This window comes from Equus asinus, chromosome 1, assembly GCF_041296235.1.
Source record: "Equus asinus isolate D_3611 breed Donkey chromosome 1, EquAss-T2T_v2, whole genome shotgun sequence".
NCBI lineage: Eukaryota > Metazoa > Chordata > Mammalia > Perissodactyla > Equidae > Equus > Equus asinus.
Window position 1 is genome coordinate 179,125,675 of NC_091790.1, and position 144,179 is coordinate 179,269,853.

General features: G+C 37.4%; 2 protein-coding genes and 2 long non-coding RNA genes across 6 annotated transcripts; 2 read left to right on the top strand and 2 right to left on the bottom strand.

Moving 5' to 3' along the window:
• Positions 1-4,980: 4,980 nt before the first annotated feature.
• Positions 4,981-8,451, bottom strand: LOC139045566 (uncharacterized). Of its 2 annotated transcripts, none has more exons than XR_011504221.1 (2): positions 8,276-8,451; positions 4,981-8,111 (listed from the first exon to the last, which is right to left on the bottom strand). It is a non-coding gene; the product is annotated as an uncharacterized lncRNA (long non-coding RNA). The 2 variants fall into 2 exon arrangements; XR_011504220.1 differs by having other exon boundaries at positions 8,257-8,451.
• Positions 8,452-8,538: 87 nt separating this feature from the next.
• LMOD2 (leiomodin 2) lies at positions 8,539-16,540 on the top strand. The gene is made up of 3 exons (XM_044758415.2): positions 8,539-9,045; positions 14,309-15,664; positions 16,180-16,540. The coding sequence occupies exons 1-3, from the start codon at positions 8,773-8,775 to the stop codon at positions 16,204-16,206; spliced, it is 1,656 nt and encodes a 551-aa protein (XP_044614350.2). The 5' UTR covers positions 8,539-8,772; the 3' UTR covers positions 16,207-16,540.
• Positions 16,541-18,244: 1,704 nt separating this feature from the next.
• LOC139045576 (uncharacterized) lies at positions 18,245-40,436 on the top strand. 2 transcript variants are annotated; one of them, XR_011504262.1, is made up of 3 exons: positions 18,245-27,186; positions 30,944-31,077; positions 36,127-40,436. It is a non-coding gene; the product is annotated as an uncharacterized lncRNA (long non-coding RNA). The 2 variants fall into 2 exon arrangements; XR_011504256.1 differs by lacking the exon at positions 18,245-27,186 and adding an exon at positions 27,203-30,500.
• WASL (WASP like actin nucleation promoting factor) lies at positions 32,459-105,054 on the bottom strand. The gene is made up of 11 exons (XM_014839161.3): positions 104,015-105,054; positions 66,086-66,220; positions 64,060-64,146; positions 62,766-62,862; positions 58,909-58,932; positions 52,121-52,289; positions 51,069-51,111; positions 49,866-50,019; positions 43,994-44,514; positions 40,443-40,551; positions 32,459-35,096 (listed from the first exon to the last, which is right to left on the bottom strand). Exons 1-11 carry the CDS (start codon positions 104,129-104,131, stop codon positions 35,035-35,037), a joined length of 1,518 nt encoding a protein of 505 aa, XP_014694647.1. The 5' UTR covers positions 104,132-105,054; the 3' UTR covers positions 32,459-35,034.
• Between the last annotated feature and the right edge of the window lie 39,125 nt (positions 105,055-144,179).

Genomic DNA, 144,179 nt, shown 5'->3' on the forward strand with positions numbered 1-144,179 from the left:
GTGACAGGTGATGCCATGTTTACAGCCTCGCCGAGGAAGCCCAGCTACACAGTGGAATCCTCTGGCTCAGAGGGGAGCACGTGGTTCTTGTGCTGGCAGCATATGATTTATTAGTTTTGCTTCGCTGATAAGACCATTAAGAACAGATGATGACACAGCATTCAAGGGCAGTACAATGCTTGCTGCCTTCACCAATCTTGGGGGCCTTCAACTCAGACAGATGGAGCCAGCTCTACCAACCCCTGACATTCTCATGCTGGTTGTAATATGACTTTCTTACCTTATTGAAATTATTATTTACAAAATAAACACACAAAAACACATAGATTGGAGAATTAAAATGAAGGTTTCCTGTCCTGTTCAACGGCACCACGAATTGGCAAGGAATCACGTTACCAGTGGGATGGATCTTTTGTGGCACCTTGAAAACTAGCAATGATTCCCTGGGGGTGCGGTAGAAAGGAGAATAAGGAGAAGTGGGGGGTGGCGTTGGGAAACGAGTGCCAGGGGAAAATGAGAGAAGGCAAACCTTCAAAAGGCTGTGGTTCTCAAGAACACAGGAGAACTATGGAAGTAAAGGTCAGTGAGGAACTGTGAGTCTGTGTGAAAAGACAGAGCCTTCAATTGTCATGACAAAATCACAAATGAAAAAGCCTGGTAACCAGATACCAGCGCTCAAACACTAACCATCCCATTACTGGGCTCAGCGAGGTGCCATATTCCTGTACCTGGACACTGAATTTACCTTTCTAGCCCCTCTTCATAGCAGGATCTCAGCTTCTCTGCCCTTTAAGTGAGCACTTCCCTGCCAGAACTGGAGCTTTCTGAAGTGACAGTTGTCATGAACGTAAGGAGGGAGCAGCCCAAGGAAGGGATCTATGTCTTGGATGCTGACCCTCCACATCATTCTTCCTAATCCCACAGTGAGCAAATCTGTCCAAAACCATAACATCAGCACTCAAGGTTACAACTAAACTAGTTGCTGAAATGAATGAAAGCCTCAGACCTTCCAGTAGAGCCCAAGTGAAACTTCCTTTATTAGAACTTGTGTGATATATATCAAATCTGCTCCCTGTTTCATAGTGGAATCGCGTATTCATGATCTGCAGTGTAAAACCAGACCTAATTGATGCAATTCAGCTATTCTCTGCTTGCTTTTGAACTTTTTCTGAAAATCTTTTTTTGTCTTTATAGTTTTAAAATTATCAGTTTATCTTTCCATTTACTTGCGTAAGACTCATTTTTACATGTTTGAATTAGCTCAACAAAGGATAGTTGAACCTACAATACATAAGACAGAGCATTACATGATCTATTAAAAAGGTCTGTCTTTCATCCCATCTGTCTTTTATTTTGGTACATTTTGAAATGATAAGCTAGTATCTCAACGTGAGAAGCAGCTTGGACTTATGGAACATAACGCCAGCACTTACTAGCTGGGTACATTTAGAATTTTTAACCTCTCTGAGCTCAGAACCCATTTTCACCCTCTGTAAAATGAGAGGAATAATATCTGTTTCATCAAGTGTTGCCTCACACACAGCAAGTGGTAGGGATACACGATTATTAAATGGAGATCATATTACTACGTTAGACTGCTTGGCACACGGTATGTAAAAGCATATGGTAAACTATAAATGTTATACAATTGCATATTATTTTTAAAAATAGCTCTAATAATTTTAAATTTGACTCATGCTAACACAAGCTGGCATAGCTCGGAGATTTGCTTGGCTGCCAAGCCTGAGAGTGAGGACTTGATAAGAGTATTGCCAGTTCCCATCTGATCCGTGTGGCCTGTTTGGTTGTTGTCTGCCCAGAGCCTGACCTTTGCCTGACATTCCCCCTCGGAGACTCTCTCCAGCTATCTGAGAAGCTTCCAGCAGACAGACTGAGTGAAGTCGGAAGCTTGACTTCCTTAGGGGTTGTTCCATTAGCTCAGCAGCCTTACGACAAACCATCCATAGGAAAGGATGAAAATCCATATCCTTCTGTGTAAGTAGGAAATATGTCAAATCTAGTTCATGAAGCAAACTTGCACCTGCCCAGTGAGAAAGATTAAATAAGCCTTCAGAAAAAAGGCGGGGGAGAGGGAGAGTGAATGGAACAGCTTGTTAGCGGATAGAGCCTTGACATTTGTGAGAATAAAAGAATCTTCAGTTTCTCAATGTTGCGAATAATACGATAACATATGATTTCCATGTTTCCTCGCCAGCAAATTGAGGACAATTTAAAGAAGAAAGATGTCCATGAAATGAACAAAAATGCCTTTGTGAGTGTTGGGGTTCCCAGGAGCAGTGGAGTGTTGGGGGTGGGGTAGCGGAGAAGTCAGGTTACAATTAGGCAGCATTCTCTATAAGTATTTCTGGTAAACTGCTTAAGGAGGTCTCGAATCACCTAAGAGCTAGTCGTTTGTCATGCTTCTATTATTGTTTTAAATACAGTCTCACTTTCATAACCAAATTTGTGTTTATAATTTATATTGTTATTCTTAAAGAGGCCCCCAACACTGTATAACCTTCAGGCTCTATAAGACCTGGATCTATCCCTCCCTACATTGCAATTCATCTGGGTTTAAAACAAAAAACACCCCAAAAACATACTTTCTGAACACTTAATAACTATGTGAGGCCATGGGAATGGTGAACGGGGCAGACATGGCCCCTTCCCTCAGAGAAAACCATATTTCCTGTGAAGACCAATTCAAGCAAGTAATTCCAAGGGAGATGCTGCCATGGAATGGAGTCCTGTGGGAGCTGGGAGACTAGGCTGGGCCTGGGCGTCAGGAACGGCCTCCCTGCAGGAGTGTTAAGACCTGAACAAGGTGGAAGCGGCAAAGGCATTCCAGGCAAAGGGAGGAGCAGGCACAAGGGCTTGGGGATGGAGGGAGTGTGCACAGTCCAGAAGCCCAGAGTGGCTCAAGTGTGAGAGCTGAAGAAAGTGACCCAGGTTGAGGCTGGAGAGGTAAGCAGGGCCTGATCCTGGAGGGGCCAGAGCACACGGTGAAAGATTTTGTCTGAAGGACCATGGAAGCCATTCAAAGGTTTTAGGCAGAGAATGACCCTATGAGATTTGAGTTTTAAAAAGTGACTCCAGCCGTGTTGTGGAGAAGGGGAAGATGTCCAGCCACAATGCATCAGGGCGGCTACTAGTCCATGTTGCGTCATCCAAGAAAATGAGAACAGCAGCTGAGACTCAAGTTGAGACAAGGGGGAATAGTCAGAGATGCAGCAGGAATTCAAGAGCTGTTTAAAACACAGGAGTCCAGACCTTGTGATTGAGTATGACAATGATGAGAGAAGGAGCCAAAGGTAACAACATGCTCCAGCAACCGGCTGGATGAGGGCACCATCTTCAGACATGTGGAAGCCTGCACGAGGGGCCCGGAAGGTGGGAAGAGGGAATGGAGACACCGGTCTGGTCTGAGTTTCAGGTGCCAGTGAGACACCCAGATGGAGATTTTCTAAGTAGTTTCATGAAACATTCTTGAGCTTAAGGATACAAATTTTAGCTTAGTAAAATGACTCATCGTTGTAAATCTTGTGCCTTTGGGATCCTTTCAAATCACTGAAACTATAAATACTAATCTGTGACCAACAGGGCCCATTTTCGAATAAAGCAGAGAACCAGGGGAAATGACATTTTTATTAATATATTCATATAATACATTCATTTAACACTGGTATGTGATTATAAATAGGAATACCTATACAAACATTATGAAATAGGAACAATTCCTGAAATTACCTAATTCTTCCAGAAATTTGGGGGTTATTAAAGAAGACAAAGAAACATTTGGTAGGGCCTCTCAATACTTCTGAACATTAAGAGTCAAAAGTACCTAAGCCACAGCAAAGTAAGTCACTTTTCGGCAGAGGGAGTCCCACCATGTCCAGTGTTCGGCTGAAGTAGTTCTTACAAGTGGAGTTGGGGGAGCTCTGGTCACTGCCTATGAATACTATTTACTGAAATACCAGATCTGCCCGCAGGGCTGCTATTGCTGAGTTTTGGAGACGCTCATGAGTTTTGCTCTTGTTGAGTCTCCCTCAATATCAGGACACTGGCTGGGATTAACAGTTGCCTGTGTTTAAGAAGGCAAACTATGGCTATGGATGGTGGCTAGGGGATAGTGTCAGAGATTTCCACTTAACACTAGATGATAATAAAGTCCAAAACTCCTTGACATGGCCCTTCAAATAAAAGGTGTTCAACATCTATATGTATTTACCATGTGCCAGGCATGATGCTCGTGGCTGTAAAAAAAAGGAGATTGAGGACTGCAAGATACCAATGTATTCTACTTAAAATAGTCCGTGAACCAGGGCCAGTGTCAGCCTATCTCCACCTACTCCCCACTCCTATGCTAAATAATACCTGGTTTTGGTTTTTATTTTCACACTCCTGTGCATTTGCTCAGAGACTACTCTCTCTGCATGGAAAGCTGTTTATCGGCTTCTGTGCCCTCTCCAACTCCACCCACACAGGCTGGATTGTTCTTCATCTGTACTTCATGTCTCTCCTCCTGTTGTCACCCTGGCCAAGCCGTGGCTGCACTATGTCACCATCTGCTGTCTGCTTCTCTCCCAGGAGCATGAGCTCCTGAGGGCAAGGGCAGGATCAATTTCTATTTCTCTCTTTGTAATCCTAGCTCCCAGCACCTGTCCACACAGCAGGTACTTGGTAAATGTGTGTCGAATAAACAAATAATAGCATTTTCAAGAGGAAACCGAAAGAAAAAAAGGGTTAAAAGAGGCAACTCTGTTTTCACTAAAAAGGGAATTGCCAATAAACAGGGAAAGAGTGTGTATCTGATTCCAAGCAAGAACCTTGAAAATAAATCTCCCCAAGATAGAGAGGGTTTTTTTTTTAAACAAAAGATGCTAATTTTGAAAAGGCTGGTAGTACTATTGACTCTAGAAAAAGTAATTCTGAACTCAAAACCACAATGTGACCAAGTAAAACTCCAAAAATAGAAAATGATGATGCTTGGAACACATGATTGGATTTATTTTCCCTCGATGTAGAGAAGGTTGCAAGGAAATCTAAATTATCCATCATACTTAAGTCTGGCCAGGGTCAGCTGGTAGCGTCTGATCACTCAGCAGAATTTCATCTAATGGATTGAAAGTTGGTGGAGAATACTTAACGGGGAATCCAGTGCACTAAGATCATCCGTCAGTTGTGATTATTAGCTTAATCAGAGTGATTTGTAACATACACGCTAGGATATCCAAATGAGCATTGTTCTCAAAGTAGTGTCCTTGAGAGACCATGACATTTTTTTCAGTGATGCTGCCACAGAAACACTTTAATGTCTCCTCTTCCAGAGTCATCTTCAGAGTTGTTCATGGGCCATCCAAGATCTGAAAGAAGAAACTCGCAAAAGACTATATTTATTCTGGGTTGTTCCAATGAGAAAACTAAACTATATTGGATGATTTTTCGAGATCAGTTTCAACACAATAGAAAGATGAATTTTCTAACGATTTAAGCCATCCAAAAATGGAATGAATTTTTGGTAACATACAATTTTCACTGAAAGTATTCAAGCAAACACTTAATGACCGCTTATAGAAGTGATGAAAAGAAGATTAATATATTTCAAAGTCATTTTGAAAGCTGAGAATTTGTGATTCAAAGAATATCTGAGTGATTATTTTATGGTCATACTACACGTGTATTATAATCTGCATGCATCAAGTCCCTACTTCTCCAGGTCTGTGCTCAAATGTCACCTTATTGCAGAGAGCTTTCCTATGTGAAATATGAGCCCCACTATCTTCTTTATTCCCTCTTACCCTGTTCTATTTCTCCCCATATAGCCTCTGTCTGATATGTCCTGTATTTTCTTGTTTATTTAGATATTGTTTGTCTCCCCCAACTAGAATGTAAGTTCCATGAAGGGAGGGACTTTGCTGGTTTTCTTCTCTGCTCTAACTCTAGCACCTAAATTATAGTCTGGCACATAGGGTGTGTTTAATAAATTATCTAATAAAAATAATATGAAAATGTTAGAGAAAAATTACAAACACGAGAGAGGAGAAAGTAAAACAAACTTCCATTAATTTATACCCTCAGATTCACACAGTGGTCAACATATCCTATGTGCCCGCTTCAGCAATACGTAATTCCTGAGGAAAGGAGCTTGTGCTATCACTTGCATGTACTTTCTTCTCATCTGTTTTTTTCCCAAAGAACACACAGGTTTTTATATAATTGTAGTCATTGTTCATCATTTTACGTAAATGTCATTATACAGTTGAATAACTCACCTTATTCACCAGATTTGGCTAGAATGACTTGATGTCATTTCCAAAACTCAAACCAATTTTCGCATAAAAAGATGTGTTACCACTGAGGCTACACAAAGATATATGCTACAGGCCATAAAAAAACCAATGAACTCATCATTTCTAATTTCATAATCATCTCTCTTATTGTTGAGTGAAATGAATCATAGTTATTTTTGGAGGTAGAATACCATAATGAGTTAAGATCATAACAGTTAGCCAAAACATTCTTGCAAAAGAAAAAAGTTGGAGGACTTACAATTCCTGATTTCAATAGGTACTACAAACCTATAGTAATTAAGACCATGTGATCTTGGCATAAGAAAATAGACACATAGACCCATAGAACACAACTGACTGTCCAGAAATAACATTTATGGCCAATTAATTTTCCACAAAGGCATCAACACAATTCAATAGGGTAAAGCAGGGTCTTTTCCAAAAAAAATGTGCTAAGACAATTGGACATGTTCCTGTAAAAACATGAAATTAGACCCTGATCTTACACATGTGCAAATATTAAGTCAAAAGGGTAATAGACCTAAACATAAATCCTAAAACTATAAAACTCTTAGAAGAAGACACAGGAGCAGTTCTCTCCGATCTTGGGTTAAGAAAAGATTTCTTAGTTATATTATTAAAAGTTCATTCAATAGGAGGAAAAATTGACAAATAGGACTTCATCAAAATCAAAAGCATTTGCTCTTCAAAAGACAATCTACAGAATGGGAGAAAATATCTGCAAATTATATATTGCATCCAGAATATATAAAATCAGAATATATAAAGAACTCTTGAAACCCAATAATAAGACAACCCAATTTAAAAATGAGTATAAGATCGAATAGTTATTTTACCAAAGTAGGTACAAGGTGGCTAATAAATACATGAAATGATGCTCAACATCATTACTTATTAAAGGAATGAAAATTAAAACTACAATGAGATCTCATTTCACATCTACTGAAATGGCTATAATCAGAAAGACAAGCAACAACAAATTAGGATGCGGAGAAACTGGAACTCTCATCGTTGCTGATAGGAGTGTAAATAGGTATTGCCATTTTGGAAAATAATTTGGCAGTTTCTTGAAAAGGTCAATGTCAACTTACCATATAACTGAGCAATTCCACTACTAAATATCTACCCAAAAGAAATGGAAATATATGGCTACACCAAGACTTTCATGTAAATATTCATAGAAGCATTGTTTATAATAACCCAAACCTGGAAACAACCCAAATATTCACCCACTGCTGAACGTATAAACAAAATATCGTATATTATACATGTATTGATAAAACGTATTTTTACACACACTTGAACAGATATTTATTTATCTGTATGCTAAGATGAAGACTTGTAAACCATGTATATATTTTACCACAGTCATAAGAATATGGGTATACACATAATTTCAAATTAGCATATCTTCAGTTTTTGGCCCAGATACAAATCTAGATTCAAATTCTAGCTCCACCACTTCTTAGCTCTGTAGCTCTGGGCTAGTTACTTAATCTTGCTGAGTTGATACTAGTAAAATCAGGGTAATTATATATACCTTACAGGATTGTAGAATTAAAGGGGATAAAATATATAAAATGCTTAACACTAGCCCAGCACAGGGTCAGTTCTTAATAAATCATACCCAGTATTATTATTTGTCTCTTTTGAGTTTCATTTACAAACGCAGTTGTTGCCTAACACTCTTGGTTGAGAAGAAAGAAGCCATTTTGTGCAGTGGAGAAAGCCACTTCTGCTCTTCTAGCCGTCTGACTTCAAATTTTTCCATTAATCTCTCAGATGCTCAGTTGCCGAAATCTGTAAAGGAGAATAATGTTAGATATCTCACAGGATGTGTTATGATTAAGAAAATTATATTAAAGTGCTTTGTGAGCTGCAAAATACAATAAACGTATAAAGCGCCATATTATTATAGCCTTCTGTTCCCATGAATGCCACCCACAATTTGTTTTTAGGAGAACCTGAATAACTACTCATAGAGCGATGTGTAGTCATTTTTCAACCTCTAGGATTATAATGAAAGAATCTTTTCATGGCCCTGGTGGCAGCGAGTCATTTTCAAAATAAATTTTATTCTCCTGTTGTTTAAATACAAAGTAAGAACTGGGTTACTCTCGATGTGAAACACACTCTGCCTGCCCTCATGAGCTATCAGTCTCAGCTAAATATGTCCCTGGCCAGTGTGTTAATAATCCCCACTGGTTCCGAGACCTCCTTCCACCAGCGAGGTGACATTCTTTGTGTTCAAATGTCCAGCTGACGTCTGCTGCTTAAAACAGCCCATGCTTTCACCCCTCTCTGCATTGTCACAGCCCTGCCTCTCCGCTCTTAAAAGGCTATCGCAGCCACTCCTAGCACCAGTTGCTGACCAGCCTGCCCACCTGCCTCCCTGACTGCTGCGGGCTGCCTTGAATGCCCGGTTCTTCAAGCTCCTTGTGGGTCTGACAAAACAGGGACCATGTCTACCTTTGGCTACAGGAGAGGACTTAGCAAATATGAATCCATCGATGAGGACGAACTCCTCGCTTCCCTGTCAGCTGAGGAGCTGAAGGAGCTAGAGAGGGAGTTGGAAGACATTGAACCTGATCGCAACCTTCCCGTGGGGCTAAGGCAAAAGAGTCTGACGGAGAAAACCCCCACAGGGACATTCAGCAGGGAGGCGCTGATGGCCTATTGGGAAAAGGAGTCCCAAAAACTCTTGGAGAAGGAGAGGCTGGGGGAGTGTGGAAAGGTAGGCTCTCAGGATTATTTCCTCTCTCCTCCCACCCCCCAACCCCCCACCCCAAACCCAAGAACCTGTTGTCTCTAACTTTTCAGTTCTCATCACTGTTCTTTTTTTATAATCCATTTGTACCTGCTCTGAAAAATTTCTCAAGCTGAAATGGTCCTGTAAATTCTGTGGCCACCCAGTGGATCATACATGTAAAATTCTTAGCTGGGGTTCTATGATTGACTAAAGATGAGATCTTCAAGAGGAAAAGAATTCACAAGCAAGGCATGGGTTTACATATTTTGCCAAATATAAGTTTAATTTGAGTTATAAGTTGGGGATGTGGAATAATATCTGTTTCTGACTATATATATATATAGATATATATATATATCTATATATATATAGAAGTTAAGTAAATTTGTTTTCTTCTATAAAGACAAAAATGGGTACTACTCTGGTTGCTCTGACTGTGATGGTGGCCGTAGTAAAAATAATTCTTTTTCACCAATATCCAGAAGTGTAGGGTGGTGGGAAGTATGCAGAGCTGAGAGTCGGGGGGCCTTATTTCTAGTACCTGCTCTATCCCTAAGTTGTTAGACCTTGAACAGATAGTCAGTCACTTCTGCAAGATTCTCTTTCCTATCTGTCCATGTAGGGAGTTGAATCCAGCATTTCTTTTGTGAATCAAGAACCCTTTTGAGATTTGGATAAGTTACAGACTTACTTTAAGAAAATGTGCCTGTGCTTGTGCATGCATATGCAAACTGTTACACAGAATTTCAAATGACAATGCACATCCCTTAACCCACCTGAGGACGCAGGTGAAACACGCCTGCGTAGATGATCTCTAAGATTCCTTCCTACTTTATAAGGGTGATTCTGAGGTCAGGAAATGTGCTTATATTAGAGCTCAGATCTATTAAGCTCTTGGTCTCTGCCGAGTACAAAGTTACTTTGAATTTGCCAAATGAATCATTAACAGAAGAAAGTTCAAAAGACTAGGCTCTTGGAGAATAGTCATGGCAGTAAGAATGTTAATTTAGCAAATTCCTGAATCCGTGGAAGAACACAGGTCAGGAGCAACAGTTCAAAGCCCCTGTGCTCCACAGGAGTCATCTAAAATCAGAGCGTCCTGAAGCCAATGGCCAGACTTCCACAGCACTAATCCAGGCGCCCATAGATATCTTGATGACAGGGTGTGAGGGCCCCAGGGGTAGCAAGACACGTGTGAGCTTTGTCCATGTCAGTCATCGCAGGAAGGGCCACTGGGATCAGGCCAGGGTCTGCCAAGGCCAAGGTGGCCACCCACACTGAGGGGCTGCAGGAGGAGGTGAGAAAGGAGGACACACATGACGGCCCAGGGTTTGGGCTGGTCAATTCCTCCACAACCGTGATTTTTAGAGGTCTTTTTTTTTCAATGGGGACTGTGTGTCAAAAAACATGATAAAATACATAAAATGTGACATTTTTATTACAGTTCTTAAAAAGAATTTCCTTCATAAAAAGAGTAAAATTGCCTCAGAATATCCAGGACAGACAGCCATTATAGTACTACCCCACAAAGGCATTTTAATGTCATGATGTCTTGAGATCAGTGGGAAACAAAGGGCAAAGCTGGTTGTCAGCTGTTGATGAAACCCACTGGATCCTGCCAAAGGTTTTGCCGATCCCTGCCAATGGCTTATCAGCTCAATGAGAGAGGCCGCCGTGTTGAGGAACTTTGATTCCTTTCTCGGCTAGTTAACTTGTCTCCCACTACACTTTCTCTGCTGGCCATCTGTCTCTGAAGTCACAAGGAGTGCTGAGCAGAAGCTTGCCAGTGGAGGGTGTCAATCCATTCCCACCACAGGAAAAGCAGCTGACCAGTGGCGGGGGGTGGGGGGGGGGGGCGTGGCGACGGGGACAGCCACATAAGTGAAGAGCAGCGCAGTATGCATCGTGAGGAGGCGGGGGGCGGGGGGGGGTCGTGCTTCTCAGGCTACTGGCTCTGTAAAGGCTTAAGAAAATCATGTTCAACGTCTGCCGAATGACAGAACACAGGTTCACACAAACTGATGCTGCGTTAGAGCTCCAAGGGGCCTTAGAGACCCAAGGATCCAGCTCCCCTTGCTTGAGCATCTGCTGGGTCTCAGGCCTAGATGTAAATGAGTTTGCTTACATTATTTCATTGACTTCTTACCTTCTGCACATGACAACTAAGACTAGGAGAGATTGAGAAACTCATTTGAAGTTAACAGCTTCTAAGTAGAGCTGAAATTCAAACCAAGCTCTGTTGGCACAAAGACTGTGAGTCTCAAGACACGGGTGCCCAACCATGAGCATTGCCTGGGAACTTCTTAGAACTGCTGCTTCTAGGGCTCCCCCAGACCTGCAGAATGAGGAACTCTGGGAGTGGGGCCCTGCAATCTGTGGGCTCACAAGCCATCCCGGTGATTGCGACACACACTATAGTCTGAGGACCACTCAACTAAACTGTAGTTTCTCTGAGACCCCCAGAGGATGAGTGATTTGTCTAAAGTCAACCAGCTCTTTAAGAGTAGACCAAAAGCAGAACTGAAAACTGAGCCTCTTGCTTCCTTGTTCATGTAGTGATGCCAAGGAGGTGAGAAGGAGAATTGGTTGGCCACCCCCTTCTTGTCACTTTCTCTGTTCCCTAGGTGCACCAACATCCACCTTCTGCCTATTCCCCTCAGCACCACATGCCTTACTGCCTCCCCTCACCCCTGTTCCCACCAGAATCAGGGTTAACCCAGAGCAGCAGCAGCCCAAGCCCTGGAAGTGTGCAGTCAGTACAAATGCTGGGGTAGTTTCGAAAGTAAAAAAGAACGTTTTTTGCATCCTCCTATCTTCCCTCTCTCGACACCTTTCTCCCTTTTGATGTTCTTCTTTCAGATCTCCCTTTCCTAGAGTGGTAACCATTTCAGACCGTCTGGGACTGTTGAGATTTTAGACCGAACAATCCTGCCTCCTGGGATACCTTTCAGAGTCAGGCAAACCGGGACAGCTGGTCACCTGACCGCACCCAGCCCTGTCGGTCCCACTCTCCGAATCAGTGAGCGAATCATACACGATCCTGTCCTCACTCCTTTGGGAAAAATGACAAGCCTTAAAATAGATACTTTACTGGGGGAAGTAAAACGCCCTGCATGCACAGCTCAAGGATAACTTGAGGGGTGTCAAAGAAGGCTTTCTGGAAGGAGTGTCATTTAGATGTTACATGACAACTTGTTGCTGGATAACAATTTCAGATATTGTCTCCCCAGGTACATTTCGAGAGGAAAACACCTCTTGCAGATAGAGCCTAAAGGTCTTGACAAAACCAAAGGGAGTAAAATTTAATGGTGGCATGAAAGCCAGTATCTCTCGATTTTGAGATGGACCCCTTTCCTCCAAATACTGAAACGGCTAAAAACACACACACATAAACTCACAGGCACACACACAGGCACACATGGACTAGAATGATATGAAAATATACAAAGGGATTTGAGGTGAGATGGGGATGGGGAGAAGCCAGCGTACGATTCTTTCTTTCCTTCAGCTGCTGTAACCCACTTACCCCACTGCTGGGCATATGCGGCCTCCTCTCCCACCTCATATACACCAAGAGGCTCGGCTAAAGCCACATTCTTTCTCTTATGTTTTTGGGTTGTGACTTGCAGCCAGCTGCCACCAAACAGGCCCCCCCCCCAACACAGATGCACAAACACACAGACACACACAGACACACACACACAGTAGCCCTCTCCCACTTGCTCCTGGAGAAGTGGATAAATTAAGACTGGACAAGCCACCCAGGAGGGGCTGACCCCTTCCCCAGGCCATCACTTGCTGCCTGCCACTCTAAACAAGCAGATACCGGAGGCTGTTTTGTGAGAGCAACTGGGCAAATAACCTGGAGCCCAGGGCAGTGTTTCCAAGCTCATTCCACAGCCTCGGGCAGCAGGAGCTCTGTTTCCAAGGTAGAGGGAAGAATCAAGGCTTTGGGGACAAAGGAGGGACTCTGGGCTTTACAGAAGACAAAGAGAGGACTAAAAAGATAGCATTGGGGGAAAAATCAGACTCCGTCAGCAATTTCCAGATTGTTTTTTATCAGGAAAGATAGCAAGGAGAAGAGAAAGAAGGGTCAATTGGGCTTCTTGCCACAGAGTCTTGCAAACGGGAAAGACAAAGATAGAATGAAATTGTGTTTGCCTGAAAGCCTTTCGTGATTGATACATGCTGAATAATTGAAGACCCTCAGGCTGAGGCGATGGCTTGCTTCAAGATTTTCTACTGTTCTCTGCTGTTCCACCCTACGGTTGGAATCTAGTTAGTGCCAAGGGCAATGATTATCTCTCTCACTTCGTGTCTTCTGCAGTCTGTCTCATTTAACCCTGCACAAGCGTGAGATTTCAAGTCGATTCACTGAAAAAGGTGACGGGACATCTTTCCGCATAGAGCTGGGTTTTAGCCTGCTGCTGCCTTGGACAGCAGCCCTGCCCCAAGGCTTCCTTTCCCAGAGCAGGGACAAGGACAGCAGCACCTTGCAGGTGGTGTGAGGTCCCCAAGACCCTGTGCTAGGCTCTACCTCAGAGGTAGATTAAATGTTGGAGGAGCAAATGATGCCCCCGCCTCTGTCTACACCGAGATGGGGGTGGGCAGAGAGCACTTGGCTCCTGTCACATCTGCTATAGGAGGCAAATCTGGGGAAGAAGTTTTGTATGTTAAAAAAGGGAACCCATTAACACGTTGTTTATTTTTATTTTCATTAATTTGCTTGAGATGGAGAAATAAGGAAGGACAGAGGAGTGATTCCAGAAGGGAAGCTTGAATTTGTTAAATTGTAAGCAGACTAGGAGTCAAATAGTTCCGAATAGGTAGTTAAGAGAATAAAAAATTTATCAAGGGTTTTCCAAAGCTGAAGTTCCAACATATTTGTTCAATTGGCAAAACGATCACAAATTTTTATTCAAGAAATCGAATTCTGCATATTTATTTTGCAGAAAATAAAAGAAATGTTTATAGAAAAAGCTGTTGAACTTTAAGCAATGAAATGTTAACCTTGGTCACCTGAGCTAGAGAGCTCAAAAGCAGATTAACTTTTTCCTTATATACTTTTCTATTACTTGCTATGTGTTATTTTTCTTTATTTTTGAATATAATTAGCATATAACATAGTATTCATTTTAGATGCACCACATGAACATTTGATACATGTATTGCAAAACTGTGTTACTTTTGCAAATTAAAAAATTGTGCTTAAAAAGGACAAACATAATGATGATAACATGCTCTTTAGGTTGCAGAAGAGGACAGAGAGGAGAGTGAGGAAGAGCTGATCTTTACTGAAAGTAACAGTGAGGTTTCTGAGGAAGTGTACACTGCAGAGGAGGAAGACCAGGAGGAGGAGGAAGAGGAAGAGGAGGAAGACGACAGCGAGGAAGAGGAAAGAACGACTGAAAACAAGAAAGGTATCAATGGAACTGTAAATTATGATAGTGTCAATTCTGACAACTCTAGGCCAAAGACATTTAAAAGTCAAATAGAAAACATAACTTTGAGCAGTGACCACAGCAGAAGAAACACAGAGTCGCCGGCTGCCATTCACCCTTGCGGAAACCCTACGGTGATCGAGGATGCTTTGGAAAAAATTAAAAACAACGACCCTGACACCACAGAAGTCAATTTGAACAATATCGAGAACATCACCTCACAGACCCTTACCCGCTTCGCTGAGGCCCTCAAGGGCAACGCGGTGGTGAAGACCTTCAGTCTGGCCAACACACACGCCGATGACAGCGCGGCCATGGCCATTGCCGAAATGCTCAAGGTCAACAAGCACATCACCAGCGTCAACATCGAGTCCAACTTCATCACGGGCAAGGGGATCCTGGCCATCATGAGAGCTCTGCAGCACAACACCGTGCTCACGGAGCTGCGCTTCCACAACCAGAGGCATATCATGGGCAGCCAGGTGGAGATGGAGATCGTCAAGCTGCTGAGGGAAAACACCACACTGCTGAGGCTGGGCTACCATTTTGAGCTTCCAGGACCAAGAATGAGCATGACGAGCCTCTTGACGAGAAATATGGATAAACAGAGGCAGAAGCGGATGCAGGAGCAAAAACAGCAAGAGGGATGTGATGGAGGATCCAACCTTAGGACCAAAGTCTGGCAAAGAGGAACGCCTGGCTCTTCACCTTATGCATCTCCCAGGCACTCTCCTTGGTCATCTCCCAAACTTCCCAAGAAAGCCCAAACTGTGAGGAGCCGTCCTCAGTCTCCTGTAGTCCCACCTGCTCCCCCACCCCCTCCTCCTCCTCCCCCGCCGCCTCCTCCTCCCCAAAGGCTGCCACCTCCTCCTCCACCTCCACCTCCTCCACTCCCAGAGAAAAAGCTTATCACCAGAAACATTGCAGAAGTCATCAAACAACAGGAGAGTGCCCAGCGGGCATTACAAAATGGACAGAAAAAGAAAAAAGGCAAAAAGGGTAAGAAACAGCCCAACAATATCCTAAAGGAAATAAAAAATTCCCTGAGGTCAGTGCAAGAAAAGAAAACGGAAGACAGTTCCCGACCTTCGACCCCACAGAGATCAGCTCATGAGAATCTCATGGAAGCCATTCGGGGAAGCAGCATAAAACAGCTAAGGCGGGTAAGTAACCCAAGAGCAGACAGCCAGGCGCAGATTTAGTAAACGGGTCGGCCTTCATTGCAAAGCAGTATCAAGGTTGACTCCCAAAATACATATAAATATTTTAAATATTTTAGTATGCAAGACAAGCATACTGAGTTTGGGACCTCAGGAGCATGTCACCAGAGAGCACATTTCCATTCGAGAGGTGTGCCTGGGCCACCTTCTCAGCCTCTCTGTCTTTATAGGGCCAAGTTCACTTTAAGACACTCCAACATATAAAAACCCTAATTTCCTTAATAGGAAAGGCAGGGAGTATAATCTACATTCCAAAAAAGATTCATCACTTGTCAAAAATTTTACCACCGAGTTGCAAGTGATTTAAAACCTAATTTATAATAAAAAACTTGAATACCAAGCAGCATTAATCTATATGAGTTCTTCTCAGAGAATACTGCTAGACACATACCCTACAGATACATTTGACTTTATCATTTGTGTTGTTTTTATTGAAAGAAAATGCCCTATTTTTGTAGGTGGAAGTTCCAGAAGCCCTGCGATAAAAACATGACCTTTAGAAGAGGATGCAGAATTATTCAGTGGTATCAAATAAAATGCCTTGTGAGATGTGTCTAAGTACCTTCTTCAATTTGAAATGTTCTCTGACTATAAAAATAGCCTCACCTATTAATTCCAAAGAGAATTTTAAGAAACAATCAGCATGTTTCTTCTGTAAATATGAAAATAAACTTCTTTTTTATGTCATGAGATTTGTATTGGCAAGAAGCAGTTTATTTAAAGATGCTCTTATATCCCTGGATGTGTTGGTAACTCTGAGCTGTAACGAGTTAATGAAATGGGCTGTTATTTTTGTAATCCCAATAAATTTGGATTGAAGTTTTTTGTGTTTTTTTTAAAACAAACTAATATTTTTTTGTGAGTTGATATTCACATCTGTTAGGTGTGTTTGTAACATGGCTATTAAAAATATTACATTCTTACACCAAAAGGGCTTGAGTCCTTAACATTTGCCTTTCTTTGTTTTCTCATATCCGAGAAAATCTGATTGGAACTCTTTTGAAAGGTCTGGAATCAAGAACTTTCTTAAAAGTCTTTTTGGTAGATAAAACCCATGAAAAGACCCCAAAGTGGCCATTATAATCTTGAATGCATGGATGTTAGACCCAGGATGTCAGCTGACACTCCCACATTCCCATAAGGCCGAAAGGTACCCAGAAGTAATTCAATCTTTTATAATTAAAATCAAGTATTTCTGGAAGAATAAACATTGAAAGTTAGAAAATATCTTGGTTGAGAGGAGATAAGCGCTAGAGGAATGCCTGGAAGACAGGCCCCCTGAGTTCAGAGCTATCTTGTGGCTGAGGCTAACGGTTCACCATTCAAGTCTCCTTTTGAACTCTCTGCGGATGAGCCTTAGTTCAGTGAGTCTCAGCCTTCTTGTGCCCTACACAATCCTAGTGATGTCAAAATGCACCACACCCCCTCAGAGACAAGTGCACTTGTGTTTGCAATCCCCACCAATCATTCGAACCAGCCCCTCTCACTCAAGAAAGATCTAAATTCAGATAAGAGAAAGACACATCAGAGATTACTTCATTCCACTCCAGTGCTCCACTCCAATTTATGAAAACTAAAAATCTCTTCTAAAGTCCTTTGTATTAACTATGATTAGCAGCGTTTCCTTTGTGCCCTACAGGGTATAACAGTCGTCTTGGTAAGCTCTCTGGGCCACCCATTCAATAATTGTTTGCTTCACATACAAAGCTTTGGATTATCTCCTATCAAGAGGATTGTGTTTCACTAGAAAATTTCTCCAGTCGTTCTTGGGTCTGTTTCTTTTAGTCTGCCATTCTCTTCCTCAATAAGAATAACTGATTTAATCTCTGAAGTGGAGTTCCAGAGGCCCAGGAGCTAAGTCAGTGCCCTAACTCCATGTGGGGAATGACTGGCATTTTCTGAACTATCTAGGTTGCCTCATGTACTTTTCACAACACATGAAAAGGTGCTATTCCCATTTTATATGTGAGGAAACTCAGGCCCAGAGAGGGGATGTCTGCATGTGACCTGGGTACCTCTGACTGTAGAGCCCACGCTCCTTCTGCGTCATGGCCCCTCGCTGCTTCCCTCCAGACTCAAACCTCCCAAAGGCTCCCTGTTCTTAGAACAACAGTGGGTATTTCAGTTTCCTTTGAGAGTAACTTCACTATTTTCACCCCTGAGTGTTTACAATCATGCTCATTATTGTTGTCCGAAGAAATAAAAGCTAAAATGTAGGTTTCTAAAAGGCGTGTGTGTGTGTGAGAGAGAGAGAAAGAGAGAGAGTGTGAATTTAGAACAGAAGCTCAGGCAGACCTTTCTTTCCCCTGGCCCTCGTGGAGTGTGAGGACAGGGCTTTTCCATATGGCAGCAGCTTCCAGCTCCATCAAGATGAGACAGAGGGGTAAATGGTTGCTGATAAACTGGGTCATTGATAAAACCATGCACGCGTCCCAGAAGGGGGTGTGCGGCAGCCCTCCCCAGTGAGGAGGGAAAGCTGCCGGGGGGCGGGGGGGGGGGGGGTGGTGGGGGGGGGTGGGGGCAGGAGACTAGCCGGAAGTGAGCGAGTGGGAGCCAAATATTCTCTCCTTTGCATTTTAAAAGGATGGCTTGATGGAAATTTTGGGGCCTCAGGAGAGAGCAGCATGCAGTTACTAGGTTCTTCACAAGTTGTAAATAAAGATATGGACTCTCACATTCAATATATAAAAGAAAATATAAAACCCCTAAAAAGGAGGGTATGACATGGTCAGATACTAAGTAGGTACATTTGTCATTCAGGAAAAATATTTCTAGAACATTATTTCAGAATACAGTGCTATAAACATACAAGGTATTGGGACTCTCTTTATTCAGCCCAGGACAGGTGCTCTTAGTTCACCCTCCCCGCAAACTCACAGAGCTGGGATGAAAACAAAATCGTTCATCGTCTACAAGGAGCTTTCAGCTCACTGGGAGACAGGCCATGCGAGCCCAGATGAAGTGTTTAGGCTATGATTTATATCTGCATGTTAATCCCTTAAGCCTGACTTGAAATGGGGCCAGGATGCTGTCTCGCTCTGCTTCAGGAACCCTGTTGCCCCAGGTATTTAATAACTCGGTGTCAGCAGGATCTTGATTTAATACCTGCGCTGACGTCGTTGCTACAAGTGAGTGAAAGGAAGCAGTAGTAACAGGCTGCAGTGCCTATATTGGGAGGCACCGAAGGTTGGGGTAAATCACCGTGCTCTTGAAAAGACCTCTTAGCTACTTCCTTTCAGGACAAATTGAACACCGTCTTTTCTTTGTTTCTCTGAGGCTTGGAAGGTGGAGTTTTATTTCCATCAATCATCAAATAGCATGATATAAAAGACTAAGACCTAAGAATTACAAAACTCAGGCATATGGTAGCAACATTGATGCACTTAGCAACTTCCGCAAATATTTTCCAAGTGCCTACCATGTTCCAGATCTTCCTCTGGATACTGAGGATTCACACAGAACAAAGGAGATACAACCCTTGTCCTCACGTAACTTACAGTCTAGCGGAGGGAGCTCACACCATTCGTTCACGCATCATGAATTGATTTATCACGTGCTTCCTGTGTATGAGGCACTCTGCTTGGGGCTGGGGAGACCAAGTTGAATTAGAAAGTGTCCTCCTCCTCAAAGTAGTGAGAATCCTATGAAACTATTCCTTCCAGAACAGCAGTAAGAACTGAGTAGAGGCAGATGTAGGGTCCTACGTGGGCACTGAGGAAGGCTAAGCATCTAAAGCTAGTGTCATAGCAAACTTTTTCTGTAAAGAGCTAGAGAGTAAATATTTTAGACTTTGTGGGCCATTTGGTCTCTGTCACAACGATTCAACTCTGCCACTGTAGGGCGAAAACAGCCATAGACAACACACAAACAAATGAGTGTGTCCTAATACAACTTTATTTATAGACACTAAAATTTAAATTTCATACAATATTCATGTGCTGTTAATTTTTTTCCTTTAATTTTTTTCAGCTGTTTAAAAATGTAAAAACTCATCTTAGTTTGCAGGTGTTGGATAGATCTGACTTGTGAGCCACAGTTTGTTGTAGACCCTTGACTAGAAGCAGCAGAGAAGAGTCAAGAAAAGCTTCTCAGGGAAGGTGACACTTGATTTGGACTTTTAAAGAATAGAGTCTTTTAAAGAAAGACACCAGCTCAAAAAAGAGTTGAGGGGCCGGCTGGGTGGTGCGGTGGTTGGGTTCATGTGCTCTGCTTCAGCAGCTGGGAGTTGGAGGATTCAGATCCTGGGCATGGACCTACACACCGCTCATCAGGTCACGCTGTGCTGGCATTCCACATACAAAATTGAGGAACACCGGCATAGATGTTAGCTCAGGGACCATCTTCCTTAAGCAAAAAGAAGAAGATTGGCAAGAGATCTTAGCTCAGGACGAATCTTCCTCATCAAAAAAAAAAAAAAAAAAAAAGAGTTGAATGAGGGGGGTGGGGAATGAGGAAGGACATTTAAGATTGAGGAAACGGTATCACAGAAAATAGAAGAAAATCATAGGGTTGAGTGTAATTCTGTAAAAACAAGGATTTGGTAAAGAGTTAATATTGCAGTCTTTTTTTCTAGAATTGATAATTTTGGTGGATTAAGGATAGGACTATTATATAGTCTCTGTATGAACATTTCTTTTTACAAAAATAGTACATGATCATTAAGAAAAATCAGAATAAACAGATAAGGAAAAGAACATAAAGAATTCCCATTATCCCACCTACACAGAAAGACTGCTGATAACCCTTTAGTGTATATCGTTTTAGAACATTCTTAATGCATATTTAAACACATATAACTGTTTTCTACAAAAAGGGGAAGATAGCATACATACCATTATATAACCCACCATATTTTATTTCAAAAATTCAATGTCAAAATTTATTGGCTAAGTTATTTTGATTAGCCCTCTGATCTTCGATATTTAGTTTCTTCCAATTCATTCCTTTGATTTATTCTAACTTTTAACTGTTCTGAAAGCCCTTGGAAGAAATGATTGGCTGAATGATTGACAGCTAAAAGGCCATCTGCCAATAGCCAAGAGCTGTGAGGCATCATTGTGGTACATCAAAACTGGAAATTAGGTTATAACCAAATTGTCATGTTTACCAACTTTCTCTCAGCCAAATTGTATGCTTATCCAAACCACAAAGCATGCATTAGTAAGATGTATTTCAAAAAGTCCATACAATTTTCTACTTCTAAATAAAAAGGTTGGGATGGATTGAGAGTCGTAGGTGGCCATCCTGAACAACTTAACGGAAGCTAAGGAATGTGGACTTAATTATGAAAGTCATAGGAAGCATTAAAGGATTTCAAGAGGAGGAGGGACATGATGTTCATGCAGGTTTTGAAAACATGACTTGTGTAACTGAGAGGAGGATGGACTCAGTCAGGCCCAGGCTGGTAGCAGGAAGACCAGTTAGAAGACCATTGTAACAATCTAAGAATGAAGTGATGCCAACTTGAGCTGCAAATGCTGAGTGGGTGTAAAGAGGCCAGAACAGATAGAGCAGAGACTTAGAAACCATCTACTCCACAGAATTTAGTTACTGGTTGGATGTAGGGGGCAGGAGGCAACAAAAGAGAGGTGTCTATGTTGATGCTTATGTTCCTGGCTGAGCCATTTGAGTGGATAGTGGTGCCACAAAATGGGCTAGGGAATACAGCAGGAGCAGGTTTGGAGGAAGCAGTCGAGTTCAGTTTTAAATATATCACGTCTGGTCTGAGGTGCCTGTCCATTTATGTGTGGGTCAAGAATCATGGGGGTGGGATTTGTGCTGGAAATAAGGATTTGGGCAGTCATGTGGTATGAGTGGCACTTAAAGATGGGGATTTGGATGAGGTCACTCAGAGAGTGTGGCGAAGAGCAGCGGCTGTGACCAGAGAGAAATCAGAGGAGAATCATGTGGCAAAGCAGAGAGTTGCACTAAGGAAGGAGCAGTCAGCAGCATAAAATGCCTCAGCGAGTTCTGGAGCTTGAAAGTGTTCACTTGAACTGGTGATCTTGGAGAGAGCTAGTCTACGGCAGCAGAGGAGATGGAAGTCGAATGGTAGGGGTACCGTGGGACGACTCAGCCAGATGAAGAGTATAGTGGAATGCTTCAAAACTCAGGTATGTTGCTGTGGTGGACCATCAGAGGGTCCACAAATCTCAGAGTACAAAGGGCACATCTTCTTGGCATGTCATTTTTACTTGACATGAGAAATAAAAATTATATTTTTTATATATATACACACACGTAATTATTTTTACTGGACATGAGAAAATATATATAATATATATATTTAAATATAAATAAGATATATTTTTTCTCATGCCCAGTAAACATGACACGTGTGTGCATATATATGTGTGTGTGTGTGTGTGTGTGTATAATCTAGTTAAAGTCAACTGGAAACCTCATTCCACCTCTGTGACAGTCAAAATCTCCTACAGGATTTCTGAGGATTCCTGGGATGGAGGGGTGGTTGCAGGCTCATCTGCTCATGGTTGTTTCTGGCTTCATACTACCAGCATGCATCTTGCAAACCTATTTAATGGCCCCATTTCTAACTACATTGACCTAATGTGGCAATCAGCCTTCTTTCTTGATCTCCACAGGTTCAACATTGCATGAACATTTGGGAAATGAAGGTGGGGTTGACATTACAGCAACACAAATGACTTCAAATTGAACATGAGACGTCAGTGTTATTAGAAATCCTCTGGCTATCTCACCATCAGAGAGGTTTTCCCAGCAGCTATGTTATCCCACATAATAGTCAGTGTTCTCTTGCTAGTTTTTTACTTCCTTCCTCTCCTTTCATGATTTTGTCTCAACACTATCCACCTGAATTGCTCTTTGGAATTCCAATTTTTTTCACTCTGTTATGCACAGCAAATTCAGCTCTCTCTAGCCCCACTCCCAAAGAGCGGCTCCAGTCTACCTTTGCATATCCAACTGGTCAGTGTGGTGCAGATCAAAAGAGAGTTTGATTTAACAGGAACCACCCTAAAGTTATTGTTGTGAATTGAATTTCTCCTCTCTGGAAAATGGTATATCCTCTCCTTGGCCACCACAAAAACTCTTGTTGAGTCACTCACAATCTGTTATCTGCACTGTTGTTTCTGAATTTGTTTCTTCTTAACTAGTTGCTAACCAGTTGCTTTCTAACTGGTTTCTCTGTCTCCATTTTCACTCACCCCAATTTGTCTTCAAGATGCTAGAGTGATATTTTTTGCACAATGCAATTCTGATGACATCAGTCACCTGTTTGAAATTCTTCAGAGGTAAACCATATTCTACAGAATAAAGTTCCAATCCCTTAACACGGCAAACATGGCCCTGATTATCTTTCTGTCTCATCTTCCATTACTTGTCCTCATGTACCCTATGCTTAGACCATACTGAGCAACTTGCAGTTCACTGAACAACTGATAGGCTGTCCTGACACACACCTTTTCACACACCATTCTACCTGTCTAGAATTCCCCTCCCACTCTGTACATCTGGTTAGCACCTACGCATCCTTCAAAGGAGACCTGGAAAGATCAGTAGCTTATTGACCCAGGAGATAGGGAAAAGGCCATCCTTCAAAACAACCTCTGTCCTTCTCCACACTGCCCCTGGGTGACCTTTTCCAAACCCCTATCTTTAAATATACTCATACCGCATGACCCCCACATCCTTACTTCCAGCACAAATCCTACCCCTATGATTCTAAACCCACATATTCAAATGGACAGGCACCTCAGACACAGTGTATTCAACACTGAATGCATCTTCTTCCTCCAAGACCTGTTATATTCTATATCCCACAATCTCACAATTCACTTTTCCATGCATTATATACCATTTGTGTACGTCTTAATCTTCCTACTGTCCCACTGGACTATTTATCCTGGAGGTGAGGGACTGTATCTTATTTTTGTGCTTAATAAACAGCAAGCATTCAATACATATATTTGAATAGACAAATATCCTTAGCTAGTCAACAACAATGAACAGACAACATGACAGTATCTTTCTCACTGTTCCTCCCAGGGTGGCCAACAGTAGCATGGGACCAAAAAGGATCATGGTTGAGAAATGAAGTTCCAGAGGCAAGATTGGTCCCACTAGGACAGGGGAGGACGTGCACATGGAGGCCAACAGGCTCCAAGGAGCATATCATTAAGGAGCAGTCAACGGTAGGCATTCCCTCTGTGCCCATGGTAGGGCCAGAGTTCTGAGAATGTGCACAACCCCTCTCGCTGGTCCTCCTCCCTCAAAGACGCCACCCCTTTTCCATGTGTGATCTGGGGGCAGTGGTCAGGCTGTTGTCATGCATGGCTGTGCAGGCTACAGTCTGGAGAGCATTTGGGCAACCTGAGGACTGCCAACTAGAAAACAGAAGTCCTGTTCTCTAGATAAACCATCTTGAGGTAAAATTAGTATAATCTTTAAAACCCTCACTCTTGAGTTCATTAGACAAATTTGCATTCCAAAGTGGAGGTTTTTCCTTTGATATATTATCTGTTTGTACACTGGCTATGCTGCACTGATTTTGAGACAACTGATCACTTGTTCCAGATTGAAACATTGTGTAATCAGCCATATAGTCTTTATTACAAGTTAAAGAGTTTCTTAGAAACTTCTGGAATTTTAAAAAATTCAGCATATAATTGAAAAGTATACCCATTTCCTCTGATCAAAATACGTTGGTCACCAGCACAAATTGCTAAATTCTCTCTCTTCCTGAACGAAATCCCTGTTACATAAACACAAAAACAAATGGTCTACAGTCAGTCTCAGGTTACAATTTGCAAGTTGCCCTCCCTGACTTTATCGTGCATAAATTCCCCTTCAAGCTGGGGCTGAGTGGTGGCAGCACCCCAGACTGAAAACCACGACATTCACGGGAACTAATAATCCAACAAAGAGCAGCTCAGAGGAACTCCACATTGAAGCAAAATTGGGAAAATAAAGCTTTTTTTGACATTTAAAGGAAGAGTCAGAGGGCAAATACATTTATTTCTACATATTTGTGAATGTCTTTCTAGAAGTTATACCTTAATTTTCTGCAGCTTATGCTTTACCAACATGTTACCAGTTGGGAGTTGCAGGAACTACAGTGGACCAGCAGAAAGCTGAAAGTACCCCATTCCCGGGCAGTAAGGTAATACTCACTGATGGCCCAATTTATTTTTCTCTAAACGCTGTCCAGAATTTTTGGTGACTCTTTTCAGAGACTCATGGAAAGTTTAACAGAAACCTTGACCTGTCAGAACTTGTTGGGATAGATAACATACTTTTGCTCCAGAGTCGTCACTAGTAAAAGTTGTTTTTAAGCAAATGCAGATTTTTTTTAATATAAGCAAAAAACCCACAAAAAACAAATCCAAATTCTTCTCCACATATGATATTCATAAATTAAAAGTCACCATTGGGGTGATAAAAATATGAAATAAATGGAAAATGCTTAAGGAAAGAAGACACATTGGCAGAGATTACTTGAAGTTCAGAGAGAGGACTCTGAGGTAATTCCAAATAAATTCTTGTGTAATCATTTATTAGGCATTTGGGATTACTCAGACATGCCAGTTACCTAATTTAATATTTCAAATGGAAAAAATATTTTAATGGTGATGGAAGGGGGATGGGGGTTGGGGATGAGCAAACCAAAGACAAATTTTAAGAGACTTTCTGTTCAGTGAATACACCAAAACTCTAAGGCTGTACTAATCTTCAAACCCGGCTTCGCTTGCTTTAGGGGTTGCTGATTTAGCTGCATGATTCTAACTTATTTTCCTTTCTGTTGCATTTTTGTGTTTTTTTTTGAAAACGGAGAATCACACCATTTCCCTTTGGGTCTTTGCATGTGCATAAGCAGAACAATCCCAAGCCTCCTACATTTTAAGTAAAGATATTGGAGTATTATTTTTATTTTTTACCCAGACCATCACTGGTATCTTGACATAACTGGGAGGTGGGGAACTATAGTGGTTAAGGGGACAGCTTTTGTATTAAGACAAATCGAAATCTAAGGCTCTGCTCTGCCACTTACTAGCTATTTAACTTAGTGAAAATTATTTAACCTGTTTCATTTGCCTTGGCTGAAAAATTGGGTTAAGAACTTCCTTCTGTAAAGCATTTTCATGTCGTGCCCAACACTTAATAAGTATTTCAGTATATACTGGTTGGTATTGTGATGGATCCTTTTAAACATGATTTTTCTCAAAGGAAAAACATCTCAGTGATGAAAGGTCTGGGAGTGGAGCACGACCATGGGACTTTTGGAAGCCCCTATAAATGGCTTCATTGTCATCAAAAAGTAGCCTGGTCTGAAACTTGGTGAGCACCCACATTATAGTACCCCCGTGGAAAGGAGTTGGGCTAGGGGATGCCGCCTGAGGAAGTCTGAGAGCAGTCTACACGGAGAATTGCAAACTAAGTGGGCAGATGTTGACTGTGCTCTCCGGGGAAAGTGTTTATTAGAAAACCACCTGGGGGGGCTGGTCAATGTATTGCCACTACAAAACAGGACCAGTATTTGATGAGGTGTTCTTGCTATTGCTCACAATAAGTCCATGGAATTTTCACTGTGCTTCATACGCCAGTATCAACTCACAAGTTTCAGGAAGCCACACAAGCAAAACCAAATCCTCTTCTGTGTATTTTATACCCCGTAGACCACTTAATTACCCAACAATTACTGTTAATTTCTGTAATGGGGGAGGGAAGTAAGAGGACATGACAGGAACCATAAAACAAAAAATTGTACTGGATGATTTCTAGGATGGGTAAGCATAATCGAGGTTACTGCTTTGATATCAGAGAAAGAGTAAAGCTGGAGAGTGATTTAAGGGGACAATGCTTCAAGAGAAGTTGTAACCAAAGACTGGGGTGCAGTCCTCATAATTCTCTGAAATCTGTTGGTTCTTCTGTTTTCCTGCTCAACATTGTGCAGTAGTTTCTATCTTCTGAGGAGATGCTGTGAAAAAAAATGCCATTGGGAATTTAGGTGTGGAAACCAAACAACTTGGGAAAAAAGTTTTCTGTATTTTCAACTTTGTTGTTATTGCCTTCAAGTCAGTTTCTACTCCTAGAGTGGAACCCTGCCCGGTCTTTTTGTGCCCTCCTCTCATCTTCCAGTGCTCTATCGGACAAGGCTCTGCTGCTATTTGTCGGGTGTTCATGGCCATTTTCACAAGTGGGCGGCCAGGTCCTTCTTCCTCGTCTGGAAGATCTGCTGAAACTTGTCCACCATGGGTGACTTTCCCGGTATTTGAAATACCAGTGGCACAGCTTTCAGCATCACAGCAACATGCAGCCTCTACAGTACGACAACCAACAGACGGGTGGTGTGGTTCCCTGATTGGGAAACAACCCCGGGCCAGGGCTGTGAGAGTGCCGAATCTTACTCACTAGACCACCAGGACTGGCATTTTGAACTTTACACAGCATTGTTTTTGTTCCTCCGGAAGATTTGCCAGACAGCTCTGGTAAGTCAATTAATACCATTGTCAAGGTGCACATTTATTCAGGCCAGTTATTCCAGAAGAAATAGATGATAGTCTAAATGTCGCCAGCACTTACATTTCGCTGAATAGTGTGTTGGATGTCAAGATTTGCGCATGTCCAAAATTCCATGCCTAATGCTTGGTCCTTTTCCCATTTATAAGAGAACAAACAGCCATGTAGAAATGCTGACTTAGCACTGACAAAACTCCTAAAGGATACACACATATTTCCTGTATCGTATCAGTGATTTAAACTGTCACCACATTCAGAGATAAATTATACAGCAATTCAATATTAACAATCCTGCATAAAACAGCCTGCAGTCACCAAAACTTTAAATCAGCTTATGTTTTCACCACTGAACCCACTGCCAGTCTTGTGGGTAATGACTACAAATGTAAGTCTTTTCCTTATCTTTTTCTGTTTTCCCCCAATTTTCTCATTAGATGCTGCGCATGCAGTCACGTAAACTTCCTAAGAATCACGACCTGTGGCTAAAAAGTTATTTCTCAATCTAAATGGAGTCAGACAAGAACTTGCAGGCTAATTCTTCCTCCTGGTACCTGGGCAAGTCTTTAATTAGCACAGGACAGGATGGTTGCATAAGTACATTTTATATACATCAATATACATAAATGTCCCTGCTCATGCACATGAACACGAAGATAATTTCTTAAACAACATTAAGTGGCTCCAAGGCTTGCATCTCCAGTGACCTGCTGGAGCAGACCTTGTGTTTTAGACAGGTTTGGAAGTGGCTCACATGGCCTCAGCCATTGGTACCCACACAAGTGTATCTCCAACACTTAGCGCCAAGGTTCTTCCAGCCCTCTTTCCTTTTCCACCAACGCACATCTTTTTGCCATTCTTTCATAACCAGTCATTAGCACACCTTCTAGTCCTAATCCAACTGTGTCAAGGTAATTTAACAAACTACAAAAGCCTGCTAAGGAGTTGGTGAGGGGTGGAGAAGCCTGATTCCTAATGGTTCTTACTATTATGTGGTCCATGAATTTCCTCTATTACCCTGATCTTCAAGATATTATTAGTACATGAAATGAGATTTGTTTTATTCTGGGGTCTACTTCCAACTTAAAGTAACAATAACCATTTTAAACAGTTTGGTTTAGTCTAGGACATTAGTATAACACTTGCATTCAAGTGCATTCACTTAGCTTTGAAAATAATCTGAGCATTTTTGAAGACTTGGGAACATGATATAGAAGAATATTTACTTAATGTTTCCGTTCCTTCTTGCTTTATTCACAAGTTCCCATTAATATTTAAGAAACGTATGTATTTGAAAGCTTTTTGGAGAAAATTCTCAAAAAGATTCCTTCACAGTTTTTAAGATACATCCCTACCCTCAATTTGTGGAAAATCTCATCAACGTAAAAATACAGCAATGATTTTCACATGCTGAAAGATACTCCAAAGTTTTATTAGAATGTCCAGCAGTTTGCATGTGGGATCATTACTGCAATTCTAATTTATCACATATTACAAATCATGACCAAGATATGAAGACAGAGTTACATCTAAGTGTTAACCAGCCAGGCAGTGGAAAGAACACAACCACATTTTTTCCTAAAAGTTATCCTACCTTTTCCAACAATCCACTAAATCTCATTTGAGTTCAACTGTACATAACGATTAATGAAGTAAGAGTTGCAGAATCAAAACTGAACTCAAATGCACAGTATATTTGCTTCTCCCTATCTCTCTTTTCCTAAGCTGACTATTGGAACAGTCAGCAGAACAACATTTGGTTTAATAATTTAGATAGTTGGGAAACGAAGAAACATATATGAAAGATACAGTAACTCTTATCAAACCAGTTTTTCTCGTTATGGGTTCTGGAAAACAAAGTGATGAATGTGCAAAGCAAACAGAAGGATGCTGACAGGGCTCAGGTGGTGCATAGAATTTCTCTCCTGGCACACAGTCTAACTGGCATAAACGATGTCAGGTTGACCCAAGGATGGTGGCTGTAAAACTTGTGGGCACTGGTGCAAATCTAAAGCAATCATCCAGCTCAGAATCCACTTGAACTTTCTAAACATCTTTAGGCAACATGTTATATAGCATACAGGCATTTAACCATGGCCAAAGCAAGGACCAGCTAAATAGAATCCTAAGGTACTCTATTTAGAGGTGGCTTGGAAAGAAAGTGGCTGCAATTCTAGAACTATGCTCATTAAATTATACTCTCTCAGAATTACCACAGTATTAATGTTAACTACATCACAACCTTCAGCACATATCCACAGCTAAGTTCAGAAAAGTCTTTAAAAAAAGAAACAAATATTTTGAATTTTCCATTTGAATGGTGTAGACTGCGCTTTACCTGAATATACAACTAAGAAAGACTTGGCCCTTCTACGTTTACATCCTTGCTCAATAAACAAACAAAAACCAAATAACCTATTTCATCAGCTTCTTCCTAACTAGTTATCATCCTTCAAAATGGAGATTCTAATCCACTTCTTAACTTTACCTGCTGAGTGTTCCCTCAATCCCAACCTTAAAACAAAACTCTGCTTGCCAACACAATTCTATTTTCTGCCTCCTTAGATTCCTACCCTAGCAAACAAAAAGAAAAAAAAAGCCGATTTAAGGGGCTAGAGTTGTCTTACAGACAACTACAGAATCGAGACATCATGAACAGCTTGGTTTGTTTCCCTATAGTTAACTGGACATAATGCCTTTTTCTTTCCTTTTCCTTAATGTGTTTCTTTCAACACCACAACTAGATGCAAGTTTTATTTTCCTGCCTCTTTTCCAATAAGGATGAAGTACATGCAACTAAATTAGAACCTTCCCTCTCTCACTAATAGGGAAACCAGGAAGTTGGATTTAAAGCGTTCAGTTTGTCCTTGTGCTCCTTGGAAGAACTCCCGGTCTTTAAATTGACAGTGCAGCTGTTGACTGAAAATTATACAGAAAGATTAATACATTCTTAAACTAATTTTCTGTCAGGCAAGTTGACTGTAAGGATTTACAAAATACGTTTAAACAAGGCAATGCCCATTTACATTCATAAGAAACCAATGAAAATAATTTGTATGTAGAATAAGAAGTTCAATTTCGTTTCAACCCAGTACTAAATAACAGAAGTGTCCTGTGGTGACCGAATGCTTGGACAATGTAGGGTGACTGCCATCATTGAGCCAAAATATGATCACATGCGTCAGAGTCAGAGGCCCGCTCCTCAAAGCAGGCCAGCTTTCCCAGACAGAGACAGGAACAGGACGCTGGTGGCTTCTATCAACACGCAGATGACACGTGAGAAAGGGTGAATTTTGTAGCCATAAATCTTTCAAAAACAAAGTAAATCTGCAATTTATCCATAATTTAAGAAAAATAGAGAAAACAGGTTAAGGCAGTATCAGGGTGCATGGAAAAGAGCAACTGAAATAGTCAGATCTGCCTTCTAATGTTAGCTCCTTTTAATTAACCTGCAGCAAGCCCCTCAATCACTTTGAATAGGGCTACCCTCGCCCGGAGTGAGAGTAGGCTTGATATAACTCGATGGTCTCCAACAGTCTTTCAGTCTTGAAGTATTTCATATCTAAGGAGGAAGGGGATCTATCTTACTCCACTGTCATAGTTTAATGCCCATCACATATTTAGTCTTAATAAACAGTTGTTTAAATATGGTGATATTGATGCTTAAAAATTCTTAGACTTGATGAAAATCCTCACATCCAGCAATAACTAAGGTAAAACTGTATTTAGGTCAAGACATACCTACGAATTCAAGACAGAAGATAATGTCAATATGACATTGGAACTTCAAGTTCTATAATGCAATTTGATGATGCTAAAACTGAACTTCCTCTTACACAGAAAATAAAAGAATCCTTACTAAGGTAAGTATAGGGAATTTTTGTGGTTGTTAAAAAATTAAGGGACCACTTCAAATTTACTAGAAATTCTCCAATACACAAATATCTGACTAAACTAAAAACCACCTATAAACTACTTTTATATTTTACTCAAAATAATTATGTGCTATTCGTATCTTGATTTGTCAGTCTTGATGGTGGTACACATAACTAGATTAGATTTACACTGGATCTGTGTGAAATTAAATACTGTTATCAGTAATTAGTATGACCACTGATATTTATTTCAAAGAAAAAAATAGCTACGGTTGATTTATCTAGACATGTTTTGTTATAAAGCCAAAATTTTCAAAGGGCTCCTTCATGGCAATGGAGGATACCATGGATCACATACGGAAGTTAACAGTCTTACCAATAACTGCAAAGTATGTTCCTCATCATATTTATAGCCAGTTTATTATATCTTTTCCCAGTAGCTTCACTAAAAAAGCAAAATTTAAAAAAAAATCCATAAATAAAAGACCAAAAGATCACAAGAAAATGCTGTGTTCTGGAGGTAAGATGTGACAATGTCAAGTGTACAAAGTAAAATTTCTCAACTTTTTCATAAAGAATTTTCTATTCTACTATAAATAGGCCTTATCTCTATACTTGTCCTTTAAGAACTCCATTCCTAAAGCAGAGTAAGTTATTTCAGGAATTTCTCTGTTGATTAGATAAACATAAGGTGACAAGCAATTCTGAGGCACTTAAAAATTCTTTTTTTTTAGTTTGGTTAATACATTCTTAAAAGTGTTCACATTTGTGCAACAGAAACAAATTTTTAATAGAACGCGTTATTCTTGAAATGTTTAAATTTGGCTAAAGCTCTTAGAAGGATTTTGTAGCATCCTACGCAATGGATTCCATAACTCAGTTTAATCTTCAGACACCCACTTGTGCCAGGGCCAGCAGAAAGAAAACTCTTATTTATCAAAAACCGAGTTTCCTGTTTAAGCACCATTTTTGATACCATTTATTAGGAGCTTTTAAGTCCCACATGAATCGCTATATTTGGCTTTTACTGAAACTACCAGTAAACTCCAATATCATTCTGATTTAGGAAACTTCAACATTTTTGGTATGCAAGAGTTCCAGTTTGACCTTGCAATATGAACATTCTGTATCCCACAGCAGTGGCTTCCAGGGAAGCTGCTGAGCAGCTGTCACGTTTCCCAGCAGAACAGGGTGTAACATTCTTTTGGTCACCATGTTTATTTAATGGCACACTCTAACTCTCAGGGCATGCAGTCTGCTGAAAACTTCAACCATTATCATTCACTGCTGTGTACCCTTTACTATACTCTACATTTTTCTTACCCATTTTAATCTCAACAATAAATAAATAGACACACTATTTTATATATTCGGGTCAAATTAATTTTATTATGCTCCATGATGAATTGCCACCAGTGCAACATCCTATTCACTATACATTTCAAAAAAAAAATTCACATACTAAACAAAATTTCAGTTGATAAATGGAAATGAATGATTGAAAGTTTCTATGAATCTCATACATACAATATGTGGCTAGCTGAAATTGTCTATCACGTAGCATTTAGATATAAAAAGCCTCATGCTAGTTTGTTAAATGCGAAGGCTACCAGACATCATTTAGCTGGAGTATACACGGGAGGCCTTCTGACAATGCACAGGTATAGTGCTGCCCACAGCGCAAGGTGGTGGAGGATGGACACATGCAACCTTTGCATCTAAGTGGATTTAGTCTTCATGCCTGGACTGAACCCCACAGCTGCTGTGTTTCAAGCAATAGTAATTTAGACTTTGTGCAACAGCAAACAGTGTTTTTTTTCTTTAAGAAGAAAGAATAAACTCAATTAGCTTTGGCAAATTTTATACCCATCTTACATGTTTAAAATTGTGTTTCCAACTCAAAGAATTGATATCCTCTGCTTGGAGCAGCTTCTGATAAACATTTATCATACCAAAGTTAGCTGGAAAACCCTGAATTCCTTGGCCAAAAGTTAAGAGAGATTGTAAATTGGCATTACTGTAAAGATATTTCTAGGATATTTAAAATGTTTTTTATAATGTCAAAAAGAAAAAAATGGAAAATGTTTAATATTACTTAAAATAATTACAATGTTCTATTTACCATTTGCACAAATTCCTAATTTCATTGGTTAGTAGTTGTCCAGACTCATCCACACCAGACCCACTGAGCTCAAGCCACAGTAAAAATTAGAGTAAGCAGAAAAAGGTTTCCAGCAGCAGAGGGCACTGTTTTTTGCAAGAAACAAAAAGTCTAGAATCTTTCCCATGTGCTTAAATTACTCTTGCAAGAAAGGTAGCATTCGTTGAATAACTTAACTATTTGACTGCACCACTTACTGCTTTCAGCAACAGAACCTTTCAAATTATTTCTTCTGATAACTAGATGCATGATCACTAGAGATTATGTGATAACTGTTAAAATTCAAGCCACATCTTGCAGGTCCAGCCTGTCAAGATCATGCCAATACTAGATTTTGGTCGGTATAATTCTAGAGAGCTTAATTTTTAGTTGGATATTGTGACTACAGTAATGAAATACATTTGGAACTACATTCTGCATATGACTCAATGTGAGAAAAATACGTGTCTGTATTTAAATCAGATCATTTTTCTACCTAAAGTTTAAAGTAGGTAGGTATGATAATTAGCACTATAAATATGAGACAACCACCTTTAGGCAGATTAGTGTATTGTAGAGAGGCAAGGAAACCCTAATTTTAACATATTATTTAGTATACATAACAAATGTGCAGGTCGTAAAGTTTTATTTTTTTTAAGAAAATCTATCATTCGGTTATGTGTACCAAGAAATCTGTCATTGGGACAACCAATCTTGTAAGAAAAATGTAACCCTTTCACCTGACATTTGACAAAAAACTTGAGTAAATATCAAAATTAAAATTAAAAAAAGCATAACAGGTTCAGCATTACAGTGTTTACCTTTATCAACTAGATTAGATTTTTATGGTTGGTATTTCTGAATACCTCAATCCATACAAACGGCAAAATAAAAATACTTAATTCCACATCATTTTCATAATGTTCTGATTTTTATAGTATATTTAGTCAAATACTGGAGTAACTATAATGTATAGCCTCCTTCAGTTCATGTAGAATGAAATTACCCCCATAACCCCCAAACTCAAACAACTTAAATAACGTTTGTTTCAGAATAATACCAAAAATACTTACAAAATTTTTGCCAAAAAGCCTGCCACATGTGCTATAGCATAAAAATAACTTCAGTCAAGTACAGGTAGGTAAGGGCTCCTGATGATTCTAGCCTCCAAACACCACTGCTGCTCATGAACAGGCGATACTGCTTTGAGAGGTGTGTACTGATTTCCCCAACTAGAATCTCCGTAGTGATTTCATGTAGAGCATATTGCTAAAATTTGAGAAACTGCATCAATGTAGTGATGTGTAGAGAACTGTGCAATGTATCAGCTTCAACATTCATGTAGCATTGTGTTCAAAATGAAGGGGCTAAATAATCTAAGGTCTGCATCACTTAAAAAAGAAGGTAGTGCTATACTAGATTTTAATAAGAAAATTTAGGTACAGAAAAAGTAGGGTATGAAAATAGTGTTTTCCTTCTGGCATTATAACTAAATTACATTAAGGTTCTTGTCAGTCTCACATATAATATTTAAACTCCCTTGTTGATGGAATGAAAAATATTCACAAATTAAGTGAGCATCCTGGTGTAAACCTGCACACAATAACAGGGAGTAGCTTTGTAGAGGATTATGACAAACCTTTACAGATTAAATGAGGTATTGCACAGATTAATAAAAAAAAGCAAAAAAGGCAACAAAAATATACAGCAAATTGGCAGAACATTTACATGATAATTTTACAGAACCCATAGACAGAAAGTAGTGTTTAGTATTTCACCTTAAAAATATATATATAATATATAGATCAGTCTTCCCATTCATCATCATCCTCAAAATCTTCTTCGTCATCTTCATCCTCATCTTCATCTAGAAGAAAATCATGAAGACAATTAAAACATGTACAAATAAAATATTACATATTTCTTGGGTGATTTCCCCAATTACTCAACTTCTGAAACACAAAACATTTGATGCCTAGAGGAATCTAGTTACTAAGATAGCTTAAAATGAAGCTAATAAAATACATCTAAAGAATGTGATGGCGAGTTGAAGATTAGAACAGGAGTCAGAAGACTTAGGTTCTAGTCTCAGCATCTATGGTACAAATTTCAACCTGTGGGTTTCTTTAGGTGTAAAATCACATTTAGGTTGGCCTCTCTGGATTTCAGATTCACATATCGCAAATCCAACCGTCTTCTTGTATTCTTCACTTCTAAAGTTTTATCTCCTTCTCCAACCTGCTGCTCCCCCTGCACACTAGTCTGCCCCCTCACTTAACGGCCTTTCCACTCTCAGGTGGTTGGGTCAAAAACCTAGAAATTATTACTGATTCCTCTGTTTTCACCATCCCTCCTATCCAATCCATCAAGAACACTCCTTTTCACCAATCCCACTGCTATTCCCACCCCACTATCAGATTTTGCTTGGATTATTGCAACTCTATAGTTCATTTGCCTCAGAGCAAATGAAGTGATATTTATATTCTAAGTTTTAAAAATATGTTTCTATACTACTTTAAATCCTCCAGTGGCTGACCACTGTTATTTGAATACAACCTGATGTGTTACCTTACTCCACAAGACCCTACATGATTTGCCTTGTTACTGTCTCCCCACCTTACTCAACTCATCTCATAATGCCCTTTTCTCCGATTCGCCCTGTTTTTGTTCCTCAAACATGCCAAGCTTATTCTTGTTTTAGAGCTTTTGTAGGAGCTATTCCTTCTGTCTGGCTGAGTCTTCTCATCATTTATGTTCATACAAAAACCACTTCCTCGGAGAGGGCTTTCCTGACCACCCTATGTAAAGTACAATCCTCCCCCACAATCAGAAATCGTCCCATTTTATTTTCCTCATAACACTTAGCACTACCTGAAATTCTTATATTTTGTTTACAGGTTTACTGTCTTCCTCTAGACTATAAACTCCATGACAGCAGAAACTTTGCCTGTCTTACCTATCACTGAATCCTTGGCATCAGAACAGTGCTTCACAGAAGCTGATCAACAGTCGTTGAGTGAATGAATAAATATTTAGATGTCACAAATTCAATGAACATCCATCTATATTACGCCAATTTTCCATAAGTACTAACCTTTTAAAAACTACATACCTCATAAAACACATGAAGGCTAAGTTCATAAAGTGAGATAGTAGCTGAGCAATTGCACTTGATAATGCTTTAGTAGAGAGCCAATGAAAACTGAATATGTGACATATATGTGGGCTAGAGGTACAGAAGACAGAACAATCTTTGTCTTCCTATAAAACAGATTGTTAGAAAGCTTCTACAAAGAAGCAGTTGAGCTCTAGTATTAGAACTTGGAAATTAACAGAAGCCAAAGAGGTGCAAAGATACTTTCCCTTAGCCCCAAACTAAGTTTTTACTTTTATAATAATAATGGTAATTTTTTACTTAATTTAGCTGGATGATCAGCTCTAAACTGTTACAGAATTAATCTGGAAAGGAGCTCAATCAACTTTATGTTACCCTCTGTGTTTACTTTTCTAGTAAGAGAAACAATTTGCTATCCAACGCTTTTGCTAGATGCACTTAAGAGAAATCACCTGGAGGAAGGCATAAGTATGCCTGCATTTATGGAGTGACAAAGATAGGCATTTATTAGCATCCATGGTGAGAAGGAAGTAGTAGCTAAGACTTCCATCATCAGGAATAATAGCTAAAAGAAATGGGTCCAAAAATGAGTAAAAAATCCCCATGTTACATACACTCATTATATCAGCATGGCTATCACATAATGTTAACCACATCTTTAAAAAAAAAACTTACTCTAGGATAATATTAAGCAGAATCCATAGGCTTCATGACAGAATGTTTTCTCATGATCACATATTTCACAGTAACCTTACCTTTCCCTCATTTGACCAGAAGAAGGACCTTTATTAAACTCTTCGACATTAACAGCTATTAAGATTCTTCCTGAGCATGGGAATTTCCCATATCTGAAGTTATCTTTTCTTTCTTTTTCTATTCAGCCTGAACTTCAAAGTGGTTAGTCACTTGAATTTACTCTACATCTTAATTCACTTGCCATCCAAGCTTCTGCCATGTGGCTTGACAGTTCAATAGTGTTCTCCTTTGTGACAGTCACTGTATTTACTCAGTGATATACTTATTGATGGATGAGCGATTTTTTCCTGTCCTCAAGTGTCTTGAGTGGTGTTGAGATGTATAAATGAATAAACTGAGACTTACTATTGATGTTCAAATTATTGCTGAATATTATCTGACACTGAACCAGGTTGTAAAGGTGGAGTCAGGAAATATTCTACCAAAAATTATTAATTTAAGTAGTCATATTTTTTATAGTATTGTTAATATCAATTGCTATGTTTTGAAAGAATACTTGAGCTAACTTCCTAGCACCAAACAGGTCAGAATGTCATGTTTTTCAAGAGGAAAATTTGGTCATCTGCTGATTAGAATAATGTAAACTAGGAGAGGAGTGCTTTCTAAATAAACATCCAGAGAATTAAAAAAGTCTAGGAAAACAAAGGTCCCTTTAATGACTGTTTTTTTTTTTTTAAAAGATTTTATTTTTTCCTTTTTCTCCCCAAAGCCCCCCAGTACATAGTTGCATATTCTTCGTTGTGGGTCCTTCTAGTTGTGGCACGTGGGACGCTGCCCCAGCGTGGCTCGACGAGCAGCGCCATGTCCGCGCCCAGGATTCGAACCAACGAAACACTGGGCCGCTTGCAGCGGAGCGCGCGAACTTAACCACTCGGCCACAGGGCCAGCCCCCTTTAATGACTGTTTTTAAAAAAAAGTTGTAAAAACTACAACTGACATATTGTTCAGCTACAATTCCAGTTATAATCCCAATGATAGGCAGGAAGCTCATCAACACTAAGCCATAAAGGAAACAGAGTAGGCAGTCCCAAAACCCAGTCTCCCTTTCTACCCTCCCTATTCTCTCTTGAACCCACTGACATTGCTCTTCCCAGGTTCCCAATGACCTACTGTTACTAAAGCTAGAGCTCAATTCCCTGTTCTCATTTTCTTGACAGTCAGACACATTTGACCAAGATGATCACCCTATTCTCCTTCAAAAATATCTCATCTGGCTTCTAAGATACCTTATCAGACCTTTTTTATTTACATCCACTTCTCTGCTAATCTCATCCAGTTCCATAACTTTAAATACCACCTATATCTTAAAGACATGCAAATTTATACTAACAGTCCAGACCACTCCCCTGAATTCCAGACTCATAACCAAATGCCCACTCAACACCTACATTTGCATTTTTTTTTTTTAAAGATTTTATTTTTTTCCTTTTTCTCCCCAAAGCCCCCTGGTACATAGTTGTATATTCTTTGTTGTGGGTCCTTCTAGTTGTGGCATGTGGGACGCTGCCTCAGCGTAGTTTGATGAGCAGTGCCATGTCCGCGCCCAGGATTCGAACCAACGAAACACTGGGCCGCCTGCAGCGGAGTGCGCGAACTTAACCACTCGGCCACGGGGCCAGCCCCTACATTTGCATTTTTAATAAATATCTCATTTAATATGTACAAAACCAAATTCTTCATCCTTCCTCTCCAACCTGTTGCTCCTCCTAAATCTTTTCCCATTCTGTTAATGAAAATTTCACCCTTTCAGTTGCTCAGGTCAAAAATCTCGAGTCATCCTACAGTTCTCTCCTTTTTTCAAACCTCACGTTCAAACCATCAGCAAACCCAGTCATCTCCTCATTCAGAACATAACGAGTGTCCAAGCACTTCTCACTGATGCTTCCAACCTGATTCAAACCTCCATCCTCTCTTGCTTGGGTCCTTGCCACTCCTCTGCTAAGAACCCCCTCCCGGGGCTTCCCCTCACCCTCATGGCCTCCAAAGCCTTGCTACTGCCTCCTACTACACCTCTCGTACATCATTCCTCTACTCTTTCCTGCCCTCCCTTAGTCTAGCCATACTGACCTCATCATGGCTCCTCAACCTAAGGGACTTTGCCCTTGCTGTTCCTGCCACCTGAACACATTTTGCCAGTTTTCTACACGGTTCACTCTCTGAACTCCTTCTGGTCTTTTCTCAAATATCACCTCAGTCAGATCTCATCATCCTATTTCAAAATGAACTTCCCTCCCAAAAACTATAACTCCCTATATTTCCCTTTTCTGCTTAATTTTTATCCTTAGTACATATCACCATTTAACATACCATTTTCCTAATTTATTTTATTTACTGTTTGTGTCTCGCTAGAATGCATGCTCCATGAAGGCAGGGATTTTTGTTGCGTTTTTATTTTATAATTATTCCACAATAAATATTTGTGGACTGAATAAGCCTACTCTATCTTTGTAACACAGTATGAGAACAAAATATGCCTATTTAAGGAAAACAAATGTTGCTCAAGAATCTGAGATACCCACATCCATAGAGAAACAAATAGAAGGAAAATAACATTTACTGAGCACCTATTATGTGCTAGGTAATCTCGTTAGCTATGTATTTTATTTAATCTTCACATCAATCATACAATTGATGAATTCTCTCCATGTTACAAATAAGAAAACTGAGGTCCTTTGAGAGTAAATAATAGATTTAATAAGAACAAAGATCTGATTCTAGCACATTATGCTAGAGAAGCTCTTCAATAAACCTCAACTACTGCATCAGCAAAACTCATATTCTTGCTCTTTTTCACAAGAAGTATTCATTTACATGGTGGTGTGCACATGCTTAAAAACCACCTCAGAACAGGTACTAGTTTATTCAAATAAACCTTTTTGGAAATGACCAAAAAAGGCGGGGAGGGAGAGGTGGAAGCTTAAGGATTCTTTAGCAAACTTCAGAAACAGTGTAAATCATCTAATTTCTCAGCCCTAACTCTCACAACAAATCAGGGAAATCTCTCGAATTTCTTATGTCACAGGGATGAGATCCAAGAATCTCAAGGCTTATTGTTTGCCAGGCATTTGATTAGTATTTTCCAGTATAGGAAATGAAATTGCCATTTTCCAAAGTTGTCCTTCCAAGGTATGGTTACGGCTGTGGTGTCCGGCATCCATTAAGCTTCAGATAGACTGGTCACAGTAGCAACAACTTTTAAAAATACACCCTAGAATTCACATCAATAAGTTATTCAATAGCGGGGAAAAGCCAGCAAAGACTGAGCCATGAAATAAAGAGAAAAATAGTAGAACTCAAATATTCAAATCTATTAAATATATACATATACACATGCAAATATACCTGAAGAATGAATGGCTTTGCTCCTTTTCTGCATCACTTCCATTAATGCACCCACAATTCCTGAAGTGGGTGCAGGTGTCGGTGGTGTAGACTCTTGGCCATCAGATACCTTGAAAAAGAATATTAGCAAAATTCAGTAATAAATCTTTAGCAAAAATTTTTGTCTCTGGAAAGTCTTACTTCTTATTTTAAATAAGAATCACTTCTTATTTTAAGAGAAAAGAAAAAACAAAACAAAACAAGCAAGCCCAGGACAGGATTAACTAAATTAACAAGAAATAAACTGCTGCCTTAAAAGAATTATTCAAGATATATTTCCTCTTCTTCTTAATGTATAACACATCAATATATTTCCAAATTTAGACTAACAATCAAACCTTTTACTTGCCCTTGCAGCTGGGTTACTTCTGTTCATTCCAGTATATAAAGCCTTTGCTGATGACACTTTAAAACTATTATCAGGGGATATCATTTTATAAAACCAAGGTAATATTTAGATTCCTAGAGTTGACAGGTGAGAAGCACACTTAAAGATACCTATGAGCAAATGAAGAGATTTATGTTCTCCCAGAAAAACTCAGCTTTACTAATAATTCAAAATGAACCTCCCTCTCACAGCATATTCTTTAAGGAGATCAGCTGGGTAGCTTTCAAAATGTACCTACCTCACAAGGCAACTAATTATCCCTAATGAAAGTACTTCTCTCTACTAAAAAGCACATTTGGGAAACACAGAAATCAATATCAAAGGCTCCCATTAAAATCCACTTTTTGGACAAAATTATCCTTGATTCCAACACTCATATTTACAAAGAGAAAATACAGAAGTCTGTAGAGATTCAGGAAACAACACAATTTAAAAGTACTGCTCTAAGTGCACTACGACTAAAATGAGTAGTCGTTTACACAAAATATTAATTTTAATTTTTTCTCTGGACTTACATTATGCAGTAAAGGTATAGTACTGGTATAATTTAAATAAATAGCACAGCTGTACTACATAATTATACGAGTTTTAATATAGAGATATAATTTGAAATTATAACTCATTTCCCAAAGAAAAATTACTTTACTAGGACAAACTCTTCATTTTGGTCTTTACAACTACTGTAATACTTCTTGTCTTTCTGGACTTAAAGATCTTTTACTTTTAAAAATATTCAAAGTAGTTCCCAACAAGACACAGACTCATTCATTAGTATTTAGGTTTTTAGAGACTGTATATTAACTGCTACTGGTATAGAAGTGACGCTAATGAAAATGATTAACAGAAATAGTTTCAGCGCTTTGAATTTCACCATGAGGCTCTCGAAGAAGTGTGACAGCAGCAAGGAGAAACATTCATAGACTCCCTTAAGGCAATCCGGTAACACAACGCAGAGCACGCAGGAGCCCCACAGTGTCATAAACACGTTTTTTGAAGCACGTACTTGGACATGGTGCTGTCTGAGGACTATGAAGATGGAATTCAAAATGTACGTTAAGTGAATACTTATATACTTCCTGCCAACTCTTTAAAGTCAATCTGTGGTTTTATGTTAGTCATATTCATGACATAAGCTGATGATTTACATAGAATATTTAAAGAAACATAACCAGAGAAATTTCAACCACAGAATGATTATTTTTTTAAATGAAGTAAAATGAACTCGATTCACATGTATAACATGCCAATAATTCACTGATGTTGCACTCTATGATAATACTCCGAATGCAATCAAAAGGAAAGTAATTATTTACAGTAAAAAAAAAGCCTACTATGCTACACTTAGAATGGAAAACATTTTTCTAAAAGAAATTTAGAGAACAATTTACAGGGTTTTGGGGGGGTGGGATGGGAAGAAGTGATGACGGAGAGTAATTAGGAAATATAATTCACCAACTGTTTAAGAAGAGGACACAACTGTATTCATTAAAAATAAAACAACTACTTCTTATCACTAAATGAGACAAAGAAACAAAAGTTGATTGTAGAGGAGAGAGGAAATAGAAAAAAGAAACAGAAAGGTAGGTTAGGAGTGGGAGATGTGGGACTGAGTGAAACAGGAACGAGCAGAGATTCCAGGTAAGTGCAGAAAGTAAAAGACCCTATTAAACCTGCTATGCACTCAGGCTGTGGTCATCTTGACACCAGTTCTCCCCACTAACAACTATTCCAAGTTCTTCAACGGCTCCTGAGAAACCCTTAGTCTAAACTAAACAGGGAGAGGGAGCAGAGATGATTGAGCACAGGCTGATCTAAATTTCACCCTGCATACATGTCAGGAAAAGATCCAGATATATTTTAAAGATCTGAAATTTCTTAAATCTGTGCTATTCTAATATTTAAAAGTTTTCATTCAATTAGTTGTGCACCCTACCCATCATTCTCTCCCTAGCCAAAACTTCTAAGATCCAGAAAGTTACCAAAACTTTTAATTTTCAATTAAAATCTCCTTCTTTCATCTCCACTTACTGCACAGAAAGATCCACCATTCACTAGCTGTCCGAAGCCCTGCAGAGCGAGCACTCCTCTTAGAGCTGAGACTACACATGCAGGCCAGAAGGAAGCACAAGAAGGGAGGCTCTAGGACAGGGGTCAGCAAACTACTGCCCATGGATCAAATCCAGCCTGTTCCCTGCTTTTGTACAACCTTAAAGCTAAGAATGATTTTTACAGTTTTAAATGGTTGAAAGAAAATGAAGAGTATTTGTGACCTGTGTAAATGATATGAAATTTAAATTTCAGAGTCAATAAATCAAGTTTTAGAGAACACAATCATGCCCACTCCTTTAGGTACTGTCTATGGCTGCTTCTGCAGTACATTGGTCCATGGGGCTGCTTTTCAGGTACAACAGCAGAGCCAAGCAGTTACGACAGAGACCTCATGGCCTGCAAGCCTAAAATATTTACTATCTGGTCCTTTAAAGAAAAAAGTTTGCCAACATCTGCTATAGAAGATTAAATGATCACCTCCAATCTTATTCAAAGAATCCAAAATTTCCTGCCATGAACTGTCAGAAATTCTATTAGAACTCTTTCAATTTTCTATGGAGTCTGAGTCTCTACTAATCCAAATTTCAGAATGCAGAAATTTTCAAAATATGGTTTAGTTTTCACAAAGTCACTGGTTTCAAGTAGGGCTATTTTTGTTTCTCCATAGTTTAATAAAGATTTTTCTTTAAATTAAAGTATCTTTAATTTAAAAGTAAAGACTAGAACAATCAATTTCAAACACACCATAAAATTCCACTTACATGAAGTCCTAGAATAGGGAAAACTAATCTATGGTGATATAAATCAGATCAATGATTCTTTTTGGGAGGGAGACTAACTAGGAAGAGGCAGGAGGAAACTCTCTGGGGTGACATTTTGATATAGAAATAGGGGTCACACAGGTACAGGTATAAATTTGTGCATTTTATATGGAAAAATAGAAATTCACAGGGTTAAAAAAATTAATACCAAGAGAAAAAGTGAAAAAAATAAGGACTTTTCAAAAATGTCTTATAAATTACTTTAAAATTCCATTATGACAGATAGTCTAAAATGAAAAGAACAGATTACTTACAGATTTCAGCTGAATACCCTGTCGTATCTGGTCTAAAAGTGCATCCCTCCCAGAGCAGGACACTGGTCGACTGTTCTGTTCCACTTTTTTTAGCTGAGCACCCTCTCTAATTTGATCTAAAAGAGCTGCTTTGTTTCCTGCAGGAGTTGGAACTTGATGGTCACCATCAGAAGGGAGGCCAGGGGGAGGTGGCGGCCCTGGTGGAGGCGGAGGTGGAGGCGGCGGGGGTGGTGCCACTGACCCTGCCACCGACAGAGGTGGAGGTGGTGGTGGAGGCCCTGAAGGTGCTGAAGAAGGAAGGGCTGGAGGAGGAGGAGGGTATATTCTATTTGGTGGTGGTGGAGGGACTCCTACACCTGGCCTGGACGGAGGCGGTGGTGGAGGTGCAGCTGTGGGAGCTCTTGAAGGTGGAGGAGGAGGAGCGCCTCTTCCCCTGGCAGGAGGGGGAGGAGGGCCTGAGCTATGTGGAGGGGGAGGAGGAGGAGGCGGCCCTCCCCTCGATGGTGGTGGAGGTGGCGGTGCTGAAATAAAAACAGAAAAAAAGAAAGCATGCTTTTTTTCCCAACAAACTTCATACTGAAAAAGCAACTCACTTCAACATGTATAAAAAAAAATACAAGAAAATAAAGGCCTCATCTTGGTATTTTATTTTACAAAGATGTCTGAGCACAGATGACATATTACAATTCTATTTGGGTGATATCTTACAATTCTATTTGGGAATATTCAGCTTAAACATCACTTTCCTGTTGTTTCTTGAAAAAATATTAGTTAAAACAGTAGAAGTTAGTTTTTAGGAATCAGCACCACTTCTGAAGGTAAGAGAATAAACACATTTTTTTTGGTGAGTAAGATTCAGCCTAAGCAAACATCCATTGGCAACCTTCTTCTTCCTCTTTTTTTTTTTTTTTTTTTACTTGGGGAAGATTAGCCCTGAGCTAACACCTGTGCCAACCTTCCTCCACTTTGTATGTGGGATGCCTCCACAGCATGGCTGATGAGCAGAGTAGGTCTACGCCCAGGATCTGAACTGGTGAACCTGGGCCACCAAAGTGAAGGATACAGAACTTGAACCACTTGGCCATGGGGCCAGTCCCCAAACACTTTTTTATATAATAATAACAAAAACACAACAATGAAATTAAACATTTTGGTCAATAAGCATTATTTTACATTTTAATAAAGATGAATGGACACCTTCTCTCTTTAAAGAATCAAGTGTATTTAGTTGTTTTACAAAATTAATTTACATTCAGAATTAAATAGCTAATGTAGCATAACCTATTAGAATTTATTCAAGGTAAGCAGAGCTAAACTCCAATACTTTTTCTTTTAAAGTGTAAACCTTTGTCACTTACATTTGTACTTTATAATGTACTATATTTAGATGCACTATATTTAGAATATATATAATATATAGGATATGTATAATATAGAGTATACATATAGAATATATATATAATAATACACATAATATATATCATATACCATGTAATGCAATATACCATAATAATATATAATAATTTAACATATAATATACATAATGTCCTATATTTCTAAAAGATGACCAGCAATTCTAGCGATGGCATTAAGGGAGGCTGGTTGCTCAGTTGAAATGTTCAACTACTTATTCAGGAGACACGAACTAACTATAAACTGAGAATTACCACACACTGCAAAATTAAACTAAAGTTATTAATAAAATATTAACATTATTCCGGTAGTAATGATATTTACATTCTTATTCTACATAAATGAGAATGTAATATAGGAAAACAAAATTAAATAAAGTATTCAATAAAGCACAAATTTATTATATTTCTGGAGGCACAATTTTACCAACAGTATACACAAATCTACGTAATAACAAACTTCTTCATTATTTCTCCATTCATTTAAAAACTGAATAGAAAAATTACCTCATTTCAGGAATAGAAAAATCCTAGAATCTACAATAGCTATTTGTACTTACTGCTACAAATTATAATATATTATTGATGGATAGTTCTACAATCTATACAAATACCTACCTTAATTACAAATAACAATGGGCTTAAATGCTCAATAACGTGATGATACCAGAGGGGGGAAATCCCTCATGTGAAGGGAAATAAAACACCATCTTCCAATTTCATTTGGGACAATCATGGGAAACGTGCTATTAAAAATGTGCTATCAAATATAAACATTACATGAAGTATGGAGAAAGGCAAATACTCACAAGGGTATTGTCTCCAGGCATACAAACTTTAAAAACTGGTAAGACTATATAGTTGCAAACAAGGGAGTTCTCTTACTTGGACAAAAGCCATCACAGAGTGAAGCTCCTATGCTCTACACTCAAGGCACACTGGAGGGCTGGGCGCTGCAGCTACGGGCCGCCCAGTTTTCTCACTGGATCCATAGCAAGGAGACTTACACTTGCTAAAAGCAAAGTCCTGTTGTAACATATTTTGTAATAAAAGGGCAAAACCCTTTTATGCATTATGTACACTCACTGAATAAGACAGTACAGAAAATCCTTCAAGTATATACAAAAACTTCATTTTAATCAGTTTAAGGTTTATATTTCAGATAGCAATGATATTTGTGTAGACTGGCATTTTTACGGTTTAGTTGTTTGTTAAACAAGAGGAAAAGGATCCAGCATTTCTGGTGGTTTCACTGAGGACTGAGGATCCATAATCTTTTATACGTAAAATGATGTATTTCTTCAGCAGAAAGAATTAAAGTTCTTTTGAACTTGTAGTAAGTACATTTACTAAAATAATTTGAGGTCCAGCTAATCCCATTCAAATAGACACTAAATCATAGCTCAGGGAGAGTGCCTTAATTTATAGTGAATACATTATCAGCTGCATCCAGTTTGGGTATAGCACAAGTTCAGCATTCCTATTATCTTGAAAAGTGACCGGAAACTTCTCTATCTTTTCGTGAGGAAAACATTTATTACCAGCTCTTTTGTTTTGTTTTTTGAGGAAGATTACCCCTGAGCTAAGATCTGCTGCCAATCCTCCTTTTTTTCTGAGGAAGACTGGCCCTGAGCGAACATCCATGCCCATCTTCCTCTACTTTACATATGGGACACCTGCTACAGCATGGCTTGACAAGCGGTACCTAGGTCTGCACCTGAGATCTGAACCAGCGAACCCCAGGCAGCTGAAGCACAACGTGCGAACTTAACTGCTTCGCCACAGGGCCAGCCCCTTTTAGTTTGTATTCTGTCTACATAAAAGGAAAGTATGCAGAAGACATGCTATATCCCAATGTAAAAACATGAATTAAAGAATTAAAATGAGAGAGGAAAGGACAGATGGCACAGTGTTAGGCCGACATGCACAAAAATGTCTGCTAAGCAGACACCACACACCACATCAGCATGAGAAAGTCTGGGTAAAGGTTTTAAAAAATTCCACAGAATTTCAATAAAATTTTCTAAATTACATACAAACTATGAGCTCTGACTCATATAGAAATAAATGTTCTTTTTACTTTAAGCACCAATATGCTCAAAACATTAATTTGAGCAGAGAGCAGAAAACCTCATTGGATGTTAGATTTGGAGGCAGGATAAAAGAACTCTGGCTTCCCTGGAAATGAAAACATCACAACATGCATAATTTAGAGCACTGGGTCAAATAGCATCCCACAACACACCACCCCCATTATTGTGGACCTACAGGCAGATTATTATGAGTTAACGGACTTCAAACAACGGTACAGACATAAAAAAAGATACGCTGGAAATCACAAGTCTACTACTTTTTATAAATCTGATTATGATTTTACAAATAAGTTTCAAGAAATTTGATTCAGTACGTTTTACAAAATATACTTTTAAGACGTCATGAACTTCTCCCTCAATTTTTTTTTCATACTTCTGAACACATTACATGCTCTGCCCAGAAAACATTTCCTTTTATGAAGAATCTTTTTACTACTCCTTTAAAAAAAAATTATCTTCTATAAAATCATTCTTTAGTGTCTAAAGGGTTCCACACTGGGAGTTAGGTTCTTGAATATGATAAGAATTTAACTTTGTTGCCAAAGTGCATTTTTTTAATGCCTGTGTCTTTTTTGTTTTAGGTAATTCAACTGAGGGAAGACCTTGCCTAATTTATGTTTTAAAAGCAGCTGGAATAAAAAAGCAGTAATAATAAAGTTTAAAAAACAAACCAATCAAGTTAATATAGTAAACTCTTAGTTCAGGTATTCAGGTGAGAGGGCAGTACTATGGATGGTTTAATAGATGTCAAGAATAATTCATAAACTTATAAATTCAGAGAGCTCGAAGACTCTGAGCATCATTTGGTAGTATAAGGTAAAGGTGGGTGGTAACAGTGGAGAAAATGAGTGAATGAACACACAAGACTCCTCAAGATCTTCCATCATCTGCACACTAACAGAAACTATAACTTACACTGGGAGCATTTCAAAACAACGACGCAGTGCACAGGATGGTTGGTATTAAAAATCCACAAAATTTGGAAAAGCAATTGTTTCACAAAATAAGATGAACTAGCATTGTCATTAGTGCCCTCGACACCAGTGACCCTGTATATAGCAAATGGAACCCTGCCTCATATTTTAACACTGTATCAGACAACGCTCCATTGCTATTCACAGGGTTTTCACGGCCAGTTTTTTTCAGACATAGGTGGCCAAGTCCTTCTACCTAGTCTGTCTAAACTGGAAGCTCTGCTGAAACCTGTCCACCACCCTGGTGGTATCTGAAATACCAATGGCATAGCCTTCCGCATCAGGGCAACATGCAGTCACCAGAGTATGACAACCGACAGACGGGCGGTGTAGTTCCCTGACTGGGAAACAAACCTGGGCTGTGGCAGTGAGAGCGCCGAATCTTAACCACTAGACAACCAGGGCTGGCTGGAACTAGCATTGTGTTTCCACGATAGCAGTTATGACGAAATACTTGTTTGTTTACATATCTGTTTCCACACTAGACTACAAGATTTCTGAGGGCAGCAACCAAAACTTTACATGTAAATATTCTGAGTAGACAGCAGTGTTGCATAATAATATTTACTGAATATACGAATGAATCAATGAATCAAAGATTGAATGAACATCAGCAGTGAAAAAGATACAAGTCAGTCAAATACTTAAGTTAAAATGACAGTTGAATTCTTCAGAAGAATGCTATGATTAACTGGAACTTTGCTTTGCTATACTGTCTACTACGAGTATGCAAAAACCAGGAAGAAGAAAAGTAGCCTCAAATGAATAAGGTGGCACAGAGATGACTGCCATATTGGAAAATTTAGAGTTAATGTATTTGCATTTTATTTTGATAATTATTAAGGCACAACTAAAATACAAGGTGCTTTGATCTTAAAAGGTTGCAAATTGTTTGTGCTCTCAGGTACCAAATGACAAATTCTATACCTCATCCAAGGATGAAAAAATGTTTGTATCCCAAAATAAATGGAAAGATTTTCATTATTTATATTCTGAAAATGCTTACATATTAGGGATTAGATAGTGGTTATCTTTAGGTTACTACTTCTGAATTGTAATAAAAACATTAATGGTGGTTTCTAAGATTCATTAAGTAAAATATTAGGCAACTATAATTTTTTTTATTCTAAAATAGAATAGCCAGAAGATTTTGTATGGATTTTCATGAATTTAATATACGACTTCTAAATAATAAGCAAAACCTTGTCAAGTTTTTTAGTTATACCAACATCATGTAAAACAAAGTACACTGGGCCAAACTAGTTATCTGTAAATTCAAACATTCTGCTTAAGGAAAGTTCATGAATGTGTGTAGCTGTCTTCCATGAAACTGACCTCAAAAAACTCAAAAGAAAAAACAGATCAGAACACCTAAATAGAAATAAAAAGTTACCTTGCCTTCGTAGTTCATTTTTAACAGCTTCAACACCTCCTGTTTTTTCAATGAAGTCATATATAACTTTTGATGTTTCTTTGTCTTTAAGTTGTGCCTCTGAGATTCCACACATATCAAAAAGATTCTTCAATTCTGGATCCAAATTATTCAGCTACAACAGATAAAATAACTGGTAACCATAAAAATCTATCCCCATTTTTAAAAATAAGCATGATAAAATTTAATTCTTATCTGTGCCCTTTATGAAATTATTTTCTCTTAAGTTTATAAACTTTTAATATGGTTACATTATTTATATGTTAACTAAACTTTCTTATAAAAAATAGAAAAGAACAAAGAACAGATTTTATATTTTATCTCATCCCTTTTTTGTTGCCTGCCTTCAAAAAGAGGGCATCTAACCCATTCATGATTCAGACATCTCTAATGCTCATCTATTCCACCTTGTCCTAAATAAGATACAAGTGTAATCACAAGTAAACACAAAAAAAGTAAATCAATTTGAAATTTGAGGGTAAAGGATTTCTTTAGAACCCAAGCACCTGCAGACGGCTCAACCAAGAGGCATTCAATGAATGTTCTAGATTAACATTGTAGTTACAACAAAACTAACCAAAAGGTTTTTTGACCCCCATCACAAATATTTATTTTCAAAATAATTTTTTTAAACCTTGATTATTTGTCAAATGTGAAATACATATTACAGAGGTAACCAAAATAGAGATAAAATGTTAAAAACACTTATTTGTGCCAAAAATTTCACCTATCTTGCTCACAGTGCTATAACCTGATGAATGATGAGATTGTCAAAAAGAATAGGAGAATGAAAAGATCTAGATAATTCAACAACTGGATATTCAGAATTTGATTATAGCACTTTCCAGTAATTTGGCATATATTCCCCTGAAATGATCACTTATCAGAAATCATTTTCTTATCTTGGCTTTCAAAACACAAGCATTTTACATTACAGTATATAAAGCCAAGGAGTAAAAAAATTTTGTCTTTAGACATTTAACCACGAATGACAGAAAACTACTGTTGTTTGGAACCTCAGTGGTATATGTGCATAAACACAAGCACGTTCAAATAAACACTAGAATTCACAAAAATGAATAATAAAAATAAAAATCTAAAGACAGGCCATAACATTCCCACATAGATAGAGTAATAGTGTTTATGCCTTGAAAAGACACTTACATCAAAGCCTGTATTTGGATCCCAACCGACATGTCCAATGTGCCTAAGGTAGTAGATAGAAAAAAAAATGCATAAAGGGCATTAAAAATATAATATATATGAAATCCAATCCAGCTATTACATTTTTGGCCATAATAGTTCTCACTGACATAATCATATTAAGAGAAAAACCATACAATCAGGAGACCAGGATGCTAGCCCTGGCTCTGCTACTAATTGAGTCTTAACATTTTTGCACAATCTTTCCGAGCATCCATTTCCTTAATTGTCAAACTAGCCTAAGAATACAAGCACTACATATATAGGAGAGGATAGGAGTTTTGTAATGAGCTAATGAAATAATGCATATGAGAATGTTTGAAATTTGTCAAATAAATAGCAAAGGTTTAATGCCTGTTATAGACTGAATGTTTGTATCCCCCAAAAATTCCTATGTTGAAACCTAATCTCCAATGTGATGGTATTTGGAGGTGAGGATTTTGGGAAAGGTCTTCTCAAGAATGGGATTAGTACCCTTAAAAAGGAGGTCCCAGAGAGCTCCCTTGCCCTCTTCTGACATGTGAGGACATAGGAAGAAGACAGCTATTAATGAACCAGGAAGCGGGACTTCACCAGACACCAAATCTTGCCTGCCTCTTCCCAGCCTTCAGAACTGTGAAAAATAAATTTCTGTTGTTTAAGAGCCACCCAGTCTATGGTATTGCTATAGCAGCCCAAATGGACTAGGACAACGCCTCTAGGCAATTTCCAAATATCATTTATAGAGAAAAGTGAAAAATCATTTTTATGTCCAACAATTAGTTGAAGAAACAACTTTATCTAATTTTTCTTTTCTGATGGGTGAAAAGTAAATAAACTATAAGATGCACACAAAGTCTACTGAGCAACAGCCTAAAAAAAAACCCAACAAACTCTATAGCTAAAAAGGAACGCAAGTGATAAATGTAATCGTCCTCCCCAAAAGAAAACAAAATTTTCTAACAAGTTAAAAATCAAGAGCAGCAGTGAGTAAATCAAAAGTAAAGATGGGAAGAACAAAAGAACTGTCTTACTGGAAATTGCTTGGTGTTCCAATATCTGCCTTGGTTAATCTCTTTTTTTTAGCTTTTCCTTTTTTCTTTTCTTTGGTATGGGAGATGTTGTTGACTTGAGGACCATAAAATCTATTCGTTGTGATTTCTGGATTTTTTATGTCAACTGTTGCCATGGGTAGATTAGGACCTGCAATTAAGTCAAAATAATACGAAAGGGATATAACTTAAAACAATTATTAAAATCATAATTTATAATTTAAATATCTTTTTCTGAAGTAGGACCACTTCATTACTATAAATTATTTAAATTTTAAACTTGCATGTTAACTTCTTATAAACAATGGGTAAAGTACTGCCTAAATTTCAAAAGCCTATAATAATAAATTCTTAAACACAGTAGCATAGATATGTTATTTCAAAGCAAACTTGTATTTCCATAACATTAAATCTCACAAAGAATATGTATTTTGAACAAAAATTTAAATTTAATTGGTCTGATCCCTTACATTTTGACTACAATAGCTTCACACCCAACACATTACTCAGTTGTAAAGTTGTATACATCACATAACAAGAATAGTAAAAGAAAACAAGCATCTGCTTTGTTTTTAATCTGACAAAAATCTATTCTTACTTCTTTGTTTCAACTTTATTCACGAGGAAAAAAATACCTGTACAATTATTACTACTATTTTTTTCAAAATTGCCATATTTAAGTCTAATAATATTTCCCCCATCAGTACATACACTTTGAGCATCAGAAGTACAGAACTCAAAAAATTAAGATGGGGGGGCTGGCTCCATGGCCGAGTGGTTAAGTTCGCGCGCTCCGCTGCGGCGGCCCAGGGTTCGGATCCTGGGCACAGATCGGATCCTAGGCGCGGACATGGCACCGCTCATCAGGCCACGTTGAGGTGGTGTCCCACATCCCACAACTAGAAGGACCTGCAACTAAGATATACAACTGTGTACAAGGGGGTTTTGGGGAGATAAAGCAGGAAAAAAAAAAAAAAAAGATTGGCATCAGTTGTTAGTCCAGGTGCTAATCCTTAAAAAAAAAAAGACAATTGGCAACAGCTGTTAGCCCAGGTGCCAATGTTTAAAAAAATAAAAAAACAAAAAAAATTAAGATGGAAAAATTCTCAAAACACTCCTGTTCCACAAGGATCAACAGTAAAAATATCACAAGTATCTTTAGGAGTGACACTAAATGTAGCACAAAACTTGTTTCATAATTCACAAAAATATTCTTGGTCTTAAAAAAGCACGAGAGTCTGAAGGATGTATTCAACTTAGAAATTCCTCATAAATTTAACTTTTATAAGCCTTATAAAGGGTAACACATGTTTCTTAGAGACTCTGTTTAAAATATATGATTCCCTGACAAAACCTCCTACCAGATCAAATTCCTCTGACATGATTACATTAATGACAATTTCCAAAATGCTGTATAAAACACAATCACTATCATGCGGAAAAGCAGTTAACATAGCACGCCTGAGGACGCTACGCTTAGAAGGGTCTGCTTGCAACGCTGGCCCTCAGCTGGCATTTGTGAACTAGGATTTCAAGAGGGTTTCCATCATTGCCTGATAAGATGAGCTCATTGTGCCTCAACTGTTTGTGCTAACAATGTGGTTTATGCTAAACATTTGCTTTCCTCTGGTATGTGCTAGACAGAGGAAGCCTACATAACTAGACCCAAATAAACCCTAGGTACTGAGACCCTAATGAGCTTCTCCTTTTACAACATTTCACGTGTTCAAACAATTTATTACTGGAGGATTTAAGTGCATTCCCTGTGACTCCAACAGGAGAAGACTCCTGGAAACTTGTGTGTGGTTTCCCTGAGACTCAACCCCATGTGTCTTTCCCTTTGTTGATTTTGTTTTATATCCTTTCACTGTAATAAATCTTTGCCATGAGTACCACTATGTACTCAGTTCTGTGAGTCCTAGTGAATCACCACCAACTGTGGGGATGGTTTTGGGGACGCTAACACAATCACAGAATGGCAAATAGAAATCTCAAGAAATTCTAGGCTAATGTATATTAGGTAACCACTAAATGTCAATTTGACTGTAATTCTTCAATTGTGCTAAAAACCTCCATGTGTTCTATTCTTAAAGTTATCTGAAAGAACAATGTTTATTTACATGGGCAAATTATATATAACCCATTTTCTCTCTTTCAACTCTACTGTTAAAGATGAAATAAAGCTAAAATGAAATTATGAAAACCATCTTCCACCTTATCAGACAAGTAAACAATTTGGAAAGATGTGTATTTTTAACATCACCAAAATTCAGCTATTTTCCCTCAATATTCAGTCTACTTACATATAAGTATAATATGTAACTGTCTAAAAGTTCTATTTATAATTTCATACAAAATTCCATGAGAAGTTGCTCATATTGGCAAGAAATAAAGAAAGTCTTCTTGGAAAAAATGGAAGCTAGTGAATAATATAGATAAAATCCATAAAAGCTGACTCAGTATCAAGGTATAATCTGAAAATAATTGGATCAAGAAAAAAGATTAGTTAAGCAATGGAAGGCTTATTAAATAGTACACAAAGACTTGGATTTTCAAACCAAAATATTTGGTTTGAATATTTGCTCAGATATCAGCATTTATTATAGTTTCACAAAACAAGAGACTTATTGAGAATACCCAGAATTAGAGTATTAGAGGGTTGAACTGGGGTCATACTCATACCTTCATAGACTTAGCTAGTGATCCGTTTTTACTTCTCATTCTTCCCTCTTCTTTTAATTTATCTTTACCAATCAGTATCAGCAACATCATCCACAATAAGCTGATGCAAATCACTATTTCCTTTCTTAACTTTATACTTAACAGAATTTAAGAATTGACTTTAGGACAGATTTAGGAGTACTGGAGTTAGGTGTTCTTTTTATACAGACCACCCTTCCTGAAAGAGGTGCTCAAACATCAATGATAAAAGAGCAACCAGATTCACCACTAAAAAATAACAAAACAAAATTAACAACTATAATTAGTTTTTAGGAAAAAACAAAAATAAAAATATTTTTATTCTTTATATAGAAGTAATCTATTATACTATGGATGATCTAAATGGTAATAGAGTTGGGTAAAGTTTGACAGTTTAAATTATCCAAGCCAGTAAATTCCTTTCTGGAAAATAACAGATTCTTGTAAGCCTGATTCCTAACTCACTAGAGAAAATAACTCAGCCATCACTGAAGAAAGCTTAAGGATGAACAGGACAGGAAGAAAATGTAAGTGTTATACGGAATCAATAACAAAGTTTAACTCATAGTGTGTAAGACTGTGTTTCCCCTCCTCCCTCTACCCGAAAATCAGATGTAGATATATTGTTATGGATTTGCCAAGCTGTTTATAAAGCCCATTAGCTATTTAGTGTCATTACACATGAATTTCATCAGTATTTGTTAAAGTATTATTTAATTAAATCTATATAGGAAAATCCAGACTATAGAGATGTATAGAAAATTAGTATTAGCTGAGAAATAGTTTTTCTAAATCTTTCATTTTATAGACGAAAACTAAGGGTAAGAAGAGTCAAGTGATCTGTCTAAAGTCACAGAACTAGTGACAAGGGCAAAGGTGAACTCTGCTACCTTGGTTCCTAGTCTACTACCCTTCCTGTTAACTACTGTACCTTTTACACAAAAGTCAAACTATAAGGTGATTGATAATGCTAAATTTACAGATGTTACATTATTTCTTTACCAATTTATCAGTTCTCTTAGTTTGTAGTCCAACAGTTCATCATTCAATAAACATTTACTAACAACTTTCAAAATTTAGAAAAAAGGTTTTCTACATCTTTAAGAGATTGTGTACTTGGTTATTTCTGTTGACAAGTCGTTTACTTTAGAGTTTGGAGGGGTTAGGAAATAAGTTTAAAAAAGTGTTCTACAGCCCAATTACATACCTGTTTCAAAAGTGACACACTAAAAAAAGTGATAACCTGTATAAGGCACAGAGTTATTTTTAAATAAAGTTAAGTTTATGGAAGATTTGGTAACGGAGATACTCTTAAATCATTTCTAATAAAGTTTAGTTATTCTATTTATGAAATTATACTCATCCTAAGAACATGTATTAAGTAAATACATTAATGGAGGGGGTTGTTTCCCTTCTTTTTTCCAAAAAACCGTCAAATGACAAATTCCCTTCTGATTAAGGACAACTGTCACAGAAAAGTTTTTTTAATATTCTCATTGAACAGTATTTTTAGTTAATTTTAAAACTACAAAGAACAAACTAAAGTCTTCCCCTCAATTACATAAAAAGCAGAGAACCCTCACCAAAGTAAAATAGTTGAGAAACAGGTGGCCCAGAAGCCTCTGATGTCAAGCAGTCATGAAGCTGAGAACAAATCAGTGGAAAGCATCTAAGCTAAAATGTGAGACTGACCAATAAAGAAAAAGGAAAGATGTATGGACTAGGAGTTAGTGAGGAAGACACTGAATTGCATTTCAGGAATATACATTACTTCCAAATAAAGTGCCTTTTTAATAGTCACAATTTGAAAAGGTCTGCTAAACTGATCATCTGAGGATCTGAGACAAAGTACCTGCACGGACACTGCAAGGTTGTTAGGTTGTCCACTGCCACCTAGTGGTAGTGCACAAAATGCAGAAAAGTAATATGCCACCACCTAGACAGTGGTCTCTGCACTGGGGGGAGAGCAAGATAACTGACTGCACAGCAGGAAAATATACTAATACTTCTATTTATGACCCTTTATTTCATTCTTTATTGTGTATGTAATGTATTAATACCATATTACATGTATACTTTATAAATAAGTATACAAATATTTGCAATATATGCTGTATAATTTTGCATTTTAAATTCTTCATATACTTAATGAAAAAAAGTTTGGGACCACTGCACCAAAGGGTTAAAACTATAGATCTAAAGATTTAAAACCAAGAGCAATCTCAGAGAAAGAAACATTTAATTATGAGTCTCTCTCTTACTAGCGGTAATGTAATTCTGAGACACCACTGTTGCATAAAAAATATCCACATGCTATCTATTCATGGATTAGATGTTCTTCAGAAATACATATTACATGTATTGAAAAGATGAAATTTAAAAAGCCCATCAAGTATTTACATCCTTAACTTTAATTATGTTATTTGTACATCTACACTTTAAAATCTCTGGTTACTTTTCCCAAAGATGCAACCACAAGGAAGCCTTCCCCCACTCATAGTCAATATATGCTCACAGAATGCAAAGTAATTGAATAAATTCAAAAAGATTACTTCTGATTCAGCTGCTTCTGCTTACTTTGCCTCTGCCACGTACTAGCTGTGTAACTTAAGGCATGTAACTTACCCTCTCTAGGTCTGTTTCTCCTTCAAAATCATCTTGACATAGCATAGGGGTTGAAGGGCCAGGCTCTGGAGTTATCTCGCTTGACAGTGAACCCTGCTCTACCACTTACTAATTATGCAACCTTGAGTAAGTTATCTATCTGTGGCCCAGTTTGCTCATCTATAAAATAGGGATAATAGCAGCTACTCTTCCTAAGGTTGCTGGACAGTCCCTGGCAAGTTGTAAATGATCATTAAATAGTAGCTGCTATTATTATCATTGTCATTGTTTTCATCATGATAACTAATATTTGTTAAATGCTATGCTAAGCACTTTGATTACTTCATTTAATCTCCATAGCAGTCCTATAAAGTTTACGTACTAAATTGCCATTTAAAAAAGAAAGTCAAAGTATACAATTCTTGGCACATGGTAAGCATTATTGAAGGTAGTCAGACATTTTTTAAAAAAATTATAATACGGTAAATAATCCAAAATTTAATACAGCAATATTTGGTTCATGTTTTTATATCAGGAAAACAAATTTAAGGACAAAATTGAAGGTAATATATCTCTTTAAAAGAAACAAACTCCAACAATCACCAAGAATTACCATATATTAAGAACTCTGTATTAACATGCTAAGTGTTTCCCTGAATAATCATTCTAAATTCTGATAAGAGGATTTGAGATGCTTCTAAAAAGCATCAGCTATATTCCCCATTATAATGGCTACTGGAGCAATGGTTCTTTACCTTCATAGGGTCAGGCACCCCATTTAAATGTGATGAAAGCCATGGATCCTCTCTCCTCAGAGGAAAGAACATATATACTTATAAAACTTAGCACACAATTCCAGGGAGGGTTTATGGAGTCCAGGATAAGAATCTCTGCCCCTGAGCTCTGAGATTTTGTCCTTTTTATCTTGTTATTCTGCTTTTACTCTCTGGTATACAACATATTTTTTTAAATAAATGAATCCATAATACTTAAAGTGTTCATTATCAAATTAAGGAGGGTTAGATACAGCTATCATTTGTTCTAAACATATCATCATAGTAAGTGTTCATTCTGAAAGGGGCTAGTTTCAAATTACCAGTGTGAAATAGTATTTTGAAATAAGAAAGATAAACCTTAAAGTAGGAAATGAATATGCTAGATAAAATTTACTGCCTTTAAGGAAGATATTAAGACTAGATTCTACCATTTTTACACTTAATCGTGAATACAGAATTAAGATATAATAGTGATCTTCACCCTATGTAGTCTTCTCACATCTTAGAAAAAAGCTAAAGCATATTATATTTCTAAGTTTCATCTATCACTTATTTTAAAATAAGAACACGACAACCTACAGTATTTTATCATAGTTATTAAATATTAGATATTAATGTATAATACATGTTTCTACAAGGATTAAACTATAATCTAAAATCTTTTTGATGAATAATTATCAAAGAACTTACCATTTGGGGTATCTCGTCTTTTCTCTGTTAGAAAATAAAAGAATATTATTAGACATATGTAATACAAAAAAACCAAAAAATTAATTCACCTAAACTCTGTCTTATTCCTAAGATGATATACAGGTGGTTAAGAAAAGTTTCTCTGAGGAACTGACATTGAGCAGACATCTGAATAAAATGGGAGAGGAAACATTTCAAATGCCCTACTGAGGGAATGGCATGAAGGAACACCATGAAGACTGGATTGGAGTGAGTCAAAGAGTGGAAGCAGGTAATTCAGAAGGAGAGCCAGGGACTGGATCATGTAGGGTCTCACAAGCCATGGTTAAGGAATATAGATTGCATTTTACAGGTGACAGGAAGCTCTTACAGGGTTTTGAATAGGGCAAGGGACATGATCTAATGTATGTTTTTAAAAGTTTACTCTGGCTACTTTGTGGAAAAGAGATAGTAGGGGGCACAGAGTGGCAGCAGGGAGACTAGTGAGGGAGTGGGGGTAGTGCAGATGACAGAAGATGGTGGCTTGGATTAGGGTGGTGGAAGCAGAGGTGGTTAGAAATAGATCTAGAACGTGTTTGTGAAGGGAGACAACGGATAGGATTTATGAGGGACCATGGTGAGCCAGAGTGACAAGGTGGAGCCAATGCCTTTTACTGAGATGGGGAAGACTAGGAGAGGAGTAGGAACAGGTCTGACTGCGGCTGGGGAACATGAATCAAGTGTTCTGCTCAGAGATGTTAAGTCTGAAGGCTATTCTGACACCCAACTGGAGTAGACAAGTCTGAAGGTCAGGGGAGAAATCAGTAGTGTAGGTAAAACTTTGGGTGTCATAAGCACAGAGAGAGTGTAGTCAAAAGCTACAGGACTGAATGAAAGCACAAAGGTAATGAGAATACCCAGAGATGTCTGAGCACTGGTGCAGACCAAAATAATACTGAAAAGCTATAGCCAACTAGATAGGAGTAAAACCAGGAGAATTTCTGTCAATCCTTTGTATTCATACTCTTACATACCAGATTTGACAGAATTTTGGCTTTAAGAAGGTTCAAAAATGATTGAAGAATTTTAAACAAATGTAATTTTCACAGATTTTCCAATATAAAATTTTCTGAAATTATAAGAGAAATACCCATAAAAAACAAAATAATTAGTTTATAAACAGCCATAAACTAAAATTAACAGGATTTAATTGCGGGACAAGTTAAAAATCCTGGCAATGGGAAATATATGTATTACTCCACCTGGTGGTCTGATGAAGTAACTTTCTGAAACATTTAATAAGCAAGTCCTATCTACGTCAATGAACGCCAACCTCCAATTTTCAAGGTGATGATATCTCTGCATCCAGAGAGGAAATATTTCTTAGATCAGTGACAGCACAGATACAGAAATATACTGAGATGAATATAAAGTTCAGAGCGTAAGTTCTAAAAGCAATTACTTGGAAATATAACATTATCCTGGCTTGAGAGCCATTCGTGTGGAAAAAAAGGAGGGTTTGGTTGAACAGAGAAGTATGGGAGCTAATCGTGTGACGTACTTGCTAGAAACATTAGCAGAACAGTGTTTAATCAAATCAAGGGACGTTGCAGTATCACACTACCCGTCAGACTACTTTTGGAGTACTGTGTTCAAATCTGGACACCATATCTCAAGGTGTACTATTTCCTTAAATCTGGACCATTTGAAGAAGACATAAAAACCTATAGTGGATTCAGAGCACAGCATATTCTGGATGATGAGTCTATAAACTACATCATGTGAGGAATAAGAAACTGGAACTGGTTAAACCAAAGAAAGTGAAGGCATACGGATGACATGACAAATGGCTTCCAATATTAAACAGCTACTGGGAGTAAAAGAAAATGGACTAATTCTTTGTTGCTCCAAAAGGTGGAGCCCATACATTTAAGTTAAAGAGAGGCGATGCTGGAGTCTGACTCAGCAGGGAGGGCTACCCAGGGGTGAATCAGCTGCCACCCTAATGTGATCTTTCTGCTTCTGAAACACTATGCCTAAAAGCTTAGGAACTATATGAAACAGAATACCTAAGACATCTTTAAGTGACCTACCTATTTCAAAGTCAATTACTCTATATTGTAAGAAGTATTTTCTACTCTTTTTTATATTGAAAACGTCACATATTTTGACTAAAAGCAGCTCAAGAGAGCCCCCGGCCTAGCACTACTGTACGTCATTAAAATAGGCACTGAACCATAAATTATTCCATAGCATTAAATCCTTTGCTAGCATAGAATCAAGTGGTAAATGGCCTTGGGCCCAAAAAGAAGTAAAAAAAAATAGGCCCCTAATAATTCTCCTATTCACTTAGTACAAGTGAGATACAGTAAGACAGCAATAGTGAGACAACAGCTTAATTCTTTTTACCTCACCCCCCTCCTGGAAACCCATTAAAATAACAATAAAGATGCATAACATGGAATATATGCTTTTAACACTTCTGTTTTCCAGATTCAGTGTCTTCCTTTTTCATGGCTTACTCCCTCTTATTGGTAAAGCACATCCTTGAACAGAGTGATCTTCAAACTGCGCAATATGTACTCTTGGATATACAGAAAGACTTTCCAAGGAGTATATAGGCATGGCTAGTTTTGTGGGATCTATTTGCTGATCTCAACCCCCATGTTATTTCTTCTAAAATTGATCTACTTAAAGAAGATGCTTTTGGAGAGGTTCACCTTTCCTAATCACCATTCTCCCACTTTACAACAGAAAGACTTGATACACTGTTGTCAAACAGTGCTATATCAATGAAGTTAAGGCTCTATAATAGCCCGCATTGTTCTCTAATTGTTTTACACATATTAGCATCTGATGCATTAAACTAAGTTCTATATGGTCTTATAATATACAATAGTAGGGACAAAACAGAGAGAAGCCAGGCCAGCCCCAGTGGCCTAGTGGTTAAATTTGGTGTGCTCCACTTCCATGGCCCAGGTTTGGCTCCCGGGCATGGATCTACACCCCTCTGTTAGTGGCCATGCTGTGCTGGTGGGCCACATACTGAAAAATAGAGGAAGACTGCTACGGATGTTACCTCAGGGTGAATTTTCCTCAGGTGGAGGAAAAGAAAAAAAAAGAGAGACAAGGCAATGTTTACACATCTTATCTGCAACTTTATTTGCTTCTGGGCTTGCCTGAAGTCTTCACAAAGTATAACACACCTTTAAAAATCTAAGTTATGAACAATGTCATAAAAATGCAAATTTAAGAGTCAATATACATGGAATTTATCAACAAAAAAGGTTACTGGAATGAGTTCTTCAGTAAATCTGAAAAAAATTCATTCTCAATAAAAATATTCTTTCTTTTAAGGTAAGGAATAGCAACTTTTTTTTTTTTTTTTTGAGGAAGATTAGCCTTGAGCTAACATCTGCTGCCAATCCTTCTCCTCCTTTTTTTTTTTCTTGCTGAGGAAGACTGGCCCTGAGCTGACATCCTTGCCCACCTTCCTCTACTTTATATGTGGGACGCCTACCATAGCATGGCTTGCCAAGCGGTGCCATATCCGCACCCAGGCTCCGAACCGGCAATCCCCAAGCCACCAAAGTGGAACGTATGAACTTAACTGCTGCGCCACCAGGCCAGGTCCCACAATCACTTTTTTTGTAAGGGGTAGATAGTAAATATTTTAGACTTCGTGTGTCACAGTCTCTGTCATAACTATCCAACTGTGTTGTGGCAAAAAAGTATCCATAGACAATACATAAACCAATGAGCACAGCTGTGTTTCAATAAAACTTTATTTACAAAAATAGGTGGTGGGCCAGATTTGTCCCATGAGCCATAGTTTGCCAACTCCTGTTTAAAAGAATTAAAAAAAAAGAAAAGTTTACCAGATTTCCTTTGTCGCCGGCCCAACAGGTCTGTAACTGCTTTTCGGAATTTTTTTGCTTCCTCTTCATTGGCAAAATTAAGAGCAACTTGACAAGTCTGAAATATTTTCATCAAGAAAGGTAAACAACAAAAAACAATGAATTTAGCTTTACTTAACAAAAAAGTTGATAACCAACAGAAGTACATTTCTGAAGAGGAAAGTTGACTTTATGAGCAGAAAAGAAATTATTTTATGACCTGAATAACTTAAGGAGGCAAAAAGGATGGAGAAGATAAAGTAAAAGACTACTACTAGAAAGGTTACCTATTATCTTAGACACTCCAATATTAAATTGCATACTTCATTTTCAACAAAAACAAAAAATAATAAACTGAATTTGATCCTTCAACAGAGCTCTGTAAATAACTTGGATTAGAAAAAGCAAACTGGAAAAGTTGGTCAATTCTATCTTTACTAGTTTATGTTTTTATTTCACAGCTCAATTACAGGCGTTATTTAAATTATAACCTTAATTCAGGTAAATTATCAAAAAATGCGGAAACACACTGACATTATTTATTATTATGGCATTTAATGCACATTTTAGATATGTACATATATTTATATCCTATCTAGAAAAATAACAGCTAGAGAAGAAAACACTTTCTGAAAAGATGATCATATCATCTAATCCAATCTTTTTTCATTGTAGAAAATACAAATATAAAAACAAAGAAAATTAAAATCACCCATAGCCATCACTCAGAAAATCCCTGTGAGCATACAGTATAGAAATCCTTCTAACATTTTCCTCAACTATACGCAATAAATTTTTAAAATTCTGTTTTCTCTTATGTATTGTATTTCAGCATTGTTTTAGGTCATAAACCATTTTTTCACAAAATAATTTGAATGGCAGTATAATTTCAATATTTAAAAGTTACCAGGGATTAGCGGACAATTGAGAATTCACCTTTATAGATAAGAAAACTAAAGCCCAGAGAGGTTAAACTATCTTCCCAAAGCCACAGACAAGTTAAACTATCTGCCTGAAGACAGCGAGAAGATGAAAAACCAAGTCTCTTTTCCACACAGCAAATTACATTTACAGTACTCTTTGAAGGCCTTTTTTTTGGCCCTTAAAATATCTGCCATTTCCTCCTATTTAGCTATAATATCTATAAAGAGGGTTTCAAAGTAAAATAATTCTTTTATTTTATACAATGTTTACACAAAAAGCTCATAAATACTTTCCATGGACAAATGTAAAAGAAATGACATTAAACATGGCAATAAAAGAAAATATAACTTACATCTCCAGCAAAGGTATGAAAATATCCTCTAGGACTATTATATACAAAGTTATTGTATAGCTCTTGTTCCCACAACAGTTTCCCATCCTAGAAAAAAAGGAAAAGTTAAAGTAAGAGTTACCAAAAAAAATAATCTCTAGGAATAAAACAAAACAGATGACTTATATTACGTGAACTGCTTACATTAACAATAACTTTTACAAACACATATAGCACATATATGTATACTACAACAGTAACATATCACACAATTTAATCAGTAATTTCTTAATAAAACAGTAAATACTGGATAATAAAACTACATAACAAGCGAGTTTAATTCAGCATGCTAAGATATGACCTCATCAGCCAAGCATTTCCAAATATAGTTACTTGTCAAATACATAACCAGAACAATTACTAGATCATCAATGTTAGACAGACGGTGTAGGATATTTTTGTACATGCGCTAATTATCAATACACAGTTCCATCAGCCATATTTAGACTGTGTGCTATCAAATATTACAGGAATACATGCTGTTTTCCTCAATTCCATAGATGCTGGGAGGGTTAAATATACCTTCTCTGTACTGCTTATTAACAATCTTTGAATTCCTAACTTTTGCAGTGTGATGGGACCCCCTAATTAAACATTGGTATAAGTAGTTTCAATCACATGCAGAAAGAGACTGACGATTAAAGTGCACGAGGGTTAAACTATGGTTAAGAGAGTCATGGATGATTGTCAGTCTATGGCCATAGTATAAGAAATATAATTAACCATAATACCAAAGGTGGCTAATTACAAGTATTCAGTAATGGTTATCTACAACTGGGAATAAGCGATCAGAAAATTATAATGACTGCCCTATTGTGAAATGCAAGGTCCTACCTAGACCCCAACATTTTAAAATATTTAAAATACATTGTATACACATGATAACCACTATAGTGGAATTCCTTTCTTCTCAGTGGAGTTATATGTGTATTCCATTTCTAAACAGTGCTTGTCCTTGGTGGTAAGAAATAGGTGAAAGGACTTAGGAGTTTCTCTCAAACTATGCATGTGTTCCCCATCCCCTAGAATCACTGTCATAGTAAGCCACTGTTAGTAAAAGGAGCAAGCCATATCTCTCAGCTGTCTCAGGATACGGGAAGTAGATACTAAGAAGAAATTAATTTACAAAATGCAGTAATTTAAATCTCATTTAATCTCAAGGAGATACTTTGCAACAGACCCAGATGGTTATTCTATTTTACAAATCAATAAGTCTAGGCCTAGAGAAGTAAAACAGTTTGACTACAATCTATCTGACCATAAGCATCGTCCAGGAGTCCAAAGTCAGTTTTAGTTTTTTGCAATTATAATCCCATTATACTTACTCCCACATATAAATACTAAGCAAGGAGGCTTACCTACAGGAAAAGTCTTAAAAGATAAATGCAGACAATCTCAGCAAAAAGAATTACTTTTACATAACTATAAGAGATGTATACCTGACAAAGGAATACCTGTCCAATCTAGGACAATGTGGATTTATGCTTGAGAGTGAGGAATACAAAGCTGTGAAAATCTGAATGTACTGAGAAACAACATAAGGAAAATTGGGTAGCAAATGCATTATTATAGATACTGCATAGCGCTTTAAACCTAGGCTGAAGTAAACAGCACATACCAAGCTAAAATAGACTTTTCTAGCTCCCTGAAAGGACTATGTTTGCTAGTCTGTAATGAATAGGATGGAATAAAAGAATATCATTAGAAAAGAAGAGACTGGGAAAGCCCAAGATCCAAAGGCATTAAAAACGAATACCTTTAATGTATGGTGGCAGTGGGAAGATAAAAATAGGAAGCTATTCATGTTCCGGCTCCTATTTGGTCACAAGGCTCATGCTTCAATATCTGAAACCAAGCTTCACTCTTCTAATATTAATTTAAGTATAACTTTAAAATTACATACAGGATAAGCAAATCTATACTAAATTATAATTGAGGTAGAAAACCTCATCATCTACAGTTTAAGCTGAAGCAAAAGAAAACTCACCTTGATATCAAATATTCTTAAAAAATAAGATCTCTGTGGATTGTCCTTAACAAGACAAGCAACACCACTGCACTTCTTTGACCACATACAGTTCCGATCTGCTGCATATAACTGTACCACTGCTGACGACATAGTCTGCAAAATAGAAAATTTATAGCCATTAGGTTTAAAATAACATTCAGATGACCACAGTCCCTGCTGACATCTTGGCTGCAACCTCATGGGAGACATCGAATCAGAACCACCCAGCTAAGTTGCTCCTGAATTCCTGACCCACAGAAACAAGGAAATAATGAACATTTATTTTAAGCCACTACTTTTGAAGTAATTTCTTATGCAGTAATAAATAACTAATACAATAACTATACTAATTATTGAAAGCTAACATTTATTGATGCTTAAAATGTGTCAGGAAATGTGCAAGGCACTTTTAAATATAACCCCATTTGATTTTTATTTCTATTATAACCTCATCTTATGCTTGAGAAACCCAAGGTTAAAGAGGTAACGTGCTCAATATCACACAGCTAAGTGGCAGAGCTGAAAATTCCAATCCAGGCAATTTGTGACTTCAGATCCTGCATTCTTAAGCTCTGTTATATACTGTTTTCCAATAAAGTGAACTTGTAAGCAATGAAGTAGTAGTATTAATAAATGCTGACTTGTCTAGAGGCAGTTAACCACTTTAGTATAGGTAGTAAGTCAAATTTGAAAGCAAGATTTGTGGTTACCAACTACAGTGCTGGACGCTTTAAACATATTATCATCCTGGAAGAAAGATTCTACTATCTCCTTTTTTAAAGATGGTAAAACTGAGGGAAAGAAGATTTTAACTGGCTTGCACATAGTCACACAGCTTGAAACTATACTGAAGATATGAAAAATGATTTGAATGACTACTGTCCCAATTTTCCCAAGGATATACCAACTGGTATCCTTTTAGATGCACAGGAGAGAAGCTAATTCATTATGTGCAATGGACACCTTTGAGCATTAAGGTTTTCCAGCACATCATGTTGTCACCTCCCTCATGGCTGTATCATGAAACAATGGAAATTTTCAACTAATTCTACGTTTTGTTTATATTATAATCTAGAATGTAACTATTCACACTTAGTTTCTGTAAGAGTGATATACACATACACTCTAGTACAGCACTTACAGATCCTCTGTAAACAATAATCATGTTTTCTGATCCAGTAATCTCACTCCTAAACTAGAAATTAAGTTAAAATATAAAAAAAAATTGTATTTTTAATATAAACATAAAAACCAAAATATTCATATGAATATATATATTAATCATGATTTTTTAAATAAAAGGAATTTAACTAGAAATGGGAGATGATTTAGTAATTACAGTAAATCAGTTCAATGAATACTGGGCATTGTAACAGAAAATAGACTACATTAAGATTTGGAGATAGTGTTGTTTTGGGTTACTTAACTATGTCTGGGGAATGTACTCCTTGGATAAGGGGATTCCAAAGAACTATTATATATACAAGTCTTTTATAATAATAACAAACTCAGAAATGTAAGAAGAGTGTACTGTTGGGGATCAAAATTCCAAAAGACTTTCCCAGATAACTGTGCTCCATGTTATGTTTTTAACTTCTGCAGATCAAAACTCATCTTTGAATTTCACAGTCAGTCATGAACAGGACACAAAGCAGCTGGAAAAGTTCCACAACAGTCATTAAAAAAATTCTGAAGATAGCTTAGAAACTAAGACATTGAGTTTACAAAAGGAGATTGAAGAGTGTGGGTACACCTTTGGCCTGCTGAAAACATAGCTGTGTTCTTCCGCAAGTACAGAATCTCAGCATGATAGCTCCAGAGACTCCCTGACCCCGAACCTCTAGCACGGAAAACTTCAGAAAAGTGGATTTGGCATATACTATCCAAAGGTATTAAAGATCAGGCTGAAGAATTCAAAAATTAGATGAGAAAATCTGTTTTCTAAGGAAAATTCATATAAATTGAAGCCCTTTTAGTATGGTGCTGTCAAAATGCATTCATTTCTAAAAAAGAAAAGCAATTAGGAAACTAGATAGCAAGAAAAAGATCTAAAAATCCTCTTACTTTACTTTTTAACCAGAAAACAAGAACAGCTTGCAAAAGAAAAAATGTGCTATTAAATAGAGTCTGAAATCCCATTATGGAAATCCCCTTGCCAAAGGACCAAATATTAATATTGTAAAACATTGTCTGGATATATACGTGAACTTAACAACAAAAAACTAAAAATCCATATTTAAACACTTATATACATTTAAAACAAATTCTTAAAACATCTGCTTAAGAAATAGAGACCCGTTAAACAGTTTGATAATTTTCCATACAAACATGGCCGGCATTATAAACCTTATTCTACAATTTATAAAATTTTAATTCTAAAGAACCCAACTAATCATTAAGCAATTTTCAGTAACTGGATTTTCAAAATTTTGCTACAGTCGTATTGTCAGTCTAAGTGTGTCTCTTTCACTCCTTCTTATCTTAAATTATCAAAGTCTTAAAATTATATACCATAGCACCTTGTAAAGCCTTTTCTGATTAATTCAGAATAATTATAGTGAATTCAAAATAGGTTACACATATAACATTCAATATATAAAGGCTAAAACTAGAAAAACAGTGACTATCCTTTAAATTCTAGATTGACAGTGGCTTAATTAAGTTTTTAAAAACATTCCTTCCATTCCTTTAAAGTAATTACAGCTAATCAACTCCATTACTTTTTGTCTTTCATAATCAAGAAGGTATTACTGAAAAACAACCCAAGGACAAGTGCTTAGGAAAGGAAATTTATTTCTTATTAGCCCAATAAGGTTAGGGTTAAAATTTATTAATTAAAAGGAAAAAAGGTAGAACTTCTTTAGAACTTCTGTAGAAACAGAATCTATCGTATGCATCCTAATATTTCAGTACTGACAGATCTCAATAACACATTCCTCTTCAGCACTTTCACTCTCAAGGGCAGAAATAAGATGAAGTAGGAATTCCGGGATGGGAATCCTTCCCACCGTCCTTCAGCAGGGCACACTTACCTCTCCAGAGTTGACCTTGCACCGGTCAAGAACTTCTTCCCTGATACCCCAGGCTGAAATGACTGTATGCTTTTTCCTTGTGTTTCTAAAGTACCTTTTGTGTATCTTGTGTAAATCTTGTTACATCACAGATCTTATTCTAAAACAGAATAATTTTCTGTATTGACTTATTACCCATTAAATACACTATGATTCCCTTAAGCACCTAAAATAGTTCTGCAAGCCTATACTTTCATTTCACCTACACTTTGCCCCAGGTAAGCAAACATTTGTTAAATTAAAAGTTGCATATTCTGATTTTGATAATGATACTATGATAATGAATAAGAGAATGGCCCTTGATTTTAGGATACAAACCCTCAAGTATTATAAAGAGGCATCACATGGACAACTTACTCTCAATGACTCAGAAAAAAATAATAGCATGCATATATATACAGAGAGGGAACCATATATATAAATGTATATAAAATGTTATAAACGTCTGACAAACTTGGATGAAGGATATATAGGAATTCTTTGTACTGTTACTTGCAACTTTTCTATAAGTATGAGTTTATTTTGAAATAAAAATTTTTTACAGTACAAATTATTCATAAAAATGTAAGACTTTAGTCCTCTTCCACAGCCATGACAGGATTGGGAAGGTGGCTCTATTCTCAGAGCCACTGGTACCTCCACATATGTTAGCCACTGCCACACTGACCCAAAACTAAGAAAACTACCACTTTCCCCATTTCTCTCTATACTTACACCAACTCTGTTCAAAGGAGTCATCTTGAAGAAGACTTAAATCATAAACATTCACTATTTTATAGTTTAAATTTCTTTCACATTTTCAGAATAACCATGTTATATAACAGGTCAGAATAAGAATTTTAGATCAGGAAACTGAGATGCTTCTTTTATTACAGAATTGGCTAATTACAGGGGAAAGACTGGAAAATACCAGGACTTGTAGATCCTTGCTTGACAACCAACTGCCTACAACAAGACTAATATGACCTAACACTGAATAAGTATCTACAATGATTATTATTTTAATAATCGAATAAATATACAATGCTGTTAAAGGAAATAATTTTTAAAGATCTATTTTCAACAAATATCCAAAATAAACTGAGTGCGGAAAAAGAAATCAAATGACTGAGTAAAATAAAGTCTTTTCTATGATTACAATGGCCTAGATTAATAGTCAAAGCACTCCAGTTTTCATGTGTGTGTGTGTCCCATTTCTAAAATCTAATTCAGAAAAATTCATCCTAAGTTTTCTCATTTTATAAAAGCTAAGCTTTAAATATGCTCCTAGACGCTCTGATGAAGTATTCACGTGAAATGTCCCATTATTGTCCTGACTATGAAATTTTAATACGAAACATTATAATAGGAATTATAAATATAAAGAAAGATAAAGTATTTGGTCGAATTCTTATAATGACTGAATTACGCAGTGATCTCAAGGAGCAACTTTCTAAATAATTAAAGTATAACAACATCTCAGTTACATGGCTACCTAAAAGACTCAATACAGAAACCAGCAATTTAAAAAATAGAAACAAGACTCCTGAGTGATGAGAACCAATAAACATTATCCAGGAAAAGAAACGACAAATAATTCACTCTGGAAAGGAGGGATTTTATCAACAGGTAGTTTCCACAGTGGGAAATAACCAGAAAAAGAAAGAAAAAAACAACAGAAAAAGACAAAGATCTTTCTTAAAGAATACATCAAGTACAGAAGACTCCACAAGAAATACTAGTAATCTTTTAAAAATCAAAGCTAGAGGACTGGAAGAGGAGGAGGACAAAAGCAGTAGTAGCAAACAGAATCCTAACAGTGAAGCAAAACGGAGCCGGATAAAAACAGCTGCTGTTTTAGGAATGAAGCACAAAATGTTTTTCAGGCCTTAGTAGCTGTTTAAGAAAACTACTGTGCCAGGTATATTCATTTGGTACATCGTACCTAATATGTACACAGCACTGTGATAAATGGGAGTGGGGTGGCAACACAAGTGGTGTTGAACTCAAAAATGAATTAAACAGACGTAGTCCTCATGAAACGTGCTCTAACGGGCAAACATTAATAATTATTACAAATGCTAAAAAGGGAAAACCCAGTATGCAAGGAAAATGTAAAACCTACCTAGCATGGGAAGGCTTCCCTAAAGTGATACTGTACCTGAAGGATGAAGAGGAATGAGTCAGGTAAGCAAAGGAGTAGGGGGAAGTGGAGAGGAAACAGCATTCTAGGTAGACACATCAACAAAGACTCTACAATGGGAAAGTGCTACATGAGTTCAGGGAACTATGTGTGGTGGAGGACAAGAAAGAAAAGAGTGGCATGGAAGGAAGGTACAGACTTAATATTAAAGCAGCATCAAACACAGCTCAAGTCTGTAGTTTAGAGAGATAAACAGCCACATACAGTTTGGAGACCTTGTCTGGAGACGTGGTACAGTGGTATATCATTTCTGTAACAGCCTTGATGCCTCTCAGTTTCCCCAGTCAGGTATACTCTCCTCCCTCACTGACCCTGGGTTTGTCCATATGACTTGTTTTGACCAACAGGACTTTAGCAAATCTAAGTAGAGGCTTGAAAAGTACTTGCACATTGTGGCTTGCCTTCTTGGAATCGCTGTCCTAAAACCTGGGGTGCAAGATCACATGTAGAGCAAGGCCCCAGTCATGTTACCTGTCCTTGCTGAGCCCAGTTCCCATTAGAACTACCAGCTGAATGCCAATGCATGAGTGAGCCTAGGTGACAGAAGCAGACTAACCACCCAGCCAATCTACAGAATGGTGAGAAATAAACTGATACTGCTTTAAGTTACAAAGTTTTGAGATGGTTTGTTTGCAGCAATAGATAACAGATGTAGGGGATTGTTTTAGTATACTAAAAAACATAATGACCTCCAATAGATGGTTCTAGTTCCTTCTTCCATTCCATTTATACTAGACATGTGTTTAAAATTACCAGTAAAGTTATCAAAATTTTTTAACTACAAATCATAAAAGTTTTAGAGCTCACTCTCATTACCAGCACATTTTCTCTTTTGGAAGCTTTTTAAAAATCACTCTATATCCAAAAGGCTTACTAAAAGGCACGTGCTGGGCACCAGACTAGGCTCACTCACTAAACCACTTACAGCCACACATCAACCTCACGTGGTGCTTGTGATTTAAATTCATACCTCTAGAAAATTATAAATTATATGGCACAGACCCTACCTGCAAACAATCAAAATTATAGATGCTAAAACTACAAATGGCAAGGCTTACTGCATTCTTAATTTTCTACTTGAAGGATAATCATATACAGATAAAGGTGAGAGGGAGACATCTCATGACAGACTGGGTCATGTTTGCAAACAGGTGAGGACACCAAGTTAAAACGGCAGCACAGGTATGGCTTACTCTCTTCTGCCTCTCCTTTTCTATAGACTAAGTGGACCTACTTAAAAGGAATTTTTCTCTTCTTTCGTCTTCTATCTCCTCTTCCCTCTGTCTGCATCTCTCTTGCAAGGTCAGTTGGATTATGGTAAAACCTAAAGTTTGAGTTTGGGTTTTCAGGGCATGAAGGTGGAAAGGAGGTCCCCTAGGATTCTTACCTCAGCTTACCAAAGTTTAACATTACCAGCTGAGATCCAGGCCCTGATAACAAGGTATACATATATAATTCTGCTGCCACTACCCTGCGCAAATAACAGTTTGGGATGAAAAGGTGGAAAGGCAGGTACTTTGGTCACTGACAGGATCGGGGTATTCCTGAATCCTAGAGCCAAATACCATCTGATACCATCTCACCATAGATTTATCAAGCATATAATCCAATCCCCTCATTTTACAGAAGAGGTTTATTTATTTGCCAAAGGTCATATACCAGTCAGTTCTGGATGAATTTCCCAATTAGCTGCTCATTTTTTATTCACCACACACTACTCTGAGTTCCTAATTTGTCATATTTTTGCTCCATTCCATTTAAATGATTCTCCAAGAACAATATATACTTAATATAACTTTATTCCTCTACTGACCCCATTTGGCTAAGTTTCTTTCTTTATTTTGGTGGAGGTTAAGGGGGAGATTGGCAGTGGTGGGGTGGTGGTGGAAAAACAGGATTGCTAGTGCATGAGGAAAAAGGATCTATGTGAAAAGAAAAATTTCAAGCAGATGTAAGTTACATGTCCTGGGGACACAGGTAGATTTACCTAAGTCAATTAAGTTTCAGGGTCTTTTATTTGGAAGAGCCCCTTACAAGGCTCGGCTCTTCTCCTTTGGGGTAATATATGGAGGTAGCAGCAACTCCAGCCTCATGCCTAGGAGTTCCTCTCTAGCCATCCCTCAAGGTGATCCTGGTACTTCCATCAAGGATAAACTCTCTCAATAGGCAAACAGATATTTGTGTTGGGGGGGAAGGGATTCTTTTATAGTCAATATTATATCCAATGTTAGAATTCTTCATATAACATTTTAAATAGATAGTTATATAGCATTTGCTTAAATATCTGCTGTAATGGGGATCTCTCAACTTGAGGGGAAAAAACTTACTGTTGAGCAGCTCAGAAAACTCTTAGTACTGAACCTAAATCTGTTTTCCTGGCAATTCACACCCATAGGTATTTTATTCTTTATTCATTCATTTAAATGCCTGTTGAGCATTTGCTATGTGATAGGCACAAGTGTTACGCACGATAGCTACAACGATGCAAAACTAGAAAGGTATACTGGCCCAACTAATTACAGCATACTTATTTCTGTGTAGTAGCAATAACATTTTCACTTCCATACTTCTCAGGTCATCTTTTTTTCAGCTAAAATTTAATTTTGACCATTCCTCAACTGACCTGATTTATGATTCTTTATCCATTTGGTTGCCTTTGGTAAGATAAAGTAGATAATTTACGTGTGGTCTGTAATATTAGACTATTAGCAAATATTAGTGCGGAATAGTAACAAAACGATGAGGGAAATGATTTGTTCCCTATCACAAAAAGAAATGCACGTGCAGCCTCGTTCTACCATATTCTATGCTGACGCCACATGGGACTATCTTTCTCTAATTAACTATCCTCTCTCCTATCCTGACCTTCCATTTCAATTCCATGCTCCCAAAGGTAACATACCCTCTCTCACCCTCCTTTTACCCAGCTAACTCTGCTCACCTTTCAAACCTCAGTTCAGATGTCACCTATGGGATCCCTTCTCTGACACCCCAAAAGAGTGATAACACAACTTATTGTTATATCCTACTATTTATGAGGATAAGCAACATGAAGCCTGCCTAACAAGACACTTTGGTCAGCTTCAGTCATCAACAATTAGAAGAAGAAAGTGGTTCCTTTTTTCACTGAGCCTTACCAAGAAGATTCTCTTCAAAAAAGTCAGTGGCCTGGTTAGGTAATTAGGTCCTCTCAAACTACACAAATGGTTGGGTTAAATAAACATCTTTTAGTGGACAGGAAATGCTAAAGAATTAGATGAAACAGAATCAAAAAGTGGACAAGAATCAAACATGCTGAGAAATTTAAAATTCATTTGGAAAAAACAAAAAGCTTGGAACAGGAAAAATGATGATCTCTGATATAGCTAGTACAGGGGTGTTCCCATTAGGACTCACAGATACTAAGAACAACTCTCTTGGAAGGAAGCCCAAGTGAGTGCTTCCTCAAAAGACAGCAGAGCTGCAATCCTATGCAGTCTAGCCCACGTACTCTGAAAATACAGGCAAACACTACTCAAACAATCCTGCTTACGTAGAATAGTAACAAATCTACAAAACACTAAGACGTAAGTTTCTGATAACTAGCAGGAATAAGAAATATTACATAATCAAAGGTAACATAACATACAAAGTGAAAGCAGAGCTATAACTGCCTAGTAATTGCCCTAAAAATTAAGTCTCATCATGGTCAAAATGAATAAATTTGTAAGATGAGGTATGCTAAGACAATTTGTATCCTACAGTAACAATGGAATTTGGAGCAAGGAAATAGAGCACATTAAAATATATGCTACCCAAAATGTTCACACAGATGACCTCGTTTATCATATAAGAGTTAAACTAAGTTCAGTAATGTGTTTGATCTATTTAACTAAACCACGGTAAAGGGGAAACACATTTTAGAAAGACTTCCATCAAAACCACTAAAATATTTCAGAATTTTACATTTACTAACTCAAATCTTCAGAACCTTAAAATTACTCAGGCAACTGGAATTTTCTAGATCATCAGGAAAATATCCACTTAACTCCTTAAATAAACCACAGTTCAGCTATACAATAGGATACTATACAGCTGCTGGGGAAATAAAAGAATAAAGAGGCTCTTTAAGTAATGATAAAGAAAGATCATCAAGACACATTGTGATGTGAGAAAAAAGGAAGGTGTAAAATGAAGGGAATAATATGCTACCATTCGTGCACAACAGCAGAAGCAAGAATAAATAATCTGCATTTGCCTAAGTATGCATCAAACTGTCTGGAAAGGACGCAGAAGACTAGTAACATAGCTAGCTGTTAGGGGTTTATGTGTGTGCATGTGTTTCGTCCGGGAAGGAAGGGCTGGGTGAACATAGGACAGGATGGAAGAGAAACTCTTCACTTTCTTTTCCTACTTTCTTATTTTAAACCATGTGAATATTTCAGCTTTTCAAAAAATTAAATACTGATTTGAAAAATACACACACGAAAGAAAGAAAAAGACCTATTCAGGTCACATTATGGTACAAGTATGGGGGGGGAGCGGGAATCATCTTCCTCATCTAGAAACTGTAACCCAAGAAGAATTTCTAGTAGCTTTTAAAAGCCTTTCCCTTAACAATTAAGAGCGAACATTGCTGAAAATAGCATACTACAGTGTTTAAAGGCACAAAGTGATAAAAAAAGCAAACTTTGGCTTCTATAATCTATGTCTGTAACGCGGGTCAAAGTCTATGACTTCTTTCACAAACTTTCCCTTTGAGTCTTTTGAACTCTTAAACATGATTAATCGAGATAAGCAAGTTTTAAATTCAATTGGCTTTGTCTTCCACATTTGTTATTTTATGTGCAGCAACTCATAATTATCCAAACTTTTAAAGACAGTCACAGGGATGTGTGTACATATTATATATATAGCACATTTAATTTGCTTGACTTTCATATGTACAATCAAGGTGGGGGAAGCACATGCAAAGAGAAAGCTAATCTGAGAGTAAATAATAACTTAAATTCAATGTACAATCTAACTAAGGACTTTAAGAACAACATTTAAGACTCTCCCATACATTATGCATAAGGACTGGATAGGCAAAAAAAAGGGTAAGAACCTTTCTGAAGTTGTTTTTAAGATTGGCACTTTATTCACAATTTCAAAGACTTAAAATTGTAGTGTTAAAACATTAATAATGATCTAGTCAATAATTTGAAAAATATATTTATTCAATAAACTAGGCTTTATATACTTCCTCAGAAAGCTCAATGTTACTGGTTTCAAAAAGCAGTATTTATTCAAAATGCATGAACCAATATTTCTAAGTCTGGTTATTACTGAAATTGAATGAACATACATAACTAGATGTTTGCAACTCCCAAGAAGGAATAGGAAGCTGACTGTATTAAAATAAAAGGTAGATCATGTTATTTTTTCTTTTAAAAGATCTTTACCATCAATAAATCAAGAACTTGGTGATGTGGGAGAAATGTGAGGATTTTATATAATATAATAACTACTTTATAAAATTACATTATGTGTTGTAAAGGCAAAAACAACAAGCTAATGATTTTCTCTTTAAATAGAAAGGTGACTCTTACATCCTGTGTATATATTTAATAACGTGAATGTAAATTATTTGAGAACTAATTCACTTTGAGTCAAACAGACCTTTTACAACATTACTGTCCTGTACAGGTAAGCCCCAGATCTGGGTGGCTAGAGTGCAGGTGGGAGGGTGCTGTTAAGATCCTGGACTACTCTTCCTTCTGCCCTCTGGAGCCACACTGTCTAATAGTAGTCACTAGCCATACAGAGCTATTTAAATCTAAAGCTGAAAATTCAGTTCCTCGGTCATACTAGCAACATTTCAAATGCTCAATAGCCACAGGTGACTACTATATTAGACAGCACAGCTGCAGAATATGTCCATTATCAAAAAGTTCTATTGGACAGTGCTACTCTGGAAAGTCCCAGGAAACAGATTTTATAAAAGTACTTTCTTAGAACAAGATGTGGAATACATAAGGTCAAGGACAGGACAGAATCAGGATCATCAGACAAAGGAATATTTGTAATAAAAAGGATTAACAAAATCATATTTATTCAGAAAATGGCTAACTGAAGAGACTAAGGTTGGGTATTAAATTCAATTTAACAAATATTTATGATGTGCTAAAAACAGAAAAATAATTAAGGGATGGTCCCTGTCTTCAAGGAGTTAGTAACCTACTAAGAGAGAGATGCTTAAAAAAATAACCACAACAAAATATGCTACAAGTACCGAAATGAAAGCACAAAGTGCTCTGGGAAGGCTGAGAAGGAAGCCTTGAATTCTGACTGGGGAGGGCAGAAAATCAGGGATGTCTCAGGAAAGAATACAGTGAAGATTGAAAGCACAGACTCTGGGATAGATTCCACCACTTATTAGCTATGTGATTTTCGGCAATTATTTAACTTCCCTATTCATTTCCCCTTCTGTAAAATGGAGATGCTATTACTCACTTCATTCTGGGGTCTTATGAAGATTAAATTAGTCAATATATGTAAAGTGCTTTGAACAGTCCTTTATCATAGTTATTAGAATCAAATGAAATAATACACAGAAAGTGCTTATAAAATTGCTAGGCATGTTAGGCACTTATTGAATATTAATTATTATGATACTCATATTATCAGATGTGACTGTTAAAAAGAGATGGTGCTTTACCTTTCACACATTGTTGTGATGCATAGATACACTGTATATAAATGTAATGTACTAGTTAATTGCTCAGTAAATATGAAGTATGTCCATCACTATTGTGCTAAGAAAACACAAGGCATGGACTTTAATGAAACTCAAGGTGTTGATCTTTAAAGAGAGGAAGGGAAAAATTAGAAAACCGTCAGGATATGCAAAGATAAAAATTAGAACATATGAATGGCCTGGGCCCGGTGGTGTATTGGTTAAGTTTGCATGCTCCGCTTCGCAGCCCAGGGTTCACCAGTCGGATCCTGGGTGTGGACCAACACATCACTCATCAAGCCATGCTGTGGTGCCATCCCACATACAAAACAGAGGAGGGATGAGCACAGATGTTAGCTCAAGGACAATCTTCCTCAAGCAAAAAGAGGAAGATTGGCAGCAGATATTAGCTCAGGCATAATCTTCCTCACCAAAAAAAAAAAAAAAGAACATACATAATATTTCACAGAATTTTACAACTCTGAGACATATTTCTATTTTAATTTACATTGGAGTGTATTTCTAAAAAGGACTAAACCATTTTCTTGAAATATCTTATGCCTTTTTCCTTATCAGATATCCAAATAATGCTAATTCTTATGCCTTTTTCCTTATCAGATTTCCAAACAATGCTAATATCAACTAATCTGAACTGAGTACTTGTATTAGGCACAGCGATAAGAACTTTACTTATATTTTCTCATTTAATATAAACCCTAGAAGACACTAACTTCATATAAGAGGAAATTAAAACAGACAGATTTAGTAACTTGCCCATTGTCATAGAGGTAGCAACTGATGAAACTGGGTTATAAGCTCAAATCTGCTTACCTGCAGAGGCCATGCTGTTAACCACTGTACTGTTTCTCAGTCCAGAAAATATTTAAGTTAAATGTCCCATTGGCTTCTAAATAGGGGAGGTGGGATTTCAATTGCTTTCCTAAAGTAAAAATTTTAACTGAATATTAAGTCTATAGGAACCCCTAATAGTTAATTTTTGTCACAGGAAAGGAAGATAAACGGATAAGTGTTTTCAAACAAACATAATTTCACAGTTACAAACTAGTAGATATCTGAAGAATATTTTTTAAAGGTTCCATAAAGCCAGCATAACCCTGTTAACAAAAACCCTGATAGCAAAACAACAACATGACAAGAAAAGAACATTTCAGACAATATCCCTCAAAAATATGGTTGTAAAAATCCAAATTATTAGCCAGTCAAATACAGCAATCCATAAAAAAGAATCATCATGAACAAAAGAGGTTTAACCCAAGAATGCACGGTTAGTTTAGCATTTTAAAATCAAAGTACTTTACCACACTAACAAAATAGAAAAAAATCATCTGATCATCTCAATAGATGCAGAAAAAGCATCTGACAAAAATGAACTAAGATTATAGTTGGCTATGAATTCTATCATAGTGTGAGTCAGCTAAGCAGAATAACACTGACCATTCACGATAAAAGCTCTCTGGTAAACTAAGCAGAGACAGGAACTTTCTCAATTTAACAAAGGGCATCTATAAAAAACCCTGCTTTCTCCCACCAATATCAAGAACAAGACTAGGATGTTCATTCTTACCACTTCTATTCAACACTGTATTAGAAATCCAAGCTGGGGAAATAAGACAAGAACAATGAATAAAAGGCATAACGATGGGGAAGGAAGAAGTAAAACTTCCATTATTCACAAAAGTCATGGTTATGTGCATAGAAAATACTACAGAATCTACCAAAAAGCTACTAGAACTAAAAATTGAATTTAGCAAGGTTAGAGGATACAAGGTCAATATACAGTATACTTCTATATGTTAGCAATTAATTAGAAAATAAAAATTTTAAATACCATTTACACTACCATAAGAAATAAATACCTAGAAATAAATGAATATTGTAATATGTTAGGTTCATAGATTGGAAAAACTCAATATTTTTACACTACTCATTCTCCCCAAATCGATCAACAGATTTAACACAATCCCAATCAAAATCTCAGAAGGAAGAAGTTGAAATATTTATTTTAAAATTTAGATGGAAATTCCAAGTACCTAGAATAGCCAAAACAATCCTGAAAAAAGAAAAATGTTGGCTCATTGCACCTGATTTTAAGATGTATGATAAAGCTACAATAATCAAATCAATGTTATCTTGGCATTAGGATAGAAAAACAAACAGGACAGAAGAGAGTCCAGAAATAGATCTAAACAAACATGGTCAACTAATTTCTGAAAAAGGTCCCAAGTCAATTCAATGATGAAAGATTAAGGCTTTTTAACCAATGATGTAATATCAAATGGCTAACTATATGGAAAAAAATTAACCTCTAAAGAAAAAAAAAAATCAAATGATCATCTTATATCTGTACTCCATATATAAAAATTAATTAGAGATGAATCAAAAATGTAAACATAAAAAGGTAGAAACACAAAAGTTGTACAAGAAGTATTAGATTGTCACTGTAACCTTGGCATAAGGAAAGCTTTCTTAGAATTCAGAAAACATTTTCTAAAAAAGAAAAAAGATTAATCAGACATCATCAAAACTAAAAAATCCAGTGCATCAAAAGACATCATTTAGAAAATAATTAGATAAGCCAAAGACTGGGAGAAAATATCTGAAGTATCTATCTCTAACAATGGGCTTGTGTCCAAAATATATAAAAAGCATTCCCACAAATCATTAATAAACAAACAACTCACTGAACCTAAGTAAAAGACCTGAAAAGCAACATAAAAAACAGATACATAAATGGACAATAAGTACATGAAAGGGCAACAGCATTAGCTGTCAGGGAACTGCAAATAAAAATCATACTGAGACACCATTTCACATCCATTAGAATGATCAAAATCAAAAAGACTGGCCATACCAAATTCTGGAGGAGATGTGGAGCAACTGAAACTCCCATACACTGTTGGTGGAAGTGTTAAATGGCACAGCCACTTAGAGAACTATCTGAAAGTTTGTTATAAAGATAAATATACAGCTTCCCTATGACAACGTAGAGGTATTTACCCAAGAGAAATAAAAACACGTGCCATACAAAAAACTTGTGCCAGAACATTCACAGAAGCCTTATTTATTATAGCCCCAAACTGGAAACAACTTAAATATCCATTAAGAGAAAAACAGATAAATAAATTGTAGTATATTCATCAATAGAACACTACTGAGCAATAAAAAAGAACGAACACCTATGTGAGAACACAGATAAAGCCCCAAAACATGCTGAGTAAAAGAGTCAAAATAGACAAAACTAAGCCACAGTGACAGAAATCAAAAGGTGATTGCTAGGGGTGGGGTGGGGATGAGGGAGAGGCAGGAATCAGAAAGTAATTCACTGGCTAGGGATACAGGAAATTTTATAAGGAAATGTTATAGATATTCTTAATCTTGTTTTTTGGGTGCTGGTTAACAAGTATATGATTTATCAAAATTCATCAACTTTAGTATTTAAGATCTGTGTATTTTATTGTACGTAAATTACACCTCAATTGTTTTAAAAGTAAAAAGAGGGTGCTGGGGGGCTGGCCCCGTGGCCGAGTGGTTAAGTTCGCGCTCTCCACTGCAGGCGGCCCAGTGTTTCGTTGGTTCGTATCCTGGGCGCGGACATGGCACTGCTCATCAAATCACGCTGAGGCAGTGTCCCACATGCCACAACTAGAAGGACCCACAACGAAGAATATACAACTATGTACTGGGGGGCTTTGGGAAGAAAAAGGAAAAAAATAAAATCTTTAAAAAAAAAAAAAAAAAGAGGGTGCTGGCCCTGTGGTTGGGTGGTTAAGTTTGCGCGCTCTGCTTTGGGGGCCCAGGGTCTCGCCAGTTCGGATCCTGGACACGGACCCAGCACCGTTCATCAGGCTATGTTGAGGCAGCATCCCACCTAGCACAACCAGAGGGACCTACAACTAGAATATACAACTATGTACTGGGGGGGCTTTGGGGAGAAGAAGGAAAAAAAAAAGATTGGCAACAGATGTTAGCTCAGGTGCCAATTTAAAAAAAAAAAAACAAGTGAAAAGAGTACCTTACTGTGAAGAGTTTTGAAAACAAACCAAACTAATTACTTCCTATGTTTGACACAATCTCGTTTGCAAGGTAGCTAGAAAAATTAGGGGAAAATTTCCTACTAACAATACATAGTAATGCTATCTTCCTACTTGCTTTATTTGAAAAGAAACATAATACACTACTCTAGAAGGGAGATACAGAAACTTGACTGTAAAGTACACCACTATATTCATCTTCTCATTCATTCACTTTCACTTTAAAACTGAGATATCTCAGAAAAATCATGTCTAGAATTCAGGAAAATCACATTTGAGAATTCAGAATATTTTTATGGAATTAAATACAAAAAAGTTATTGCTACTAACATTTGTTTAATGTTACTTAGTATTAATGGTGCATAAGTAGGGTTACCTGGGGGTTAGACACTTTCAAGAACTACAAAGAATATATTATATTTCAAGAACTACAAAGAATATCATTATAAAAGCCATAAATTATTGAACAGTGCAATGTGACAAGGGAAAATCAAATTTAAAAAGTGCTTATCGGGGCCAGCCCGGTGGCATAGTAGTTAAGTTTGCACGCTCTGCTTCAGTGGCCCAGGGTTCGCCAGTTCAGATCCTGGGCGCAGACCTAGCACTGCTCATCAAGCCACATATTTTATGTGGCAGCATCCCACAGAAAATAGACGAAGACTAGCACAGACGTCAGCACAGCAACATTCTTCCTTAAGCAAAAAGACGACGATTGGCAAAGGACATTAGCTCAGGGCCAATCTTCCTCACCAAAAAACAAAAACCATATCCTTTTAATTGAGCAACTCTATTTCTTATAAATTATCATATTAAAATAACAGATCAAGTCTGTGAAGACAGATGGAATAGTATGCCAGGGAGAATAAAAAGGAAGTAAATAAAAATAACTTTCCATCCCTAGGGAAGTGGCAAATCCATTTGTGTCCACTGCAAATGGTATACTTAATGACATGAAATAATGTCAATAAAAAATTAATGTCTATGCTTGTGGGGGTGTGTTTTCTGAGAATAAGCACACATGTGTACATTTATCATCCAATAATTCATGCAAAACAAAACCCAGAAGGATATAGACAACAACATAAATAAGAGTTATTTGTGGGTTATAGGGTTTATGGATGATTTCCACTTTTATCATATTACTTTGTGAACTGGCAGATTCTGCACTGCCCAAGAGAAATATAATGTGAATCAAATAAGAAATTTCCAATTTTCTAGTAGCCAATGTGTAGATAAAGATGAAATTAACTTTAATAAATTTTATTTAACTGAATATATTTTAAAAACTATCATTTCAACGTTTAACTGGTATCAAAATATTAATAAAATATTTTACACTCTTTTTTGTACTAAGTCTTAGAAATTAAGTGTGTATTTTACACTTACTGCACATCTCAATTTAAACTAATCACATTTCAATTGCTTAATAGACATATGTGGCTAGTGGCTACCAGGTACTGTATTAGACAGTGAAGGTCTTAATCTTTAATAATGAGTATATATTTTTAATGAGAAAGACAACTTAATTTTTAAATGTTACTTGACTGCTTTCAGATCTTTCTCCAAAGTCTCACAGCTAGGTATTGCATAATTTTTTGGGTTACTTCAAACTGTTCCCTAGCATTCTGTGGAAGATTCTTGTTTTTAGAAATGAACAGATTGGTCTGAGCTTATGATAACAACACAAGAGCCAAATAAAAATGAAGCACTAAAATGAGTCTTCCAGTGTATTGTTGGATGCATGCATGAAGCCAATACCCTGATTTCCACACTTTCTAATAGTGAATTTTTGACAGTTAAATTCAATAAATATTTACTGATTAGGTACATATTATAAGCATTATTTTGTGCCCCTAATATGAGATTAAGATTATTCAGAGTATGTTTAATCACATAAAAAGTTAAAAAAATCTGCTTCTCAAACTTCCCTGGGTCTTTCTTAAAAATAAGAAAAAGATCAAAATCATTAGGTACATCAAACATAGCCTCAAAAAATTAAGGATTCATTCAGTATGGCTTCAAATAAATCTGAGAATTTGTATTGGAATTTTCTCCTCCTATGGAGGAAAAAGGGTAAAAACTACATCAAACTTCTCTTCACAAAAGATGCCAACAAGAAGAAAGTGGAGTGAAACATTGAAAGTGTTGAGATAAAAACCCACTAACCCAGAATTCTGTATCCAGCAAAATTATCCTTCAAAAGTGAAGGAGAAATACTTCTTAAAACAAACAGAAACTGACGTAATTTGTCTCCAGTAGACTTGCCTTGCAAGAAATGTCAAAAATTCTTGAGAGAAGCAAAATGATATAGGTCAGATGAACATACATAAAGAAAATAGTATTAGAGAAAGAATAAATTATGGTTAAATAAAATCTTATTTTTCTTATTTTTAATTGCTCTAACAGATAACAGTTTGATCAAAATATAACAGCAACAATGTATTCCGTGATTACAGCTTAGGGATAAGTGAAATGAATGATAGTAATGTTATAAGAGATGGGATGGAAAAATTGGGAATACTCTGTCATAAGGTACCTCTACCACCCATGAAGTAATATAGTATTATTTGAAGCTGCACTTTGATTGATTGTAAATGTATACTGTAAACTACACGGCAATAACTAAAAAAAAAAATTTTAAAGAAGCGTAATTGATATATCAAGAGAGGAGAGAAAATGGAATCATATAAAATGCTCAATTAAAACCAACCAAAGCAGAAAAAGAGAAGAAGAAAAAAAACAAAGAACAAGGGCAATGAATAGAAAGTTAACATAGTCAATATTAATCCCATCAAATCAATAATCACTTTAAATGTAAATAGTCTAAATACACAAATTAAAAGACAGTGTGTGTCAGAGTGGATTAAAAAAAAAAAGGACCCAACTATATATTGTCCACAAGAAACCCATTTTAATTATAAAGACACAGATAAACTAAAAGCAAAGGGACAGAGGAGAATATACTATGCTAACACTAATTGAAAAAAGCTGGAGTAGCTATACTAATTTTGGGCACAGCCTGCTTCAGAGCAAGGAAAATTATCAGGGATAAAGAGGAACATTACATAATGATAAAGGGATTCACTCTCCAAGAAGACATAACAATCCTTAATGTGTATGCATTTAACAACAGAGCATCAAAATACATGAGGTAAAAACTGACAGAACTGCAAAGAAAAATAGATGAATCCACTCTTTTAGCTGGAGATTTCAATAACACCCTATAAGTAACTGACAGACCCAAGAGGCAGAAAATCAGTAAGGATAGAGTTGAACTCAACACCATGCATCCATCAATCAGCTAGATCGAGTTCACATTTACAGAATATTTCATCCAACGACAGCAGAATACACATTCTTCTCATGCTCACGTGGAATAATCACCAAGACAGAACTCATTCTAGTCCATAAAACACAACTTAACAAATTTCAAAGAATAAAAATCATACAAAGTATGCTCTCAGACAACAATGTAGAGATCAGTAAAAGAAAGATAGCTGGAAATTTTCAAACTAGTTGAAGATTAAACATATTTCTAAATAACACATGGATCAAAGAAATCTCAAGAGAAATTTTAAAACACTTTCAACTAAATGAAAATATAATTTACCAAAATTTGTGGGATGCAGTAAAAGCAGTGCTTAGAGGAAAATTTACATCACTGAACGTATATATGAGGGAAAAAAAAGATCTGAAATCAATAGCTCAAGCATCTGCCTTAGGAAGCTAGAAAAAGAAGAGCAAATTAAATCCAAAGTAAGCAAAAGAAAAGAAAAAACAAAAACTACAGCAGACTCAATGAAACTGAAAGCAGGAAATCAATAGAGAAATGAAAAGACCAGTAACAATGATAAATTTTAGCCAGGCTAACCAAGAAACAAAGAGGGAAGACACAAATTAATAAAAGAAATGAAAGAGGGCCATCACCACTAATCCCACAGACATTGAAAGGATAGGAAAGTAGTATTACGAACAACTCTATGTCCACAAATTTGATAACACAGATGTCATGGACTAATTCCCTGAAAGATACAATCAACTAAAATTTACACAAGGAGAACTAGATAATTAGAATAAACCCATATTTACTAGGGAAACTCAATCAATAATGAAAACCTTCCAAAAGAGAAAACACCAAGCCCAGATGGTTTCACTGAGGAATTTTACTAAACACTTAAGGAAGAAACAACAGATTCTCTACAAACTCTTCCAGAAAATAGGAGAGAGAACACTCCATAACTATTCTGTGAGGTGAGAACTATCCCTAATACCAAAACCAGACAAAAACATTACGAGAAAGGAAAATTACAAACTAGTATCTCTCATAAACAAAGATGCAAAAACCCTCAACAAAATACTAGCAAAGTGAATCCAACAATATATAAAAAGAACTATATTCCACTGTCAAGTGGGAATTATCCCAGGTATGCAAGGTTTATTCAATATTTAAAAATCAACTAACGTAATCCATCACATCAATAGGCTACAGAAGAAAAACCAGATGATTACATGAATAGATAGAGAAAAAGCATGTGATGAAATCCGACACCCACAATAAAAACTCTCAGCAAACTAAGGATAAAGGGGAACTTCCTCAACTTGATAAAGAACATCTATGAAAAATACAGCTAACTTCATACTCAGCAGTGAAAAAGCAGATGCCTTCTCCCATAATATCAGGAACAGAGGACGTTCCCTTTTGTCACTCCTATTCAACACTATATTACAAGTCCTAGCTAATGCAATAAGAAAAGGAAATAAAAGGTAGAAAAATTGGGAAGGAAGAAATAAAACTGTCTTTGTTTGCAGATGACATGATTATCTATGTAGAAAATCCCAAGGGATTAAAAAAAAAAAAAAACCTCCTGAATCAATAAGCAAATACAGCAAGGCTATAGAATACAAAGTTAACATACATAAGTCATTTGCTTTCCCATATACCAGCAATAAACAATTGGGATTTGAAATAAAAAAACAAATACCATTTACCTTAGCACAAAAAGAAAAAAAGAAACATTTAGGTATAAATCTAACAAAATTCATACAAGATCTATACGACTACAGAATTCTGATGAAAGAAATCAAATAAAATATAAACAGAGAGGTATTTCATACTCACGAATAGGAAAATTCAATATTGTTAAGATGCCAGTTTTTCCCAACTGGATCTATAGATAAGAAAGAATCTCAAACAAAATTATTTTGTAGCTATCAGCAGACTGATTCTAAAGTTTCTATGGAAAGGCGAAAGACCCAGAATACCAAATGCAATACTAAAGCAAAAGGACAATGTCAGAGGACTGACACTCTCTGACTTCAAGACTTGCTATAAAGCTACTGTAATCAAGGCAGTGTGGTAGTGGCAAGAGAACAGACAAATCGATCAGCGGAAGAGAATAGAGAGTGCCCAGAAGTAGATCCACACAAACACATTCAACTGATCTTTGATGAAGGAGCAAAGACATTCCAATGGAGAAAGGATAATCTTTTTGAAAAATGGTGAAAAATTACACATCCATATGCAAAAAAATAAATCTAGACACTGATCTTATACCTTTCACAAAAATTAACTCACATTGATCACAGATAAAAATGCAAATACAAAGCTGTAAAACTTTTAAAAGATAACACAGGAGAAAATGTAGGTGACTTTGGGTTTCATAATTGTTTCACTTTTTAGAAACAACACCAAAAGCACAATTCATGAAAGAAAAAATGAATAAATCAGAATTCATTAATATTAAAAACTTCTGCTCTGTAAAAGACACTGATAAAGAATTTCAAGGGACAGAGTAGAAGAAAATATATGCAAAACATGTATCTCATAAAGGATGTGTTTTCTAAATAGACAAAGAACTCTCAAACTCAACAATAAGACACAAACAATCTAACTAAAAATTGGCCTAAGGATCTAACAGACACCTCACCAAAGAAGATATACAGACGACAAACGAACATTTGAAAAGGTGCTCAAAATCATACGGCATTAGCAATTACAAAATAAAACAATGAGTTATGACTATAAACCTATAGAATGACTAAAATTCAAAACACTGGTAACATCAAATACTGGTGAGAACGTGCAACAACAAGAACTTTCATTTACTGCCGATGGGAATGCAAAATGCAACAGCCACTTTGGAATACAGTTTGGCAATTTTTTACAAAGCTAAACACAGGCTTACCATATGATGCAGTAACAGCATGCTCTTAGGCATTTACCTAAATGAGACAAAAACTTATACCCACACAAAAACCAGCATATGAATGTTTAAACAGCTTTATTAATAACTGCCAAAAATTGAAGGCAATGAAAATTTCCTTCAATAGGTGAATGGATAAACAAACTGTAGTATATGGATATAATTAAATACTAGTCAGCAATAAAAAGAAACAAGCTATCAAGCCACAAAATGGCATGGAGAAACCTTAAATTCATATTGCTAAGCGGAAGAAATCAGTCTGCAAATACTACACACTGCATTGATTCCAACTATATGACACTCTGGAAAAGGCAAAGCTATATAGAAAGTAAAAAAATCAGTGGATCCCAGGGTTACGGCAGGAGGGTAGGGATACGTAGGTGGAGCATGGGGTATTTTTGGGACAGTGAAACTATTCTGTATGACACTATAATGGTGGGTACATGACATGCATTTATGAAAACCAAAACCCACAGATCTGTACAAGGAGTTAAACCTAGTGTAAACTATGGACTTTAGTTAATAATGAATCAATATTGGTCATCCATATTAAACAGATCACGGTAATGCAAGAAGTTAATAATAGGAAATGCGGCCAGCCCCAGGCCTAGTAGTTAAGTTCCTGCTCTCCGCTTCGGTGACCCAGGTTTTGCTGGTTCGGATCCTGGGCGCGGACATAGCACCGCTCATCAGGCCTGAGGTGGCGTCCCACATGCCACAACCTGTGGCATTCACAACTAGAATATACAACTATGTACTGGAGGGCTTTGGGGAGAAGAAATAAATAAAAAAAAAAGATTGGTAACAGATGTTAGCTCAGGTGCCAATCTTTAAAAGAAAAATAATAATAATAATAGGGGAGGGCCCAGTTGTGCAGCAGTTAAGTGCACACATTCTGCTTTGGTGGTCCAGGGTTTGCCGGTTTAGATCCCCGGTACAGACATGGCACCACTTGGCAAGACGTGCTGTGATAGGCGTTCCACATATAAAGTAGAGGAAGATGGGCACAGATGTTAGCTCAGGGCCAGTGTTCTTCAGCAAGAAAAAAAAAGGAGGATTGGCAGCAGATGTTAGCTCAGGGCTAATCTTCCTCAAAAAATAAATAAATAAATAAATGATAGAGAAACTGGGGTTGGAGGGAGGGAGACAGGGTATATGTGAACCCTCTGTACTTTCTGAACAATTTTTCTTTAAACCTAAAATTGCTGTATAAAATAAGTCTGTTAATCTAAAAGAAAAGAAATCCAAGCTACCTACCTACATTCAGAAAACAGCTCTTCAAACATATATTTGGACCAATAACCAAGAATAATCAGATAACTGAGGAAATAGCAGCAAAGAGAGGGAACAGATAAATATACAATGAAAATGTTTTTCAATGATGAGAACTTTAAAAAAATAAATTAGCATCTTTAGATCTATTTAATTAGTTATTATTGCAAAGAAAAAGGGGGTAAGGAGCAAGATGTTCTTAAAATACAACAATTAGCAATTACAGAAGAGTTTGGTGGAAAATAAAAAATAACACCCTACCACTAAAAGTTCAAAGGTCTGGTTAATAACGTCAAGATAAATTTCACAATATCCAGCATCCAATAAAAAATTACCAAGCATATAAAAAAGTAGAAAAATACAATCCATAGTGAAGACAAAAACAAATCTAGAGAAACTGACTTACATGACAGAATTAGTAGACAGGGCCAATAAAACAGCATACTTGTAGTCCATACATTAAGCTAGAGCAAAGATTGAAAATGTTAAGCAGAAACATAGAATATATTTTTTTAAAAATCCAAATTAAACTTCTGGAGATGAAAAACTACAATGTCTGAGATGAGAAACCAATGTCTGGATGGAATTAACGGCAGGTTAGACATTGTAGACAAAAGATTAGTGACCTTGAAGACATAGAAATAGCTACCATCTAAAAGAAACATGAGAAAGAGGCAAATTAAAAAAAATGAACTGTACAGCAGTGAGGTGTGGGACAACTTCAAGCAGTCTGTCTGTGTAACTGAAATCTGGCAGGGGAGGGTGGTGGATATTTGAAAAGAATATCTGAAAAATTTCCAAACTTCATATAAACTTATTAAAAACCTACTGATCCAAGCTCAAGAAATTCCAGAACAAGAAACAAAAAGAAAACTACACCAAAGCACATCCTAATCAGATTCCTTAAAACCAGTAATAAAGAAAAACAATCTTAAAAGCAGTCAGAGAAAAAAGCTACATTATGTACAAAAGATTAAAGGACATCGGTAGATTTCCAGTCAGAAACAGTGCAAACCAGAAGATACTACAGCAACATTTTTAAACTATAGAAAGAAAAAACTATCAACCTACAATTCCATATACAGAGAAAATTCTATATCCAGAGAAAATATCTTCCAAGAATCAGGGCAAAATATACACTTTTTCAAATATACAAAGGTGAAAGAATTTATCAGCAGCAGACCCCTATTACAAGACATGTGTTTTAAAAAAGAAAGAAAAAAAAATATTCTGAAGAAAACTGAGAAAAGTCTGGATTTAAATAAAGGAATTAAGGGCACAAGAAATGATAACCAAGTAGGTAAATATAAGACTTTTCCTCTTACTATTTAAATCTCTTTAAAAGATAACTGAATATTTAGAGCAAAAATAATAACAATGTATCATGGAGTTTACAACATGTAAAAGGTAAAATGTACGGCAATAAGATAGCCTGAAAACAAGAAATGGAACTATGCTATTGTGAAGTTCTTACACTAAATGGGAAGTGATATAATAGCCTTTGAAAGTAGGCTATAATAAGTGAAAGATACATAATGTAAACCCTAAAGCAACCACAAAAACAACAAAATAGTTACAATTAATAAACAAGAAAGGAGATTATGAAGAAATAAATACTAAAGAAATCTAAAGAAAGGCAGAAAAAGAGGGGAAAAGGAACAAAGCACATGTGAGACAAACAGAAAACAAACAGCAAGAAGGTAAATTTAAACCCAATCATATCAATAATCACACTAAATGTAAATGGTCTAAACATCCAAATTAAAGAGCTTAAAAGTAAAAGAATGCAAAAAAAGATTATAGCACCAATCAAAAGAAAAGCTTTAGCAGCCATATTAATATCAAAGTTGATTTCAGAGCAAAGTATATCAGGGACAAAGGGGGTCATTTCATGATGATGGCCAATTCCTCAAGAAGACGTAACAACTGTAAATGTTTATGCACCTGATGAAGAGGTTTCAAATCACATCAAGCAGAACTGACTGAATTGCAAGGAGAAACAGACAAAATCGTAATTATAGTAGAAGAACTCAACAGCCCTCTCTCAATAACTGATAGAGCAATTAAAACATCAGTAAGGATAAAGATGACTTACCTAAACTATTGACCAACTTGATATAATTAACATTTGCTGAACACTCCACCCAAGAACAGTGGAAAACATATTTTCAAGTGCATGTGGAACACCAATTTAGACTATATCCTGCCCTATAAAACACTGCTCAATAAAAAGGATTCATATGTCCTCCAACAATAATGGAATTAAGTTAGAAATCAATAACAGAAAGACACCTGGAAAATTCCTAAATCTTTGGAAACTAAACTGCATGCTTTTGAAAAACCTGTGGGTCAAAGAAATGAAAAGGACTATTAGAAAGCAATTTAAATGAATGAAAATGAAAACACAACAGATCCAATATGTGGGATGCACTAAAGCAGTATTTAGGAGGAAATATATACCACTAAATACCCGTAATAGAATAGGAAAAAAGGTCTCAAATCAATTACCTCACTACTTACCACCTTAAGAAAAACTAGAAAAGAAAAACAAATTAAACATAAAGTAAGCAGAAGGAAATAATAAAGATCAGAGCAGAAATCAATAAAATAGAAAACAAGAAAAACAACAGAAATCAATTAAACTAAAACCTAGGGTTTTTTGGTTTTTTTGGAAATGCAGTAAAATTAATAAACCTCTCGCCAGACTGATCGGGGGAAAAAAATAACATGATGCCTGGGATCTACTCAAAAATAATACAGGAAGAAAAGTGGGTAGGGATATAAAGTAAACAAGATTGGCCATAAGTTGATACCCACAAAAGCTGGGTGATAGGTACATGTAGGTTCATTATTCTATTTTACTTTGCATAAGTTTAAAAGTTACCATAACAAAAATGTTTTTTTTTTTAAAAAAGCATGAGGTAAATCCATAAGTACCTCATATAAACTGCCCATAATATGATCACTTTCAGGTAAAATGCAGACATCCATATACATATACACACATGCATAAAAAGGATGGGAAAGAGTCACATTAAACCATTAAGAAGAGCTTTCTATGGAGCATAATCGTATAGGGGGATGAGCCAGGTAAACGAGTATTTTAACTTTTAACTCTGTACAGTGCATTGTGTGTGTGTTTTAAACAATGAGTAAAATTAGGCACTGCTTTTGTATTTTAAAAAGTTTTCCTAAATGGCTAGTACACATGATAGGAAAATTATAAAACTACAAAAGGAAATAAGACAATTAGTAAATTAAAAAAACTTGCTTTCCAATGGGAAGCCTCAATGTGTCAATTCTTCCTAAATTAATCTATAAATCCAACACTATACCAAACTGAAGCAAATTTTTTTTGGTGGGGTTTACAGGTGGGAGGCAAAGTCTCAAAAAAATACTAAGCATAAGCACATAAAGATAGCCAAAAAATATTGAAAAAGCGAATAATGAGGGACTTAATTCTAATCAAACTGCATCATTATAGAGCTACACTAATTAAAAATTCTATATACTGGCAAAGAAATAAACAAATGAAATAAATAGAAGAGAATGCGGAAATGGATCTAAGTACCTCTGGTAATTTTCTAAATTATAATGGTAGTATTTTAAATAGGTGGGAGAAAATAAATTGCTCAATGATTGGCATTGGGACAACTAACCATTTGTAAAAATATAAAGCTGGATTTCTACCATACTCGTTTTCCAAAGTCACTTCCAGAAAGATCAAAGATAATATGTTCAAAATAAAACCATAAAAGTACTAGGAAAATGTGAGTGAATATTTTTGCAATTCTGAGCTAGGACAGTATTAAACAAAAACTTGATATAACAGAAAGATTATTACATTTAATTACACAAAAATTTAAAACCTATGCAATGACCAAAAACACCAAAAATATTTCTGTCAAAAGATAAACGACAAACTGCCAAAATATACTCTAATACGTAATTACCATCCCTCAAGAGTTCTTCAAGTCACCAAAAAAAACAAATAACACAATAGAAAAATGGTCTAAAGGCAAGAATAGGCAATTCACAGAAGAAATATAAATGATCAACAGACATGAAAAGATGTTTAACTTCACTCAAAACTAGAAACAATGAGATCTTTTTGGATCAGTGAAACTGTCAAAGAGAAAAACATTTTTAAATCCTAGTATTGATGAGAATACACAGAGTTTGATAAAAACTGTTTTGGAGGACAATTCAGCAGTATCTACTAATATTTTAATGCTCATGCCTTCTGACTTCATTTCTTACAATTTATTCTATAAAAATACTTGGAAAGGATACATAGAAATATGTATCTGAATGTTCATTATAGCACCATTTCTAAAGGCAAAAACCTAGAAAGTACAAATACCCACTACAACGGGTTGAACTGTCTCCTCCTAAAAGATACGGTGAAGTCCTAACCTCCGTATCTCTGAATGGGACCTTATTTGGAAAGAGGGTCTTTGCAGAAGTAACCAAGTAAGATGAGGTCATCAGAGCTGACACTAATCCAATGACTGGTGTCAGAAGAAGAGGAGAAAGATGAGTGCAGAACACCATGTGATTACATAGGTAGAGATTAGAGTCATAAATCTACAAACCAAGAAACATTAAGGATTACCAGCAAATGCCAGAAGCCAGGAGAGGCATGGGACTCCAGAAGGAACCAACCCTGCTGGACATTTGGATTTCAGACTTCTACCCTCCAAAAGTGTGAAAGAATAAATTTGTTTAAGCCACTCAGTTCATTACGGCAGCCCTGGGACACTAATGCACTCATCAACAGAGGTTAATAAGTTACGAGAAACTCATAAAATACAGGATGTGGTAATAAAAAGTATGCAATAGATATAAATGGATGTGGAAAGATACGAAAGATACATTAACGCAAGTGAAAAAGTTAAGTTGCAGAACAACATGTATAATACCCTTTTTCTGGTAAATTAAAGAGACCACCTTTCTCCTCCTTCAACTCCTCACTGAAATCCATCCTTCTGAAATACTGGCCAAGTCAAACACGGGCTATGCCCCTTCACTCTGTAATCTTGTCCTGCAGTGACGCCTCCATAGATCTAATTCCACTCCTAAGGCCTCAATAATCAACACTGCAAAGGTTCCAAGGGCTAGAGTCCTACAATTTCTACTACTTAGCCATTTTCATTAGGAGGTTCTGCTGTCATCTGGAATTCACACAGCCAACTAAATACTGCACATTTTTTCTTCACAATGCTTTCAGAATACAGCCTGGAATGGCAACTAGATTTCACCTACTGTAAGTTTGACTGATTGGTAGTGGATGCCTGTAGGGATATGCTTAGTATTTAGAGATCACTTCTGGACACAGGAGGAAAAAATGCTGTGAGTGATAGGTGGTGTCTGCCATGAGCACAAAGACCAAGGGTTTACTATCCCTCATAATCCTTTTTTTTTTTGTTCCAGATGCTGCTATAATTCAGGTTCCTTAGCCAGGTCAGGTCTGCTGAGATTAAGAATAAGAAAGTGTCTAGTAAACTTTAAAGCATTACTCAATTATTTGCATTATGAATAATAATTTCCAGTTTTCCCCATCTCTAGATCCTTCCTATCTCGACACTTCTTGAATCAAAAATCTTCCTGGCTCCCTAACTGCTTAGGGACTAACATTCAAACTCTAAGTCTGAGGTTCAAGGTCTTCCAAAAATCTGCCCTCAATTTATCCTTCAAACTTATCGTTTCACTATCACCTGAAGCAAATACCATTCTCAATTCTAGCCAAGCCAGTCTATTTAATATTTCCAAACATTCCATGCAAATTTTCTAGCCCAAACTTGCTCACACATTTCCCTATTCTTGAACTGAGCTGCTTCCTTGTTCCTAACATAAATTCTATAGACCATTTAAGGTCATGTCCAAGGCCCACAATGATGCATCAAACCCCACAATGATACATCTATCTCCCCTCTCTATTACTCAAATCTTTATTATGGTCTGGTTTATAAAACATATCTTTTTGTGCATGGTTTTCATCTTCCTCAGTGATTTAGTAAACAACTGAGGAGTAAGGACTAGATCTTCCTTACTCCTTCCATGTATTCCAAGATACTGGGAGGGTGTCATGTACTAAGTCCTTACTACTTGATCGTGATGATATTTCAACAAAAACAAGGAAATCATTTGGGTTTCTGACCAGCTTTATGCATCGTATACAAATCAACTGGCTCCTTTACTATTATGAAATTTCCTAGGTATTTAAGTATCCTGTGGTATTTTTACAGCAACAAAAGCATTCCCCATATTAGAGGGAGTATTTCACTTAATTTTTATTTTGAGGGGCTAGCCCCAAGGCTTAATGGTTAAGTTCAGCACGCTCCACTTTAGCAGCCCAGGTTCATGGGTTCAGGTCCCAGGGGCAGACCTACACCATTTGTCAGCCATGCTGTGGCAGCAACCTTAATACAAAACAGAGGAAGACTGGTACAGATGTTAGCTGAGGGCTAATCTTCCACAAGCAAAGCAAAAAAAAAAAAAAACCAGAGGACGATTGGCAACAGATGTTAGGTCAGGGTAAATCTTCCCCAGCAAAAACAAATTATTTTGGAACCAAAGGTATGATAAACAACTTCACCTCTATTTTAACACTTAAAAATACTAAATAGTTTTAGCTTCTCTAAATCTACTATAAAAGTTTAACTTGAAAATGAAACAAAAAAATTTCATTGTTCTAAAGTTGCTGTATATTTGGCTCATGATAATTTCGATCTCCTCATGCCATTTTTAACCTCATTTTATATTTCTGAATGTCTCCCATATTTCCTTCTCGTTTCAATTTATCTGGTCTTTATTGAGTACTCCTTTTACAGAGACACATTTCTATAGAAAATCTTCAGGTAAAATTAAAATTAAGTCAAAAAAAATCACTACAGCAAAGGAACCAAAGGGCTAAGTATACTGAAGAACAATTAAAGTAAATTAACAGATACAGAAGTTGAAATATGAAGTTACTACAAATCTTTCATTTGATTCTGTTTTCTAAACGGGGCTTTTCTAGTTTTGCCTCTTCAACATTACTCTACACCCAATTATTTAATCTCTTTAAAAAGAGTCACAATTCCTCTACACCATATGAACTCCAAAGTGAAATTGCTTTCTAATTAATTTCACTCTCTCATATTGATATTACAGCAGTGTAATCCTTTACTTACAAGAATCCTGATATAGATAAAATAAATAAAAACAGTATTTTTGTTACATTACATTTATTAATACACCTACATATGCCAAACATCTTCTACTAATCACTAAACAATACTTAATACAGTCGGCCCTCCATATCTACGGGTCCCAGTATCTTCAGCTTCCCCAACCACAGATTGAACCAACGATGGATCCAAAGGGCTATGATGGCTGGACCTGTACTGACAATGTACAGACTTTTTTTTCTACTCATTATTCCCTAAACAATACAGTATAGCAACTAATTACACAGCTTTTACATTGTATTTGGTATTAGAGGTAATCTAGAGATGATTTAAAGTATACGTACATGTAGGAGGAAGTATACGTGGGAGGATATATCTAAGTTACATGCAAATACTATGCCATCTTATATAACGGACTTGAGGATCTGAGAGTTTAGTATCCAAGGGGGTCCTGGAACCAATCACCCACAGATACCAAGGGACGACTATACTCAAACAAACTAGACTGCTCTGTCGTATACCAGTAAGAATTATACTTGCAGTTAATAATACATATCATATTACTGTGGACAAGAATGTATGAACTTGTGTTGCTTCCAGAACCTTTATAGTGAAAGTGAACTCTATTAATAATGCTGAGTTCTTATGTATTGGATCAAAGCTATGATTCTTAGACAAAATAACTTATAATGAAGCTCCACTCTTTCAAACCTCAACTTGAAATGAGTCTCTAAAGTAACCAAGTCAGTTCACTATAACTATTGAGTCTAACACAAACTAAAAACATGAAAAACCTTTTTTTACCTTAAATAATAAGCAATAAAATGTAACACCAAACTACCATATCACTAATACAATTTCATGTAAGAAATAAGGTTCTAGATGGAATTGGTTAAAAGAGAAACTCTTAAAAATATACCATCTTAATTAAAAGGCACCATACTCATAATTAGTCAAAAATTCCTGGTAATTACAAGGAATAATTAATAATAGTAACTCAAAATTAGTTAGGAGCTGGTAATTCTATTACTAATGCCTTTTAATTCTGTTCATTCTGGTCTTTTTAAAGTGAAATGCCTATTAAGTTGTGATGCTTAGAAAAAGGTGAGTTAGGAATGGGCATTTGCAATGAACTCATTTGAGATTCCCTACCTTTCACTTAGATATATACTGTCTTTGTCTCTACTGCACAAAACACACAAAAAACAAAATACGCTAGGGTTAGCAGAAATGCTGTTCTTTCACTGCTACAGAGTCCCTGGCATCTATAATATTTAAAGCGATAGGATGTTAAAGGAAAGAAGGACCATGGCGATTATCTTGTCTAATCTCTCATTTTCAGATTAGGAAAGTGAGATTCAGGAAGGCAGAGATTCTTCTGCACATTCACTGTTAATTAGTGGCACAGCATGGACTAAAACCCAGGGACTCCTAACTCTTATTCCAGTATCCCTTTTTTCCTCTTCAGTCAGCAGCCAGGGGGGCTAAGGCTGCCCAGAAACTCCCCAGAGAGACTTGTTCCAGCTGCTGCTTAACTCTTAACTCTTAATTTGCATATTCCATAATTAACTGACTTTAAACAAAACTACTAAGAATTTACCCAAGTCAAAAGAAATACAATATAGAGTTCAAAATTTTACTTTAAACCTCCCTGCCAGCAACAGGAAATCGAGACCAAGTAGTGAATTAATGACAACATTCTTTCACATGCTTCTCCAAACTCCTGAACGCTTTTATTAAGTGTCAGGCAGTCTAAGTGCTTTATATACAACACTGCATTATTCTTAACCACGTCCATTTTACAAATCTAGACACGAAGGCTCATACTGGTTAAGAAATCTGCCTATATTACAGAGCTAAGAATAACAAGAAACAGGATTTATAACCCAGATCTGCTGGATTTTTCTAAATCTCCTCCTGTGTTTACAATCCACTCTATATGACACACAGTTTTGTACTCACCTTTTTCCTCTATACTAGACAAGGTTGGCTTCTCATCTCTGCATATTCCAAATCCCATGAATTTTAACCTTTTTTCTCCTTCCACATTACTCAAGGCGAAATACATTTTCAGCCCTAACTTCCCACTAGTACTACCTTAATTCAGGCCTTCATCAAGACAAGGATCCCTGGGGCTGGCCCCATGGCCGAATGGTTAAGTTCGCGTGCTTGGCTCCGCTGCAGGCGGCCCAGTGTTTCCTTGGTTCGAATCCTGGGCGTGGACACAGCACTGCTCATCAAACCACACTGAGGCAGCGTCCCACATGCCACAACTAGAAGAATATACAACTATGTACCGGGGGTCTTTGGGGAGAAAAAGGAAAAAATAAAATCTTGGGGGGGATAAAAAAAAAGACAAGGATTCCTCCAGACACCTCTCTCTCTAAACCTATTTAAGAATTTAGAACAGAGGGGCTGGCCCCGTGGCCGAGTGGTTAAGTTCGCGCGCTTCGCTGCAGGCGGCCCAGTGTTTCGTCAGTTCGAATCCTGGGGGCAGACATGGCACTGCTCATCAAACCACGCTGAGGCAGCGTCCCACATGCCACAACTAGAAGGACCCACAACTAAGAACATGCCACTATGTACCGGGGGGCTTTGGGGAGAAAAAGGAAAAAAAATAAAATCTTTAAAAAAAAAAAAGAATTTAGAACAGAAACAAAGTAACTGTTGGATAGCTACTTCTACCACCTATACTGTATTAGTTCAGCAACAGAATTAAACCTCTTTGTTCTCCTAAGTCCAGATACCATCTGCATTAGAAACTGAAGGTTTTAACAACCTGATGAAGCAATGAGAAATGCTGAATGAGCTCCTAAGTAAGAAACAAGTTCGCAATTATAATTACTCAATCAGTAAGTATTCAGTATCTGTATGCTAGATGTTACAAGAAGTATACAGAAGACTACCCGAAGACTACGCAGGCATAAAGTCTACTTTTCCAGAATTATATGCAAGGTAATAAAACAAACAAGAAAACTAAATAATTTAGGAAAGTTAAAAAAGTGCTAAGGAATTAAAGGAAACAAAGATTAAAGTTGGTTAATAAAAATGGCTTCTTAAGTATCACTAAATCTTGAAGCAAACCAGGTGAGAGTGGCAGGGAAAGGTCAACCACATTACTAACCCCAATCCATTTGGACCAGAGATAGCTGTAGAGGCGTAGTATAAATCTTTACTTTTCCCAACCGTTAATTTCTTACTTATTCAGGACTACATATATTAAATTCTACTTGGCAAGATGGCACATACTTCTTATGGAAAATAAGTTAAATCACACTACACGAAAAGCAATGGAACTACAAAACAAGACCTGATAATCTTGTTTTTAACCCTTAACTGTTCTAAGAAAATACTACATCAGAATTATTTACCTTATGCAAAAGTATAGAACATACATTTATAATATATTACATATAACTTTAAATGAAACCTCAACTTTCACAAAATCTATCTTTAAAAACTGTGGCAAAGAGCCAGCCGGAGGGCATAGCTGTTAAATTCAGGTGCTCTGCTTCAGCGGCCTGTGGTTTCCTGGTTCCGATTCCGGGTGTGGATCCATGCAACCGCTTATCAAGGTATGCTTTGACAGGCATTCCATATATAAAGTAGAGGAGGATGGGCACGGATGTTAGCTCAGGGCCAATCTTCCTCAGCAAAAAGAAGAGGATTGGCGGCAGATGTTTGCTTGGGTCTAATCTCCCTCAAAAGAAAAAAAACCTGTGGCAAAACAACAGATTTACTGAAGATTCACTTCCTCCATGAAACCAATCACCAACCTAGAGAATCATTAACATCTGGGCATATTTCCACCTAGTGAGAGGTGTATGTTTCTGCATATTTTTTCTACTAGTGGTTATAACTGCCTTTAGTCCATTCCCTTCCCGCACCCCTCATCTCAAAGGGGGATGAACTCCTACTAGAGTCTTGGTAAACTGTCCTTGAATTCTCCCCAGCACTGCCTTAACTCAGGCCCTCATCAAATTTCACGTGGACTACTGTAAACACCCATCTGATCTCCTTTGTCTCCACTCTCACAATCCTCAATCCACCTCCTATTGTGCCGCCTTCTTTTCAAACTTTCTAAAACTCAAATCTGATCTGTGGTTCCCCACTAATAAGCACCATACTTCCTCAACTATATCTCTCTCTGACATCTATGAAATGCACACTGATATATAAGGAGTTAGAGAAATGCTGTACTAACTTGTTTTAACTTAATTTAACTCAAAATACAGACCAAAGATTGAAGGAAAACCTGTTATTTCCCATGTGCTTCAGGATTACCTATCAGAAAACAATGGGCTCCAGCAGTGGTTCTCAAACTCTGATATACCATACAGTCTTCTGTTAAGCTTGCTAAAAATAGAAATGCCCAAGTTCCACCTTAGACCCACTGAATTTGAATTATTAGCTCAGAATTTGGTCTAGCCATATGCGTTTCTAATAATCTCCACAATGATTCCAAAGCATACCTAAATTTCAGAAGCCAAGCAGAAACCCTCCTTGCTCCATAACATACTACTAGTAGTCCCCTGACTTTTCAAGCTGTTTCATCCCTCTCATCAACCTGGGGAGTACCTACTAATCTTAAGTAGTCAGGTATCACCCATTCAAAAACCTTTTACTCATCCTCTCTTTTGATCCCCTAAACCTTTTTAAAAATAATAGCATCCGTATATTTACATACAGTCCTTCTAATTCACACACCCACCCCATGAAATAGTATGCCTATTTTAGAGATGAGAAAACCAATTCTAGGACAGGGAGCTTAAGAAACTTCTCCAAAGTGACCATATGAGTTTGAACCCTGGTCTGCTGACTACAAACCCAAGACATTTTCCATTGTGAATGCAGCCTCTTATACATCACTCTGAAGTACTGACTTCATCAGTTGACACATTTGTTTTCCTTTTTAGACACAACAAGCTCCCTGAAGGTGGGCATCAACCCTGATTTTGACCTCAACATTTCGTTGCTCAATACATATTTGCTGAGCGAAAGAAGGAATGAAACTCCTCAAGAACTGGGACTATAACTACTCCTGTCTCATTTCTGGAATCTTAGATAGGGTTCTGAACACATTTCTTGCTTAACAAATTTGATCTGACCTGTAAACCTTATTGCTGGGGTTTTTTTTAATGCGACAATGTATTTCAGTATTGTTTTAAACTACAAAAAAGTGCATAGTCAGCAAAGGGAAAAAAAAGATTGTTCCAAAAAATTAAAATATCATTCTTACTTTACCGTCTAATAACTGGAGACTTCAAATATTAAAGTTAATCTTTGCAACAATTTCAAACCACAAGAGCAGGTAACTATAACAGTGTGGTTTTAAATGACAGAAATACAAAAGGTAAAGTTGATTAATAATAGATTACATAAAGAAATTGAGCACTGAATACTGATGGCTTATTGGGCAATTCACTTATGCTAAGCACTAAGTGGCACTATCTTTCTCTATCACAGTATTCTCCCACATGTCATTTTTTGAAACCAGTAAACATTACAGGTAAGCACAGAGCAATTAGTCAGTATACTTGTGTATAAATGCAATGTCCTTTCTGCCTAAAGTTACTGTGTCTGGTATGTAAAACATAGAACTACTTCATTTCTGACACAGATTACACAGCAAATGTAATAAACCACCAAAAATATTAATTTTTTTTCATTTGCAGATAATGTAGCATTCAAAGTGCTGGAGATTATCCTAAATTGAAAATATGAAAAAATTAGTGCTTCTTTAAAAATCTTACACTTTAATTACATTAGTTTTTGGTGAATAAAAGAAGTGATTATTCCTTCAACACCACTTTTAGAAATAAGTCAATAACAAGCAAGAAAAAAACCCTTGTAAAACAACGTGCCGCAGTGGAAAGTACAAAGAACTAGGCATGGGGAGTCCTGGTTTTCTAGTTCTGGTTACATTACTAAATTGCTGTGTGACTTAGGGCTCACTAGCTCAGTTTTCTCATTTGTTTAAAAAAGGGGGGAGGGGAGGCTCGATTATCTTTAAAGTTGTAGGTCTGTTTTCTGAAATATGAAACACATCTGAATTGAATGTAATGATCTCCAAATGGATGGCACAGGATACAAAGGGTAGACGCCTACAAAGTTAACAATTAATCCGATAACCTCCAGAAATAGTCTAATCCGAACTTCTTGAACAAGCAGGTGTAGTCTGGTTTAACATATTTAACACCACTGAGAAAAGTTGTAAAAGGGACTGTGCTGTTGACATTTCCGTAGGTGTTTTCTGGGTTCTAATGGCACATACTCTGCACGGGCTGACAGGCAAAGAGGGCAGAAAGGAACCCAAACAGCGTTTCAAGAAAATCAACGACAGTTCAACCCAGCCACCGCAGTGAGATGCAGCCTGACAAGGCCTGCACCGCCGAGCTGAACCTCCCCACCCCCAGAAATGCCAGCAGCCAATGTAATGAATGCTTCCGTCAACACCACACATTCCCCTTCCCACAGATCTGCTCGCTCCCAACCGGCCATCTGGGGTTGGAACAGGCCGCCCAGCACCAACCTAAGAACCATTCTCGGGCCCCAAAAGGCCAAGAACTACTAGAGATTGAGGTTCCTCTGCGCACCGTCGCGGGGAGAGCAGCACCTCCCACCAGTGCAAAAAAAAAAAAAAAAAAAAAATCGGTGGGGAGGAGAGTAGAAACCAGGCCTGGGCGAGCCTGCTGGAGAAATAAACCCTGTGCTCTGCAATGGGGAGCGGTAGCATTTCCTGCCCTCGTTCTGAACCGATGCACTCGACTTCACGCCCTCCTGAGATCCTAAAGGACGATTAAAAGCCACCTTAGGGTCCACTTCATTCATATTTGGGCTTCCTTCCCGACAGACCCACTCCTGAAACCTCTGGCATTGTGAAGGAAGGTAGCCCCAGATCGAGAGGCAGGAGGCGAAGCGAGGCCCCGGGTCATAAGATCACGCAGTTCGGGCAAGAAGATCCCGTTGTGGCCTGACAGTAAAGTTTGAAGCAGCTGCAAGGGCGCGGACCCGGGCCCGGCCAGGCAGGACTCGGGGACAGGCCTGCGGAGGTGACACTTCCCTGCTCCGGGGCAGCTCGGCCCGCACGGCTCGCACCCGGAGAGCGGGGCCAGAGCGCCGCGGCAGCGGGCGGCCTGGGCGGCAGCCAGCCCGGGGACACGCCGCTCCCGCCTCCTTCCCCGCTCCCACTTCCCGGCCCCCCGGCCCGCGCCCGTGAGGGAACGGCGGGGGCGGCGACGCGGGGCTCGGCCACTGACCACACATTTCTTGCCGAGGAAGGTGAAGAGAGACTCGTTCTCCTGCGGGGTGAGCAGCAGGGACCCCACGTTGGTGACCCTCCGCGGCGGCGGCGGCTGCTGCTGGCCGGAGCTCATGGTTTCGCCGGCGGGGCTGGGAGTCCAGGGCCGTCTCCTCCGGCGAGGAGGCGAGCGTTCGTCCCCTCTCTCGGTGACAGGGGCGGGAGGAGGGCAGTCAGAGGCGCAGCATCTCGTAGCTCCTCCGGCGCGGGGAGAGGGCGGCCACGAGCAGGAGGAGCCGACGGCAGGCCGCGCGGAGAAAGGGAAACTCCCCGCTCCCGCCCGGCTAGGCTCTAGCCCGATGGCCGTTGTCCTCGTACTCCGGCGACTGCGCTAAACTCCCAACTCCTCCTCCAACCCTCCTTCGGCGGCGGCGGCGGCGGCCGCACAATCCAACATGGCAGCGGGGGCGGGCGAAACCACAGGACGCAGGACGCGGGGGAGCGCGCCGGAAGCGCGCGGCTGCGGGCCGGGCCCCGGAGGAACCCCCCCGCCCGCCGCGGTCGCCTCGCCGCGCCGGCCCGAGGCCCCGCCCCCTTCCGGTCGCGGGCTGCGCGGTGGGACGCGACGGTGTGGTTCCGGCTGACGGCCCCGGCCTCCGGACTCGTCCCTTGGGCGCTCGGGCACGGCCGCAGTTGCCTGGAGAGAAGAGGATGCTCGTCGCCTCTGGTGCAGACGTACACCTTTATGAAGCGTCGGTGCGCACCCAGGCCCCCTCCCCGGAATGGCTCTTATTTCTGGGGCGCGGAAGCCGGATGTTCACACCGCATTTCAAAAACGTCTGGAATCTGCAGACGGAAAGCTGGGGAGACGTGACGCGCGCGCCGGGCTCCTCGCCGGTTTTGGTTAGAGCCGCAGGTGCTTGGGGTGTCTCAAACTTTGTCCAAACTTCAACTGTGGTTTTGGAGGAACAGACAGGCCTCTCCCAGTATTGTGAAAGAGAGATCTTGGTGATGGATGTTACAAAAAGCAAACGCACTTAGAAAAGATTCCTACCTCCCGCCTGGGGTGTCACGTGGGGGTAAATCTATTTGTAACATTTAAGTTCAAGCTCTTTGCTCCTAAGGGCCCTGAACACATTTTTTTGCTCTGTCTTGTGAATTGGAAAATATTCTGGTTTTTTCCCTTTCTCGTCTTCTTCTTTCTCAATCCCGAAAGCCCTTGTTTACTTTTTATCCAAAATGAATGTGCCCATTTTGGCATGTCACACGGGAAAATACGTTATGTGCGTTAATCCTTTGAAGTAAATCTCAGGAATTCTTTTTTTTTTAAATTTGGATGCCTCAGAATATTGGCAGTTACCCGAAATAACCCCCTTTGTTCAGTGTATTGAATACTAAACAACTGTTGTGAAACGGAGTTTGCAGTATGGAGTAAAGTTTCTCCACTTTAAACAAATTAGCATTTATTGCATAAACTTTACCACCATGTTTGCTAATTAATCCGTTTCAATAAACAAAAAAGTTACCATATATTAAACTTAAGACATCCGTTCTATGCCAAATAAAATTTGGCGATACTATTTGATTTTAATATCTCTGATAGCTTCCAATAGAAATCACTGATAGGTTCTCAGTACTAACCGATTGATAAACTATTATCGATGCACTTTGAAAATATTACAAAAATTTAAAATTAAAACTCCCCTCAATGAAATTAGCTAAGTAGGCGTAAATCTACAAGGGAAAATGAGATCCTGTCCACGTAAAATATGGATATTTCAAAATTAAACTTTTTGATAATGTTAGGGGAAAAAGTGATTTAGAAAAAACTGGTGGACTTTTTATAAAATAATTCGGTTTAGAAAGGCAATAGTAGAAATGTAAACTTGGAGTTGGGTCTGATTTATGAAGCTAACAAAATAAACCTGGAAGCTAAATCAGTGTCTTTTGTCTCAAAAGTGAGGTTCCTATGAATTAAAACCACAGTGATAGTGGAAAGCATTGCAAATTCTTGAGAAATGATAAAAATAAGAGCCCTGATACCTTCAAACTTGTGAATTAGGATAGTAACGAGAACAGATTTCAGATAGGCCTAAGTTGGAGTTCTTGTTCTTCCACTTACAATCTTACACGCTTTGGAATCTCAGTTTTCTCATGCATGAAATGAAAATAATTTCTATTTAATGTGTATTATAAATAGTGATAATTACACCTACTTTAAAGTAAAATTTACCAAGATAGCATATGTAAAGTACCTGATACATATTGGTTACTCAAATGTTACTTGTCTGTCGTTGCCCATTGTTGCCTATGGTCTGCTCTGCCTTCGAGCTAAGGAGTCAACAATTGACTTGAGATGTGTATTTTTACCTTTCTTCAATGTAAGCCTGATACTTCGAAACTGTCCTTCATATTTAGAACTCTATGTAATTCTCCATGTATATAATCGTGAATTTGGGCATCATTTCTTTGTTAACAGAATTTCTAATTAGGCTATGTTATGTCACATTGGCTGTGTATGCCCCAGCATACCAAATAACAAAATTTTTTAAAATCTAGAGAGAATCATATTAGTTTCTAATTAATAAAAACTGAAAGATAGCAACTTTTTGCTAGAATGACAGCTTGTAAAACTTGTAGTCCACGCAGCTATTTTCAAGATGGTAGAGAGAGAGATGTGGAAGAGGGCCATGAAGAAAAGAAGCTGGGCGGCGGGGGGGGGGGGGGGGGGGGTAGGTGAATGGGCAATAGCTGTAAGCCAAAGAATCTATCCCACGCTGAGGTATGTTGGGTTCCAATCAATTCACAACCCTTATTATCCTAGACTATTGTTTTAACTGCTTTTTTTTTTCTTTCAGGAAAATTTTAATGTTGTAATCTGTTTCTAAGTGCAATTTTCTATTTGCCATTGTTCTTTTTTCTTTGGAAATGAAGATTATAAATTATAACTACTATAGACTTTTTCTCAAGCCCGAATCATTTCTTTAACTCTTCCTCAGAATTTTAAATATGGTACTATGTCCACAAAATTGCAATATAAGTTCTTATTTTCTACTCCAGTGTTATTTTTGCTTTTCTCTGGGCTTTTTCGAACTTCTTGTTCTTAGAACCTGGAAAATTTAAGTGTAAATATTGCATTGGAAATAGGACTTCCTTACTCTTTGGAGCATGTGAACAGGCAGTATTTGGGGTTATGCCCCCTTACCACGCATACAAGGATTCTATTTTTCCACTTTCATCCTCAGACCGAGCAGTACTGGCTGTTTTTGTTTCAAAAGTTGCAGCAAGTCCTTTCTCTCTTGATAGCATATCCTCTATTTGGCAGAACACAAGACATCTTTCTCTCCGTTTTCCTTGGCAAGTTATTTTCTTATCTCAAATTCTTTTTATCCAGTTTGAGAGACTGGATTTGATCCAGTAAATAAGAAAGATTCTATTTCCCTTCAACTAAGTATCTTGAAGTTTGTAAGCTGGGTTAAGAAGACTGTAAGGATTTTACCTTGGTACATATATAAAATGCATCTGCTATATTAAAATGTCTGTGAATATAACTAAGAATAAAGCAAAGCAATGCTAAAGTTTAATTTCTTCCATTTGACTTTCCTTTACTCAATTAGAATCTATTCTAGTACTTGTATTTTCTTCTTTCTTTGCTATGATCCTTTAAGGTAAAGTCCTTATTTTAACAGAAAACATTAGAGTAGCTTATTTATGGAAATGAGGGCATATTTTCGGATGCATTCCCTGCTGTTATCGTTATACTTTGCAAATTTCTCTTTTCCTGGTCCTTTGTTAATCCACTTTTCTTCTTTACAAATGTCACTGTTTATGTACTGTTAGAAGTCCTCTGAAACACCCTGTTTCCCTTGCTAATATTAATAATTTAAAAATGTAGTGACACTTTTCATTGTAGGGAAGTGTAGAGTAGCTGCGCGCAGAGATCTATGGCATTCAGCAGCCATTGTAGCTGTAATGACTGGTACTGATGGGCTACTTAACCATGGCAGAAGTGAACTATAGAGCCACCAGCAAACCTGGATACTGCAAGGGTGATGAATGTCACTTTTCTCATGCAGCCTCCAAGTGTCATGGCTTTATAATGTTTACATTGTAAAATATTGGTGCACATTTTTATGTAAGTGTTGCATATAGCAGGGTTTAAGTTAGTTTATCCTAGTACTTGTTTTCCCAAGTTAAATGTTGAATATTTTATTTTTCATCTACTAAAATCTTGAAAGGTGAGCTAGCAAACTATTTTTCTCTCTGTCTCTCTTTTCAGTTCATTTAGAGTACAAGCTTCTTTGGGGCTTACTTTTTTGGGAATAGATAGCTTATTTACAACCCATTTTGATTTCTTATTGATGTTAGTGGAAAATTGAATTCTTATTCATGCTAGTGTATTACCAGTGATAGTTAGTACCACGGTATGGCCTCATCTCTGGATACCCAACACATACCTTTACTCAAGAAATGACTTCAAGAGCTAAGTATGTTATAGTTCCCAGGATGCTGCTTACTGGTTTTCTTGCTGCTGCTCTTTAACTTTAATGAATATTCAATGGCTCTTAGTTGAATTATTCCAGATGAGAGGGGGAAAACATTGGGTTCTTTATTATAATGTGCTGAAGGTCAATTTATGTTATGGATGAGTAGGCAGCCTGGATACTTGTTATAATTTGAAGATGCCTTTTGTCCCCATTTCCTCATTGAAAGTATTGGGGTGAAGGATATGGTCTCCTCTACCATATAACTCTTTTTAAATCAATTTTTAGTTTTATAAAAAGTGATCCATGCACATAATTTAAAAAATAAGATAGTACTACAAAGCTTATAACAACAAAAACAAAACATGAGCTTGGTACTTCCTTCTCTATCCCATGTGCTCTCCCCAGACATCTACTTTGAACTTGTTTCTCGTACTTACATAAGTATTTTCTAAATAATGTGCTAAGCTACTGTGTATTGATCGATCAATTTAAAGCATTATCTGTTAACTTCCTATTATAAATGGTGAGGATTTATCTCAAACTACCACTTCCCCATTTCTCCTCCCCTAGTATGGTTAACAGCACAACTTCTGTTTAAATCATTATCACACAGAACAATGTTTGTTATTCTCTGAATCAAGTATTGCCCTATGATTATTTTTACATACTTGTACCAGTTTGATTTTGTTGGTTTTCTTCTCCTAGTGGTTTCCTTAAATTTTTTTTGTTTAATTTTTTATTTCTTCTCTATTCCTTAACAACTATAAAAATCTCACCCCATTCTATTTTCCACATAATCAAACATATCAGAAATCTGTTAGATCCACTTATGTTGTTTTTTGTTTGTTTTAGTCAGAGACCTCTCTCCCAGGGCTCTCTACCGTGCTGTATTAACCTAGACTATTGCTCTCTTGGCTACATGGCTGTTGTCTGGAGTTTCCCTTCACCTCTCCTGCACTGGGCCCTCTGTTTCTTAGATCCTTTGTTATTTATCTTGGTTTATTCCCTTGTTTTGTTAGTGTATATCCATTAGTGGCTTCCCTAGAAAACGTGTAGAAAGTAAAATTTTTGAGACCTTGCTGTCAGATAATGTCTTATTCTAATATCCCCCTTGGCTGATACTTTACCAAGGTATAGACTTTTAGATTGAAAATCAGTTTCCTTCAGAATTTGAAGGTGTTGTTGCATTGATTTCTAATTTTCAACATTGCTGGTAATATATGATGATGTTATTCTGATTCTCCTCCTATGTGTGACTTTTTATTATCCCTAGAAGTTTTTAGGATCTTCTGTTTGCTCACGGAATTCTGAAATTCAATCATGTACCATACTGGGATCTTTTTACATTCGTTGTCCTGGGAATTCCAAAGGCCCTTTCTTTCTAAAAACCCATGTCCTTTAGTACTGGAAAGTTTTCTTATGCTATTTTCTCCACACACGTTTTTCTCTTCTCTTTCTGTTGGTCAAATGTTAGACCTCCTGATTCATTCTCTATGCAACTAGAAACTGTACCCAAGTTTTACTCTGGAACTGCTCCAGTGAGCTTTCATCTGTCATCATCTCTTGACACAGACTCCGTAAATCCACTGCTAAAGTTGGAAACTAGAAACTAGAATCTCTTCTGGGTTTCTAAAAGCTGTATATTTCTGCTGACACCTTTGCCAGAATGGATTCCTTGTGCCACCTCCTTCTTTATGTGCTTTGAAATCATAGTTGCCAATGGATTGGTCTGTTTAGATAAAAGTCACATATCTGTACCCTACCTGCAAGAGACCAGAGATTTCAGGTTCAACTTTAGGGATCTGCAGATTCATAAGGTCAGAAATTCCCTGAACATATGAATGGTATTCATTGGCACTCAGCAGCTGGTTAATTCAGTTGGGGAGAGGATGGCAACAGACAGCCAGAACGTTAGGACATTAAATGACTCTGTAGGAAGTGTTTATAAGGACAAAGCAATAATATATTAAACATAAATAATACTTTCCTATTGTATCAGGGTGATAGCGTTTTGTGTACTGCATTACATGCATATTACAGACATAAAAGAATTGTAAAACTTTGTCTCTAGGAAGTAAGCAGTTTTTTTATTCCATATTTTTACTTTAATAAGAACTAGCAGTTTTTTCTTCCTCCACATTAACTAGGTTATTTGTCCTTAGAAAGTTAGTAATGGTTGAATGGATTGGTACTATGAGCTTATATACTTTGATGTCATTTATCTATGAATAGCTCTTTAGCTGACCCATTAAAGAAAATTGTAGTATGTCATTTTAATATATCATAATATGTTGTCAAAGCCAGTGATACACAGATTTACCATTTGGAAATTAGAATTACTTTTTTTTTTTTTTTTGCTCTGAGGAAGATTCGCCCTGAGGTAACATCTGTTGCCAATCTTCCTCTTTTTGCTTGAGGAAGATTCACCCTGAGCTAACATCTGTGTCAGTCTTCCTCTATTTTGTATGTGGGTCGCCACCACAGCATGGCCGCCAACGAGTGGTGTAGGTCTGCACCCAGGAACTGATCCTGGGCTGCTGAAGCAGAGCACACCAGATTTAACCACTAGGCTGTGGGCCAGCCCCTATAATCACATTTTAAATGTCTGTCTCCTCCATTAGCTTGAAGGCTCTTTGAGAGCTGGGATCATGTCTTACTCATCTTTATATCTTCTTATTCTTAGTTTTAAACCTATACAATATTAAATATATATGTGTAGATCACATGATCATTTCTGATTCAAGGAACAATATGTGAACATTTTTCATAAGGTACAAAGATAGTTAGACATGCTCTGAAATCACGTCTAAAATCAGGTTTTCTTATAGTCGCATCTTCCACACAGTACTAAGCATGTGATATTCTAAGAGTACCTGAGAGAAAACAGAATATGCAAAAATCTGCCCACAACCTAATGGGAGTAGGGAGAGGGGTTGTGGCTAACAGCAGCAGACAGGAATGGCCTCTGCCTTAGACGGTCCAGCAGACTAATTGAAGTCCAGGGCATGAAGTGATTTTTTTCTTTCCTGAGCAGGCTTAGGTATCGGGGACCCTGTCTGAGGAGAAATGTGGGGTATACTGTTAGGGATTTCTGGGGATAATAGTTTTTAGCGTCATGCAATTGCCAGAACAGCAGATCAAGTCTTATCTTAGTCTGGGAGAGCGACTCTGGAAGCAAATCCACTACCAAGGAGTATTGGAAACTGGAGGGAAAACAAGAACCAGGACAAAAAGTAGACCAGCCATCCCCAGGGACTGGGGGAGATATAGACCAGTAGCTCTCAAAATGTGATTCCCCCTACCGGTATCAGTAGCATCACCTAGGAACTTGTTAGAAATGCAGATTCTCAGGTCCCACTCTCTGGTCAGTAATGAGAATCAGAAACTGGATCAGAACTGCAGCGGGCGCGGCTCATCAATCTCTGTTTAAAAAGCCCTCCTGGTGATTATGATGGACTGACCTTCAAAAGGTCATCCCGGGGATTAAATTAACCTCCAACAACAACCACTGTCCTCCCTCTCCCCCAGCATGTAAGACCTAGAGCATTATACAGGCCGTGTGTGAATCCCATTCCTTTTTTGGGATGGAACTCATAAAAACCGTTGGGATTTCTTCTGGTTAGTTTAAAGCCTAGATGGGGTAAAATCTGTAGACACAATGTGTTCATTGTTCACATCTGGCAAAACAGCTGCTAGAACCAAGAGGGATTAGCTGTTCTAATCTGAGTTCTGTTATTAACTAGCCATGTAATCTTAGTAAAGTCACTTAACCTCTGTGTGCTTCCATTTACTGATTTGTAAGTGAAAGGAATGAATGAATGTTTGCTAAAGTTCTTTTCAGTTCAAAGTTATATAATCAATCTCATATTTTTTGGATTTAAAAGACATCCAGCATTTTAAAAAGTAATGGGTAAAAAGGCAGTGCATAAGAGCATATAAACAATGTTATTTTTTCATTATTAGAAATACTTTTTTGTTTTAAAAATGAGTACATAAGCCTTATTGAAAGCCTGCATCTACTGGAAGAGGGGGTGGTAAGAATTACAATCCACTGAGCATGAAAATCCTACTGTTAATTACCTCGGCAGAAAGGAAGGGGAATTGGTGACTGTGGTTTCATGGAATTATAGACCTAATATGTATCATTTATATTCAAAACTAGATTGTATAATGCCTGATAATTGTTAAATCAGTCCTGCCTTTCAATTCCCCTTGGCTAGAAGTTAATATTAGTTGTGTTTTTTTTAATAGATGAGTAAAAACGTTGAAAACTCAATTTAGCCAGGGTCAGTGGTCACATTAGAATAAGTTCCTTATTCCTTGTTTGGGAGAGATTCAGCTCAATATCTTTGCCTGGAATCAGTGTGCTAGAGGTGGAGGGCACCTTAGGAATTATGTAGTTCAAAATCCTCCTTCACCTATGCCTAAAAATAGAAAAGGCAAAAAAGTATAACAGAATATGTGGATATATTTGGTTCGTTACATAGCAACAGCTGTTGATTAAATGTGTTTAAAAATTTCATTTGAGAGGCAGCATAATATGATGAAAATAATAGAGACATTATAGTCATACAGCCCTAGATTGAAGATCAGCTCTGCAGGAGTCAAACTGACTTCACCGTACCTCAGCTTTTTCATCTGTAAAATGGAGCTAATACCTATCTCATGGGATCATCGTAGGGAGTAAAATTGAAATCATGTATGTAATAGCATCTGCTGTAAGGCCTGGCCCTTAATGGTTGCTCAGTAAGTGGTAGCTGTTACTACTAAATAGAACTAAAGTTCAAGGATCTCCCACAAAAAAGATTTTCAAGAATGTTAGATCACACCACTCAGCCATATTCATAGGTACTTCATACATAGAAATATGTATAACCTGAAAAGCCTATAGAACGTAGAACAAGTTTTAAAACTTATTTCCCTGCTCTGTTTTCTCAGTTTTTGAGTTCCCAATGTCAAAAAAGTATTTTGCCCTATCATCAATAATTACAAATTTTCCTATTATTTCAAGATTAATTCCCTAAATTTTGATACTACATTATCAAAATGTAACTTATTGTTTAAATTATTACTGTCTTTCTCCAGAATCTCTTTGTCCTTCTCTAGAGATTAAAAATAAAATCATAATTAGTGCTTGTATTAGACCAGGTTCCCCAGAATCAGAGCCTGAGACAGGGATTCAGGCACATGTGACTTATTGAGGGAACGTTCTTCAGGAAGCACTTATAAGAGAATGAAGAAAGCTGCAGAGGGAAGGGAAAATAGCCACAGGAATGACATCTCAGATGCCTCAGATGAAGTCTAGCCTTAGCCTAATCCACAGAGGATGAGGCTCCGGAGCATAAATGACTGCACAGAAACATCACCCTGAGGCAAGAGGATCAGCGCTTTTGTATGTCATTTATCACATACTCAGCCACTGGCTTTAGGAAGAGGGAGCAGTTTGGGTGGTGGCTACCGTTAGCCAAAAGCAATGCCAAAGCTCTGGAGAAGGGAGCAACTGTGAGCCATTAGCAGGCAACATTCCCAGCAGCTACGAGCTGGGAGCAGGGTACATGGTCAAGGGCTTGGGGGCGATACACCAGTAGTGTAGTTCCTTTTGCTGGAAGCTTTCTAAATCCATGATTTTCCCTTTGCACTCATTCCATGCCAAATGATAGTTTCTAGACTTCTGTGAGCTGAAATCTGGTTCACACTCTGTTAGCCAAGTTGTGGGCCCTGGCACCCAGAGGAAACACCTTTTGTGAGTTCCTACAAAATCTTAGAATAGATGAGGGACAACCCTCACGCATAAGCTGCAAGTGAAGGCCCACTCCTGCTCAGCAGGGTGAGGAAGGCAATACGGTCAGAAATTTAAAGAAAAGTAGTACTTGGATATAAATTCTTCTTTTATCTAAGTCCAACAATTGTTTTTCCCTGCTTGGTCATCACTTAATCTTGATTTCACTTGCTACCAGGGATAAGTAAAAACAATGATAGTTTCTTAGTCCCTAAAGCATATGGAGGTTTATATTTAAAGGTTGGATTCTTGCCTTCAGCCCTGACTGCAGTGCCTTGAGACTTCAGAGAAACTTTGGCAATCAAAAACCCTCAAAAGTACTTGCATCGATCATGGTCCAACCAGGAAATCATAAATTAAGTATTTAAGACAGCATGAATTTATTCCAGGAATTTTTCACAGGTGATAGGAATGCTGAAAAACCAAATGGGAGACAGTAGAAGCAGAGATTAGCAGCAGAAGAAAATCACTATAGCTTTCAGGCTGGAAGGACAAAGAGAGAAGGTGGAACCAGACTCGCCTAGCAGTAGCTGGAACCCCAGCTGGCCTGTTCAGTGGAAGCTGGGACCATGGAGGAACGAATCTACTCTGAGAGAGGCTCTCTTGGGAAAGCGGGGAGAAATTTCTTGACTTCTCTCTTTCCCGAGTCCTGCGGTATCCTGCCAGTGCCTCTCATTGGCCGAACCCGGGTGGAAGTCAGCTGATTCCGAAGCTGGGAATTGTACCTTGTAGGGAGTCATCCCCCTAAAATACAGAACAGAGCAGAGGAAGGGTGAGAAATTGGTTTGATAGCAAATCTCAAGGACAGGTACAATATTATTTGCTAAAATAGCCTTAGAAGGTTGTATTTGGCCTTCTAAGTTCCCAGTCCCTGTATCTCCTTCAGAGATAGCAGCATATGTGTATTTCCAAATTTATTTCCTCTTGCCTGTACTTTCTCCATTGAGGGTTTCTGTTTATTACTATCTTTCAAATCATTTACTGATAACCAGATTCCATATATCGTCTTTACTCTTCTATATTTTCCTGTAATAGATACCTACTCTTCTTTAAAGCTGATGTCCATGCCCCTGTGGTAACCTCATTTATGTTTTGTGACTTTGCCCTCCTGGCCATAGAAGATTAGGCCAGGGTTGAAGACCTGAACTCCAGTGGGCCAATTGAATTTGTCCCCTGAATCTGGGAATCGTGTTCTAGATGTTAGCGTGTGCTAATTGCATGAACTAAGGACATATAAATGCAAGGAATGTGGAATGGCCCGTTTTCCTCTGTGTGCATGAAAGATGAGAAAGCAATTTGCAGAAAGAAATCAGAATGAAGCTTAGAGAAAGAAGCAGAGATGGGAGATCATGTGACCCTCAGAGAGGGAGACACAAGGAAGAGTAGCCTGCATCCCTGCCAGCTTTCCTGTTCCTAGTTTCAGCTGTTTGGGAGGCCCAGTTTTACCTCCTGCTCTTGGATGCTGGGAAATATCCCATTATCCTATATAAATTCCTCTTTTTTGGCTTATTTACAGGGGGTTTCGATTACCTGCAACTAAGAGATCCTTGACTAAGATAGCATTTTAAACTAATTTGAACAAGTGGTTTAAAAATCAATTTACATGTTTGCTTTCTCACATTTCCATTTCTCCTCCTCTAAGATAGTTAGAAAGATACAGACAGTGGAATATTGGTACTTTTTTTTCACCTGGGTACTCTTCATACTGAAGCTATTATATGTTTAAGGTATGTTCACTTAGCCTGGGACTTTGAGTCGATGAAAGAGGAAAACTAGTAAGCGTCAAAACTGACTTGGCATGTTGACTCAGTTCCTATGTAATGATGGTATCTACATGCACGCACATGTTAATGTTCTGACACACATAAGGAGAATGTGTCACCTGGTCACAATTTCCTGTTTTAAAGCAGGTCCATACAACATCCTGGTTTTCCTCAAGCTCCCCAGCACCATTGGATTTACTGTATCATAAGGGACTATTGACAAACCACTTCACCTCAGCCTGAACTTACTAGAGAGCCTTCTTTTACCCTTGGATCCATCCCATGATGGCTCTTTTGAGATCATTGGATAAATAGGTTGAAACAAGGCACACAATTACATCTATTGCCATAACCTTTCAAAGAGGTCCACCAAATCTCATTCTTCCTGGAAAGTTACAGAAGGAATGGCAACATGTCCTTCATTTTGAAGGAGGTATTTTGATATGTCCCCCAGAAATGTCCCTGAGATATCAAGTTTTTGTATTTGATGGTATTTATCTCCCCTAACATTCATTTACCTGACCAAGGCACTAGATTGCCTGCAACTTCCTGATCTATAGGCCATGTCATCATGATGTTATTTTATGCCACGAACTAGCATGATATCAAGTAGAATGGGAAGATGGTATAGGAGAGCGGACCTGTGCTTGGGAAACGAGCTGACTTGTGAGCCCCACAACATCCTTCCAGTAAATTTCCTTTTGCTTTCGTTATCCGGGGTCAGTTTCTGTTGTTTTCGTCTGGAATGCTAGGTGATTCTGAAATTTGTACCGTGAAGGTGTTGCAGGCAACAGATCTTCAGAGAAGATGACTTATTCGGAATTGGTTTTCTGGCTGTGATAAGGCAAGAGGTAGTGAAACTGTCATTCATATTCTAAGATGGGAAACTAGCAGTTAACCAGCATTACGTTATTGCCTCTGGTTATTAAGATCTAGAATCTACTGAGATTAGAGAAAGCTTTTGGGCAGGGATCAGCAAACTGTGGCCAGAGCTCAATCTGGCCTGTTGCCTGTTTTGGTAAATAAGGTTTTATTGGAACACAGCCATGTTCATTCTTTTTAAGTATTATCTATGAACGTTTAAGTTCATTGACTGTTAAGCTCATTGTCTCTCATTGCTTTCAAGCTACAACAGCAGAGCTCAGTAGTTGCAACAGAAACTGTATGACCCACAAAGCCTTATATATTTACTATCTGATCCTTCACAGACAAAGTTTGCTGACCCTTGCTCTAGGTAACTGCATAGTGTTTTGCCATCAAATCATAAAGGTATTAGGAATTCGAGAACTGTGAGATAGCTTTGGATAAATTAACCGGTAAGAGTGACAAAGTCTAACGTAGAAATTTCTGCGTCAGAGCACAGCCAGATACGCAGGGACATTCTGTGAAAATTATGAAAAAAAAAAATCTATCTTGGATAGTTACAGGACTGAGATAGCCAGAAGTGAAGCTCATAATTTTATCCAGGGTTGCTAAACTAATGATATATGGATTATAGTATCTTAAACACTTTGTGATAAGATAGGAGATGACCATTAAAATCACTTACAATAAAGAAATTCACTGGTTATCTTATCATAAATTTCTTATAAGAATTGTTGAACTTAGGATATTACTTTTTTTTTTTTAACAAAACAGACAACGGAATTCTATTCTTCAAGGGATGATAAAGGTACCTCAAGCACCCACTCGGTCTGACATCTCTGTGCTCACTGAGGCATAGGATTTTACCCTTCTTAAAGCCTTCTGCTTTGCTGTAACCTTGCTCCATCAATGATTTACCTTTTTCCTATGTTTTAAGAATTTTCTTTTCCATTGGCTCTTTCTGATCAATGTATAAATATGCTCAAATGACATACGTTTGAGAGTAGTAAATTAAAATTAATTAAATTTCAATAAAAACTACCTTGGTTGTTTAGTTACTAACTATATCTCTCCTCTTCACAGTCAAGCTTCTAAAAAGTGTAATCTACACTCGTTGTTCCCATTTTTTCCTTTCTGTTTTAGTCATCAAGAAATGTGAGTTTGTTTCTGCTCCCCCCTGCATTTCAGTGACTAAATTCACCAATGACTTAGTAACTACTAACTCCCCAAAAACATTTATTAGCTATGTGACATGGGTAGAATTTAACATTTTCTCTTCTCTGAAAGCTCTCTACCATCAGTCAAGATGCTGTCTGTCTCTCCTACTTATATGATCTCTCACTCTATTTTCTCCATGGGCTGTGCATCTTAAGTATCCATCCACCCAGGTTTCTATCATTTTGCCTCTCTTCTTTGGCCTTGAATATAGTAGGTGTCCCAACAAGATTTAGTGGATAGATTAATTCTAATCTGTTAATCTTATTCATCAGAATAATAGAAGCTAGCATTTCCTGAGCGCTTACTGCATGCCAGACACCATCCTGAGAGCTTTAGATACCTTCTCATTTAATTGAATTCTTTCTTTGTGTATGAGAGGCATTATTAACACCATTTTTCAGATTTAAGCAACTTGCGCAAGGTCAGTAAGAGAACTAGCTTCAAACCTGGGTCTTTTGACAAGAGCTTATTCCCTTAACAGTGACACTATTAGTGTTTATGGCTTTATACTGTCATCTTTGTGATTCCCAAATATCTCTCCAGACTCTCTCATGAGGCCTAGATCTATAGCTCCAATTGATGAGCTCCTGAGAGTCATGATCTTTGTTCCAAGTCTTTCCTCTTCAGGTGTTCCCTATCTTAGTGAATAACACTGCCATGTACTCTTTCCCAATTAGAAACCTCAAAACCATCCTGTTCTTACCCCTCACGCTGTCCCGTCCTCTAATCTCCAGTCACCATATCCTGTCAATTTTACCTCCTATTAGCTCTCTATCCATCACCTCTTTTTCATCTCCTCTGCCCATGCCCCATATCAGGCCATGGTTGACTGCCTTACGATGCTGTTTGTTGTCTCACTGCCTGCCCGCAATTCCTCCTGCACATTATTGCCAGGAAGCAAGTGAGAAGCTGATCATGTTAACCTCCCTACTGAAAATTCTTCAGAGGTTCCTCATTGCTTACAGGATAAGATTGAAGTTCCTCACTATGATATATAAGGCCCTTCAATATCTGTCCCTTCCAATCTATTCAGCCTCATTCTCTGGGACCTCCTGCCCCTGCCCCCAACCCCTCACACTTTATGCTCCATCAGTACTTGTAGTGGCCTAAATAGGCCACATTTCTCACACCTTACTCCTGCTTGGAATGTCCTTGCTCCTGTTTCCTAGGTTTGTCTGTGTGGCCAGCTCTCCTTTAGCAATCATGTCAAGTATTTGCCACGTTTGTGAAGCTTTTTCTGAGTTTCCCAAGTGAATTGACCCTTATAACTCTGTGCTCACATTGCAAGTTTAATGCAATTCCGTTACAGCTTAAAATGAATTGAACTTATTTGTGCTTATGTTTCTTCATTTGACTCTAAAGAAATGGATCCTGTATTTTTATGTGTGTATGTCCCCATATGTTTACTTTTCGTGTACATGATCCCCCACTACCTAGCACAGATTCTCAATAAATATATGTTGACTAACAATTGAAGAAACATAAAATGGGACAGAGGAAAGAAAGGAAGGGAGGGAGAAACTAAAGGAGAACTGTTCAGAGTTCTAAGAAACTTCTCCAGATTTTTTGTAGTTCTCTATCTCCTTTCCTTCTAAATATTCTTGGATCTCCCAATGCTAATATTTGAATCATGGCTGAGACTCTCTATTCACCCTTGTGGCTATAAATGCTGAAGCCACCCTCTGTGGCCAGGTAAGTTCTTCAAAAGTCTCCTATCTTCCTTGGAAGATCTATTGAGAGGTACAAGCTTCCTCTCCAATCTTACGTCCTTTTCATTGACACTCCTGATACATAACAATCTCATAAGCAAAGAAAACAAAATTTGCTTTTGAAAATAGCCGTGACTCAATGATAGAAATCCATTCAATAGTGATACTGGATTGCCCAGGAATAGTATATTTAAATAGCCTGTTAATATATTTCTTCTGTAAAAATGTAACATTAAAGACTTGGAAGCTAAACATTTTGAACATTGTTATTCACCCTTCAAAATATATTATTAATCAAAAAAACCTCAATTTCTCAAGGAAAAATGAATAATATTTTTCTGGAAGTCCTTGAATTTTATTTCTTTCAAATTAACAAAGCTATGAGGGAGACAGAAGGAAAATGAATTGTTACTCTGAGGGTAAAAAAAATGATAACCAAGAGGTCATGTTCCCTATATAGAACAATATTATTTTCTAAGCAAGTTGGGGCAGAGGTAGGAAAGAGGGACCACGTCAGTAGAGATAAAGAGAGAAATTGACAGTATACAATTGTTAGGGAGTTTTGCAAGTCAAATGTATTGAACATCTGCTCATTCTATCGGAAATGTGGTAAGAAAGGGACTTATGATCTCTTACTCTAATGTTTTGCCCTTAATTCCTTTCATAGTTTTCATAATTTCTCAGAAGTAATATCTGATAATGAAGTAATTTGTCTTTTAAAAATTAATCCATTAGATGAGAAATATTTATGCAAGTTAAAGAAAAAATAGCTTTTAAACGTTTAAATTATCAGAAACTAAGGCTTCAAGGAATGACTGCTTTTGTAGTCCATCTTTCTGTAGTCAGCATTTCTTTGACTGATTCACCCCCAAAACGGTGCAGGTCTTTATCTTAGTCTTCATATTTATTTAAACCAAGGCTATGACTGAAACAATTTCATACCTAAAAATAGCAAACAATATACCCTTCCTGCTTCCTTCTAATATACTCTTCCTATACTTCCAAAGTGTAGCAAGACGTTGTCCCAGGGAGCTTTACTCTCTGGATGTGTTCTATCACTCTCTCCTCTTAGGGCAGGTTTCATTTTTCATTGTTTACCCTTCCTTAAGCTATTTTCATTTCCTTCTGAACATATGCTTTCCAAGGCCAACGCCGGATGTGTCTCTCATTCGCCTGTTGCTGTTGTTCTATTCTATTTCTTATTGTTTCTTCAACAAATAGGTTCTTAAGTTTCCAAGTCTCCAACTTCAATTCCTATAGTTTCTAATTGAAAAGGCCTACTAAATTTGGATTTCTAATAACTTATATGCTGTTCTGAGGGACATTGTGTTAACATCTTACCTATTATGAGAAGGTTCCTAATTGTAGTTGCTACAGAACTCTTTGAATTACAAAAGGCCTTTTCTTTTTGTCATCAATAATAGTTTCCTTTTGTTCTCTTGGTTTTCAAAGCATGTGAGTCTGTCCTCAATTAGAAATATAGAACACTTGTACTTCAAAACCACCTCTGGCAGCATAAACTATAATTTTTTGCTATTCAGCTACTCTCAAAACCCAGTAAGAGATGTGGGATTTAAAGTTTTCAATGGAAATGCTCTCCATTGAAACCCCTAGGTAACCTCACTTTTATTTTTGCATTAAATTAGATCCCAGGAAGGCTGCATGGTTGTACCACATTAACTTAAGCATCTTATAGAATCAATACATGAAGCTATAGTTTAAAAACTCTTGACTTTAATAGAAGATTGTTGTAAGAAAAAATATTATGAATTCTCCTTTATATTGATTATAAAACTATTGTTCAGGATATTTTTCTTAAGTAATATAACTTGTTAATCTCTCTATATAAGTGCTAAATGAGAAATTTTTTTGGAATTTAGTTGCAGAGAATAGGCTCTCCAGAAGCACTGGCACAATTTCTCTTTTCTGATGATAGTTGTAAAATAATGTATTTCTCCCTCCCACCCTCCCCCTACCCTGCCTGCTCCACCTCAGGCTGCTAGGATGCTCACAGCAAAATCTTATGCTCAATCATATCAACTATGTCAGTGCTTTCAAAATTTCAGACATTTTCATGACACCTGTATGATTTTTGCCATATCCTCATACTTCCAGAAGAATTTATATTCTAATTTTAATAGAATCATTTTTTTACTTTAACAAATGTATTTTAAAAGAATACTTGAATTTGATGTGCTAATTATATTTTTAATTCACATTAAAATAAATATTAAGCTATTAAAATAAAAAATTATTTGTGTAATCCTTAAAATTATCTCACATACTATCAGTAGTACACATATCATACACTGGAAAACATTGAACTGTATTAACTTTTAGGATTGGCTTATTTTGCCCTCCTATATTTGTTTCTGATTTTCTGTGTAATAACTTTCTTGTATATGCCTTTTGTTGCTTCAAAATATCTTTGCTAAAATGAGCTCTAGACTGCAAGTGGCAGAAATCTAAGTGCAAATAGCTTATGTAAAAAAAAAAAAAAATGAATTGGGTCTGTTGGTTCTCATGACTGAAAAGTCCAAGATGGACCTCTTCAGGCTTGCTGCTAGGGCTCATTGCTGTCAGTGGGTCTCAGCCCTTCATTCTCCACCTTGCAGCTTTATTCTATGTAGCCACGATTCTTGGACAGGCTCTCTCCATGCTGGCTCCCTGCAGCTCCAGGACTTATCACCTATCAGTGAGCAATAATTTCAGGAAAAAACAAGCAAACAAACTGCTCCACAACTAGAGCAAAAGTCTTAGGTCTGGCCCTCATTACCCTGACCAGCGTCCTGTGCCTGTTATTTAATTAATCACTGTGGGACGGAGTTTTCTGTGTTCTGATTGGTAAAGTTTAGATCATGCAGCTGCAGGAGATGGGGTCAAGTGCCACCCACACCACGTATACTAATAGTAAGGTAGATAGTTTCTAAAGTAAAAGAGGGGTGTGGTTACCAGCTGTAATGACTGAATGTTTGTGTCCCCCCAAATTCATATGTTGAAATCCTAACCCCTAATGTGATGGTATTAGGAGGTGGGGCCTTTGGGAGGTAATTAGGTCATGAGGGTGGAACCTTCATGAATGGGACTAGTGCCCTTATAAAAGGGATCCCAGAGAGCTCTCTCACCCTCTTTCTGCCATGGGAAAATAAAACGAGAAGTCAGCAGTCTGCTACCCAGAAGGGCGCCCTCACTGAAACCCGACATGCTGGCACCTTAATCTCGGACTTCAGTCTCCAGAACTGTGAGAAATAAATTTCTGTTGCTTCGAAGCCAGTCCGTCTATGGTACTTTGTTATAGCAGCCTGAACTAAGACACCAGTGGTAGGGAAAATGAGTGCCAGATAGGAAAAACATCAGGTACACATTGCAAAGTAGGGTTGCCAGATTTAGAGGAGAAAAGAAAAGTAGGACACCCAGTTAAATTTGAATTTCAGATAAACAATGAGTAATTTTTAGTATAAGTATGTCCCGTGCAATATTTGGGACTGCATATACTAAAAAATTATTTGTTATTTATCTGAAATTTAAATTTAACTGGGCATATGTATTTGCAACTCTACTGCAAAAGTATGTAAATAAATTCACTTTAAAAAAAGAACAAAGCATGTACAATTAAGGTTAACTTTAGAGGAATAAGAAAACAAATAATCTCATATTAGTTAGCTACTTTATCCATCACAGAATCGTGGTGTAAATATTACTTCACTATAATAAAAATAGCATATTTATGATCACATTTCCATTATCAAAAAGAAAAAAAATTTTGAGCAATGATCTCAATAATTCAAGCAATCTGTCCTCACTTTATTTTCATAGATTTGAGTGATAGAATTTAAATGTCCACATTTTCTATTTTCTGGTTTGTTCAAGGTAAAGACCTATCTTATTTAGATATTTCCACTTATTTAGTACCCCTGCTCTATATGAAACTTTGGGCATTTTGGCTACATTTATTGGGCAATGGCTGCAACAATACTTCCTTGATTCATCCTGAGACTTTTGCGTTCTTGGGATGTTTTTTGCTTATGTCATCTGACAGACGTGTGTGAGGCAGGGAGATTCATCAGTGTGCACTGTACACCTTCACCTCCCTTATTTTAGTAATGGCACTTCAGTTGTCATTTGAGGAGCTACATCTTTTCCTGTTGTATGTAGCCTTGGTAGGATGGACTAGCCAGATGCCCAGCTATCTTTGAACAGGTGGGTATGTGACCCAAGCCAGGGCAAACAATTCCCCTCTGAAATTTAAGTTTCAAGAGGAGTTACTCCAGAACCAAGGCAGGAGCTGATTCGTTCAAATGGTGGCTAGCTGAGGCAATTAGCTGTTAGTTCCTTTTGCTGTGATCCCAGAATACCCTTGTTTCTGTCCTGTGTAAATTGTATATAAGCCTCTTCATGTAATAATTTCCTTTTTGTGTGCTAAAGTCTGTTTCTGGTTTTAGAGACCCATGAATCTTTCTAAGTGGATGTCATGTAATTTTGACATTTGAATTTTTATTTCTCATGTCGGCTTATAAATCCTACACAAGAATCTACCAATACTGAAGCAGAATTTCTGTGATATAGTCACAGTGAAAGAAACACAAATGGTGAGTTTATTACCTCTTTATGTTTAGTCTTTTTTTTCCTAAGGAGAATTAGGGGTTCAATCAAGAGAATCTACCTCAATCAATCTCTCGTATTGCTTTAAGTAAGGCTCTTGGGAGGATAGAAAAATTAATAGTTTTGGATTTCAAAGAGTTAATGAAGCAGGTTGGGTTCCGTAAGAAGACAACTCTGAGATGGAGTTTAGTGTTTTGGTTTAGGAGTGTCCAAGAGATCTACACCTTTTGAAAAGAGGGGGAGGAAGCTGCAGCAGGCAGAAGGAGAAGTTAGACAGTGATGCAGACTCAACAACAGTTTCAGCTGATCCCAGGAAAACCTCTGGAGCTAAAATGGTCCTTCAGAGTATTCCCAGGACGATATCAATTAGTCATTGGATGTAAGCCACCAAGAAAGGGGCATGACCTTGGGTCAGGTGGTTCTCTACAGCCAGAGCAATCCCTGTAGGGGCTGGCAGCTGAAAGCTGTGTGCCAACAGCCCTTCCAGGAGCTGGGGAACAAATCCTCCTGGAAGGAAGATCTGGCTGGCTTGTCACAATGTCCTCCACAGTTAGCCAGATAGTGCAAGAGATTATGAGGTGCAAAAATCTGTCTACTTTATCGTTTATATGGTCTTTTTGCCAAGAATCTCTCAGAGTAATAATAGTTACCTCAGATCCATGAGGGAAAGAGTTTTTAGGGAAAAAAATTGACCATTTACTAAGATAAGGTAAAAGGTGATATGCAGATTTTTGGATTTCAGAGACCAGTGAAATTTCCCTAAAAATCTAAGTGACAAATATAAGGTTACCAGCTTTTATTTTTACCGAGAATTTTTTTTAATATAGTCATTAAAGAGACAGGGTATTTTTAATTAAAAGTTAGGATGGACCTAATATCATAATAAAGGACAGCTATTTAAATAAATTTACCTTTATAAAAATTTGCTACATTGCTTTTGTTTATCTCATTTCATCATGGACAGGAGAAAAATTTGTCACCAGTAGTATGTTTGTGGACTGGCACTTGGGAATTATTATGAGATATATTTTTTAAAACCCTATTATGGAAGTTCCCTGTATGACACCAGGAGGACTTTGCAGAAAAGGTAACATTAAAGCTGGGCAGTTCTGGAAATCTAGGTCGCAGGATGAGTCAGGGACGAGGTTTCAGGTTGAGTGAATACTGTGAACAAAGACAGAGATTGGAAAGAGTAGGGCATGATCACATGATGAAGTGCAGTAATCCTGCTCAGGAGGGACATTAGTCATGTGGAGGAGTGTTGAACAATGAAACTAAACTACGTTGGGATCTGATTATTCAGTAGACAAGGGAGGAATATTTGAGGTTTTTGAGCGAAGAATGTATATGATCAGATTTGTGCTTTAAGAAAAATAACTTAGTTAAGTTGTATTTATGAAATATGCTTAAAATGGATTATCTGGTGGAGATTTTGTGTCTTGTTATAAATCTATTGTTGTAATCTGTAAAAGGTAAGAGGAAGACATGGATTAGGATTGTGGCATTGAGAATACAAAGGAGGAGATGGATGTGGTAAATATAGTAGGAATAGAATCAACAGGATTTATCAGTGTGTTGAATGTAAGTACTTAAGGAGAAGGAAGAGAAAAAGATAGTGCTAGTTCCATTAATAGAAAAAGAGAATGAGGAAGAGATTTTGGAAAAAAAATAAAAAGTCCAGTAGCAGGCATCATGAATTTAAATATTCCGCTTTAGGAGGGGTAGGCTGAAGAGAAGTCTATTTCTAAAAATGCTTTTTATTTCTTGCTGCTATATGGTGGATAGTTCAGCTTCAACCAACAACTAAAATAAAGGCTGTCCTTGCTTTGTATGGTACCGCATTAACTGAATCTTGTGCATATTGGAAGTGTTTTCTCACTCTTCATGGAGATCAAATCTCAGTCAACATGGTACCATGCAAAGTGAGAACTGCCTGTGTGTAAATTTCATTCACTGCTGTACCTCAGCACTATTGATATTTTGGACTGGATAATTCTGTCTTGGAGGACTGTCCTATGAATTGTAGGATGTTTAACAGCATCTCCAGCCTCTACCCTCTAGATACCAGCAGCATCCTCTGTTGTCACAGGCAAAAATGTTCCTACACATCCCCATATGTCCCCCTGGGAGGAAAAATTTCCCCAGTTGAGAACCGCTGCAATATACATACATGTAAATATAAATGTACAAATATAAATTGGCCTTTATAGTGTGAGATGAGCCTTCTCATTATTGACGCATGTTTGTGATTGGTGGTAACATGCCCAGTTGATGGTATTATGACCACTCCATGACCAACATTTCCTTCCTTTTTATATCTAAAATAAAGACTATGCTTTGTTGAATGGCCACTGGTGAAACTTATTGAATTTATTGCTTTTACTTCTGTATCTTTACCTCATGGATTCATAATTACTTTGCTCTAAAAAGGAGAGAAACCAATGTTACTGAATGTCAGAGGCGTCTGTCCGTAGCTACTCTCACATATATTTCTATAGCCAGTACTTATATTTGAAAATGGATTTTATTTCAGTCGACCCAAGTTGTTATCCTTCTCTTCAGCTCATCACTCACATATGTTTGTAATCCTGTATTTTTCCTCCATATGTGTCTATTCCAGCAGTAGATCTATGCTGTGGCATTTCACTTTCCTGCAAATATATTCATTGCAATTTAGAACCTGTGAGTTGTTATAATACTCTGGCATTTTTGTTATGAGTAGTTTGTATATGATATCAGTTACTTGGATTTGGAGAAAAGTCACTAAGACTGGAAGCAGAGTGGTTAGTGGATAGAACTGATGGATAACAGCAACATCCAGTCATTGTTCAGGCAACAGTGGGCACTAGAATTTAAAAGCAGGGCATCTCAGTGGGGGGAAAGAGCAAAATCAGACATGTGATACGCTGTCATTCAGGTGCAGTTGTTACCTGAAGGCTGGTGCACAAATAATAGGACTTCCAACCGTTAAAATGATGTTTCTGGTACAAAATTTCAAACCCAGAGGCTGAAGTTTAAAATATATATATGGCCCCTCATCTAAGTGGCAGGAATGAGCAACTAGACAAAACTCTGAGACTGAAACTAACACAGAGGTCCAATTATTTGAATTACATGGTATAGAAATTGTGACGTGGAATAATAAGTGAAACCAGTGGTAAGTGAGGTACTCTGGAACAGAATTATAGAAAATTGGCTTAGAACCCAGCTTTGCCTGATGAAAGCTGCTTGAGCACTTTCTGCCTCAAGTCAGAAGGAAATGCCATGGGGTGGGCAGATCAAAGGGCCCAGAGTGCTATCTGCCAACTGATGGGCAATGGAAGCTGATAGCTAATGTTATAGTTAAGAAACTGGATTTGATGGCAGGCTATACCACATCCATGGCAAAGAATTGATAGTACCAATTGTTGATGACACACCATGATGTCTCCTAAGGTTCATTGGTTGTCTTGATTTTTTTTTTTTTTTTTTCTGTTAATGGAACGTATGTTCCCTCAGTAGAATATTTTTATGATGGTTTAAGTCTATTCTTGTCTATTGAAGCTACCGGCAATCTTTAGTCTGTTTCCTGATTCTTGCTCGGACTTATTCTTTACTTCTTTAGATTTTACAGTCTAACTCAAAAAGAAGTTTTTGCTGTTAATACAACTAATGGTCCATGTAATCTTCTTGTATGAGTTTCTGTTTGTGTACCTGTATGAGAAAGAATTATATAAACTGTGGTTTATCAGATTTCGGCCTAGTTTTACGTTTAAAAAAATTAGATATTTACTATTCCGGTTATAACTATTATGTTTAGAAATAATGTTTACTTCGTTATTCTTTTTAATTCTTTCCCTTTTTAATGAAAAATTAAGATAAGTATCAATTAATCACTACCTGAGATCAAATTACTGGTTTTTAACTTTCATATTAATTTGTACTAGTTTGATTTTATAGTAGTTCAAAAAAGAATGACTACAGTGTATTTATATGCTCTTGGAATAAATTTCATCACATAGAATGTTTTTACTAAGCACGCATTTCCCACATGGTATTAACTTTAAACAACTCAGTTTTACCTTTGTGTGTGTGTGTTTATGTGTGTGTGTTTTCTTTAAATCAACCAACTCATTGTTTGAGTCAAATGTTTACTGTTTGCTTTACTTAAATCTCTCAAGCTTATGATTCAGAGCTCACAGAAATCTCAGCATACATGGGAATTTTTAATTGTTCAAATTGAGCTTTCTTCTTCTTCAGCAATGTTCATTCTTTGTTTTACCCTCTCCCCTCAAGTTCTCTGCCTTTTAATTAATGAATTCATTTAGTCAGTTAATCAATCCATATTCATCCATCCATTCATCAAACATTTGTTTCACACTATGTCATGCATGGCAGTTGGCTAGGCAGTGGAAAATGAAGGTGAATGAGACGTTGCCTCACAAACCAGATTCTTGCCTATATGCTTTGTTCACTCAGCAAGGTATTCTCCTCTGCCTTGACATTCAATTAGTGAGCAAATCCTATCAATTCCACCTCTTTTTCCTGCTAAATCTGCCCCTTGCTGCTCTTACCAGTCTCCATTACCATCATCCTAGATCAGATGTCTATCTTTTGTCATTGGGTAACTGAAACTGCTAATTACTGAGTCTCTCTTCCTCTGATTCATGTTCAACTCTGCAGTCATAGGATCTTCCTGAAATGCAAATCAGATCTTGTCACAAGCTCCTCAAAACCCTTTCAATATCTTCCATTCCCCTTCCAATGAAGTCCACATCATTAACACTCTTCAAGGCTTTTCCTGATCTGGCTCATGTATATCTCACCTGCCTCATCTCTTGACACTTCCTCCCTGAAATTCTTCAATAACTTGAACATGTGCTCTCTCACCTCTGGGTCTTCTGATGAGCTTTCCCTTCTGACCCTTCACCTTGACATTCTTTATCTCCCCACCTCCTTCACCACCCTTTTCCTAGTTAATTCTAACTCATATTTAATGTCTTGTCTTAGGTATCACTACTTCCAGGTAGCTTTCTCTGGGTTAGGTATCTCTTCTATGTGCATCTTTATCTAGACAGTATTGAAATTGCTTCTCTTCTTGTCCTTTTGTCCTTTATATCTTTGTCTTCTTGTTTTTATGTCTCTTCTTGTCTTTATAGGAGACAAGAGAAAGGTCTTTTCCACTCCGTATGCCTGGAAACTAGCTTAGTGCTTGTTACATTGTGGGGGCTGAATAAACACTTGTTGAGGGGCTGGCCCCGTGGCCAAGTGGTTAAGTTCGCGTGCTCCGCTGCAGGTGGCCCATTGTTTCATTGGTTCGAGTCCTGGGCGTGGACATGGCACTGCTCATCAAAATCATGCTGAGGCAGCGTCCCACATGCCACAACTAGAAGGACCCACAATGAAGAATATACAACTATGTACTGGGGGGTTTTGGGGAGAAAAAGGAAAAAAATAAAATCTTAAAAAAAAATAAATGCTTGTTGAAGAATGAATGATTGAACAAGAGAACAACTCATTGAATATTTCAAATACTTTAAGAAAATGCTTATAAAGCTTTTTTAAATGCTGTGAGAGTATATGTTTTATACCCCATACTAGGACTATAAATAGAAAACAACCAATGATTTTGTTGTTAGTCCTCAACCACATCTGGAACAAGACAAAAAATACACAAAGGAAGAGAGTCACTTTGCTTTGTGCCATGTATAAAATAGTGAATGCAGCCAATTTGTGACAAGGGCTTAAATTTAGGCTTCTTAATTCCAATCTTTGGATTTCTTTTTCTTTTTTCTCCCCATTAAATGACACACAAAAAGAGCCCCCACCTTTTTTTCATCATTCTCCATATGAATCTTTAAAATAGCAAACTTCCCTAGGCAACTGGGGTAATGGAAAGTCCACTAAACCAGAAGTTGGAAGAGCTGCAGCTACATGGAAAAATAGGAGGAGACCACGTTTAGTTCAAGTCTGAGGGCTCATATTGGTCAGGCTACTTTAATTCATCCAGAAAATTAGAAGAATTGGATCAGAAGAGGCTCTCCCTGGGGTCACCCAACACTTACTCTTCTATAATCCATTTTAACTAGGAATTAATTTACACATTTTCATTTTATATGAAAATTTTCAGGGAAGTATCTACTGCATAAGGTAAGGTGTATTTCTCTGTGTCTGTGCATTTGAATTACCTTAATTTGCATGTAAATCTTTATATGCCAGGCATCTCAGATTCTAAGTGGACTGGATCCACTGCTGGGACTTACATATGACTGGACATCTTTTGAAAACTGGTAGAACAGGCCTAAAAAGAGCCTGATTTTCATAGGGTGGTTGTCTTGAGAACTCTTGTTTGAGCTAGAAGTCTGAAGTTTTGTGCATGAGCCTGGGAGCTAGAAACAAATGCTCTGGAAGGCAACGTGTCTCTTTCCTGATCTCCTGTTAAATCCGAGCCTCCTGGGGAGAGTTGCTTTGGGTGGGAGCTGAAGGAATTATTTTCAGAGGAGAAGACAAGGTTTGGGAGAGGGACATTTTCTACATTTTGGAGCAGGTCATTTTGCCACGCTGGCACAATGAATTGTTTCTAGAAGGTTGTGCCATTTCTGATCCTTAAACTGCAGATTTGGGAGGCGCTGGGAGACTCAGCTTTTGACAGTAATGATGCATCCCTTCAAGTGGCTTCTCAGCTGAGGTTGGTAAGGGGATTGGTTAGGAACACAGGCAAAACACCCCTGGAGACTCTGAAAAGATACTGAGGTGGGGGGCCGGCCGTGTGGCTGAGTGGTTAAGTCGGCGCACTCTGCTTGGGTGGCCCCAGGTTTCGCTGGTTCGGATCTTGGGCGCAGACATGGCACCACTCGTCAAGCCATGTCGAGTTGCTGTCCGACATGCCACAAGTAGAAGAACCCACAACTAGAATATACACCTATGTACTGGGGGGGTTTGGGGAGAAAAAGCAGAAAAAAAAAAAAAAGATTGGCAACAGTTGTTAGCTCAGGTGTCAATCTTTAAAAAAAAGAAAAAAATTGTGGTGAAGAGGAATTTTGCCCACTGTCCTGTGAAATGCAAACAACAACAAGCTCGCCAAATTTGAGTAATTGCTATTAATAACAGTTACTTGTATCTCCAGGATGATGAAGCCGGGGAAACTTGGATTAAATTTACAAAAGGGTCATATGGATGGTGTTTCTAAGCTCTATACTGCCACTGTGCTACTTTTTATGGAAGAAATTCTCCCATCATTATCTGTACCTGCTCTGTGTAAAAGTGAAACCTCTGGCCATATGTGTCTATTCAGTGCTTGAAATGTGGCTGATCTGCATTGAAATGTGCTATAAATGTAAAATAGACACTCATTTCTGAGACTTAGTATTAAAAAAGAATATAAAATATCTTATTAATTTTATGTTGATTATATGTGGAAATAATATTTTGGATATATTGGGTTAAATAAAACATATTACTAAAATTAACTTCATATATTTCTCTTTCCTTTTGAAATGTGGCTACTAGAAAATTAAACGTTACATATGTGACTTGCATTATGTTTCCATTGGACAGGGCTGACCAATACTTAATATTTGGAAACTAAATTATATGCCATGTATTTTAGCTTTTAATCATGCATGTAAAAAATTTTTAGCTTGATAAAATTATAAAGTCCTTGAAGACAGGTTCTCTGTTTCTGTTTTTCATTTTTCTAGGTGCTTAAAGCAATGATAGCATGCAATAGGTTTCACTACACACTTCTTGATTTGGATTGATTAAAAAACACTATTTGTTTATTTCCATAAAACTGTGAGCCACTTTTAGATTGTGTCCTAGATAAGTGTATTTTCATTATAAACAGAACTTTGTATTGTTATAAAAAGTATTCAGTTCAGAAACTGTGCTAATGAATAAGAGAATTATTTTAATTCCATCATGAGCTCATTTTTCTATCTTCTTGTTTTATATTTCCAAAATGGGAAATTTAAGAAAGGCATTAGGCCACTTTTTTCATTAAGGTGTTTGTTTATTTTCTATACGCCTTTAATAATTTAGCATAATTGGGAGAAATATTAGCTGAATTTCTAAAGTTCCAAGTTATTATTTTTATTTTTAGCTACTTATTTTGAAATAATTTTCCTACAGAAGACTTACAAGAATAGCACAGGATACCCTTGTATGCCCTGCAATCAGATTCATCAATCGTTAACATTTTGCCACACTTGCTTTATTACTCTGTATCTATCATCTATCTATCCATATTATTAATTTTTTCATGAACAATTTGAGAGATACCTGCTGACAATATACTTCATTATCTCACAATACTTGAGTTAGTGTTTTCTAAGAACAGGGTAGTCTCTTATAAAATCATAATACAATGATCATATTTATGAAATTTAATACCAATTCAATGCAATCATCTAATATACAATACATATTTAAATTTCATCAATTGTCTTTGTGTTATTTTCCCCCCAGAAAGTGTGCATTGCATTTAATTACCACGCTTTTTTGAGTTGCCCTTAATCTGGAACGATTCCCTGGCCTCTTTTTTTTTCTTTTGTCTTTCATCACCATGATATTTTTAAGTGTCTGGACCAATTGTTTTATACCACGCCCTTTGAGGTGAGTTTCCTAGTGATTAGATTAAGGTTATGAATCTTTTGACAGGAGTACAACCTAAGTGATGCTCTGATCTTCTCAGGCATTACATTAGGAGAACATGATGTCAGTTTGCTATTTTGGTGATGTCAGCTTGCTAAAGGTGATGTCCATAGGTTTCTCCACTGTAAAATTACAACTGCAATTGTAAAAAATTACAATTTTTATGAATTTATAATTCATACATAATTAGGAGGGGGATACTTTGACTATCTAAATATCCTATTCATCTTCAAACTTTCACCCATATTTTTAGCCTATATTGATGATTCTTACCTGAATTAAATATACTTCATAGTCTTCAACCAAAGAATATATTGTAACAGATTAAATGCAGAAATAGATGTGCAAATCCAAGTGAATTCTATCAAGCAGACATTAAGAGATTTACAAAAATGTAAAACAATGCCACTCTTCTGAGTACATTACCGCAGAAAATTGGGGTTCTCTTGCCCAAGGCACATAAAAAGCCAATTAATAATGGCATCAGGCTTCGGGAAAAGAAATCAGTTTTATTCTGTGAGATCAATCTGCAAGGAGACAGTGGGTGTGTGCCCTCAGATCTATCTTCCCAATTCAGGATTTGGGGCAAAATTTAAGAGTTTAGGGAGAACAGGCTGGCACATGGAAACCCTAGCAGGGCAGGTTTTGATTGGCGAGCTTCAAGCGTTTATGGGAAGATTTTAAGCATTTATGACAGAGTTCTAAACATCTAGGATAGGGTTCTAAACTTTTATGATGAGGTGGGGAAGAAATTTTAACAGCGGATCTTCCTGAATGAGGTACCCCCTCGCTTCTGGTAAGAGTCTAACTTTGAAGTTCCCTGGTCCTTTGGTTCCATGGGGAGGAGGATCTTTGGTTCCGCGGTCATTTGGGTCAAGATTTCTTCTTCTGTGCATGCTCTGACCATGGTGACTGTACACATTTTCTGAAAGGCAGTTTTTAATCACTTTGTTGATAAGATGGGCTAGTTGAACTGGTCCTGGAGGGCTTGCAGTTACAACTAGTTTACTTTTGCTTTGGAAAATACAGCTATTAATATACGAATGTGTTATTCATGTTAATGTGTTATGGGTTTACAATTCCACATTTCAACTAAACTTTACTGTTATTTTTAAATGAATTAATAAATATTTTTTAAAGAGTTTCTCAGTAGGGGCCGGCCTCGGGGCCGAGTGGTTAAGTTTGCACACTCTGCTTTGGTGGCCCAGGGTTTCGCCGATTTGGATCCTGGGCACAGACATGGCACCACTTGTCAGGCCAAGTTGAGGCAACGTCCCACATGCCACAACTAGAAGGACCCACAACTAAAAAAAAAATATACACGACTATGTGCTGGGGAGGATTTGGGGAGGAAAAAAAAAAGCAGAAAAAAAATTTCTCTGCATTAAGTCTTAAAATAGTAAACATCAAAGATGTAACTCATTTAAACCAAAGCTCTATGAGATCCTCAATAAGTTTGAGAGGGCAGAGGGGTCTTGAGAACAAACATTTTTTCCAAAAGTAAATGAAATGCTGATACCTATGCTATAGTCTGCAAATGTCTTAGGAGAGTGGCAATGAGGGGGAGTTGAGGGTCCCACAGAGTCTGGGAATCTGAGAGTCCCCAGTTAAGTCTGTATTTTGGATAAAAGTATCTTCAGCATAGGCTTGAGATTTTTCACAGAAAATCCTTATCTTTTAGAGATATATAATGTGAAATTGAGAAGTGAAATAATATGATGTCTGAAATTTGCTTTAAAATAATACAACTGCAATAATGGTGGGGGTAAGGGTATAGAGGAAATGAAATTGTGCTGTTAACTGTTGAAGCTGCATGATTGGTATGTGGGGGTTCATTATAAAATTCTATTTTGAGCATGTTAGAATCATCACCTAAAAATATATGGAATCATCTGGAGAAGGCAAACACAAAACATCTAAGAGGTTCTAGAACTCACTCTCCAATATGGTAGCCATGAGCCACATGTGGCTACTCACCCACTTGAAATGTGGCTGGTCAAAATTGAGATGGGCTGTAGGGGCAAAATACACACCAAACTTCAAAGATTTAGTGTAAAAAGAAAAGTAATATATCTCATTGATATTCTTATATTGATTATATATCGAAATAATACCATGGATATATTTAATTTAAAAAATTGAGAAAATTAATTCTGTTATTTTAAAGCATTTTGTAATGTTTTAAATATTTAAATGTAATGGCTATTAGAGCATTTAAGATGACATAATGTCTCTCATTGTATTTCTAAGAATAGTGCTAGTCTAGAACTTGGGTTGCTGTGTAAATGGTGACTCACTTATGGAGCTTTTTTTCCCTCTGCACTAAAGCCTGAGATACTGCTGCCTTCTTTAGTTGAAATAATTTACAATATGGTCAATACTCATAATGTAAAAGAAAGAAGAGATTGCTGATCCATGCAATTAGGATTTTATTTTAGGTAGGATGGCCTCATGGCCAGAAGCCAACATTTTTTGATCATCATCCCAACTGCTAAGTGAAGACTTCCATTGTGTATTATTTTTCCCCAATAGCATAACTCTATCTTCACCTCCATCATTCAAATTATACAGTTTCTGGGAAAGAGATGTAAAAAGGTAAGTCTCCTTTACTAGAAAAATAAAAATATATCATCGTGTTTAGTAGTCTTGTGATATTCCTATTGCTGTTATTATCAACACAAATATTAATATTGGATGTGTATTAACATAGAAATAGTTTTATTCTTTGACCATATTAATTCAGTTTTTTTTTTTCAAAGTGTGTTCCAGAAGAAAACTAATCCTGTAATATTAGGGTGACCATACATCCTGGCCTGCATGGCATAATCCTAGTTTACACCTATTGTCCTGGCATAATTATTAACAGCTTTCTCTTTTGCTCTCAAAAGTGTCCCAGTTTGGGCAGTAAGCTATATGATCACCCTTCGTAAGATCTTCATTGATGAAAAGATTCCTTGGTCAAATAAGTTTGGGAAATGAATCACACTCCATCCCCCCTTGGAAATTTACAACACATACTAGCATGTGAGAAGTCATATAATAAAGAACTTGTTTAACTTGTTTAACTCAGTGTTTGCTGAATTTACTCCACTGTGGAACTCCTTTTTTCCTGTAATACATATTAATCCCACAGAAACACACTTAAAACTAGTTTAACAAACTCAGAATTTTTCAAGGCCAGATTTTTAACGAATAGTTGCAATTATTTTTTATTGCTATGTAAATAAATATGAAATCTTTATATAATACACCTCTTTGCCTTTTTCTAGAGTGTAGAAGTGATGTGAATGATACCTGCTTAGGGAAATGTTTTTCTTTTACTCATGATCAGGAAATCTGAGTTTCAGCTCTGAAATTCTGATTCAGTTCAATAAATATTCATTGTATGCCTTTTGTACATCAAGCCCTGGCCTAATACTGATAATTCAAAAATGAGTCAGACGTGATCCTGCTCCTCAAGTTGCACATAAATATACGGATTGATTTGCCTTTTCTGTGCAGAGACTTTTTCCCTATTTTTGGTTGATTATTGTTTTTTTGTAATTGTATTTCTAGTTCTTGTCACATTTCCAATACCCTATAAATGTTAGTGGAGTTAATCTGGTCATAGGGCACACATAATTGTGTTAGGTGCTGTAACACAGGTATAAACCAAGTTAATAAGACACAGAGAGGGTAACTGCTCACTTCTCCCCAAGGTCATTGAAAACAATTTCACGGAGGAGGGGCTCTGTGAGTAGAGAAAATTAAAATGCTGACAGACACAGAAGGGGTAGAAGTATTTGCAAGCAAAGAGAATTGTTTGTAGAAAGAAGCAATGGCAGAAAAGCCCATGTTTCATGCTGCTCGGGTAAGTTAGGGTGGCAGGGACAAATATGACTTTAGAAAGATAATTGGGAACCAAATATGAAGGCTAAATACTATTTAAGGATCTTGAAGAAATTACCTATGATTCTCACTGCTATGACTTTATGACACGGGTGGGGACACTTCACTATTGCACAGCCAGCTCTTAAGATCCCGAAGAGGATCTTCATAGGCATGTTAAAACTCTGCCATAGAAATAAAATATGCTGACTCACCACCACGCACTGTAACATTTGGTCACTCGCTTTCAATAAAATAGTTGTCATAAACTGTGTTTATAAGCTAATCTTATTATTATTATTATTTTTTTTAAAGATTTTATTTTTTCCTTTTTCTCCCCAAAGCCCCCACGTACATAGTTGTATATTCTTTGTTGTGGGTCCTTCTAGTTGTGGTATGTGGGACGCTGCCTCAGCGTGGTCTGATGAGTAGTGCCATGTCCGCGCCCAGGATTCGAACCGACGAAACACTGGGCCGCCTGCAGCGGAGCGCGCGAACTTAACCACTCGGCCACGGGGCCAGCCCCTAATCTTATTATTTTAGCAAGAACTTTGGCCAGAAGTTACCCAGCTGCTATGTGTGTGTGTTTGTCCATGTAATAGCAGCAGAGTATATTTGTAAAAGGGGGTTTAATTCTGTGATTTGAATATTATTTACTTTAGTTTCCCAACTGTATAATAAATAATTATTTTGGTATCTTAAAGTATGTCCATCTTTGATTTTTTTCAAATTCTTTAATTTCAATCTATTTGTTAAAATAAGACAGCAAGGAAAAACTAAAAGAAAACACACACAAAATTAAAAAATAAGTTGTTAGAGGAATGAGTTCAACATATTAGTCAGAAATTTAGTACAGATTTTTTGTGTACAGTAGCAATATTATAGTTGGTTTTAGAAACTCTTGGGATGTTGGTAATCTAGAATTGTACACTTTTTTCCAGTTAAAAAGTGGCTTAATTCAACTAGAAAGCATGACATAAGCCCCAGACTGACCTCACTTAATGACTAGCCAAATAAAAACAGAAGTTTAGAGGTTTCACAGCTGCTGTCAGAGTCCTTGGAAAGAATTATTTTGGAATATTTTAACTGTTGCTAACAAAGGGAATTAAAAGAGGTCAGAAGTAAGAAACCAGGAAGAAAACAAGCTTGTCAGCATTCAAAACTGATTACTAGGGAATTACTTTGTGGTTAAAAATCCACAGTGTTTCAGCAACTTTATTTAGGAATGTTTATCCCAATGGACTTTCATTGCGTGTATTTTGCTACAAATATATTTGCTTATCTTAACTCTAAAGAGCTTTGGGAACCACAACTACTTGGATTTGAACTTGCCAGTTTTCACAATAGCTACCAACTGCACTGAAAACTAGGAGCCTTCCAGGATGTAGGAGGGCCCCTGGCAGTCACAGGGTCCAATTATGTGGTTGTGCCTTTTGTTACGAGTCACGTCTTAAAAGAAGTCAGATAATGAGCTGCAGCCTCCACCATTAGCAACCAAGAGCCTGTTAATTGTGTAGAGGCCCCTTATATTATATTGAGTGGAACAAAGGGAGTAATGGTATTTTTCTAACCTAAACCAGTTGGATAATTTAATTCTTTCATTTGTTTTAATACTTGTGGCATAAACAATTATTGAAAAATTAAATATATTGATTTCCTTGAACAAAAGAAGAATCTCTCACTTGGAGTAGATAGCCACAGTGCCTGTTATGGTGATAATAGGCAGTACATGAGTTGAGATTCAGAAGACCTACGTTCTATTTTCTACTTATTTATTATCTGATCAGCCTTGCCTAAGGTAGGTTAATTTCCTGAGTCTTGGTTTCATTTTTAAAATGGAAGCGATGATACCTACATCATAATGTTGTTGGGATCAAGAGAGCTCATGTATGCCAAAGTATTTCATTAAAACAATAATTTGCTATACTGCCTCATTTCTCATCCCTTCAACAGATATATCCTTGCTTCTCAAAGTTCCTTGAACTCAGAGCTAGATCAAGGCATGGGCCACATGGACAGCCCTAGCTGGACGCCAACCACTGAAAGTGCTGCACAGCCCTGCATTACGCTGAAAATGTGTTGCCAGATACTACAGGATTTGACCTGCCATCCTCAGCAAAATGTAAATCTTTGGTCCCACTTCTGCCAAAAGAAGCAAGCCCTTGAACGAATAAAAAGACAAAACAAAACTCTCCTTGTTAAAATTAGCTGTCTATACTGAGCTTTCTTGCAAACAAGCAGTTACAAATAGCCAAAATTCCAAAGTCAAAAATGCAGGTCACAATGCTGGTTAATGGGGACATGATTCATCTTTTTATTTAAATTTTTAACCTATGAATATGCATTCAATTAAGTGGTCACATTTTTCAGAGCCTTGACTATGCTTTGACCAGTGGAAATCAATCAGTAAAGGCATTTGTTTCTATGTAAAATTTTTTATTAACATAAGTTTCCATACCCTCTAAATAAATGCTCAACCAATAGTTTTTATATGTTGGTTGAAAGAGGAGCCACATCCTTTGCCTGCTAATGATGCTCAAGTTTTCTTGCACTCACCATGCTTTTTCCATGTATTTCCATCCACACATATAATGTCTTTACTCTGCTTTGTCCACTATGCACCTTTTCAGTCAACTGAAAACTCAATTCCTCTATGATACCTTCCTTTCTCCCTCAGTTCCCTACTTGGAACTATGATATTTTCTTGATTCTAAGATATCAGCTTTTTTTGGAAAATCAAAGCAAAACAAATAGAATATTAAAAATATGCATTGAAGACATGTTCTAATAGAGAAACAGTAAAGTGATCAAACAAGTTTTAAAATCTAAAACATGTGGTAGTTGCTTTCTCCTATGAGCATCTCTAGCACATAGTACATTCTCTTTTAGTATTTATCACACTATACATATATTAACTGCAAGAGATATGAATTTGCCCCTTGAGACTTGGGTGAAACAGAAGTTATATTAGCTTATTTTGAAAAATCAAAATAAATCTTGCTCTGAACTCGCTTGTCAACATGTTTAATATTAATCATTAGAGAGCCCTTCCTTGAGATTGTTCATGATTCCCAGCAGGCATCATATAGTTCATCCTATGTCATCATGGAGGAAAAGATTCTTGGCTTGAGTTCATTCTAGTTGCGTAGTTGTCACACCCATTGCTCAAGCTTATGTGGCCTATTTGAGGGTTAGTTACTCTGTTACTTGTGTAGTACCCTTCCTCTATGCTCAACTCAGCCCTAGGGGGCTCTTCCAAGGCTCACAAGGCCACTGCAATAGAGATTGAGCCATCAGCAACCTAGACGCGTTCCTTATCAGAGGTCCTGCTACCTGCTGGGATTCTGAATGGGAATAAGACCCAAGTTCCTACCCACCTCAGGAAATCACCTCTAAGGCCCAGTCACCCGCCTCTTTAATTCTAAACAATAACTTCTATCCACTCCCCTTTTGGGATAATCCAGTATAATCTTCCTCAATGGGCCTGAGTCCCAAATAATTTAGCTCTATTACTGAAGAGTTCTGCTTGTGCTTATTGAGTAGGGAGGGGCAATTACAATATACAATATAAAGAGAGAATAGACATCTTTTCACATGCAAGATAAGAAAGGAGATCATTTATTTTCCCATGGTGAATTGACAGCAGGGAAAACTAAAAATAAGGTTAAGCAACAATAAAAATTTGCCAGTTGGTTTGGTGTGTATGTCCACTCCCTCCCAATAGACAGTGGTCTTCTTGAGGGTAGGACCTAGGTTTTCTTCTTGGATGGGTCCCCCACACTCAACATAATGCTACTATATGTTATCAATCAATAAATGTTGGGTCAATGAACTCAGTCTATTGCAGATTATTATTCTTGTCTTTTAGAGTAATTCTGGTTTGAGGAAGTTTTAGATGCATTAAAATGTAAAACTAGTTGAATAGAACTCAAGAACAAATCTTTGTTCTCCAATCACAACATTTCAATGAATTTTCTCCCAGAGATAGAAGAAATATCGGTTGTCACACATGCTAAATTGGAATTTTAAAATTCTGGGATCCAAAATAGATTTCAGCTTTTTTTACCCCTGAGAAGTCACTGTATCTCTTTGTGCCACTGTGTCTATTCACATAATGTGAAGTTTTTAAAGTGTTCCAAATTTAGATGAAAAGTACACACTGTTCATTGAGGGCACAGAAATATCTTTGAAAGTGAAATATTCGATGGTCAGACACATGTTTGTACTTTGCCTTTGTTACGTATTTAGCAATGAGTTTATGTGTGATAAATATCAAGAACATTTCATGGGAGAACAAGGAAGTACTTTGGTTACTGTACAGTCACCAGAGTACACCTCAAAGCCTATGTGATTTTCCTACCTCTGTTCATAAAATGCCCTCACGCAAAATGTCATTTTAAGCCAACTTTCAAGCTCGTAGCTAAAGCCTCGTGCTGCTACTTTTCATTCCTTCGCTACCAAATAAATATTCACTACTAGACCACTACCATACCTAAAAGATTACAGTCACTCTGATAGAAATTACTTATAGGACTTGTTATAGCACAAATTAGAGAGAAGAGCTTAAACTCCAGAGACTAAAATAAGCCATGAAGATTTATTCATTCAGTACGTATTCATCAAGACATCTTAGACAAGGAGCTATAGCAGGCTCTGGTGAAAACTATGAATTATCAGTAACTGCTACCCTCAAGACGATTGTTATTTCTAGAGGTGGAAACAACACAAACACACAAATAAGTATAATTCAGGATACAAAATAATGAATACTATAAGAGGAACAGTTCAGAAGAGGTAGTGACCACTTTCAGCTGGAGGAGTTGGGCATTTCAGCTTAGAAGGTCATTGAACTGTGCCTTAGAGAACGGGCTACATCACATCTGAACAAAGAATGACTGGGAGGAAAGGTATTCCGAATGCAAGGAATGCCTTGAGCAAACACGCACACTTAGGCCACAACAAGCAAACCAGCTACCCCAAACAATAGCAAACATTCTTGTTTCATCGTATTTCCTACTTGAGTATATTAAGTGTGTATATTTCACTAAAATAATGGAAGATATTATTATGAAACATACTCTATATTTGCTACTTCATAAATATTCAAAAATTGACCAACGGAAAATATATTGAGAGTAAAACAGTACTTTCTGAATTTCCTTTGATTGCTTTCCACATTTTTCTTATCAAAGTAAGTTCTTGGTTCAGAACAGCTATTGTATTAGTCAATATTCTCCAGAGAAACAGGACCAATAGGGTATATGTGTGTGTGTGAATGTGCATGTATACACACATATGTAAATATAAATATATCCCATGTTGATTGGAGAGAGAGGGATTTATTTAAAAGAATTGGCTTATATGATTGTAGGGGCTGGCAAGTCTGACATTTGGAGGGCTGGCGGGTAGGCTGGAAATTCTGGCAGGAGTTGAGGTTGCAGTCTTGAGTCTGAAGTCAGTCTGGAGGCAGAATTCCTTTCTTTTCAGGGAACTTCAGTTTTTTCTCTTAAGACTTTCAACTGACTGGATGAAACTCACCCACAATATGAAGGGTAATCTGTTTTACTCAAAGTCTACTGATGTAAATGATAATCACATCTAAAAATACCTTCGCGGCAACATCTAGCCTGATATTTGATGAAACAGCAGGGTCCCATACCTAGCAGGGCGACACATAAAATTCATCACCACAGTCATCATGATCATGAAGAAATGGCACTAATGAAAAGAGAGAAAACAGTATCTTTCATTTGTTTACATAGATCATTATAGTTTTGTAAACATTTTGGCACCTATAACATAAATCCATGTGAGGAAAGAAGGGAGCATATTACTATCAACAGTTTTTAAATGGCAAATCTGAGGAGCAGAGAAATAAAAAATCTTGAAGGTTAAGGAACTAAAAGCGGATAGTCGGTGTCAGAATTGGAACTGATGTCTTCTGACTCGTTATCTAATGATCTTTCCATTGCATCATCTACTGGTGTTCCAATCAAAATCTCTATAGCATTTATTATCTGTAACATTCTCTTGAAACTTTGTTAAAGATACTTTTATTGATACACATTCTATCTGCTTATTTACAGACAACCCTCTTATGTCTTATATATAATTAAATACCAATAAGTATTTTTTTGAAAAAGGGTGAATTCTGCTACACATCCTATTTAAGCCAAGTAATAATTTGCTTATATAGCTTGTGGTGACAGACTCCTTGAATTGGTTTTCAAGTCATGCAGATGAAACTGTGTTGCAGCGCTTTTTACAAGGTTAGCAAGTCTGAAAGGACTCAATTCTTCGTATCAAGAAAGGCTTATGAATTGTGTGAATGTGGGCAAGTTGCTCAACCTTTTTAAGGTTTAATTTCTTTATCTGTAAAAAGAGGATGATAATAGAACCTCAGGAATGTGCTGTGTGAATAACAAGTGGGTTACTATGTGTATAACACGAATGAATAGCTCCGTGACACTTAACGTGCAGGAGATGTCATGGTTCTTTATTTTCTAAATAAGGCCATCTCCAAATCATAACTTGTCAAGGTCAATTATAAGTCCAATACCAGTTATTAACTGAGGTTATCCTCATTGAAGCTTACAAAATCCCTGGGGCTGACATATTCCTAGGAAAATGGGAGAAGGCCTGGTTCTTGGTCAATAGGGTTGGCTTATTTTCCACCTTGGATCCATTTGGTTGCTATACACAGGGCCACTGTGTACACAATCTCCACAAATAAAGATGGCAGCTCAGCCTTCTAAATGATCAACAATTGCTGAGCACGGCTTCTTTGCTATATACTGGAGCAAATGGCCTCCTTGAGTGGGCTGACTGATTCTAGCCACAATGCTTCTCTCTGCTGACTACTTAGCCACAAACATCTCACTCAAGGTGCTTAAGATGTAGCATTTAAGGCCATTTCTCATATGTATTCAAACATCCATTCTCATACAAGGACTTGTTATCTCCAAAATACAGAGTCCAGGTACTTGAAGAAATCCACAATCTTCCTCATGTTTCAATCAGGGAAACAAAAACTCCAGGGTTGGACCACTCTCCTGAAGCCTCCAGTTTCATCTACTTTGGGACAGTCCAGTTTAATCCCTTTATTAGCTGAGGGTTTGAACTGAGTCCTATTAATTCTCACTCTGAAGATAAGGAAAATCTAGTCTTCAAGGGCATAGAACCTTGACATCATTCGTGGGTGAAAATGCAATAGAAAAAAAAATACTGATCAATTTCTCAATAAATCTCTCTGTTGCACAGGCAA

Coding starts and splice junctions, on each gene's coding strand:
- LMOD2 (XM_044758415.2), top strand. CDS start 8,773: ATGTCTACCTTTGGCTACAGGAGAGGACTTAGCAAATATGAATCCATC. Junction 9,046..14,308: donor GGCTGGGGGAGTGTGGAAAG/GTAGGCTCTCAG, acceptor CATGCTCTTTAG/GTTGCAGAAGAGGACAGAGA. Junction 15,665..16,179: donor GCATAAAACAGCTAAGGCGG/GTAAGTAACCCA, acceptor CTATTTTTGTAG/GTGGAAGTTCCAGAAGCCCT.
- WASL (XM_014839161.3), bottom strand. CDS start 104,131: ATGAGCTCCGGCCAGCAGCAGCCGCCGCCGCCGCGGAGGGTCACCAAC. Junction 50,020..51,068: donor ATCCAAATACAGGCTTTGAT/GTAAGTGTCTTT, acceptor TATCTGTTGTAG/CTGAATAATTTGGATCCAGA. Junction 44,515..49,865: donor AAATGAACTACGAAGGCAAG/GTAACTTTTTAT, acceptor TTTTTATTTCAG/CACCGCCACCTCCACCACCA.